At 47.0% G+C, this 121,896-nt stretch overlaps 5 protein-coding genes and 1 pseudogene across 7 annotated transcripts; 2 read left to right on the forward strand and 4 right to left on the reverse strand.

Moving 5' to 3' along the window:
* Nucleotides 1–3,945: 3,945 nt before the first annotated feature.
* Nucleotides 3,946–15,585, reverse strand: ZDHHC19 (zinc finger DHHC-type palmitoyltransferase 19). The gene is made up of 8 exons (XM_062181135.1): nt 15,440–15,585; nt 15,010–15,131; nt 14,383–14,522; nt 13,468–13,640; nt 13,055–13,160; nt 4,960–5,045; nt 4,432–4,624; nt 3,946–4,047 (listed from the first exon to the last, which is right to left on the reverse strand). The coding sequence occupies exons 1-8, from the start codon at nt 15,583–15,585 to the stop codon at nt 3,946–3,948; spliced, it is 1,068 nt and encodes a 355-aa protein (XP_062037119.1).
* A 19,885-nt stretch (nt 15,586–35,470) lies between these two features.
* On the forward strand, nt 35,471–48,566 carry SLC51A (solute carrier family 51 member A). Its single transcript, XM_062177199.1, has 9 exons — nt 35,471–35,621; nt 36,223–36,317; nt 42,789–42,943; nt 43,450–43,523; nt 43,875–44,033; nt 44,263–44,374; nt 44,648–44,794; nt 47,589–47,694; nt 48,207–48,566. Exons 1-9 carry the CDS (start codon nt 35,584–35,586, stop codon nt 48,341–48,343), a joined length of 1,023 nt encoding a protein of 340 aa, XP_062033183.1. The 5' UTR covers nt 35,471–35,583; the 3' UTR covers nt 48,344–48,566.
* A 476-nt stretch (nt 48,567–49,042) lies between these two features.
* PCYT1A (phosphate cytidylyltransferase 1A, choline) lies at nt 49,043–96,018 on the reverse strand. Of its 3 annotated transcripts, XM_062209515.1 has the most exons (11): nt 95,773–96,018; nt 84,378–84,438; nt 71,961–72,087; nt 63,494–63,577; nt 62,439–62,538; nt 60,511–60,627; nt 59,681–59,832; nt 57,128–57,206; nt 55,869–56,011; nt 54,311–54,499; nt 49,043–53,097 (listed from the first exon to the last, which is right to left on the reverse strand). In XM_062209515.1, exons 3-11 carry the CDS (start codon nt 72,075–72,077, stop codon nt 52,891–52,893), a joined length of 1,188 nt encoding a protein of 395 aa, XP_062065499.1. In that variant the 5' UTR covers nt 72,078–72,087; nt 84,378–84,438; nt 95,773–96,018; the 3' UTR covers nt 49,043–52,890. The 3 variants fall into 3 exon arrangements, with proteins under 3 accessions (XP_062065499.1, XP_062065508.1, XP_062065517.1); XM_062209524.1 differs by lacking the exon at nt 84,378–84,438; XM_062209533.1 differs by lacking the exon at nt 63,494–63,577.
* Nucleotides 67,615–67,795, reverse strand: LOC133752374 (U2 spliceosomal RNA; annotated as a pseudogene).
* Nucleotides 84,375–121,537, reverse strand: DYNLT2B (dynein light chain Tctex-type 2B). The gene is made up of 6 exons (XM_062209548.1): nt 121,330–121,537; nt 118,932–119,065; nt 111,528–111,597; nt 100,373–100,436; nt 96,822–97,809; nt 84,375–84,438 (listed from the first exon to the last, which is right to left on the reverse strand). Exons 1-5 carry the CDS (start codon nt 121,458–121,460, stop codon nt 97,762–97,764), a joined length of 447 nt encoding a protein of 148 aa, XP_062065532.1. The 5' UTR covers nt 121,461–121,537; the 3' UTR covers nt 84,375–84,438; nt 96,822–97,761.
* Nucleotides 115,351–115,763, forward strand: LOC133748420 (large ribosomal subunit protein eL34-like). The gene has a single exon (XM_062177211.1). The coding sequence runs from the start codon at nt 115,385–115,387 to the stop codon at nt 115,736–115,738; it is 354 nt and encodes a 117-aa protein (XP_062033195.1). The 5' UTR covers nt 115,351–115,384; the 3' UTR covers nt 115,739–115,763.
* Nucleotides 121,538–121,896: the final 359 nt, after the last annotated feature.

Raw genomic sequence — 121,896 nt, forward strand, 5'->3', positions numbered from 1 at the left:
AGGGCAGGGGCAGCGCCTGCCTCACAAGGTTGACTGAGGTTACATGAGCCATGCCAGCGAAGCCTTGTGCCCGGGGCCTAGCCCGCTCCTGCTGCACACTGACCCCGGCGCTCCTGCCGTCAGCATTTCGGCGCGCCCTCTGCAGCCTAGTGGCTCGGCACTCCAGGCCCTTCCTGTCACCGGCCAGGCCACTGACCCAGCTGCGGTCCCAGTGTGGAGACCTGGGCACAGTCTCGGCACTGCCTCCAGTTAGCCGCGTGAACTCTGGGGAAACCCCTCGCTGAGCACCGAGGGAGGGGCTGGACCTGCAGCCGGGAGAGTGGGTGCCTGGCTGAGAGGCAGACAAAGGCATTCCGGGCAGGCCTTGCCTCCAGCCTGGTGGAGGTGTCCTCCGTTCCCATGCCCAGGCCAGGGGCTTCCAAGAATCGCGGCTGCACGTTACTATCCCAAAGTGGTCAGGCAGGTGGCTCTGTTCCTGGAAGTTGGGGTCCGGGAAAAGTGGGGGAGACAGAGACCAGCAAGAGCAGGATGAGTGACAGGAGGAGGAGGAGGGTCAGGGGTGGAGGGGCTGAGCCGAAGGTGCGGAGAGGGCAGCACACGTGGCGGGGGGTGGGGATGGGGACTGCTGCCTTCACCCCAGGAGGGCAGAGCTGCTGGTGCGAGGCCTCCTCCCCCTCCCCTGGAAGGTCTCAGCCTAGGCTGCCAACACTTTGTGCCCAGAGACAGCACCGTCGGTTGGCTATTTTCAGTAAAATAATAACCCAAACCTCTCTGTGAAGCAGCACCCTCCACGGTCCCTGCCTTGAGCCCCCAGCAGGTCACTGCTGTCATGGCAACCAGCACCCTGTGGCCCTCAGCAGACCAGAGTCCTGAGTCACGAGGCCCTTCAATGACACCCCAAGGACAGTCACCACCGACGATCAGGCACGCACCGTGTGCCGGTGCTGGTTCCAGCTCCCCTGCTCGCTGCCCAGCCCACCCCCACAGGGGAAGCCAGGCAGGCCAGCTTCAGGGCCCTGTGCACCCCTGCTCTGGACTGACCGCCCCTGGAAGTCCAGTGTCCCGGGAAAGGCCAAGGGGGTCTGGGCTCTGCCCTGGAATCCGCGTGACCCTGGAGGAGGGGCTGCTTGCTCCATGCTGGCTTCCTCCTCTCTGACACTAGGACAGCTGGGCTGGGTGGCTTTGTTACCCACGCAAGGGAACCTGCCTGACCCTGGGCCCCTGGGCTCCTTCCTCCTCCAGGGGCCCAGCCTGCTAAGAAGAAGCAGAAGGGGCCAGGAATCGCCTGGGTGGCCTGAGGCTCGGGCAACCAGGGGCCTGCGCCCTCTGCACTTCAGTCCCTGCCCTCCTCTGTCCTGCTCTGCCCCACCCTCAGCCTCCTGCCCCTCGGTGGGGGCAGGAGGGCAGATCAGGGCGGAGGAGCCCCAGGCAGAGGAGAGAGTTATCGCTGTGGCCCAGGACACCCGCCCTCTTATCACGCCCCAGGCCCTGTGCTGAGGCCTGGGGGCTGGAGAGGCAGGGCCCTGTGCTTAACTGCTCAACCCCTTCCTCCTCAAACTGCCCCCGGGGCGGGAATGGCAGCCTGGGATGGGAGAGAGCCACCACACCTGCTGCCACCAGGGCCCCATCTATGACCCAGGGTGGGGGGTCTCTAAGTCCCCACCTAGGGCTGAGCAGAGGGAAGTGACCTTCCCCACAGCACGACCTTCCTGAAGGCACAAGGAGGGAGGGTCTGGACCCAGGGGGCTGCCTCCAGTCTCCATCCCAGGTTGTAAGCCCCTCTGTCAGTTTCTATAGCCAGTGGGGGGGGACTCTCAGTGGGGCTCCAGCTGTGTGAGCGCCCTGCAGCCCTGTGGGTCACCCCCTGGCTCCCACCCAGGGGACGGCAGGGGGAGCAGGGACAGCTTCCTGGGCCTGTGGACAGCAGGCCCCATTCTGGGCTCTGATAACACCCTCTCCTTATCAGCGGGGGCCAAGGGTGGGTGGGGTGGCTCAGGGAAACCAGGAGGGGCCGCAGAGAGAAGGTGAGTGCAGCTCAGCTTAAGCTCCGGAGAGGGTACGGGGAGGGCAGGCGCCAGGGTGGGGGTGGAGGAACAAGGGAGCCTGATCCCAGGGACATTTTTTCCTATAGAAATTCCAGGCAGGGAGGGAACAGAGATGGAGAAGATCTATTGCAGAGTAAGAGCTCATGTCATGGCATCCTTTGAGAATCTGACCAGTGAAGTCCTGGCCCAGTGCGGAACTGGGGCTCGGGGTGCTGGGGGAGACGCCCCACATGCGGCTTAGGACTTGGGAGACGCCTGGGTGAGTCCTCTCTGTACCGGAAGGCAGGTGCAGCCCAGGTCAGGCCCTGCCTGCTTAGCCCCTGTGGAGCTGGGACTCCAGGCAGGCTGCACCCCCGCCCCCCAAGCCGGTTCCACCACTGCATCCAGGCATTGGCCCAGGTTCCTGGACCCCCACGCTCTCAGACCCAGTCCAGGCTCCCCTGAGGGCTCTGCTTTGGGACTGGGCCTGAGAGCTCCTCGGCTGCCCCATTTTGCTGCCTCTCTTCCTGCTGGGCAGCGGGAGCCGAGCAGTGCCCTCCAGGACACACAGGTGCAGGCACACCTGGGCCCAGGCCGCCCTGCAGCCATGGCCTGTGGGCTTCTGAGAGGCAGGGAGCTGCTTCAGCTGTTTCAGCATAGGCACTAGGAGCTGCCTACAGCAAGGCCGAAGCTGGGCTGCCCTTTCATATGCCAGTGTACCCCAGGCCCCTACCCACAGCCCAAGGGTTTCTGAGCCAAGCAGAGATACATACAAAGTGGAAGGGCTTGAGCCCCCAAAGGGGTTTGAGATTGGAGAGACCCTGGAACAGGAACAGGGGAATGAGAAGGGCTGGAGTCTCTGGGGTTGAACAAAGAACTGGCCAGGAACCAGAGCCAGACGGATCTGCAAGGCCTTGGGCCTCTGGGGACACAGGGGTGGCAGAGCTTTGTAGAGGGCCCCAGAGATGTCCTGCAGATAGTCACCCCTCCCCGGGGTGGGGCGGGGAGGCTGAAGGCCCCCCCTGACTCCCAAGCACCCGTGGGTGCACGTGCACACACACTTGCCCCTGCATGGCCTCTAGCGGGTTCAGTAGAACCCTTAGGTGACCTTCCCTTTACCTTCCTCTCACATCCTGATTCCGCCTGGACACAACAGTGGCTGTGAACAGTGGCTGCACCCACGCGGACACTTCAAGAGCCCCGCCCCCTCCGGGGGGTTCCCAGCCCAGGTAACACTGAGCAGTGACCCTGCGGGAAGACCCCCCGGCGGGGGGGGGGATGGTGCAGAAAAGAGCCACTGACAGACCCAGGCTGCACTGGGGCCCCGGGAGTTAGGCCTGACCTCAGCCCCGGAAAACTTCCCAGAGGCTCCCACCCAGGGGCCAGAAGGCTCACAGGGCCTCGGCACTCCCACCCCCACCCCCAACCCCTCCGCGGCAGGCTGGACTGTGGCACCCAGGAGGGTGCCCAGCCCCACCCAGCCCGCGCACAGGCCCTGAGCTTCTAGGAGGTTCCCGAGCTACGCTGCAGCCGTGGGCCCCGCTCGCGAATTCCTAGACACCTGGCGCCCCCTGCAGGCAGAGAGGGGCGCGGCAGGGCGACTCGGTGGCTTTTCTCTCCCTCCTGCAGTCCCCACTGGGAGGAGCGCCGCACCTGCCGGAGAGGCTGTTACCGCTGCCCTAGTTGAAGGACGGGAGAATGTTCAGCTCGTGCCGCAGGTCACAAAGCCAGGCAGTGTCAGAGTCTGAACTCGGGTTCTCACGGATCCTGTCCCTTCCTTCCCAGGAGGCCCTTGCCCCAACCCCTCCGATCCCCCTCCCCCGCACGCAGGAAAGAGGCACAGCCGGGCAGCCAGCCGGAGGAGGCAGCCTCAGGGACTTTAATAGGCGCGGGGAGGGGCAAGGGCGGGGCACGGAGAGCCTCAGGAGGTGACGTTGAGACGCAGGTGCTCCTGGCATCGCCGGGTGCGGAGGGGCGAGTGAGGGGCTTCCCGCAGCGGGTGCAGCACCGGGCCGGCGTGGAGCTGCAGAGCGGGGCATGAGGCTCTCTCCCCAAGCCCCTGCCCCACAGCCCACAGCCCCCGCCCACCCAGGCAGAGCAAAGTGGTGGCTGCCGGGGCCCCAGGGCCGGCTGCTGTGGGCTGCCACACACTTCTGCATAAGTTCCAACGCAGGTTTCAAGGGCAAGCTTCTCTGAGCTAAAAGAAGCCTCCCCCCAGACATCCAAGCCTCTGGTCACCTCCCAGTCCTGGTGAGCAGCTGAGGAAAGCCATGGCCAGAAGCAAGGTGGCAGCGAGGGCTGGACTCCGGGTACAGGAACTCCCTCAGCCCCAGGCCCCAGGCTCTGGGGGCTGCAGCTGCCCAGCAGCCAGACTCCGGGGGCACCCCACACCCCCTCCCCAGCACACACTCCTCACCTCCTGGACAGCTGCGGCCTCTCCGCTCCCCGGAGGGCCCTGCCCTGGTTTGTGGCAGCAGGAGGGTTGGGGCTGGGGGCCGGGGAGGACCGAAGGGCTGTGTGTGGAGGGGCATGTCGGGAAGTACACCGGCACCCACTCGGGCCCCACCACTCTCTGCAGCCAGACAGCTTCAGCCATGTACCTGGGGGGCGACAGGCCGCATGCAGGAGGTCACTGCCCACCCCACCCTCTCCCACCCCGTCCCCCATCAGCTTCAGCTTGGGGAGCACACAACCCCCCACACCAAGCTGGGCAAGTCTCATCAGGTGTAGCAGCCCCGACCCATTTCTTAGCACGTGAAGCCACAGAGGCCAGGAAGCAAGGAGCTCCCCAGCACCCTGGAGAAAACCCCAAAGAAACAGGGGCAGTGAGTGGGAGCGCTGGGAGCTGTGTAAGAGCGAGTGGGGAGACCCAGCTTCAGGCCCAGCCCCAGCCCCTCCTCATCCACCACATGGAGCCTCTGCTTTGCCAACTCACTTGGGTCCCAGTGGTGCACAAATTGCTAAATACCAGTTGCTGACACAGCCCTGGTCAAAGGGGTTGTATCCCTGAAGGTATCTGCACTGGAGGGGAACAGGAAGAGGAAGAAGAGATCAGAACTGGCCGGATGGTCACACCCCTTCCCCAGGACCCCTCCTTGAGCCTGTCAGTCAGCTCAGCCAGGGGTCAGCCTAGGGGTCCAGCCAGACTCCAAGGGCACGGAAGCCTCCCTCCAGGGGTCCCAGATAGAACAGTCGCCTCCGCTCCACTTGGGAGCAGCTCCCCATATGAACGCTGACCCTGCACCCCTTCCTCTGCCTCGTTGGGGTCCCCGGTCCCCCTTTGCAGCCTCCTGCCTGCTGTCTCCCTTTGGACACACTAAGGTCCTGTGGCCCCTGACAAATTCACTTCAGAGCTTCCGTGGCTGCTCAGCTGCACCGCCACCCACGTCTTCTTCCCATCTCTTGTTTTAGCTGAGTGTGTGCCTTCGCTGGCTTCTACTGTCTCCAGGACGGATGCTTGGGGACCCAATTGCATCTGCCTGATCCAGCACGCGACGCAGGAAAGGACTTGAGCAGGTTCTCCTCCTGCCTTCCCGCCTTTTCCTTCCCCTTGCCCATGGGCCCCACGCAGGGCCCAGGTCTCACCCTACTGCAGCTGTCACCTGGAAGTGGCCCAACAGCTCCGGCTCACTCCCACCCCCCAGTCACCCAAAGCTTTGCCTTCCACACTGTTCTCCACCCAGAAGAACCAGGACCCCACGCGGGACAGCTGTCACCCAAGGGAGAACAGCCAGGAAGGCCCAGGAACCGCCCATGGCTGCCCAACGCTGTGCTGACCACGGAGCAAGTTGAGGTCCCGCCTGCTTCAGGGTGTTACAGCGTTTAAGAGAAACTGGCACTGCGTTGGTGGTCCCAGTTCAGTGTCTGGGAGAGTCACATCTGCAGAACTTTAAAATTTACAGAAAGAAGTTCTGACTTATCAGATGTTCCTTTTAGAATGGAGAAATGCTGGCTTTACATGCAGGACAGGGAAACGCTGGAACGAAGACTCCTTGTTGGTCACATTCGTCAGAACTGGCCCCAGAGCTGAGGATCTCTGCACACGGCACCCTCCCAGCTGTGAGCGCTTCCAGCAGCTCTGAAGGGCCACACGGGCCCCTCAGCTCCAGTCCTGGGCTCCTGCTCCAACCCTGGGTCCCCAACACCCTCACCCTTCCCAGGGCCAAAACCTAAGTGGGCATCTTCATGCCTCCCCTCCCCTCCCCAATTCCCTGCTGCCTCCCTGCACCCCCTGCTCCCCCAGGGATCATGGCATCAGATCTCTCTCTCTTTTCAAGTGGCATTGATTCATTGTTTCTTGGTTCACTCATGCACTCAGAAATACTCTGGGGTCTCAAACATGGCCAGCAGTGTGCCGGGACTGAGGACACACTGCCAACAGCTGCGACGCAGGGGAGTCTCGGGGTGTTACAGGGCGGGGGGGGGGGCAGGAGAGAAGGGTGGGAAGCCCAGGTGCAGGTGTGGCGCTGCAGCCCAGCAGCCCCGTCTGAGGACTGGCCTCTGGCTCTGGCCACTCCATGACAGCAGCGTCAGCAGGACAGTGCGGGCAGAGCCTGAGCTGATGTGGACCAAGGACGGTGAAGAACAGAGTGATGGGCTGGCGCCGTGGCTCAACAGGCTAATCCTCCGCCTTGCGGCGCCGGCACACTGGGTTCCAGTCCCGGTCGGGGCACCGATCCTGTCCCGGTTGCCCCTCTTCCAGGCCAGCTCTCTGCCGTGGCCAGGGAGTGCAGTGGAGGATGGCCCAAGTGCTTGGGCCCTGCACCCCATGGGAGACCAGGATAAGCACCTGGCTCCTGCCATCAGATCAGTGCGGTGTGCCGGCGGCTGCCATTGGAGGGTGAACCAACGGCAAAGGAAGACCTTTCTCTCTGTCTCTCTCTCTCACTGTCCACTCTGCCTGTCAAAAATAAAATAAAAGTAAAAAAAAAAAAAAAAAAAAAAAGAACAGAGTGATGCTCCTCTCCCGGGAAACCTGGCTGTGCAGGAGGATGCAGGAAGAGGGGGAGTGGAGGCCTGCGGTGTTAAGCAGGGGTTCACCGCGCTACTGCAAAGACAGAAGCGCGAACACCTATCACGCACTAACACTGCAGCAACAGGGACACGCAGGGCACTCACCTGGACCCGCCTCTCCTCTCTGTCTCACACAGATTAACCCACACTGCCCCCTTCCACAGATGGGGAAGTTGAGGCACTAGGTAGCTAAGTAGCCTACCCCAGATCTCCATGCTGCTACGCTGCGGAGCTGTGATGTGTGTGGTCCAGCCCCAGAGCCCTTGTGACCCCCAAGAGGAGCTGCAGGGAGGGGACAGAGGTAGGAAAGGGCCGAAAGTTGGGGCCCGTGAACAATGCCTGACATGGGTGCCGCAGGTCATGCAGAGAGCCCTGCCTGGTGAACCAGAGCGCGGGCCACACGCAGGTCCCTGAGGCCAGCGATCCTGGCTGGGCGGGGCTGCTCCAGGGATGAGGCAGGAGGGCAGGCCCAAGCCTGACACAAACTGGAGGAACCACAGAATGTGAGAAGGGAAGATACTCCCCAGGTGAGGCTGAAATAAAGGACCGAGGCCACAGTGAGATCACACGCAGAGCCAGGGCCTGCTGGGGAGTTGCGGGCAGGAGGGACGCAGGCGCGGAGGCGGTGGAGTGGCTGGGGGTGCCCAGAGGATGGGGGGAGCTGGGCAGGGGGCTCCTGTGTCCCCGAAGCTGTCTCAGTGTCTAAGCCCTTCCCTCACCAAGGCTACCCGCCCCGGGGTCTTCCTGTCAAGTCATCATTCTGACGAAGGAATCCCAGCAAATATGCAGACATCTTCTCACCCTTGGTCAGCGTTGTACTGGAAGTCCAAGCCAGTGCAATAAGAAGAGAAAAATAAAGTCACACAGACTGGAAAGGAAGGAGGGAAACTTCTTCACAGATGTCAAGATTTTCTATGTAGGGGCCGGCGCTGCAGCATAGTGAGTTAGGCCTCTACCTGCAGCACCAGCATCCCATAAGGGCACCGGTTCATGTCCCGGCTGCTCCACTTCCAATCCAGCTCTCTGCTAAAGGGCTGGGAGAGCATCAGATGATGGCCCAAATGCTTGGGCCCCTGCATCCATGTGGGAGACCTGGAAGAAGCTCCTGGCTCCTGGCTTCAGATTGGCCCAGCTCCAGCCATTTTGGCCATCTGGGAAGTGAACCAGCAGATGGAAGACCTCTCTCTGTCTCTCCCCCTCCTCTCTCTGAACCTCTGCCTCTCAAATAAATGAACCTTAAAAAATTTTTTTCTATGTAGAATAAATGAAACTGTGAATATAGTAAAGCTAATAAAATTCTAATAAATAATCTAGAAAAATTGCAAGATTCAAGACTAATATATAAAAATCTGTTGTATTTTCTCATAATAATAAACAAACAATAATTAAGTACATTTACAATAGCACAAAATATAAAATATTTAGATATAAAAGTAGCAAAATATATGCAAGATTGATATGCTAAAAATTACAAAATAGTGGTAAAAGACATCAAATGGAGAGCTATATCATATCCACAGATTCAGAAACCCAATCTTGTTAAAAATGTGAGCTGTCCCAAACTGATCTATAGATTCAGTGCAATGCTAATGACTATCCCAGATTTTTTTAAATAAAAATTGACAAACTGATTCTAAAGTTTATATAGGGGCCGGCGCCATGGCTCACTTGGTTAATCATCCGCCTGCGGTGCCGGCTTCCCATATGGGCACCAGTTCTAGTCCCGGTTGCTCCTCTTCCAGTCCAGCTCTCTGCTGTGGCCCGGGAGTGCAGTAGAAGATGGCCCAAGTGCTTGGGCCCCTGCACCCACATGGGAGACCAGGAGGAAGCACCTGGCTCCTGGCTTCGGATTGGTGCAGTGCCGGCCATAGCGGCCATTTGGGGGGTGAACCAATGGAAGGAAGACCTTTCTCTCTGTCTCTAACTCTCTCACTGTCTATAACTTTGTCAAATAAAAAAAAATTATACAAAAACCCAAAGGAACTAGAATAGCCAAAAGAACACTGGGGAAAAAATTGAAAAACAAAACAAAATTGAAAAACTCATTTTTTCTGATTTGGAGACTTGCTACAAAACACTAATCATGATAGCATGTACTAGTGAAAAATTAAATAAAAACATACCTCACCCATCTCTCTCTCTCTCATACACAGACACACATATATACCCACTGATTATGGAGAAGCATGTCAAAGCAACTCAGTGGAAGGATAACCTTTCAACAAATGATACTGAAACAACCCATATGCAAAAATAACAACAACAACAAAACCAAAAAACTTGAATCAAAAACCACAAACAAATCTTTAAAAAATTTTTTCTTTAATTGAATGGCAGAGTTTATGAGTGAGAGAGAGAGAGAAATCTTCCAATCTGTCCTCAAATGCCTACAACAGCTGGGGCTGGGCTAGGCTGAAACCAGGAGGCTGGAACACAATCCAGGACTCCCGCATGGGTGGCAGAGGCCCAAGTACGTGAGCCATCACCTGCTGCCTTAGAGTACACTTTCGCAGGAAGCTAGAGCTGGAAGCAGAGCCAGTGCTGCAACCCAGGCGTAGCATCTTAACTACTGCACCAAACAGCACCCCCACAATAAATTTAACCCCAAGTAAATCACAGAACTACATGTAAAACTAAAACTGTAAAATTTCCGGAGCAAATCTTTGTGACCTTGGATTAGGCAAAGATTTCTTAGCTACAATGTCCATAAAAGAAAAAAAAAAAAACCTGATAAACTGCATTTCATCAAAGTTATAAACTTCTGATCTTTGGAAGGTATTGTTAAAAATAAGGAGGGCCGGCGCCGTGGCTTAACAGGCTAATCCTCCGCCTTGCGGTGCCGGCACACCAGGTTCTAGTCCCGGTTGGGGCACCGGATTCTCTCCCAGTTGCCCTTCTTCCAGGCCAGCTTTCTGCTATGGCCCGGGAGTGCAGTGGAGGATGGCCCAGGTGCTTGGGCCCTGCACCCGCATGGGAGACCAGGATAAGCACCTGGCTCCTGGCTTCAGATCAGCGAGATGCGCCGGCCGCAGCGGCCATTGGAGGGTGAACCAGCGGCAAAAAGGAAGACCTTTCTCTCTGTCTCTCTCTCATTATCCACTCTGTCAAAAATAAAAAAATAAAAATTAAAAAAAATTTTTAAAAAAAGAATAAGGAGATGCTGGGGCCTGGTGCTGTGGCTCACTTGGTCAATCCTCCGCCTGCAGTGCTGGCATCCCATATGGACACCGGGTTCTAGTCCCAGTTGCTCCTCTTCCAGTCCAGCTCTCTGCTGTGGCCCAGGAGTGAGTGCAGTGGAGGATGGCCCAAGTGCTTGGGCCCTGCACCCACATGGGAGACCAGGAGAAGCGCCTGGCTCCTGGCTTCAGATCGGCATAGCTCTGGCTATAGCAGCCATTTGGGGGGTGAATCAATGGAAGGAAGACCTTTCTCTCTCTCTCTCTCTCTCTCTCTCATTGTCTGTAACTCTACTTGTCAAATAAATTAAAAAAAAGAATAATAATAAAAAAAAGAATAAGGAGATGCAGAATCAGCCCTTAAGGCATTCTAGCCTGGCTGAAAAGCCCACGAGAGCATTTCAGGCATGGAAAGCCAAGACACTGTGGCAAAAAATGTTCTACATGAAGGACCTCTGTGAGGGAGACCCCAGTGGAAAGAAGTGGCCATCAAAGAAGGAGGTACTTTTCTCTGAAGGGAGGAAAGAACTTCCACTTTGCTCATGGCCTTGTCTAAATACTGATGGAGTTTGTGGATTCAAAAGGCTTCCATAGCCTAGGCAGCTCATGTCAGGAGCCTCAGGTGATTACTGATGTCATACATAAGAGTGTTAATTGTTAAATTAACAACAGGAGTCACTGTGCACTAACTTCCCATGCAGGACCTCTGTCCTCAAAGAGCTGTATTATGAGAGTTAACAGTAAAACTTGCTCTCAAATATTTATTTTGTTTTAGTGTATGAAGTGGAGGATATTCTTATGTCTCATAAGTTTTAGTTATGTCTAAGTGCTTACAAAAGATGTATCATTCATGGGTGCTTCTTTAAAGTTAAGTTTCTTAAAAAAAAAAAAAAGAAATGAAATTAACTTTGAGATGCAATGGCTTTAAACACCCTTGTCTCCACTGTTGAGGAACAGGCTTTTTTATGCAAACTGTTGAACTATACTTAGTATAGAGTTGGTCATCTGTGTATAAAGTTAATTGAAAATGGATCTTAGTGGAGAATGGGACTGGGAATGGGAGAAGGGGGTGGTGGGAGTGTGGGTAAGGCGGGTATGGTGGGAAGAATCACTATATTCCTAAAGTTGTACTTAGGAAATGTGTGAAGTTTGTATTCCTTAAATAAAAGTTTTCTTTAGGAAAAAATAATAATAAAAATAATAAGATGACAAGCCACAGATTGGGAGAACATATTCACAAAATAGATCTCTGGATCCAAAATATATAAATAACTCTTAAAATTCAATAATGAAATAGCCCTGGGGTCAGCGCTGTGGTGTAGCAGGTAAAGCTGCCGCCTACAGTGCTGGCACCCATATGGGCACAGGTTCAAGTCCGACTGCTCCACTTCTGATGCAGCTCCCTGTTATTGCACCTGGGAAAAGCAGTAGAAGATGGTCCAAGTGCTTGGGCCCCTGAACCCTCGTGGGAGACCCAGAAGAAGCTCCTGGCTCCTGGCTTCAGATTGGTCCAGCTCTGGCCGTTGCGGCTATTTGGGGAGTGAACCAGTGGATGGAAGACCTCTCTCTCCCTCTCCCTCTCTGTAACTCACCTTTCCAATAAACAAAATAATAATAATAAAATAGCCCTAAATTTTAATGTGCAAAAGACTGAGAAAGATTTTACCACCAAAGTTAGATGACAAATAAGAACACTAAAAGATGCTCAACATCTTTAGTCGTTAGGAACATACAAATAGCAACCGTCATGAGAGCGCATTAAACATTTATTGGATTGGCTGGAATAAAAAAGCCAGAAAAAAGCAAGAACAAACCAACAAAATCATGACAACGTCCAGTGTTGCTGAGGATGCCCAGTATCCGGAATGCTCACACCTCGCTGGTGGGGAGCCACTGCAGTTTCTCATGTCCCCAGATGGCCCAGCACTGCCACCCCGACACATTTGCCCAAGAGAAAGGAAAGCATCTGCTCCCGTGCTTGTCATGACAGCGGTCATCACAGTGGCCTCACATTCACCTGAAACTAGGACCGCTGCGAGTGGATGAGCGCCCTGTGTTTACCCACACACAGCGATAAACCGGAGGAAACCGCTCATAGGAGCAGCGGCATGGCTGACTCTCATATGCATCATGCTAAGTGCAGGAAGCCAGACTCAAAAGGCCGCGATTCCATTTACAGGAGATTTTTCAAAAAGGAAAAGCTGTAAGGACAGAAAACAGGTCAGTGGTTGCCCACAGCAAGGCGGAGAAATGGACTTCCAGGCAGAATGTCCTGGTGGGGTGGGAGGGGACTGGTCTGAATATATTTCTAGCGTGCCTCTCAGGTTCCCACTACCTCGAGCCCCCATTCGCCATCTGACCTGGGCTTTATAACTGGCCACGCCCACGGAGTCAGCTGCTGCTCCAGTTAGAACCGCTTCCTCGCTGGCTTGCCAGGGTGCACCCTCACCTGCAATGGCCTCCCCTCTTTTCTGCCTCTCGGAAACCACGAGGTGGCACGTCCTCGACTCTCAACTCCTTCTCTGAGTCTGCTGCCCGACCTGGGGACTCCCTCCGAGAGTCCACCGGTGTCTGGCAGGTGGTGTTCTGATTTCAGGTTCTTTGAACAACACAAGTGCAGCATGCAGCCTTGCCCCAGTCCCATCCTTCAAAAGAACAAACGCCCAGGAGGACGAGGGACCGCTGAGCTCCAGGAGCGGGCGAGATTGGAGCTGCGTCTTCAGGAGCCGGGTCAGGAAGGGCTAAGGGGGCACCGGAGCAAGAGCAACGAGCGCCCAGGTCCTGCAGGTGCAAGGGGGCTCCCCACGCCCCGCCGCCGCGCCCGCGCTCGGCCGCGCGTACCTTGCCCTCGTAGGAGCGCTCGGCCGCACTCACCGACAGGATCTGGATCAGCAGCAGCAGGAAGAGCAGTACCAGGAAGCCCGCGGCGGGCACAGCCACTAGGATGCTGCGCGCCGGCTAAGGAGCGGCGCCGTCAGACCGGCCCCGGCCCCGCCCCAGCCAGCCCGCCGCCCACGCGGAAGCCTCAGCTGCCCACGCCCCTCTTGCCTCTTGGCACCCGCTCCCTGATCCCGCAAGCTTCTGAATTTCCACGCCCATTTCCCTGACCTCTCCCACAACCCTTCACCTAGTCCCAGACTTGTCCTTCCGGACGGCTCCGCCCCCTCCCTCTGGCTCCTCCCTCCCCGAGACCCCACCCTTCAGCTGTCATTGCGTCCGGGGCTCCCACGTGGCCGGCGGGCCAGTGTGGATACGCCATGGCCTTGTCAATGCAGAAGGGCAGGTGGCTGGTGCGCACCAAGAAGAACAGGCAGGTGACCAGCAGGGAGCCCGAGTAGAGGCACAGGGACAGCACCAGCAGCATGAAGAAGCGGAAGTTGCGGTTACCGACGCAGTTATTGACCCACTTGCAGTGATGGTCGAAGTCCTGGGCAACAGGAAGAGGGGGCAGGCCTCAGGACATGTCGTCCCGCCCAACGTCCATCATCCCCAACTCCTAAGGCCTTCCACACCCCCTCTAGTCACTTGCCCTTGGCCCCATGCGCTGGCTGCTGTCTTCAGGGAGAAAGTGAGCCGTGAAGTCCCTGGCGCTGGCACTTCTGGTGTGAGAGTACGGTTAGGGCCCTGTGGCTCATAAGGTCATCTGTCCCGAGGCCTTTAAAGCAAGGCCTGCCTGGGCTTCAGAGACACACATGTTAGTGCGTCTTTTGGTGGGACTTAGAGTATCTGGGGCTCTACTTTGTGATGGCTGGGTGAGGAGGAGGAGGAGGATAATGTCCAGGCAGCCTCCTGCGTGTGTAACCCTGTGCAGACCGTGCACCTGGCAAAGGTAGCACTCAGAGCTCTGGAGACCCTCCAACCTGATATCCAAGGGGGCCAGGCCGAGCGCCCCAGACCACAGCTGCAGCCAGCCTGGGGGCATTGCGTATCTACTGTCAGTGGACACAGGTGGCTGTGGATGCCCCATACAAGTTAGCATTTGTGCAGGCAAGGGCCAGCCTCCCCAGACAGACGTGAGCACAGAGGCAGTGACCTGCATGGCTGACCCAGAGTGGCTGGGGTTACTGCTCCCCTTGGCCTTTAGCAGCCCTGGAAGATGGGCTCACTCCCACCCCTGGTCAGATGCTGGGGCGGGGTGTGGCAGGTAGGCAAGCGAATGAGGGACTCACCTCCACACAGATGTTGCACCAGGGGCAGTGGTAAGTCCGGGGCGGGCGGTGGAAGCAGCACTTTGGGCACCACTGCAGGCGGAAGGCTCTGTGGTTCACCCACACCACGTGCACCGTCATGGGGCTCTGCTCGCCGGAGCCTGGCGTGGGAGGAGGGTCGGGCAGCGGCTGGGGGCCCTCGCATCACTCTGCTGCTTAGGGCAGCAGCACAGCATCAGCAAGCGCAAGGAAAGACGCGGAGGAGGCAACAGAGGAATCCTTGTGCCACTGAGCAAGCTGGACCGGCTCAGAGGGGCGGCAGGCAGAGGGAAGGCGTTCTATAGGAGCTCGGGCCTTTGGAACAGTGATCCACGCTTTCCGTTGTGTGTGCAATGGGAGGGAAGGAGAGGGAACCAGTGGCCAGGAAGAACCCACAGGCTTCTCTCCCCCAGCCCCTGACCAGCCCTCCCTTCAAGGCAACTGGAAAAGCTCCAGAGTTGTATCTATCCACACCTTGGTGGTGTGGGGGATGAAGCGCCGGGGCCAGAGCAATGGGCATGTGGGAAGGAGCCTTGGGGCGGAGGAGGGGAGCTGGAGGTGGGCACTGCGGCAGGCATCACCTCCTTCTCCCGGGGGCAGAGGCCTCACCTCGATGTAAGATACCAGGGTCTGAGAAGTTGAGTGTAACGAGACTGAAGAAGGTAAGGGCAAAGAGGAGGCCTGTGACGGTGGGGAAGGCCCAGTTCCCGTGCTGAGCCAGCCACCTGCAACTGAGACCAGAGCCAGGCTCAGTCCTGACCCTCGGCAGCCCACAGCTCCCCCGAGGAGGGCCAGGCATGCTGGGGTCAGGACTCACAGACCTTTCGGTCAGCTCTGGGCAGCCAGGCCAGTGACACCCCAAACATCATCAGCATTACCAGCCACCTGCAGCTCCCCAAATGCAAAGTTCCCTCCACCTAGAATAGGTTCCTGTCCCTGAACTGGGACCCCCTCACATGCTCCTGCCTGCCTGCTGTCCTTATCTGTTTTCCATGCAAGCTGACTGTAAGAAACTTGACAGCTTGCGTGGGGGACTCACGGGAATGCAAAGAAGAGACCACTGAAAATGACGAGCAGCACCACGTTGAAGGCAGCAAATAGGCTTGGGAGGAACCAGCAAAGGGGGACCGGCGGCGGGGACCGCAGCTCCTTTACCACGGGTGTGGCATCCTTTAACAGCGGCATGCCTGGCTGTCCTGTGTCCCCAGGGGAGATCAGAGCCACCAAGCTCCCTTCTCCCTGCTGGTTCCCAGAGCTCCATGACCACAGCAGCCTCGGAAGCCACAGTCCAGGATAGAAGGAAAGAAATCTGATTGTGACATCATAGAGGCTGAGGACTGGGGGCTCTGGCTGCTTCCAATCACTTCCAATAGCAACCCCTGCCTCCCAGACACACACACACACACACACATGCACTCATGCGTGTGCTGGGGGCTGGGAGGTCCTGCCCCTGTGAGGTTGGCTTCACTACAGGCTCTATGGTTTGGATGTAGTTTGTCACCTAGACGTTCATGTGCTAGAAGCTTGGTCCTCAGGCAATCAATGTTAAGAGGTGGTAGACACTTTAAGAGGCGGGGCCTAGAGTGAGGCCCCCGGAAGGTATGGAGCTCTCATGAGACCTCCTTCCTGTGAGAGTAGGTTGTTAGGGAAGAGCAAGACTGGTCCTCCCCGCTCTCCGGCTTCCGGTCTTGCCATCCCATCTGTCACGGGTCCAGGTGCTGTTGCCATGATGTCATTTGCCATGTTGTGACGCAACATGCCCTCACCAGAGGCCAACAGATGGGGCCACCTGATCTTAGATTTTCAGCTTCGAAAACTGTGAGCTAAATAAACCCATCTTTTTAAAAGATTTATTTATTTATTTGAAATCCAGAGTTACACAGAGAGAGAAGGAGAGGCAGAGAGAGAGAGAGAGAGAGAGAGATGGTTCACTCCCCAATTGGCTACAACAGCTGGAGCTGTGCCGATCCAAGGCCAGGAGCCAGGAGCTTCTTCCCAGTCTCCCATGAGGGTGCAGGGGCCCAAGCATTTGGGGCATCTTCTACTGCTTTCCCAGGCCAGAGCAGAGAGCTGGATCAGAAGTGGAGCAACTGGGACTCGAACTGGCGTCCTCTCCATTTCTCCTTTTTCGCTATGATAAAATTCCAACTAAATAATTTCCTAGCGTTCCTTCTTTCTTGGATTGCCTTCATGACATGATTCTGATCAGTGAGACACCTGCTGAGGGCGGAGCTCCACCCCCTTCATCCTCTCTTGAACTCAGATATCCTGGCTGCTCCGTGTCACCTTGGACCCATTAGGCCACAAGTCAGCATGCTCCCCAGACAGCTGGTGACATTGCCTAGTCCTTTCCCAGTCCTGAACTGGCTCCCTCTGAGCTCTGCTTAATATGTGAGAAAATAACGGAGTTTTCTGCTCTATGCAACCAACATTTACCATTTGTTTTGGCCACTAGGCATTTGAACCCCTCCATGTTTGGAAGATTCCTGAGACCAGTCTTAATGAGAGGCGAGGACCATTTCCCCACCGCTATTGGAGCTAACACGGCCTCTCGGAGCAGTCACACGGGCCTGTGAGCCAGGCCCCACCAATCAGCTTTGGAGCTACTGCCTCTGGGAGTCTGCCGAGCTACTGGAAGTCTGCCACGACACAGCAACTGGCATATGTCAAAGTGTAACACTTGCCTTCAATTTCAACAGAGAATGCATTGTTCTTCAACATGGGTAAAATATGTAATTCCAAGATCCCTGATTTGGTTTCTAGAATGTAAGATGAATATTAAATTGGGGTAATAGAATTGGACCACTTGTAGGAAAATAATCTGATTAAAAGTGGAGCTCAAAAGTCCCTGGTCAACACGCAATTGTTGTTATGTGCATTCGCTTGTCTGTGGAAACATGCTTTGTTCTTTGTGACTTTCAAATTAGAAGCTAGACTCAATGCAGTAAGAATATTGTCTTATGAGTGATAAGATTAGGTTTCAAATGCTAATGTTTAAAGCATCAGATATTTGCATTTGTCACAGTTTAATTTGACTGTTATATATTTGGACATCTAAACACATACTGAGGGCTGACGCCATCTCTGTGGAAAACCTTTGGCTTTTGGTTGCCCTCACGTCCTGGCTCCAACACCCACAATTCAGCTCTATACCACATTCCTCCATTTACTTCAGGTTGTTTCCTGTGTCGTGTGTTACAGCGTCATCTCCCATACCCTGGGCAGTACTCAGAATCAGGGGTCAGGATGTGGTGCTGGGACATGACTGACAGGTGCTCTAAGAACTACTCCATTCCTTGGGGGCGGCGCTGTGGCGCAGTGGGTTGGGGCCCTGGTCTGAGGCGCCAGCATCCCATATGGGTGCGAGTTCTAGTCCCAGCTGTTCTTCTTCCGATCTGGCTCTCTGCTATGGCCTGGGAAAGCAGTAGAGTCCTTGGGCCCCTGCACTCATGTGGGAGACCCAGAGGAGGCTCCTGGCTCCTGGCTTTGGATCGGCGCAGCTCCGGCCAATGCAGCCATCTGGGGAGTGAACCGGTGGATGCAGGATCTTTCTGTCTCTACCTCTCTCTGTGGCTCTGTCTTTCAAATAAATGAAATAAATCTTTGAAGAAAAAAAAAAAGTACTCCATTCCAAAGTTCCATCCCATTATTCGGAAGAAGAACCCTCTACCCTCCCTTCAGTTGACAACTTTCAGGAGTATTTTAACAGTCACATCAAGCCACTACAGGCTGACCAGACGCCCCAAGCAGGCAAAATGTTAAAAATGAAGCTAAGATCTCTTATGACCAATCCCGTAAGTCCCCTCATACACACCTCACCACAGCCCCAGAGGCCACAGATGCCTAGAAAGAACCAGAGGGCCCAAGGGCGCTGGGGCACCATGGATTGTGTTCAAGATCTGCAGTGCCATGTCCGAATCAGTCACAAGGGGGCCTCGGGGGACGCCCAGGATGCCAAAGTCACGGTTGAGATTCTGGGACGTCCACGGCCAGAGCTCTCAGAAAGCAAGGCAGGACCACGCCTCCCCTATCTTCTCCTCTCCCCAGGTCACGAGGAGACCTTCTCAATCATGGGTAACTCCCCATCCATCCCCGTGGACTCACCCCGGGCTACCTCCTTAAAAACTGGGAAGCCTTTACACTGGATGTTACAAACAAGAAAAAGCTCATTTCCTCTTGCACCACTGGCCACAGTCTAGGCTACAGAAGGGGGAAACTGGCCACCACATGGGCCCCTCAACCTTAATCCTGTCCTTCAAACGGACCTCTTCTGTGAGAGAGAAGAAATGCTCAATGCTCCCTACAGCCAGGTCCTCACGGTGCTCTTCCACAGCACACCCTTAGGGGGAGCTGTAGGTTCGGTCCGCCCATGCCCTCCTAGGGACACTAGCTTCACAAGAGCATCAGACATAGTCAATGTCCCAATGTCAAGTGGGCCTCCGCCACGCAGGGCCCAGCCACCTCAGGCTCAGCTTGGCCCATTGCTAGAACCATCCCTGGGGGTGCTGACTCCTCTCCCTCCTCCCGCAAGCTCGATTCTCTTGCATCGCCTGCTACCCTCCCTTCTCCAGCTTAAAACCCAACCTGTGCCCCCCTACTGGAGGACAGCTGGAATGGCTTGCATTGGGGCCTGCTACCATCCAGTCTGTCCTCTGAGAGAGCAGGCAAACAGAGACGCTGGGACAATGAGCGTGCAGGTTCCTGGTTCCAGTTCTGACATGCATCAACATAAATAAAAACCAGGGAGGTTTTCAGAAAGTCCCACTAAGTTTTCTGAGGAATTTCAGATAAGTCCGCAAGTAGTCCTGGGGCTTGCTGTTCACATGCATTGAGTTCTTTGTTCAGGAATTTCTGCCAGGGCCAGCGCTGTGGCTAAAGCTGCTGACTGAGATGCCCGGTTCAAGTCCCAGCTGCCCCACTTCCCATCCTGCTCCCTGCAAATGACCCAGGAAAACACAGCACAAGATCGCTCAAGGGCTTGGGCCCCTGTACCCAAATGGGAGACCCAGAGAAACTCCTGGCTCCAGGCTTCAGTCTGGCCAAGCCCTGGCCATTGCAGCCATTTGGGAAGTGAAACAGCAGATGAATGAAAGACCCCTCTGTCTCTGTCACTTTGCCTTTCAAATAAACAGAATAAATCTTAAAAAATAAAAATAAAAAAGAACTTCTGCCATTACGGCATGTATGTGCAGAGACACCTGTGTGGGCACGTGCACCGTGATGCTTTGTTCTTACTGATTTCCTAGAACCTAGAGCAGTGCCTGGCACTTAGTACCTACTTAATGCACATTTGCTGAGGTAAGAATGAATCAATATTCTAACACTTGTTTGGCCAAGTTCTAGGAACAGACATCTGGGCTGGCTTACCATTTCCACTGTTAAGAGTATTGTGATGGGGTTCCTCGCAAATTTACTTCAGCTTGCAACTTCAATTATTTTCTAAAATTAGATTTTAGGTGGATCAATGTGAATATTTAAGCCATCTTTTGCACAATTACAGAGGCTTTCCAGAAAGTTCATACAAGTTCATATACTTATTTTGAGCATATCTATGTTAATATTATAATCCTAATTAGCAATTGAATATTTATATAAAATAATTTGCCCAGTTTTATAAGTGACAAATGATCTTTTAATTTAGATTTCTCTTTAAGTTACTTCTGAAATTAAATGTTCTTATATACCCATAAGTCATTTTATTGCAGTTATTTTGTTTTGTGAATTGCCTATTTATGTCTTTTTTGTTTGTTCACATTCCAGTGTTGAAGTGTTGGGGGTTTCTTTATCCTTTTTTTTTTTTTAATTTTTAAAATTTTTTTTTGACAGGCAGAGCGGACAGTGAGAGAGAGAGATAGAGAGAAAGGTCTTCCTTTTTGCCGTTGGTTCACCCTCCAATGGCCGCTGCGGCAGGCGCGCTGTGCACCGCGCTGATCCAAAGGCAGGAGCCAGGTGCTTCTCCTGGTCTCCCATGGGGTGCAGGGCCCAAGCACTTGGGCCATCCTCCACTGCACTCCCTGGCCACAGCAGAGAGCTGGCCTGGAAGAGGGGCAACCGGGACAGAATCCGGTGCCCCGACCGGGACTAGAACCTGTGGTGCTGGCGCCACAAGGCGGAGGATTAGCCTATTGAGCCGCAGCGCCAGCCATATCCTTTTTTTTTTTTTTTTTTTTAATAATCTTTTTCTCTAAAAAATTTTCATCTATTTGCTTTATGTGTAAGGCAGAGAGACAGACATAGACACAGAGAGATCTACCAAGGTTGGTTCAGTCTCCAGATCCCACAATAGCCAGGGCTGGGCCAGGCTGACGCTAGGTGCAAGCAATGCAATCGGGGTCTCCCACATGGGTGGCAGGGACCCGACTCTTAGAGCCATCATTGCTTGTTGTCTCCCAGGGTGCACATTAGCAGGAAGCTGGAGCTTGAACTGGGCACTGCAATATGGGGTGCAGGCACTCCAAGTGGCATCTTAACCACTGTGCCAAATGTCACCTCCATTTTAACCATTTAAATAACACCGATCTGTGGCACTAAGTACATTCACACTGTTGTGAACTATCACCAACATTCATCTCAGGAACTTCTCATTGTCCCAGACCAAAACGCAGCACCCATTAAGCACAAACTCTCACTTCCCTCCAAACCCCAGCTCCTGGGGTTTGTTCTGCTTAATGCTTACTAAATTTGACTATTCTTAGTAATTCCTACCAGCGGGATCCTGCAGTGCCTGTCCTTGGCTTATTTCACTGAGCATAAAGCTTTCAAGATTCATCCATGTTGTAGCATGTGCTAGAATTCCATTTTTCCAAGATAATGACTATGTGTACTATTTTATTGCTACATTAGAAGTGAAAATAAACTGTGAAACTGCAAAAGCATGCAAACCAGTGAAAACTATGAAGCAATGGAGGCACTCACATGGAAGGTTGAAAGTGGCTTATTTTAAATTATCCCTGTTTGCAGATGACATGATCCTTTATACAGGGAGAACCAAAAGACTCCACTAAGAGTCTGTTTAGGACTCATAAGAGAATTCAGCAAAATTGTGAGGTTGTGGAGAGAAGGATGCCTTCATAAACTTTTTGGTGGGGATGCAAATTAGCACGATCATTATGGAAGACAGTAGGGAGAGTCCTCAGTAAACTAAAAATAGATCTACTGTGTGATCCATAGGGGATATATAGCCAAATGAGAGGAAGTCAGCACAAGAGAGAGATACTTGCACATCCACGTTTATGACAGCTCAATTCACAATGGCTAACGTATGGAGTCATCCTAGATGTCTACCAACTGATGACTGGATAAAGAAATCGTGGTACATACATACAACAGAATACTACTCAGCCATAAAAAGAAAGAAATCATAACATTTGCAGTGAAATGGATGAAACTGGACATTATGCTAAGTGAAATAAGCCAGATCCAGAAAGACAAATGCCATGTGTTTTCTCCTATGTATAGAAGTTAATATACAGAGCGAGCATATAAACACTGCGTGGCTGTCCTAGCATAGGGTATGCGTTTATAAACCGTGCTTCACTGAGGCATGCCGTGTAAACAACACACTCTTCCTTCGCCATGGGATGATCGTTGTCATGAACCCCTCACTCTGCATTGTTAAAATCTTTCTTTTCAAGAAAAGGTAGCATATGTGTGTATGTATGAAGTGTCTACATTTGTAGTGAATGTGGCAAAGTGCTTAAAAAGTTGTAAGATAAAAACCATTTTAATCAATGCTAATTGCAAAAGTGGTTTGTTCTGCAGGGTGTGCGGGGAGGCACCCAGAGAGGCAGGCGATGGGAGGTCCCGACAGCATCTGCTCACACCTGCATTCCTGCCTTCCTTTCCCTTCCACAGGTACTGATCCCCAAATCACTCCCCAATAAATATCTTGCAAGTTCATGTCTACAGCATGTTTGGGGACTTCTGTTTCAATCTATTTTAGCACCACGTATTTTTATCTTTTTTTTTTTTTGAAGATTTTATTTATTTTATTTGAGAGGTAGAGTTACAGACAGTGAGAGGGAGAGACAGAGAAAGGTCTTCCTTCCTTTGGTTCGCTTTCCAAATGGCCACAACAGCCGGAACTGTGCCAATCCGAAGCCAGGAGCCAGGAGCTTCCTCCTGGTCTCCCACACAGGTGCAGGGGCCCAAGAACTTGGGCCATCTTCTACTGCTTTCCCAGGCCATAGCAGAGAGCTGGATTGGAAGAGGAATAGCCGGGACTAGAACCCATGCCCATATGGGATGCCGATGCCGCGGGTGGAGGTTTAACTTACTGCGCCACAGCACTGGCCCCCATGTATTTTTATCTTTTCACAGTTTTCAAGCAGAGAGCACTGTTTGAATGCTTAGTTGTGATCATCTGAATAAAAATCTTAACTAATGAACTCATCTAAGAAAAAGTCCCCGCTCAACTATTTCCTTTCATCTAAAACTAGCATCTTCCTTTCCCATCTCAGTTGCAATATAAAATATCTTTACAACGGCAATTTATTGCAACACAAAATTAAAAATCTCACAAAGCAGAATTTGATGCTATCAATAGAAATGATATTAGAATAACATTTAAATCACTCCAAAAGTCATCACTAATAAGGATCTAGTCTAAAACATTTAAAAATTGCAGGGCCGGCGCAGTGGGTTAATGCCCTGGCCTGAAGCGCCGGCATCCCATATGGGCACTAGTTCGAGTTCCAGCTGCTCCACTTCCGATCCGGCTCTCTGCTATGGCCTGGGAAGGCAGTGGAGGATGGCCCAACTCCTTGGGCCCCTGCGCCCTCATGGGAAACTGGGAAGAAGCTCCTGGCTCCTGGCTTTGGATCGGCACAGCTCCAGCCGTGGCGGCCATTTGGGGAGTGAACCAGTGGGTGGAAGACCTCTCTCTCTCTCTCTCTCTCTCTATACCTCTCCTCTCTCTGTGTAACTCTGCCTTTCAAATAAATAAATAAACCTTATTAAAAATAAATAAAACATTTAAAAATTGAAGAAGGGAAAATCAGCAAGGTTGACAACATAGTAGGCTCTTAAAAGAGACCTCTGCCTTCCCTGGTAAATTTTATCAAACATTTAAGAAAGAATGAACACTACTCCTTCTCAAACTCTTCCAAGAAATAGGAGAGGAAAGAACAACTCCCAGCTCATCCTAAGAGGCCAATATTACCCTGATAGCAAAGACAAAGACCTCACAAGCAAAAAACTACAGGTCCATATCCTTTCTTCATATAGGTGCAAAATACCCACAAGCAGAACCTGGCATTGTGGTAAAGGATCACACACCATGGCCAGGTAGAATTTGTCTCAGGAACGCAAGAGTGGTTCGACACAGCACACTACTAGAGTGAAGGCAAAAGACCACACGATCAGGCTGGCGCCGCGGCTCACTAGGCTAATCCTCCGCCTTGCGGCGCCGGCACACCAGGTTCTAGTCCCGGTCAGGGCACCGATCCTGTCCCGGTTGCCCCTCTTCCAGGCCAGCTCTCTGCTGTGGCCCGGGAGTGCAGTGGAGGATGGCCCAAGTGCTTGGGCCCTGCACCCCATGGGAGACCAGGAAAAGCACCTGACTCCTGCCATTGGAACAGCACAGTGCGCTGGCCGCAGCGCGCCTACCGCGGCGGCCATTGGAGGGTGAACCAACGGCAAAAGGAAGACCTTTCTCTCTGTCTCTCACTGTCCACTCTGCCTGTCAAAAACAAAAACAAAAAAAGACCACACGATCATCTTAGTGCAGTACAAGCACTGGACAAAACCTCCCACTCCTCCCTGATATCTACAAAAAGGAACCCTCTGCAGACGAGAACAGAAGGAAGCTTCCTCAACACGATAAGGGCATTTGTGAAAACCCACAGCTAACGTCATAGTTAACGGCGGACGACTGAAAGCTTTCTCTGTAAGACTAGGAATTAGACAAGTATGTCTGCTTTTGACACTTCAACAGTACACTGACAGCTGTAGGCCCAGCACTTAGATAAGAAAAAGATAAAAAAGCATCCACTTTGGGGCTGGCACCTATATGGGCACTGGTTCAAGTTTAAGGTGCTCCACTTACAACCCAGATCCTCACAAATGTGCTTGGGAAAATGGTTCCAGTGCTTGGACCCCTGCCACCCATGTGGATGACCTGGAAGGAATTCCTAGATCCTGGCTTCAGCTTTACCCAGCCCAGCCACTGCAACCATTTAGGGAGTAAACCAGTAGATGGAAGATTCTCTCTCTCTCTGACTTTAAAATAAATAAATCTTTTTTTTTTTTTGAGAAAAAATATTTATTTTATTTACTTGAGGGGCAGAGTTACAGACAGAGAGAGGGAGAGAGACAGGGCGAGATGGAGAGAGAGGTCTTCCACCTACTGGTTCACTCCCCAAATAGCCGAAACTGCCAGAATTGGGCCGAGCCAGGACCCAGGACCCAGGAGCTTCTTCTGGGTCGCCAGCTTGGGTGCAAGTGCCCAAGCATTTGGTCTATCTTCTATTGCTTTCCCAGACCTTCAGCAGGCAGCTGGATCAGAAGTGGAATAGCTGGACTTGAACTGGTGCCCATATGGGAAGCCAGTGCTGAGGGCAGATGCTTAACCTACTCTGCCATAGCACTGGTCCCTCAAATAAGTAAATCTTAAAAAGGAAGAGGTATGACAATCTCTGTTTGCAGGCAACATGATCTTATCTATAGAAAGCCCTAAAGAACACACACATACACACACACACAACTATAGCTGATAAGAGAGCAGGATACAAGATCCAATACAAGACTGGTTGCACTTCTACACACCAGATAGAAATTACACAAAAGGAATTTATGAAAGTATTTCTACTCACAATTACATGAAAAAGGTTTAAATACTTAGGAATAAATTTAAGGAAGTATGAAACTTGTACACGGCTAACTACAAACCATTGTTGAAATAAAGAAGACTTAAATAAATAAAAAGGCATTACATGTCCATGAATTGGAAGATGATATTGATAAGATGGCACTACTCTTCAAACAGATTCAGTACAATTCCTATTCAATTACCAACTGGCTTTTCCCACCAAAATGGAGAAGCTCATTCTTGAAATTATGTGTAAATGCTGTACTTTCCTGGACAAAGCCAAGCACCTCCAGGACCAGGCCAAGCAGGGCTGGGATTTCTGGCCTGACATCTGGTCATGGACCTTGGCTATTTCCTCTCCTTGACCCAATAACTTCGGTAATCTTGCTGCTTCTCTTTGGACTGTGTGTTTTTAATGCCCTTGTTCGTTTTGTCTCTAACAGAATAAAAGCTGTCAAACTCCAAATGGTCATCAGACAAGGCTTCCAGCCCATTCCATTGGACGACCTGAGCAGCCCTCTGGACCAAGCAGGACAGTCTTTCCAAGGCCATTGTCGCACACTATAGGACAGAGAGCAAGAGGAAATACCCATATCCTTCTCGACGGCCATATGTCAGCTTTGAAGAGGCTACAGAGAACGGAACTCCATCCATTATCCCAAAGAAGAATTTTGGGTATTCCCTTTTGAGGGGGGAATGTTAGGTAGGAAGTCAGATATGAGCTTATGTGTGTGTGACAAAGGCCTAAAGAGTTGACATCTAGGTCCAGCATATGCATCTCAAAGTCATCCCGATTACCTGCCAGGGGCAGCCCAGTATTTGCCTCCTGCCTTGTACCTTCTACCCAATAACCTGCCAGGTGGGAGTCCCCGCCTCTTCTGCCTGATAATCTTCCAGGTACAGCCCAGTACCTGCATTTCAAATATCCTGCTCCGGATCTTGATCCTCCAGGGGGTCCTGCCCATCCTTCCTCTAACTGGGGCAGCGCCAGCCAGGCTTCCCCCTGTCTGATAACTTCAGGGGGAAAACTCAGATAAAAGTTTTTCTATTTACATCCAAAAAGTCCTTTGTTCCAAGAGGAGCAGAGGTGGGGAGGCAAGACCCATCCCCTTAAAAACCCCCGGCCTCAACTGGACTGCGTGCTTAGCCCTCTGCCTCTCTGCTGAGCGGCCCGCCTGGCCTGGCCAGGTGTACTCTCTCCACTCAACCATGTAACCTCGCTCTTCCCCCCAGTCTGAGCGACTGGGCACTCTCTCTCAGGTTCTGTCTGGAGAGGTGCCCATTGTTCTTACGGATGTCCCTTCCCTAATAAACCTTGCTATTTTACCTCCCACTACAAAAAAAAAAAATTATATGTAAATGCAAGGGACCCTAAATAGCCAAAGCAATCTTGAAAAATAAAAAATTTGAGGGCTTACACTGTCCAATTTCAAAAATTACTGCAAGCCTACAATTATCAAATAATATGGTATTGGCCTAAAGACAGACACATAGATTCACAGAATAAAATTCAGGGTCCAGAAAAAAACCCTATTATCTGTGGTCAATTTATTTTCTTTCTTTTTTTTTTTCTTTTGAATATTTTCCGTAGCTGCCTCCCTCCTTCCTTCCTGCCTTCCTGCCTTCCTGCCTTCCTGCCTTCCTTTCTCTCTCTTTCTCTTTTCTCTCTCTCTCTCTCTCTCTCTCTCTTTCTTTTAAAGATTTGCTTAGTTATTTGAAAGAGTTACAGAGAGAGAGAGAGAGAGGTCTTCCATCCACTGGTTCACTCCCCAAATGGCCACAACAGCCAGAGCTGAGCTAATCCAAAGCCAGGAGCCAGGAGCTTCTTCCAGGTCTCCCATGTGGGTACAGGGGCCCAAGGACTAGGGCCATCTTTGACTGCTTTCCCAGGCCATAGCAGAGAGCTGGATTGGAAGCAGAGCAGTCGAGTCTCAAACGGGTGCCCATATGGGATGCCAGTGCTTCAGGTCAGGGTGTTAACCCGCTGTGCCACAGCGCCGGACCCTGGTCAATTTATTTTCAAGAAGTGTGCCAGCCATTCAATGAGGGAAAGAATTTTCTTTTCGGGGCCGGCGCTGTGGCGTAGCAGGTAAAGCTGCTGCCTGCAGTGCCAGCATCCCATATGGGCTCTGTTTCAAGTCCTAGCTGGGAAAACAGTAGAAGATGGCCCAAATGATTGGACCCTTGCACCCACGTGGGAGGCCCAGAGGAAGCTCCTGGCTCTTGGCTTTGGATTGGCCCAGCTCCAGCCATTGCAGCCACTTGGGGAGTGAATCAGCAGATGGAAGATCCCTCTTTCTCTCTTTCCCTCTCTGTCTCTGTAACTCTGCCTTATTAATTAAATGTATAAAATCTTAAAAAAAAAAAAAAAAAACAGAGAGCCGGCGCCATGGCTCACTTGGTTAATCCTCCACCTGCGGCGCCAGCATCCCATATGGGCGCCCTGTTCTAGTCCCGGTGGGGCGCCGGATTCTGTCCAAGTTGCCCCTCTTCCAGTCCAGCTCTCTGCTGTGGCCAGGGAATGCAGTGGAGGATGGCCCAAGTGCTTGGGCCCTGCATCCTCATGGGAGACCGGGAAGAAGCACCTGGCTCCTGGCTTCAGATCGGCGCATCACCGGCTATGGCGGCCATTTGGAGGGTGAACCAACGGAAGGAAAACCTTTCTGTCTCTCTCTCACGGTCTAACTCTGTCAAACACACACACACACGCACACACATACACACACAGAAACTGACTGGTCTAAATCAACAATCTCAAACAAATAAATAAATAAGACACCCATGTGCCATATCAGAGTGACTGGGTTAGATAGCTGCCTCCAATACCTGACTCTAGTTTCCTGCTAATGTACACTGAGTTCCTGCTACCCATGTGGATTGAGTTCTCAGCTCCAAGCTTTAGCCTTAGCCTAGCCTCAGCCCTAACAGCCATTTAGGGAGTAAACCAGCAGATGTGAAAATTCTCTCTCTCTCTCTCTCTCTCTCACACACACACATACACTTTTTTTTTGTTTGTTTTATTTATTTGAAAGGCAGAGTTACAGAGAGGCAGAGAGAGAGAAAGAGAGAGAGAGAGAGGTCTTCCACCCACTGGTTCACTCCCCAATTGGCCACAATGGCCGGAGCCATGCTGATCCGAAGCCAGGAGCCAGGAGATTCTTCCCAGTCTCCCATGTGGGTACAGGGGCCCAAGGACTTGGGCCATCTTCTGCTGCTTTCCCAGGCCATAGCAGAGAGCTGGATTGGAAGTGGAGCACCTGGGACTCGAATCATTGCCCATATGGGATGCCGGCACTGTATGTGGTGGTTTTACCTGGTACGCCACAGTACCAGCCCCCTCACACACTTTTATCTTTCCATTTTTCTCTCTGTCTCTCAAATAACAAATATGTAAATAATTTTTTTAAAACAGATATTTTGGGGCTGGCACTGTGGTGTACTGGGTAAAGTAGCTGCCTGCAGTGCCGGCATCCCATATGGGCGCCAGTTCAAGTCACAGCTGCTCCACTTCCTATCCAGCTCTCTGCTATCACCTGGGAAAACAGTAGAAGATGGCCCAAGTCCTTGGGCCCCTGCACCCATGTGAGAGACTCGGAAGAAGCTCCTGGCTCCTGGCTTCGGATCAGCCCAGCTCCAGCAGTTGCAGCCATTTGAAAAGTGAACCAGCAGATGGAAGACCTCTTTCTCTCTGTCTCTGCCTCCCTGTAACTCTGCCTTTCAAATAAATAGATAAATCTTTAAAAAAAAAAAAAGATGAGCTTAAAGTCCTACAGATAGATAACAAGGCATGAGAGAGTATATGGCTCCTCCTTAATCAAGTCTGCTAACTATTACCAGGCAGTCTTCAGTGTCCAATGTGATGGATAACCATAAGTAAATCTGTATTGTTTCACCTGAGTCCATGCGTGAACTCACCCTGTAAGAAAAGAATAAAACTTGTAATCAAACTGGTTCGGTTTGAACAGCCAACTAGGGCCACTGACTTGTTATTTCCAGATTTAAATCCCCAGCATAACTAGCTGAATACACTTTAGCCTTGATATTCCCAAAAACTCATTCTTTCAGACAACAAAAGTCATAAACAACCCACGTAATGAGAGAAAACATTGGCAAATCATGTCTGATAAAGGACCACTCTCCAGAATACACCAAGAATTTTCCCCACTCAACAATAAAGGGATCGGTAACACTGCCACCGTCCTGACTACATCTTCTTTCCCTTTCCCTTTCCAACCAAGAGCTAACTGCTAACTTTGTGACTGCTCAATGCTCACCAGGTGCTGGCTTAGGAGCTTTGTCGGCTAACCTCATGCAAGGAAGGAATTTAGGACCACCAGCCAAACACACCCATGCTTGATATCCAAGAAGCCGCCACCAAGGTTCACCACCGGAACCCACCCTAGGAACCTGACAATCTTCCCTCACCGCCCCCAACTCCCATTTCTCCCTTAAACGTCTTCTTGCTAACTTGCAAATTGAGAGAAGCATTTCTGAGCCTGAGACTGAAACTGCCAAGATGCTGGCCTCTTGAATAACCCTGTTCCCTTGCACCAACTTTTTTTTTTTTCTTTTTTAATTCCTCCACCTGCGGCGCTGGCACTCTGGGTTCTAGTCCCAGTTGCTCCTCTTCCAGTCCAGCTCTCGGCTGTGGCCCAGGAAGGCAGTGGAGAATGGCCCAAGTGCTTGGGCCCCTGCACCTGCGTGGGAGACCAGGAGGAAGCATCTGGCTCCGGGCTTCGGATCAGTGCAGCACGCTGGCCGTAGCGGCCATTTGGAGGGTGAACCAATGGAAGGAAGACCTTTCCCTCTGTCTCTTTCTCTCACTGTCTAACTCTGCCTGTCAAAAAAAAATATTTGAAAGGCAAGTTATAGAGAAAGAAAGAGACAGGGAGAGACAGCTTCCATCTGCTGGTTCACTCCCCAAGTGGCCATAATGTCCAGGGCAGGAGCCAGGATCTTCTTCTGGGTCTCCCAGTGGGTGCAGGGACCCAAGGATGTGGGCCATCCTCCCCTGCCTTCCCAAGTGCATCAGCAAGGAGCTGGATGGGATGCTGGCATTGTAGGTAGAGGCTTTATCTGCTTTGTCACAAAGCCTCTTGTCTCTGGGGAATTGGTTGACCCTCCTTGAGCAGGCCAGACCCAGTTGTAATGGCATCAGGGTTAGACAGGAAGTTAGAAATTAGCCTGTGTGTATGAGAGGGACCTAAGGAAAACAGAGCACTTGTGAAAATGAAGGAAGCAGCCTCCAGGAAAAGCACCCCAGGAGAATCCTCTCTGCCCAGCACCAAATATCGGGCAATAAAAGCTTGGGAGGAATTTTACCTGTTTCACACTCAGTGGACTCTTTGTCCTGGAGAAGAGGCTGGAGGGGCAGGGGCTGCGGGGTTGGCGGCAGTGGGGAGTGGGAGGGAAGAATTGGACCCCATTTCCTTATAAGCCCCAGTCTGAAAGCAGACTGCACTCTCAGCTCTTTCTGGAGACACCTGCCTGGCCCGTCAGGTGTAGTCTCTCCACTGAACTGTGCAAGCTTGCTTACCCCACCCAGCTGAATGGCTGGGCGCGGCCTCTCACCTCCATCTGGAGAGGTGCCCATGCATTCTGACCGAAGCCCTGCCACATGAAGCCTTGCTGCCTTGCTTATCACTCCTCTGTCTCACGCCTGAATTTTTTCTTGTGTGAAGACATGAGCTTCTATTCCAGCCATCTCTCCTAACAACAGCACAATTTTTAAGTGGCCAAGAGATTTAAATGCACAGTTCTCCAAAGAAAATAGAAACAGGTGGGGGCTGGCTCTGTGGCTTATGGGTTAAGCCGCCACCTGCAGTGCTGGCATCCCATATGGGCACCAGTTCGAGTCCAGGCTGCTCCACTTCCAATCCAGCTCTCTGCTATGGCCTGGGAAGGCAGTGGAGGATGGCCCAGGTCCTTGGGCCCCTGCACCCATGTGGGAGACCCAGAGGAAGCTCCTGGCTCCTGGCTTCGGATCGGCACAGCTCCAATCATTGTGGCCATTTGGGGAATGAACCAGCGGGTGGAAGGTTCTCTCTCTCTCTCTCTCTCTCTCTCTCTCTCTGCCTCTCCTTTTCTCTTTGTGTAATTCTGGCTTTCAAATAAATAAATATTTTAAAGAAATGATTAGTACTGATAAATCATGAATCATGAAGTGCTGATAAATGTGACTATACTGAGAAATGAATAAACCTTGAAACCATGCTAAACAAGAGAAATCAGGCTCATAAGGCCACACACGTATGGTTCCACATCCATGAAATGTCCAGAATAAGCAACTCCGTAGAGACAGAAAGCACACTAGTGGTTGCCAGGGAATGGGCGGAAGGAGGGATTTGGAGATGAGAAGTTTCTTTGTAGGGTGATGGAAACACTGGCACTTAGATTAATGGTGACTTTCATGTGAAGTGAATTTTATCTCAGTAAGTTATTTTTATGAGAGAGAAAGAACATCAAGAGATTGAAGAGATGAGGAAAATTGATAAAACCTCCTAATTTTATTTTTGAAGAATGGATACTGTTTTTTCCTTTTTTTGAGATTTATTTTTATTTTATTTGAAAGGCAGATTTACAGAGAGAGGTAGAGACAGAGAGAGAGATCTTCCATCTGCTGGTTCACTCCCCAGATGGCCTAATGACCAGGGTTGGGCCAGGCTGAACCCAGGAGCCAGGAGCTTCTTCCAGGTCTCCCATGTGGGTGCAGGGGCCCAAGGACTTGGGCCATCCTCTGCTGCTTTCCCGGCTGCATTAGCAGGGATCAGGATCAGAAGTGGAGCAGCCAGAACATGAACTGGTGCCCATACAGGATGCTGGCACTGCAGGCCGGGCTTTAACCTGCTGTGCCACGGTGTCGGCCCCATCATTTTACTTTTTGATTTTTCAAAAACAACCCTTATATGAGGGTTGGGATGGCCTATGGGATGGGGAACCTTTTTTCTGCCAAGGGTCATTTATATATTTACAACATCATTTTCGGGCCACACACAATTATCAACTTGAACATTAGCCTGCTATAGACATTAAATTTCAAGTTCTGCCTGTGGTTGCCTCGGCAGGGCCAGACCCGTGATCTTGAGAGCCTTATACAGCCTGCAGACCCACTGTGCCCCAGCCCCAGTATCATACTGTGTCATCACATACTTGTGTGGGAAGACCTGGGCCAAAAAGCTGACAGGAAGTGTGATTCTTCTTGGTTCTAAACATCAGCATCTGACGGCAAGCAGTTCAAAGCTGCAGGGAACCTGACTGCTGGGCCCAGCTCCTCTGGCCACGCCCCTTCTGTGCAAGGCTGGCCGTGGGGCAGGACAGCACCTGCTGTAGTCCCCGGGGCCACCAAGACAGCCATTTAGGGACCTTGGGTGGGGCAGAGGCACCTATCAGTGCCAAAGCCTCCCTCTAGCTGACACCTTGTTATTTCCGCCTCCCTATCAGTGTCCATGCCAGGAGGGGCCGGTCCCCTGGGGTCTCCTAGCCTCTGCCACCCAGGTACAGAGCACGGAGTCTCAGCCCTCTGAGGTCCCCCACCTCCCTCCTCTCCTTCCCTAGCGCCTACTTCCATGGTGAAGTTTCACAGGATATCCTCAGCACGCGTTAGCTGCTCTCAGGAAGTCTAGAGTTCAGGGCTTTGGGCAATTAAGCTCAAGGCCTCTCACTGGGCTAGAGAGGAATGACCCGGGGGACGGTCCGTACAAGTGCTTTGAGGAGGCTGAGTCAGCCTGTGTCTGGCAGGGAGGGGTTGAGGCTATTGACCCTCTGCCGGGCAGTGCCCCTGCCTTCCTCCTCCTGTCCTTACCTGCACTTCAAGGGGTCATCAGCCCTGCGACTTCTGGGCCACCACCCTGCCTGTCCTAAGAGCTGTGCTTTGGGAGCAAGGTTAACAGGAGGTGGGCTCCGCTTGACCCTTGGGAGATATTCTGAGGTGTTGGGGACAGGAGCAGGGAGTTCTCCTGCTCACTCCAGTGACTGCTTCCTGCACCTTCCCAGATGGACCCTCTTATGGGCCCTCTTCTCACCATCTCAAGTCTTCACCTGAACCCAACAGAGCCCCTCCCTCAGGTCCCTCTTGCCCCTCTCCACACCCCCATAGCTCTCTGTCTAACCTGGTTTCTTAACCTTTCTGGGCCTCCATTTTCTTATCTATAAAATGGGAGTATTGATAGTCCTTGACTCATGCGAGTAGTTGTAAGGTTTCAATGAGATAAGGAGCACCCGGCACTTCCTACAGCACTTGTGCGCAGGAGGCATTAGCTGCTACTGCTGCTCAGATGCTATTGTTTTGTCAGTCAGGAAACCTAATTCTAAGAAGTGTGTGGGCTGTGGGTTTTTTTTTTTTTTTTTAAGATTTATTTATTTATTTGAAAGAGCTACAGAGAGAGAGAGAGAGAGAGAGAGATCGATCTTCCATCCTCTAGGCCACACCCCAAATGGCCACAACAACTGGGGGTGGGGCAGGCTGAAGCTGGGAGCCAGGAGCTTCTTCCAGGTCTCCTACGTGGGTGCAGTGGCCCAGGGTCTTGGGCCAGCATCTGCTGCTTTTCCAGGTGCATTAGCAGGGAGCTGGATCGGAAGTGGAGCAGCAGGGACTCACACAGGCACCCATATGAGATGCTGGTGCTGTGGGCCGTGGTTTAATCCACAGCACCTTAGCAGTGGCCCAGCTACTGGGGACCAGTTTCAAAGAGTTTTAAATCCATTTGGAGAGAAAAAGGAGAAAACACCAGCCAATAAGGCAATTGATAGGCATCTAATTTGGCAGTTTTCCAAACCTTGTCCAAATGCCCAGAAGTTTCACCCCATAACTCTAATTCTTTTTTTTTTTATATTCCAGCGTTTTTTAACTCCCATTATTTTTATTTATTTATTTTTTTATATACAGAAAATCAGTTTAGTATATATAAAGATTTCAACAGTTTGCCCTCACATAGCAACACAAAGTGAAAAAATACTGTTGGAGTACTAGTTATAGCATTAAATAACAGTGTACAGCACATTAATGACAGAGATCCTGCATGATATTTTTTTAAAAAGATTGATTAGTTTTCTATGTAATTTCCAATTTAACACCAATGTTTTTTTTTTTTCATTTTCAATTGTCTTTATATACAGAAGATCGATTCAGTATATACTAAGTAAAGATTTCATCTGTTTGCACCCACACATAAACACAAAGTATAAAAATACTGTTTCAGTACTAGCTGTATTATTACTTCACATTGGACAACCCATTAAGGACAGATCCCACATGGGACGTAAGTACACAGTGACTCCTGTTGCTGACTTAACAATTTGACACTCTTGTTTATGACGTCAGTAATCTCCCTAGGCTCTAGTCATGAGTTGCCGAGGCTATGGAAGCTAACTCTTAAATCCAGCTTCCACTTCGCTGTGAACTCAGGCCTGGCTATTGGCTGGGCAAATCTCTCATGAAGACATATATGACAGGCTGGGGCTGGCGCTGTGGCAAACTGGGGTAAGCTACAACCTGCGACCCTGGCATCCCGTCTCAGAGTGTCAGTTGAGTGCTGGCTGCTCCACTTTCAATCCAGCTCCCTGCTAATGTGCCAGGGAAAGCAGCAGAGGATGGCTCAAGGGTTTGACCCCCTGCCACCACATGGGAGCCTCAGACGGGGTTCCTGGCTTCTAGTTTCAGCCTGGCTCAGCCCCAACTATTGTGGTCACTTGGGGAATGAACCAACAGAAGGAAAAATCTCTTTCTCTCCTCTATCTCTGTGTGTGTCACTATGCATTTTAAATAAATAAAATCTATTTTTAAAAATATGATGGGCTTAAGTTTAGGCAGCTCACGTGGACCTCATCTGGCTTTTCCATCCCACATACAAGCCAGCTACACCAGACACAGCCAAGGCCTCAGTCCTGCTTCTTCCATCTCCAGGGGTCCAGAGCCTGAATTCCAGTCAGGTTCCCCAGGGATTGTTGACCAGGGGACACTGCAGTGGGGAGCAAGGGCTTTGTCCACACCCTGACTCCAGATAGGAGGAGCTTTGTCTTGAACCCCAAAGGCAGATACTGAGGATGGAGGAAGGCCAGGGGCAAGGCGTGGCCAAAGGCGTTCATCTGGAAAAGATGGGAGGAGTCACACCCTCAACAGGGAGGAGTCAGGAACCGGGGAACTCAGCCAGCCTAGAAAGGTCAAATTCCTCCAGGGTGAACTCTGAGATAGAAGGTTGGCAAGAGAGGCTGGAGGAGCGAGAGAGCCAGAAGAGGGAAGACCAAGCCATTCCCAGTCCTCTGGCAAAGGCCAGCAGCGGCAGTGCTGGGCAGGAGCCTCCCTCAGTGCCTCCACCTGCCCACCCTGCCTGCTCCCTTCACCCTTTGGTGCCTTCTGGGACAGCTGGAGGGAAAGAGAGATGGAGCTGGGCAGGACTCAGATAAAGCTTGACCCCAGGTAAGTGATGGCGGCAGGCCCTGGGCTGGGAGCCAGTTGCTAAGCAACGATAGCCCCTATTGCTCTGGCCTCCCAACGTCCCTCCCTCCCTGTCTCCGTCCCAGAGCCCTTTGGCTCTCAGCACCCAGAATGAGACAGGACTGACAAAGGTCTGGCTGGCCTCCAGGTCCGCAGAGACACTGTGGGGTCAGGCTAGTGTGTGGCAGGCCATTCAGGGCCTGGGCTTTGCCCTCAACCTGGGCAGAGAGAGATCTCAGGGGTAGGAGCTGTGGGAGGCATTCCTGGAGATAATGCAGAGGCCCTGGCTGGCAGGGGACCCAACCCTGCTGCTAAGGGAGTGCTTTTCCTCTGGAACCCTGTTCTTGCACCCTGGTCCATGCTTGGGCTGCTGCCCTGATGAGCGGGAAGAATTGGCTGGGGGCTCTTTGGGCATTGCAGCCAGACATGTCCTTGGCTATTGGAGAGCCTTACGCACTAGTGGGGCCAAGGGCAGGGGTGGGGGTGGGGAATGGGTAACATCCTTGTACCCAGGAGTGTTGAGGGAATATTAGGGAACCAGGGTCCAATCTACTACCGTCCCTTCACTCTGATGTCTCTCCAGGTACACAGCTGACCTTCTGGAGGTACTGAAAACCAATTACAATATCCCTTCTGACTGCTTTTCTTACCCGCCCACTGCAGCCCAGCTCCTGAGAGGTGAGTCAGGGTGCCTCCCCAGAGGGACCTGAAAGGAGATGCCCAGCCCAGAGGGAAGTCAGGACAGCTGGGGGAGCGGAGGAGAGGTGAGCCTGAGCTCACCAACGGGACAGCCTGGGAGGCTGGCCGGCCACTGTGCTCAAAGTCTCGGAGAAGAGCGACTCTTTAGGGAGTCAGTGGGCCTAAGGCGGGGGTGGGGGGTGGGGGGATGACAAGCTATCCCAGGAGATAAGTCTGCAGGTTGGACCACCATGAGTCACAGCCTCAAAGTTTATTCAAACTGGGGACACAGGGACCTGGAACATTTTTCAGATTCCAGAGACTCAAGATGGTGCCCAAATGGTCCAAGCCCCACAGAATCCCCAAGAGACCTGCATCACATCCTCCTGGGGAATCAGCCCATGGCATTCTAGGGGCTGCTTATTGGGAGTGATGTGCTTTAAACTTGGGTGAACCTGTGAAAGTGTCACAGGGTTGGACTAGATCCTGTTAGAGAACCGGATCTCAAAGTCAAAGGTATAGGATGGGACCCAGCATTTTCCCTGGACACCGAAATCATTGAGACTCAAATGGCCCTAGCATCTTTCTAGCCAGTATGGCTCACATCCGCCTTTTGTTTGTTTTCCTGCTGCATGATTAACCTCCTCTGAGTGCTGAACAGGAGGCCACGTCTCTAGGGTGCACTTAATGCTCTCTCCGCAGTTTCCTTCCACACGTGCTCACCTCACAGCGTAGACTCTATCTGAGCAAGATGATGCTGTACGTTCACGTTAGCAGGCAGGTGGGGGCCTGTCCTTGGCTTAGCTACAGCTTCATTCCAGATGCTCGGAATCAGAGTGATTGCCAGTTGCCGGAGTGTCCAGGGACGCCTGGTAGCCTCTCTGTGGTAGTGCCAGTGGATGCTGCCACACTGCAGCTGGTGGTCCAAGTCTTCCCTTCCACCAGGAGTTCTAAGCCCAGGGGACACTTGGCAATGTTTAGAGACTGTTCTAGTTGCAACAGTGAGGCTGCTACACCTCCTGCAGTGCCCAAAGTGTCAACAGTGCTGAAGTTGAGAACCTTTGCCTGACACCACGGAAGTGGTCCTTCCATTGCTTTGTTACATGGAGAATGTGCAAACAGAAACACCAAGGACTACCAGAGAAGAAAGCACTATAGGACTGCCAGTCAAGCAAGCTGCCATGATACAGGTAGAGGGAGTAAGATTGGCAGGTGGTGCATACTCCTGGGGTAGGGGTGGTGACAAAACCATCAGGTGAGGTCCCCTGACGCTGGGTAGCTGGATCTGGTAGGATTCAAAGTTACTGGAAGAGGAGCATGGGAGGGCTGGGCAGGCAAGGCGTGCCTGAAGAATGTCAGGCACAGAGTTGTACTTTATCCTGCAGACAGAAGGCTGTGGGAGCTGTGAGGGCTGAGGCGGGGAGGAGCTCTGGTTTAAAGAATGCTTCAGGACCATTAATGAGTAATCCGGAGGGACCGCCTTAAGAAGCAGGCACGTAAATTAGAGGTTAGTGACCAGACCCAGCAGATGGAAAATGGGTAGTGCCAGGGGAGAGACAGGAAAGGAAGGGGAGGACCAGAAGACACACAGGTAATCCAAAGAGCAGGAGATGTAGTGAATATCCAGACACAGCCAGGGCGGGTGCTGGGCAGTGGTGACGTCACAGTCAGAAGCAGGAGAACCAGGAAGTGGATGGAGGATTTACAGGAAAATTCCCTCCTTGCTTCATTTACAAATTCTGTTGGTCCTTAAATTAAATGCTACTTCAGAAAGAGTTATTCTAGAGGAACTACGGAATCTTTTAATAAACAGTTTTTGAGATGCCTGTGATTGCAATTACACACCTTACAGGATTTTTTTTTTTTAATGGACTGATCCAATTATATGCAAGTAAATAGCGGGTCCAAGAAAAACCAAGACAATTTTGAAAAGGGGGAAGGAGGAATGTTGTCTTGTCAGAGATTAAGGTTCACTACAAGGCAGTCATAATGAAAGCAATGAGGTGATAATGGCAAGGACCTGAAAGAACAGAGAGCATAACAGAGGGCTCAGAGCGTTCCTACTTGGGGACTTGACACATGAAAGGATGCTCCCCATGGTGGTGGGACAGGACAGACTTGGCCTGGGGTAGGGACATTGTGGTACATCAGGTTAAGCTGCTGCTTGGGACACCAGCATCCCATATCAGAGTGCTGCTTTGAGTCCCAGCTGCTCCACTTCCAATCCAGCTCTCTGCTATGGCCTGGGAAAGCAGTGAAAGATGGCCCAAGTCCTTGGGCCCCTGCACCCATGTGGGAGACCCAGAGGAAGGTCCTGGCTCCAGGCTTCAGATCAGCACAGCTCTGGCAGTTACGGCCAATTGGGGAGTGAACCAGTGGATGGAAGAACTCTCTCTCTCTCTCTCTCTCTCTCTCTCTCTCTCTCTCTCTCCTTCTCTGTGTAACTCTTTCAAATAAATAAATAAATCTTAAAAAAAAAAAAAAGAAACTGGAACCCAGTCACTCCAATGTAAGGTTTGTGTGTCCCGAGTGACATAATTTCAAAAATTGCTCCAAAGTAGCTCTAATTCAGACAGACTAAATACCTCAATGTAAAATGCAAACACTTTCACTAAGAAAATATGGAAGGATATCTTTATGATTGAGGACAGAGAATAATTTCTACTTATTTATTTATTTATTTGAAAGGCAGGAAAAAGAGAGAGAGAGAGATCGATCTTCCATCCTCTGGTTTACTCCACAGGTGGCCTCAATGGCCAGCTCTGAGTCAGGCCGAATCCAGGAGCCAGGAACTTCATCTGGGTCTCCCACGTGGGTGCAGGGGCCCAAGAACTTGGGCCGTCTTCTGTTTCTTTCCCAGGTGCATTTGCAGGGAGCTGGGTTGGAAGTTGAGCAGTACCATATGGGTACTCAACCTGGTACCCATATGGGATGCCAGTGCAGCAGGTGATGGCTTTACTAGCTATGCCACAGTGCTGGCTCCCAAGAATAATTTCTTAAAACAAAAGAAATCTCAAATGGTGATGAAGGTTGACTACATAGAGCAGAACTTCCATATAAACTAAAAGTACTGCAAACAAAGTTAAACAGCAAAACAGAAACCAGGAGATGTTTTCAAATCTCTGACCAACAAAGCATCTGCAGTCACTATAAGAAAAATTAACCAATAAAAGTTGAATAAAATATATGAACAACTAATAGAAGGAAAAAACTCCAGTCAATAAATACTCAAAAAGATGCTTGCCTTTGCTAACAATCAGGGAACTGCAAATTAAATGATAGTTGCTAAACGAATAATTGTATTTGCGATGGTCAGACAAGTATTTCCCAAAGTATTATTAAACCAAAACTCTTGAGGGAACTCTGAAACACAAGGATTTATTGAACCCTTGTAGATGATAGCAAAACAAACAAACAAACAAACAAAAAAACAAAAAAAACTGGACCTTGGGACAAGTTCCCAAAACTATCAGCAGCAAGGCTGGATAGCAGTTGAGAAGGTGTCCACTCTTTATGCTCCAAACGTGAAGGAGGAGGAATGGGTGTTCAGTGCAGTGGTTTAGATGCCCCTTGGAGCGCCTCCATCCCGCCCTGGAGCGACAGGCTGTGCTCTGGTTCCAACATTCTGCTAAATGTATCCTCAGTCAGCGGATGATGGCCAAAGTACCTGTGGCTCTGCACCCAACTAGGAGACCTGGGTTGAGTTCCTGGCTCCCCTCTTTGGCCTGGCCCAGTATTGGCTGTTGTAAGCATCTGGGAAGTAAACCAGCAGTCAAGAGATCTGTCTGCTTCTCTTTCTGTGTCTCTGATTTTCAAATTAAAAATATATTTTTTTTTTAACTTGGAGGAAGAAAGCATACGCCATTTACGTGGAACCTACACTGGCTGCAGATTGGCGGGCCTGGACAACCCAGACAGGGGAGTGTGGGACAGATGGTCTATAAGGAGAAGCACCTGCTGCTGCTGGGCTGGTTGGAGCTAGGAGCAGCAAGCGGTGGTGTCCGTGGGATCACCATGGGAATGTAATCAAATTTAGGACATTTCAGAAACTTTCCCTTTTCCATGTCTTCTATGAGATATTAGAAGGAATAGTAGTCCCCAGGAGGCATTATGAAAACAGCTCTATGGGAAATTGTCATACAAGATACATTCTGTGAATTGCTTTTGGAAATGAACAATGTAAATAAATGAGTAGATTGAAAACTTCAGTGTGATTTGCAGGAACATTGAACTTTGAGGCATATCAAAAAAAAAAAAAATGGAACTCTTTTGTCCCATAATATCTATTAAGGGGAAACTGTGGGGCTGGCATTGTGGTGTAGCAGCTTAAGCTGCTCCCTGCAGTGCCGGCATCCCATATGGGTGCCAGTCGAGTCCCAGCGGCTCCACTTCCAATGCAGCTCCCTGCTACTGACCTGGGAAAGCAGCAGCAGATGACCCAAATACTTGGGCCTAAGCACCCACACGGGAGACCTGGAAGAAGCTCCTGGCTCCTGGCTTTGGCCTGTCCCAGTCCCAGCTGCTACAGCTATTTGAGGAGTGAACAAGAGGATGAAAGCGTTCTCTCTCTCTCCTTCTCTCTCTCTCTAATTCTGCCTTTCAAATAAAAAAAAATGAATCTTTTAAGAAAACAAAGGTTGGGAGGGGGGACTGGGTTAGAACAGGACAGTAAGGAAGGGGGTGAACTTCCAGGAGGGTCACGAGCGGAAAGCAGAGCAGCGATTTCAGGCCATGGATGTGGAGAAATTCTCTCCTTAGCGTTTGCACTGTGGAAGTGAGACCACAGCCTGAAGATCCTGCACGTAGGAAGAAGAACAGAGCACCAAGAACAGCAGTTAGAGGAAACTGCCAATCAGAATCTGCCCCGTCCTCGCCTCTCCCTGGGAGGGGCTCCTGCACCAGCCAGGACACCAAACTGTGGTCAGAGATAAAGGGGCCCCCTCAGACAAAGCACACAGAAACAGAGGGGGAGAAGTGTGCCCCGAAATAAGAGCAGCCGGAATCAATGTGCTGGTTTTTTTTGTTTGTTTGTTTTTTACAAATGTGTGTTTATCCTGGCTGCCTCTTGTGGCGCTGCCAGGGATGACAGACCAGGTGAGAAGTCAGTCTCCTTCCCTGTGCTTTAGCTCCAGTGGTAGTGTCTGGGCTGCCCTCTTGCTCCGGGGTCTCCTCCTGCTTCACTCCCCAGTGCACCAGGACAGCTGACTGTACCCTGACAGTCTTCCCCACTTGCTCTCCCTGTCTGACCAGTCAGGAGGTGCAAAGGGGTGAAGAGCCTGAGACAGAGGAGCACAGGGGCTGAGTCACTAAGCACACAGAACTTTGTTTAAGAGGAGTTGTTGCCTTAGTGAGTCACATGTGTAGAAGCACGTATGATGACTACATTAATTTTTTCCGTTAGCTCTGGTGAGGCCAGATCAGATTCACTGTTTGTTACCCTCTGGCCATTACCAGGTGAACTTGTTAACCATGTAGCTGACTGGGCCCAACCCAGATCGACTGAGGTGGTGTGTCTGAGAGGAGGGGCTGGAGAACTGATTTTTAGCAGCTTCCCCAGAGGATTCTAACAACTGAAGTTTGGGAGGCACTAAGACAAAGTATGAGGCCAACATGGGCCAGATGTCCCTGGAGTCTTTATTTGGATCCATTTCTTTTTTGTTAATGTCCTAGCTTTATTCATGGTGTCACTTTGGTGGAAACAAATGTGAGTAGCACTAGGGTATACCATTAATTACACGCTGCTACAATCACAGTTGCCCATGTCTGCGAGGGTGGCATCTGGCACCAGAGGCAGAAAAATGAATAAGCCCTGCTGGGGCCTCTTAATTCACAGTCTCATTAACTGTATAAACCTTGTTTGGTGTCTGTACCCTGGTCCAAGAAGATCTTATCATACCTAGGATTATCTGATCTGGGCTCCCATCCATGCAGCAGGGTGACCACTTCCTGGCCACACGCTAGATACTTTTAAGTATAAAAAACAGTCATTCTGGGGCCAGCACTGTGGCATAGCCAGTAAAGCAGCCACCAGTGATGCTGGCATATCATATGGGTGCCAGTTCGTGTCCTGGCTTGGCTGCTCCACTTCTGATCCAGTTCCGTTAACGGCCTGGGAAAAGCAGTGGATGATGGCCCAAGTATTTGGGGACCTGCCACCCACGTGGGAGACCCGGATCAAGCTCCTGGCTCCTGGCCTGGCCCAGCTCCAGCCATTGCAGCCATCTGAGCAGCAAACCAGCAGATGGAAGATCTCTGTCTCTACCTCTTTCTCTGTAACTCCTTCAAATAAATAAATCTTTAACTAAACAAAACAAAACCACAAACCAGTCATTCTTCTACACGGATGGGAACCTAAACCGGAAGCTAATTCTAGACAAGGCAGTTTAGACCCTGGTGAGGAAGGCTGCACCTTCTCCCCTTCAGCTCTGGTCTTCAGTTCACTGGAGGCTGCCTCCTCCTCCTCCTCTCTAGCCTTGGGCCCTGTGGAGATTACCCTCAGCTGCATCCTGACCTTTCTTGCCCTGGGCTCAATCGCCATCTTCCTGGAGGATGCTGTCTACCTGTACAAGAACACAAGCTGTCCCATCAAGAGGAGGACTCTGCTCTGGATGAGCTCTGCCCCCACGGTGAGAGCCCTGGAGCTGCCCCCCAGGAGGGACTGGAGAAGAGGCAGGGACCATGTTGAGAAGTCCTCTAAACTCAACAGCGCATGTCACTACCACGTCAGGGTCAGGGTTTATAGTCTGATGGCACTGGGAATCAGGACCCTAGCCTGGAAGGCTGCAGACAGCTGGAGATGCTGCTCAGTCCACCGGTGGCCCCACTCACCTCCCCCAAGGCGCAGTGTCTCTGTTAAGAGCTAACCCCCTTCCTGGGCAGCGGGCACTGGGTTTTCAGTGTAGGAGAATTTTTTTTCCCCACAGGGTTGTACTCAACTCTTCCCAGATGCCGCTGGCCTTTTTAGTGCACTGCCATAGCCATCATGTTAAGTCCTTGGTTTGCTTGATATAATTAGTGATTTTTCCAGTTGGCAACTGTTGAAGAATGGTGCCTCAGGTGGACAGGTTTTGCTTCCTGGGGCCTTTGCCACAAAAGGTCTATTGTAACCAGCCTCTTGTTCCTCTGCAAGCAGGTGGTGTCTATAATCTGCTGCTTTGGTCTCTGGATCCCGCGTTCCCTCATGCTTGTGGAACTGGTAACAACCTCGTGAGTGTCCCGCCTCTCCCCCGACTCTGGGCTGGGCATTTCTCAGGGGTCCCCTTCATTCCCCACTCACCAGGACGCCAGAGTCCGTGTCTTTAGTCCCAGGTGATGATGAATCTAGCATTTCCCCAATCATGCTAAGCCAGGGCTCCTGTTCAGGCAATGCCATTGACACATCCCTCAGGCACCTCTTTGTTCCAACAGCCCCCAACTCCCCTCTTCCTGGCACTCTGGGTCATGTCCTTTCACTCCTCTTGGGTCACACAAATAGAATGCCCAGCCCCTATCACCTTTCCCTACAGCCTTCTGGTGGCAGACACGCCCCCTCACACCCACAGTCCCACTTCTTCCCAGGTTTTATTCTCTGTGCTTTTACCTGCTGATGATGGTCATGGTGGAAGGCTTTGGCGGGAAGGAGGCGGTACTGCGAGCATTGAAGGACACGCCAATGATAATCCACACAGGCCCCTGCTGCTGCTGCTGCTGCTGCTGCCCCCAGTTCGTGCTCACCAGGTAGGGAAAGAGGAAAGGTGAGCCTCTTGTGGCTGTCTGGCCCTGCTTCAAGGCTCTTGGACTTGGCTTTGAACGGGACAAAGCCAATGATGAAAGGGTGTGTAGCCCGCGGCCAGGACCTGCACAGGGGTACCCAACCCCATGCAGCGGGGAGCAGAGGCGGGGGGGGGGGAGTCTTTGGGGGTGGGTGTTTTGTGGGTTCGTGTTTCTAATCCTCTTCTTCCCTTAGGAAAAAGCTTAAGCTGCTGATGTTGGGCCCATTCCAATATGCTTTCTTCAAGATCTCGCTGGGCCTCGTGGGTCTGTTTCTCATCCCTGATGGCATCTATGATGCAGCAGACGTAAGCCAGGAGGAAGGGGCAGCAATGTCAAAGACACATTTAGTACCTCTGGGATCCAGGAGGAGGAGGAGCCTACAGTCCAGATACAAGACCCCAGGGGCAGGGTGGTCATGGAAAGGTAGAGGCTCAGGGACTCTGGTGAGGACAGTCAGGTCTGGTACAGGCCAAGACTTTGGGGCTTTTTTAAAAATCAACTTTTGCACCATGGCAGGAGGGAAATTAAAGGAGAAAAGGGCTTGCCTTCCTCTCTGCTAGTTTCTGGTCTCTCACCAGATTTCCGAGAAGAGCACAGCACTATGGATCAACACTTTCCTCGGTGTGTCTACCCTGTTGGCTCTCTGGGCCCTGGGCATCATTTTCCGTCAGGCCAGGCTGCACCTGCGTGAGCAGAACATGGGAGCCAAATTTGCTCTGTTCCAGGTAAGTACACTCTGGGAGAGAAAGGTGGTTTAATAATAGAGCTACAAATGATTGGGATTAGGTGAGACTAATAAAGGCTAAAATGGGAACCTGTCTCTTAAGCCTGGGTTTCCCATGAGATTTAGAAAATGGTTCTCACCCTTCCAACCTTTTGCCTTTCTGGCTGTAATAGTTTCCCAGGACTGCCATAACAAAACACTGCCAACTCGGTGGCTCACAACACTAATTTATGGTCTCACAGTTTTGGAGGCTGGAAGTCCAAAATCAAGGAGTCAGCAGGGCTGCGTGCCTCTTTCTGGTGTCTGGTGTGGCCAGCAATTCTTGGTCACAGCTGCATCACTCCAGTTTCTGCTTTCATTGCCACACGGCCTTCTCTTCCATGTATCTGTATCTCAGTCTTTTTTTTTTTTTAAGATTTATTTATTTATTCATTTGAAAGTCAGAGTTAGAGAAGGAGAGAGAGAGAAAGAGAAAGAGAGAGGGAGAGAGAATCTTCAATTCACTGGTTCACTTCCCAGATGGCTGCAATGGTCTGGGCTAGGCCAGGTGGAAGCCAGGAACCAGAAGTTCCATCTGAGTCTCCCATGTGGGTGGCTGGGGTCCAAGCACTTGGGCCACCTTCAGCTGCTTTTCTCAGGCCATTAGCAGGGAGCTGGATTGGGAGTGGAACAGCTGGCACATGAACTGAAGCCCATATGGGATGCCAGTGTTGCAGGTGGCAGCTTTACCAGCTATGCCACAAGGCCAGCTCCTCCTCTCCTATTCTTATATCAGTCATGTTGGATTAAGGGCCCTCCCACTATAATCTTTGCAATGACTCTGTTTCTAGATAAGGTCACATTCCGAGGTAATGGGGCGTCAGAACTTTGGCATGTCTTTTGAAGGGACATAATTCAACCTATTATGTATATTATCAAGCTAACTATTACTTCCCAAAGTCCTATAATCCATTAAGACTAGCAGCAGCAGCAGCACATCACAACTACTATTCACTACCTGCACCATGTGCTAGGAATTTTTATATAACATAAATTTTCACAATACTCCCAGGAGTCATTACTATTCCAATTCTACAAAGGACACTGAGATCCAAAGAGATTATAAGGCTTGCTCAGTGGCACATAAGGGATGGGGCTAGAATTTAAATCCAGGTCTAACTTCCAAACTAACATTCCTTCTTCAGCTCACTGTCCCTCCATCTTCACACTTCTGGAAATTCTCCCCCAGGCACACTTGGTCACCTTATTCACTTTGTGTCCTCTGTACCCAAAGACGACTTAGCTTCCAAATGCAATGACTCCAAAACCATTTTTCCTTCTCTCTCTGTTCTTTCTGTCTCATTGCTGGGCCCGTCTACTCCCCAGACATAATGAGTTGTTTACATTCTCATTAGATCTGAGCACATGTGAATTTCTACGCACACATCTCCATATACTTTCCTCCTGCTCTTTCATCTTCTTCATCATCATCTTTGTGGTGTTCTTCATCTTTGTCCTAGTCTTCAACTTCTTTCATTGTGGTGAAATTCACACAACATAAAATTTACCATCTCCATGATTCTTTAAGTAAACATTCACATTACTGTGCAAACATCACCACCACCCATCTCTGGAATTTTTTCAAGTTCCCCAACTGACATTCTGTACCTATTAAACACTCATTCCCTATTGCTCCTTCCTCCTATAGCCCCAGGCATGAGTTTTCAACTGGCATTTTTAGAAAAAAAAAATTTATTTATCTGGGAGGGAGGGAGAGAGGTAAAGAGATGGAGAGAGGCAAAAAGGGGAAGAGAGATGGAGGAAGAGAGAGAGGGGGAATCAGAAGGGGAAAAGAGAGAGTGTGAGTTTCCACCCACTGATTCACCCCAATGCCTACAATGGCCTAGGGATGTATCAGAAATTAAGCCAGGTACTGGGAAATCAATCCAGGAAACCAATTACTTGAGCCACCATCATTGCCTCCCTGGGTCTGCATTAGCAGGAAGTTGGAGTCAGGTACCAGAGCTGGGTCTCAACCCAGGCACTCCAATGTGGGACACGGGCATCTTAAGCACTAGACTAAATGCCTGCTCCTCAAAGGTCATAGGTCATTTTAATGGCTAACTGTCCATCATCCTAGAAGCAAGGATCTCTTGGATACTTGAACTAGATTGAATTATTCTTCCGTCATCATTTACCTTTCTCATCTATTAACTGCTTATTAGTAGCCATGGCTAAGAGATGGAAATAAAAAGCCTCAATAAAATATTGTGTAGGTAGAGGCCGGCGCCGTGGCTCAGTAGGCTAATCCTCCGCCTTGCAGCGCCGGCACACCAGGTTCTAGTCCCGGTCGGGGCACCGATCCTGTCCCGGTTGCCCCTCTTCCAGGCCAGCTCTCTGCTGTGGCCAGGGAGTGCAGTGGAGGATGGCCCAAGTGCTTGGGCCCTGCACCCCATGGGAGACCAGGAGAAGCACCTGGCTCCTGCCATCGGAACAGCGCAGTGCAACAGCTGCAGCGCGCCTACCGTGGTAGCCATTAGAGGGTGAACCAACGGCAAAAAGGAAGACCTTTCTCTCTGTCTCCCTCTACTGTCCACTCTGCCTGTCAAAAATTAAAAAAAAAAAGCAGTCCTAAAAAAAAAAAAAAAATATTGTGTAGGTAGATTATAATTTGCCTAAAGATTAAAACACCAAAATTTTTAACTGCACACATAGTGGAAGCCAGATGTGCGGTGAAAGAAGGCCCAGCAGTGGGCTAGCTGGCCTCAGTACCATGGATGGCAGCTCCCAACCCACCTCTCTTTTCTGTTCCACAGACACTTCTTATCCTGAGTGCCCTTCAGCCTTCCATTTTCTCGGTCTTGGCCAATGGTGGGCAGATTGCTTGTTCACCTCCCTATTCCTCAAAGACCAGATCTCAAGGTGAGCACATAAAGGTACCTATCCCATTGTGAGGAGGACAAGAAGTGAGAGCGTCAGGAAAGGGGGCCTTAGAAAAGAGGTCAGGGCAGCCTGATTCTGCTTGGAATGTTAAGAAAGGGATCTCCAAGAAATCCCTGCAGAGACTTTAAGGAGAAGATGGCCTCTGATCACACAGAGAACTGCAACTTCTCAGCCTGAGGCCAGCCGTGATGGCCAACCCAGGTCCAATCTCAGCTCCTGGAAGAATGGGTATAGTTAGAAAGCAGAAGTCATGCTGATAAAACACACACAAGAAATGGGTTTGCATGCCAGCTTTAGGACATCAAGTAAGAGAGCCAAGTTCCGGTTCTTGCTCTACCATTACTTTGCTCTGCTACTTATGACAATTTAGTACCTCTAGGTCCTGGTTTAGTGATAAATTGAAGAAAGTAGTGTTAGACTCATATGGTGGGGCTGCTGGTGGGATACTACCCCTTAGTATAACCTGCATTATATTTCATCCCACACTGCAGTGATGAATTGCCACCTCCTCATACTAGAGAGTTTTCTGATAACCGTGTTGACACGAATGTACTACCGAAGGAAAGACCACAAGGTTGGGTATGAAGCTTTCTCTTCTCTAGACGTGGACTCAAACCTCAAAGCCTGAGGGAGATGACCTGAATAATGGAAAAGACACTGTACTCACTAGAGGAACACACGCTTTCTTTACTGCCCCTCATCCTTGATCAAACAGGGAAGGATTCCTGTTGCCTAAACAAGGTGACAGGTCATATATTTGACTATGGAGATGAGTTATATTGTGCAATAGTATGAAAATGTTTGAATATTGCCCAGGGGAGATACTTTAGGTTTTATAATAAATAAACAGAATGAAGTCTAAAACTCTGTAACTGAGTACATTGCCTCTGTGGGTGCCACTATTAGCCCTTAAGCTTACTTAAAAGTCGCTCAGCTTTCCCAAAGCAGGTGAAAGGGAGGAGTACTGGGTACTGTGTCTGGTATACAAACAGCAGTAGTGCTTGACTAGGCAAAGCAGGACCAGTTCAAAGTTTTAAAGAAGCCAGGCTTCTGGAGATTAGACAGAAGGTGTTCTTTCCTTTAACAGATGTGTCACTAGGGTAAGAATGACAACAAGCCTGGGAGGTCTGGAGTTTTCCTTTGTGGATCAATGGTTTTTTGAGTCTTCTATGCCAAACTGCAAACGGAATCACTTAATAAGATAATCATGAAGTTTCATTTTTGAAGAAAGAAATTAGGGTGCAAAAGCAAAGAATTGAGAGCATAAGTAAAAGCTCCAATATATAAAGTATATCATACACATGTATACGAAGTCAAAAACACAGGAAATAAAACATTTGGTAAACCCACATTGCCTTTATTTGGCTAAATGGCAAAAGCCAAAATAACTGAACAAATGGATAACACTCAGACAGGAAAATGATACACTGAACCCCAGATGAGGAAAACTCCTTGTGGACTCACATTGGTGTTGGGGTCATGCCAAGGCCAGCAGTTCTCTCCAAGACTCTTTTTTCTTTTCATGATCCTAACTACAAAACAGCCAACCAATCAAGTCTCTGTGTTCAAAACAATGTCTCCCTAAGAAGGGTACCTAAAGGCACACAACCTGAGTCATCCTAATGTTCAACCTGGTACTCTTATCCTCTACCATAATCCATGAACTAACATAAAACTTTGGCAGACAGAAAATTTTGCTTCTTTTTAAGAAAATGAACATTTAGTAGTATTATCCCAAGAACATGTTCTACTTATTTATTTGGAAAAATAGAAACTAAGAATCATTTTTTGCCCCATGACAATCTAGTCTAGGCAAGAACACAATAACAATCAATGTTATGACTTTGAAAAATATAACCTTTAAAAATACTTATATTGGTGAGCTTAAAAAAATACCACTATTTAAAAACATTGTCAAGGGTGCCTTTGTCTACCTCTATGTTGGCTCATCTTCTGGTGAATGTATGACGACATAAAATCCTGGAACGATGGCTTTTAGGGAATTTTTAAAAAGCAGCATAATATAACTGATTTGGAAAGACTTTTAGACAAGGGATGTGGAACAGGATAAAAAGGCAATGACCTCCAGAAAATAAACTGCTCACAGGTCTAATCCAGAAACGGCAACAGAGTCCTAGAAAGAGCCAATGTAGAAGCAGTGTCTAGAGCCGGCCTCAGAAGCTGTGTGTCTATAACCAAAACAAGTGTAGCTCAGGTGCTGCCTAAGAAGTTACTAGTGATCATAAAGAGTCAAAAGTTTTCTCAACCTCTCTCACATTTCTTCTCTTCTTAAGGATTTTTCACCAATCTTCAGCAAAATAAGTCTCTGGCTCCAGCTATCAGAAGCAGCTGCAGCAGTACAAAGGATCCATTTCTATTCCTCCGAAGTTTTCACTTCTATTCTCAGTGTCCTTGAGCCTACTGTATATAAAAAGGGAAAACTTCCTGCTTAGCCCACCTCAAGGTACCTGCTGAAGTGGCACCTCTCCAGCATCAGCTTCAGGGCTTCTGTCTTCAGCCTCCTTCAATCTCAAAGACAGAGGCTGTGAGGCCAAGAAACTTCCAAGGCTCTCTCAGAGCTCTGCTAACCGCTTTCTTGTTAGGGATTCAGGGAACAGCTTCACAGCCACAAACATTAATATCTTGAGAATTACAGATCACAGGCATGCTCATGGTGTACAGACCTCTAACCTCATTTAATTAGGCACAAATGATCAAACAATGCATCATTCCAAAAGCCTCCTCCATCCACCCACCACTGTCCAGCTCTTGGGATCACATTTACCCTGAAGTAGCTAACCTACCACATTATAAAAGATTTTGCTTTCAGTCAAAATTATCCAAAAATATACCAGTGTTGGAGACTAGGGCAGTAAGGGCTCACCAAAGGGGGCTAGGGAGTCTTTCAAGAACATGGGCATCAGCTGGCCCTAGAGGTCCATAGACTGGGTCAGCATAGAAGTCCTAGTCCAAGTGGAGGGCATGCCGAGTGCACCCGCTAGTGGAGGAGAAGGGTGCAAAGCTTTGGGATCCAGGCAGTGCACTCAAAAGGAGTGATTACATGGATTACACACCACATGATTACAGGGATTACATACACCTGTTCGGCAGCTCCCTTTCCATCCAAACACACTTGGGCTACATGTCCTCTTTGAGAGAACAGTAGGAGAGTTTCAGCAATGACTTTATTACCTTTTTATACTGCAGAGAATAAATTAGAAAGGAGCAGGCAGTATTCCCAAAGAGGGAAGACTGAAGCAGAAAAGCTCAGGATAAGATCATATGAAGCTGCACAGTATGGGGAACATTAACTTCAACTGTTTCAAAGAAAGGATTCCAAATCTGACAGTAAAAATAGCATTCACGAGAAGAGTGAGAAATGTCATTTTCGTGGGCCATCAGGACAAGAGGTTCCCCACTCTTGGTTCCTTTCCTCTGCCTCCCTGGGTCATCTGAGTTGAAGGACCTGAGTAGCCCTGCTGTGCAGGCAGTGATTGCAGCCTCTGGTGCTCAGGCAGAAGAGCAGCTTTTACCAGAGTTCAGGGGAGGGATATGAGATGTTCAGGGAGGGGACATGAGATGCTCACAGTTCTAGCAGAGGGGCGAGAAAAATATGGCTTTCTTTGCTGAAAACACCAAAACTCTACCCCCACAAGGGGTCTTTATGAATGGAAGGGGGTGGGGGCCTGGGGCTAAGCAACTGTCCCCTTAATCCAACTACAGGACTACTTATAGATGATGATGTACTAGTCATGTAGCCGAGGAGATAGGATGCTGGGGACTTAAAAATTAGACCATGCTCAATACCAAGTGTTAAGCATCAGCATTCTTCGATTTGGAATTCAAGTGCTGAATCCTCCCCCTGGGCAACAGGGAAGGTGGGACCATAACCAACAGGTACAGGGGAGACAGAGGGAGTGCACCTGCTATACTCTTGCAATGTGAACCCATCCTTTGTGGCTTGCTGGAAGAGCACTGGACGGAAGGCCTTGCCAATTGCAGCTCATAGAGGCAAAGACAGACTCCATGGAGCATGGTTCTAGTTAAGAATATTCCTAAGAGGGTACAGGTCAGGATAAGACTGTTGAAGGGAAGATGCTTCTTTTCGCTTTTGCCTTTATGTTCTGTGTAAATCTCCCTAAATATCAATATGGCTGTGAACAACACAAGTTAATAGATCTAGTTGAGTCCGAACTACAGACATTTACAAAGTATCCTCTGCAAAAAGGTGGCAATATCTTTAAGAGCAGCAAGGGCAGGGACTTACTTCCAGTAGGAAATGAATCTACATTGACTTCGTATGGGTTTGAGTATTGTCCCGCTTCCCTCCTCAATCACAGTAACCCTTAAAGTGTCCCTTCGTTTAAAGGTAGACTACAGGAAAGAGCTCCCAAATAACTGGGCAACAGAATTTTCTGAGAAGATGAACACAGCAAAAAAACTGCAGTTGATGTCATGTGGTCTGGTTCCATCCCCATCAGTGTCTTCATGGACCCCATTGGGTCCAATAAGAAACTCCTCAGGGAGTAAGAGAGGTTAGGCTCTGATGTCCTTCTTCCTATGGTCACGCTGACATATGTGCCAGCTTACATTCAGGGATTTGTAACTATAATTCAGTTTTTAGTTGTTGCTCTTGTTGCTTTAAGGAGACCAAAATTATGTTATTTTCCCCACCTCTCCCCCAAATCACTCATTAGCATGGCTCATTGTTTGAAAGGCTTAGCAAGCCACTTTGCTTCAGAAGGCAAACACTAGTGTATCAGGAAGAAAAGGCCTCTGGGTATTATACCACTTCCTTCTTCTGCCCACTCGTCAGGGGCAAAAAATTAGTTCTACTTACTATATTTGAAAGACTAATTTTTAAAAAATTAATAAAAATGACAATTTCCCTGTCAAGATCACATGAACATAAAGAGTAAAGCAAAGTCCTTAGGGAGGGTGTATGGATGCAGAACAGGCTTCTAAGGTACAGACAGCCTCCTTCTTGTTTGGGTGAGTGATGCCTCTTGGAGGACAGGCTGATTTGGTTCCCCCATTCCTAGGTCCTCTTGCCCCAACTGTCTTTCCTTTGTAGCTGTCCTTGGGTTTAGTGTTGGTATCACAATGTGGAATTCAACAGAGAGCTTCTGAAGGTGATGGAACAGAGGGAGAGGAGAGGAAAGGAGGAATGAAAACTTAGTCTTCTTCATCCTCACTGATATCATAGGCTGCAGCCTTGTGCCTGGAGAGAGTTGCTGGGGAGGAAGTTGGGGAAGTCTTCCCAGAGAAGGGCCATCGGAAAGAGGGGGAGGGGGAGCGTTCACGAGTAGGGCTGCTGCTGGGACTCTGCTTTGGACTGATGGCCTGCAGCATCCGGCCTTTTCCCTCTTTCAGCATATGTTTCTGGGGAGACCAAAAGGAAGAGTTAGAAGAAACCTATGGATCTTCCAAATCACCACTGCAGTATCTGAGACTTTAGATTATCATGAGTGTGCTCTGCAATGTTAAAAGTGATCAAATAAGCCAGAGGAGGGGCACAGCTATCATTCTATGCAATTTCCTTTACGAAGAGGTCTACATATACCATTTACTCATGATTTTTTCCAACTGCTTATCCATAGTCACCAAATCCTTGACTTCTAAGTCAAAGGAATTTTCAGAAGGCTACTTAGTTTGTAGTCCAAATTCCAGTTAAACACAAAAGAACTAACTCAGACAAAGGCTACAGAACCCCCTTGTAGAGTTCTCTGAAAACTCCACATCTTCCTAAGCAAACTATTTTAGTAACCAAACACCCTCACAGTCAGATCCTTCCTGATATCTACTTGAGGGTCCACTTCCTGAATTTTTAAAATTTGGCTTGAAAAGACTTTGCCACTCTTCAAGATTAGAATTCCCACCTTTCCTAGGGATTCTGCAGTAGCTCTTTGTAGTGAAACAGCTTTCTTTTTCCTGTTCTTTATTCTTTCCGTTCTATCTAAAAGTATAATGTAGAAGTAAACTAGGCAAGGCTACTTATCTTGTCATCAGATTTCCAGGTTGATGGGGAGCTGGCAAAAATTATTTAGGATAATGTGTAACCTTCTGAAAAGATTTTAAAGAACTTCTTGGGGGCTGGCGCCATGGCTCAACAGGCTAATCCTCCGCCTTGCGGCGCCGGCACACCGGGTTCTAGTCCCGGTCGGGGCGCCGGATTCTGTCCCGGTTGCCCCTCTTCCAGGCCAGCTCTCTGCTATGGCCCGAGAGTGTAGTGCAGGATGGCCCAAGTGCTTGGGCCCTGCACCCCATGGGAGACCAGGAGAAGCGCCTGGCTCCTGGCTTCGGATCAGCGCAGTACGCCAGCACCAGTGCGCCGGCCGCGGCGGCCATTGGAGGGTGAACCAATGGCAAAAAAGGAAGACCTTTCTCTCTGTCCACTCTGCCTGTTGAAAAAAAAAAAAAAAGAACTTCTTGGGGAGAGATGAAACTTAGCTCTGCCCACATAAGGGAACTCATTAGACAACTTCTTAATGTCAATGTCCCTTTCTGCTCAAGGATTTTATAATTCCTCCCACAGCACTGAAGATTTCCAGATTATCCTGACATTCCATAAGCTATCTAGTGGGAAAGAACATACCAGTGCTCCTTCTGGACCAAACATTTCCAAAAAACTTCCAATGAATTCTCGGGACTTTTCTTCCCATTTTTGAATGAGGTCAATGCTTTTTTCCTCCACCTTCTGAACAAATTCTTTTGACTTTTCTTCCACGTCTTTCACCTTCTTCTTTACTTTATCAACCCGCTCCTGCAAGTGGTATTTCTTCTCCTAGGTAAAGAAATACTGTTTTGAGAAATAACCTTTTCTCCAAAGGAGAGAGAAAAAATGGCTCAACATTCTATTGACACTCTTCTTAGTCTTTAGAATTTTGCTTTGCTTTAGTCTACTCCATACTTCTTTAGCACAACAGATAAGATATGCTCTGTTCAGTGATATTATACAAAAGTATGATAATTTTAATATTGTATATGCTTGGGACCAAATTAAATCTACAGGGTAGGTCCAGTAATAAATAGGTCAATCGCAAATGATGTCAGACTTTTTAAAAATAAAACATAAATGTGGAATCTAAACACATCTGACTTGAATCAAACCTCAGTCTATAAGGAGATACGTAGAGAGCAACAAGATCACTGTGCAATACGTCAAGAATAAGCCAATTATAATAGACTAAAAGTGGAAGTACTCAATTTACTTAATTTGCTTATTGTCCTGGATTTTCCCCCTTATATCAAATGCCTTATTCTATGACTTTAGATGAGTTGTATGTTTTATATTTTAGTATTTGGAGTTCTGCTCATTTGCAAAATAAAGATGATGTTCTTCGATCCTATCAAGTTTCCTAAAGATAAGTGGAGATGGTATGGGGGCAGGGGGAATGTCTAGTCAAATGAAAAGTATTTTCATAATTTCCAGACCATAAAGAATAAAGGGAATATATTTAGAATTTTTAAAAACCTGATTCTTAGGGAAAAACGGATAATGATTCTGCAGGAGGTGAATTAACAACAGCTAGGATTTATCTGCACAGATATACCATATTCAAATGAAATTATTTCACCTACTCTCATAGCATAATTATATAGAAGATATGGTTAACAGCTTTCTTCTTTTTAAATAAAACTTTACTGAGGTAAAAGTTACATATAAAATATATGGAATTTCTAAAGGGTAATATTAAGCTACAATAAACTTAAGCTCTCAAAAATAAAATCTCAAAACTTGGGTCTACATGGGGAAATTACAAGCAAAATATTGTGTCACTTTGCACACAGGGGGAGAATCCATAGGTTTCATCAGATCCTCAAAAGATCATTCAGTCAAAAAAGGAAAGAAGTGAAGAACCATTGTTTAGAATGCTCTGATATAAATACCCTACTATAGAAGCAACACATTCTCATTTATTTAATTGGCTGTGTCCTTATACCAATGTGTTGATGCTAGACCATAAGGGCAGAAACTCCTTCTGCTTTATTCTTCATAAAGAGCTAAGCATAGTGCTGCCTGCAAAGAGGCATTCATCAGCTTCTGGGAGTGATAACTATAACAGACTGAAAGGCAAGTTCATCTCAGAAGGAGTGGGAGACAACATGTGTCCCGTGGAATCAGGGAACTCTGAGGTGAGGGCGGGACTTACGTTGATAAAGCTGACGTTGAGTTCCTTTGCTGTGTAGCCTCTCTGTAGGTTCCGTCTCGCATATACATCATAGTCACGGACAATTCGGGTGATGATGTCTGATGTGGAGATACCTTCAGTCCTCTGTGTTGGAGCAAACATGCCTAACTCAAGAACACATACAAACAAATACTGTGATATTCTGGTATACTCAGGAAGTAGATGGAAACTGGAAGCAACATTCCTTCCCTCAAGAAGTAGAACTTGGGGCCAATGCTGTGTCTTATCATGTAAAACCACTGCCTGTAGTGCCAGCATCCCATATGGGCACTGGTTCGAGTCCCAGCTGCTCTACTTCTGAACCAGCTCCCTGCTATAGCCTGAGCAAGCAGTGGAAGATAGCCCAAGTGCTTGCGCCCCTGCACCCACAGGGGAGACCTGGAAGAAGCTCCAGGCTCCTGGCTTTGGATTAGCCCAGTGCCGGCTGTTGCGGCCATTTGGGGAGTGAACCAGCAGATGGAAGACCTCTCTCTCTCTCTGCCTCTGCAATTCTGCCTTTCAAATACATAAATAAGTCTAAAAAAAAAAAAAAGAAATACAACTTACTTGCTATTACTAAGTGAAGTCTGGAGATATTGACATTATAGAAGGAAGCTTGAATCAAAGGCTAACGGAAGAAAGGAGGTACAGAGCCCTAATAATGAGAAAAACATGGGAGTAGGGAGGGTTTTCTGAAATTAAGAGAGACATTAAAACTAGATATTTAAACCAAGAATTGATGGGTGTCAGTGCTACGCTCATCTTTACCTTTAATACAAAGTGTGACCTGAGAGAGGATGCTGAATTTCTCAGTATGCGTATTTTCTTCTAAAGTGCAACAATATGGTTGAATCTCTGTAGCTGCCTCTGAGACTTCATAAAAATGAGAATGCAGAGTGAGCATTGGGTATAGTGGGTGGAGCCGCTACCCATGACACCAGCATCACATATGGATGCCGGTTCGAGTCCTGGCTGTTCTACTTCTAATCCTGCTCCCTGCTGATGGCCTAGGAAAAGCAGTAGAAGATGATCCAAGTGTTTGGGCCCCTTCCACCCAGTAGGAGACCTGGATGAAGCTCCTGGCTTCAGCCTGGCCCAGTGCCAGTCATTGCAGCCATCTGGGGAATGAACCTGTGGATGGAAGATCTCTCTGTCTCTCCCTCTCTCTCTGTAACTCTGATTTTCAAAATAAATAAATAACTCTTTCTTTAAAAAAGTGAGAATAATATCATTTTACTCACCTGCCTCCTTGATGTGCTTATAAACATCATCACTCCCAGCAGAAGAATAAGGGATATCATCATGGGCTACAAAATCAATCTGAAAATAAGCAAACACCATTTAAAACCCAGAATAACTGTCATTCATAAAGACTCAGTAAATAGTCTCAGGCCTCGAAAAAGGACAATAAGCAGAGACTGGGCCTCAAATGAACTTTGTGTCTATATTTCTTTTCATTTTGCTTGTAAATTCCATGATCCATATCACCCAACTCAATTATTTATAGGTTACAAATATGAAGGTAGTCAGTCTCTTTTCTAACAATTCTCCTGGAAATACTACCCTCATTGTATTCTAATCACCAGGCTGTGGTCAGCAGGGCTACAGGATCTGCTGGTGGGCTAGTTAGCGAATGGAACCTTGGAAAGAAGGAATCCCATTATCCTCCAGGTAGATGACGGATTGGTGAAAGAAGGGTTTCTAAAAGTATTTTAAAAAGTCACTTCTTTGTTGTTAATTTTCTTTTTCAGTTTATAAGCAAAGAGGGAATTTAAAAATAGCAACAAAGAGAACTTCTACTGGAATTGGTACATTTATATTTTTGAGAAACTTAAACTCAAAGCCACAAAAGATCTTTAGGTCTTGTGATCTATCATTTTACTACTGTCAACACTCTCTGCAAGAAGGAGAAGAAATTAAATGGCACTGGGATCAGTAATCTTTTTAAGAGACATGCTAAATCTCACTTACTCCTTCTTGATTAGGTCATATGCCTTTGCACCACTACACTCAACTCCCAAAAGGCACGATAGTGTGAAGTGTGCTCACTGGGACTATGACAGGGCCTCTCAGCTAATATCTCAATTACCCATAACAATTTGTCAGGGATCCACAGGCAATAAAGCCAAGAGTGGGGGCATGCAAGACTCATGATTGAGTATCTACTGCTAACAAGGGACAGAGGAAGTTGTTAGTTTCCCTAAAACCACATACTCTTCCTGGGCCTGCCTTGCTGTTGCTGAGAATTTTGCTCATCACCTTTGGTGCCACTGGCTATTAATTGTTGATACAGAAAAGCTAGGAACCATAAAAGGTATGTCCTATTCTTAAACAATTATAATAAATTTCCTCTAGCTTCAGGCCTATCTAAGTATTGCTTTAGAAGTGCTCTGGTTACCTTTTTTTTGACAGGCAGAGTGGACAGTGAGAGAGAGAGACAGAGAGAAAGGTCTTCCTTTGCCGTTGGTTCACCCTCCAATGGCCGCCGCGGCTGGTGCACTGCGGCCAGCGCACCGCGCTGATCCGAAGGCAGGAGCCAGGTGCTTATGCTGGTCTCCTATGGGGTGCAGGGCCCAAGCATTTGGGCCATCCTCCACTGCACTCCCGGGCCATGGCAGAGAGCTGGCCTGGAAGAGGGGCAACCGGGACAGAATCCGGCGCCCCGACCGGGACTAGAACCCGGTGTGCCGGCACCGCAAGGTGGAGGATTAGCCTATTGAGCCACGGCGCCGGCCATGTTTTGTTTTGTTTTGTTTTGTTTTAAGATTTATTTATTTGAAAGGTGGAGTTGGGGGGGGGGGGTGTCTTTCATCTGCTGGTTCCCTTCCCAAATGGCTACAACAGCCAGGGCTGGGCCAGACTGAAACCAGAAGCCAGGAGCTTCATCTGGGAGTTTCCCACATGGGTAGCAGGGGCCCAAGGACCTGGGTCAGCTTCTGCTGTTTTCCCAGGCACGTTAGCAGGGATCTGGATTGGAAGTGGGACAGCTGGGACTTGAACCAGTACCCATAAGGGATGCCAGCACTGTAGGCTGTGGCTTAACCCACTATGCCACAGCCAGCCCTGGCCACCTATATTCTTTCCTCACTGAACAATTCACCTGCAACATCCCACATACCCCTGTAGAGAACTGAATGTGCTTGCTGGTTCCTCAAGCTTGAAGGCCTCCAATCTAGTCTGAAAAATTCCTCCTATCTTTTAAGCCCGCCTGTTGTAGGAAGCCTATTGCTTCAATGTGGAAGAAGTCAAAGAAGAAAAAAGGTTCTATAATAATAACTCACTGAGTAAAGGTGGAAAAGTTTGATTTCTAATCCCATACAATTTCTAGCCCAAAAGCAAAGTCCTGAAACTAAATTTAAGTCAAATAAGAGAAGTCTACATTAATATGTCTTGTTTCCTAGAATGTGAACTTCCTGAGGGCACAGCTGGGGCATGGATATTCTGAGATTGGCACAACAAGCCATAAAGATGAACACACCTACAGCGCCAGGGGAAACACCACAGCACTGAAGAGCTCGATTCCTAGCCCTGTTAATACTGGAGCAGACTATTTGGTTTCTCTGGGCCTGTTCCTCATATGCAAAGTGGGACAACAACTACCCCCACAGACTTGTGGAGAACAAACGGAATACAAGGGATGTAAACTTAAACCCATATAGACATCAGGAGTTAACTACTCATAGTTGTAATATCCCTATTATCTCCTCTGTGAAACTTGAAGGCAGAAGCAATGAGGCCTTGAGAACTGAGGAGATTCTGGAGCAAGCACTGGGGACATGTGCCGAGTTTCTTACCCTGTGTTCTGCCAGGAACTCGGGCGTCAGAGTCCAGGGGGCGTTCCTCACCACTTCATCCACATAGCGGCAGTGCTGCACTGCATCATAGCGCTCATTTTCATTCATCACCGTGAAGCCTTTGAAGTTGTGCGTCAGCTCGTCACTGCAGACTGAGTTCACCACAAGAAGCTGTAAGGTCCCCTTTGCTTAACCATCCTCATTCATCAACCTCTCCCTTGTTCTCTCACTTCCTAGGATCGCAACCTTCCTCCCCACTTGCAGAAAAACCTGGCTGTAGCTCAGTCTGGGAACAATGCGTTTTGTAATTCAACACACACCTTCAGGAGCAACACTCACTGAACAGTGGGTTCACACTTCGGAGAAGAGAGGGTATAACAGAGGACCAAGATCTTTGAAATGAGCCTGTAGTACATTTCTGAGCACTTAAGTTTTTAAAAAATGTTTTCCTACTTTAATAATAGTGGGCTGGGCCACACAGCATTTGCTTGACAGATTTTCATACTTCAGTTGATTTGAAATGATAAACTGAAAGCTAGAGCAAATGCTATTCTTCAGCAGGCAAAGGGGCCAGTTTACTCCCATGTCATCAGTAACTCAGCTACAAATAGGAAGATAAATATTAAACAGCTCAAGTTGTGAGCCTGGAGTTCCTCTCTCCCAGCTTAGGTTGCCAGTACTTCATACACTTCATGTTTCAGAGAGACTGTACTACATTCTGCATTTAAAAACTGAAACAAGGGCCAAGGTACTTGGCGAGGAGGCAGGAGAGAACAAACGACTACTATAATCTTCTGGACAGCACATAAAGTCATCATATATTTTCTTACCTCCCACAATGAGGTATGTATTAGGGAAAAGGTTCTTTGCTTGCATCAGAGCCCGGGCATGACCAGAGTGAAATAAGTCAAATATTCCATCTGCGTAAACCCTCACAGGCCGTTCACCTGAATCCAAATGGGAGAATTTATAACAAAAATACATTTATTCAATGTTTCATGCTTGACACATGAAAATGGCACAGTATGACCGTTCTGTAGCTGCACTTCCCTCTCTCAAGGTGTCTCCTGGGCATTCGCCCACTTCTGGGGGTGGGACAGAGCTGTGAGCTGCCTTCACCACAGGTGCCTTCCTCACTTCATCTCCACCAACTCTCTTTATTGTATGAAACTTCTCAGGTGAAAAAACAAAATGTGATCGCTTTTACTTAAAGTTATTCTACAAGTGAAAGGGAAGAGTAAGTCCTAAACTTTAAAATCTTCACCTTCAGTTTATGATTATTCAGTTATAATTAAACAAGGTACACAAACACTTCAAAAAGTTTGTAGAAAAATTGAATTTAGAGCTAAATTTACTTTGTTGAAAAATTTTGAAAGCTATGAGTAATTTTTTTATAATATACATTTCGGGGCCGGCACTATGGTGTAGTGGGTAAAGCCACCACCTGCAGTGCCAGCATCCCATATGGGTGCTGGTTCCTGTCCTGGCTGCTCCACTTCTGATCCAGCTCTCTGCTGTGGCCTGGGAAAGCAGTAGAAGATGGCTCAAGTCCTTGGGACATGCACCGGTGTGGGAGACCCAGAAGAAGCTCCTGGCTCCTGGCTTCAGATCAGCTCAACTCCAGCCATTGCGGCCAATTGGGGAGTGAACCAGCAGACGGAAACCCTCTCTCTCTGCTTCTCCTTCTCTCTGTATGGTTCTAACTTTCAAATAAATAACTAAATCCTTAAATATATATATACACATATATATGTATATATATATTTCAAAATCCTTAAATATATGTATACATATATGTATATATATATATTTCAATGACATTTTTGAAGACCTCTTGTACGCATGCATTTCCAAAAAATTTTGCACCAAAATAAACTGATTTTTTTAGGTATTTATTTATTTGAAAGACAGAATGACAAAGACTGAGGAAGACATGAATAAAGAAATATTTCATCCTCTGGTTCACTCCCCAAATGGCCCAACAGCCAGGCAGAGGCCAGGCTGAAGCTGACTGGTACAATGAGGGAAGATTATAAGGAAATTTTGAAGGCTATGAAAAATATGACACTAGGGGGTCAGTGCTGTGGAACAGTGGGTTAAGCCTACGCCTGTAGTGCCAGCATCCCATATGGGCGCTGGTTCAAGTCCTAGCTGTTCCACTTCCAATCCAGCTCTCTGCTAATGCACCCGGGAATGCAGCAGAAGATGGCCCAAGTAGTTGGGCCCCTGCTCTCAATTGGGGGACCTGGAAGAAGATCAAGCCTCCTGCATTCAACCTGCCCAGCCCCAGCTGTTGTGGCCATTAGGGGAGTGAACCAACAGATGGAAGCTCGCTTGCTCGCTCTCTGTCTGTGTGTCTCTGCATTTCAAATAAATAAACAAATCTTTAAAAAAAGATTAAAAATATGACACCTGACATATTATTCAGATCTTTACAAAAATAGACAGGATCACAACCCAAGTCAGGCTAACATCTTATTTCTGCTTCCGTATATCTCAGAGCTGTAACAATGGCCCAGGAAGCAAGTATCTACTGCATCTATTTCATAGTTGTGACAGTAGTTTGGGAAACTGTATAATAAAAAGAAAAAAATCAAATTTTATAGAATGAATTTACCCTCCTAAATAGAATATCAGGCAAGTGGCAATAATTACTTCTCTACTGGACTTACAAGCTGAGAATAAGAGTGTATTTTATAAATACAGTGGAATGCTAAAAACAATGGTAAAGCAACACAATAAGTAGGTATTTACTTACAAGGAGTTCCTCTACTTGCTTCTTCCATAGTTACCCTGACATAGGGTTTACTAAAGTCAACTTCAATTTCATCAGAAAAAGGAGCTGGCTGCCGTAAGCCCTTAAGAAGAAGAAAGGAAAGAGAAAAAATGTTAAACAGACCAACAAAGGTTTTTCTTAGGAATGCAAGATTAGTTTAACATTGTAAAATCAATTTATGTACACACTAAATACACTCAAATTAATAAAGCATTCGCACTAAACTAGGGTCTTTTTGCTTTTTTTAAACAAAGTATGTCATTATACAAATTAAAAGAGGGGCTGGTACTGTGGCATAGTGGGTAAAGCCACTGCCTGCAGTGCTGGCATCCCATTTGGGCACCAGTTCAAGTCCCAGCTGCTCCACTTCTGATCCAGCTCTCCGCGATGGCCTCGGAAAGCAGTAGAAGATGGCCCAAGTGCTTGGGCCCCTGCACTCGCATGGGAGACCTGGAAGAAGCTCCTGGCTCCTGGCTTTGGATCAGCACAGCTCCAGCCATCGCAGCCATCTGGGGAGTGAACCAGTGCATGGAAGACTTCTCTCTCTTTGCCTCTGCCTCTCTATAACTCTGCCTTTAAAATAAATAAATAAATCTTTAAAAAAAAGAAAAAGAAAAATAAGAAAGGAAGGAGAAGAGAGGGTGAGGATGAGGGAGGGAGAGAGGATAGGGTAGGAAATATCATTATGTTCTTAAAACTGTACATATAAAATTTGTTCCCTTTATATAAATTTAAAAATGGGGGAGGAAAGGAAAATGCAGAATATATTTTCTTCAAAAAAGACGCAGAAAAAGAATTTATGCAAATAGTGTTGTGGTACAACAGGGTAAACCACTGTTTGTGACACTGGCATTTCAGATAGGAGTGCCAGCTGGAGCCTCGGCTAGTCCATTTCCAGTCCAGTTTCCTGCTCATGTGTCTGGAAAAGTAGCAGACGATATCCTAAGTGCTTATTTCTCTGCCACCCATGGGGGAAATTAAGATGCAGTTTCTGGCTCCTGGCTTCAGCCTGGGCAAACCCTGTCTGTGGTAGTCACCTGGGGAGTGAAACAGCAGATGGAAGATCGATCTCTCTTTTCCTCTTTCTCTCTGTCTCTCCATCTCTCTCTGATGCTTTTTTTCTTAAAAAAAAAAAAAAAGATTTATTTCATTTATTTGAAAGACAGAGTTACAGAGAGAGGTAGAGACAGAGAGAGAGGTCTTCCATCTGCTGGTTCACTCCCCAGATAACCTCAACAGCTGGAGCTGCACCGATCCGAAGGCAGGAGCCAGGAGCTTCCTCTGGATTTCCCACATGGATGCAGGGGCCCAAGCACTTGGACCACCCTCCACTGCTATCCCAGACCATAGCAGAGAGCTGGATCAGAAGAGGAGTGGCTGGGACTAGAACTGGCGCCCACATGGGATGCTGGCATTTCAGGCCAGGGCATTAATCCACTGTGCCACAGAGCCAGCCCCTCTGATGCTCTTTCAAATAAATAGATAACTCTTAAAAAAGGAAAAAGAGGCCGGCGCCGCGGCTCACTAGGCTAATCCTCCGCCTTGCGGCGCCGGCACACTGGGTTCTAGTCCCGGTCGGGGCACCGATCCTGTCCGGTTGCCCCTCTTCCAGGCCAGCTCTCTGCTGTGGCCCGGGAGTGCAGTGGAGGATGGCCCAAGTCCTTGGGCCCTGCACCCCATGGGAGACCAGGAGAAGCACCTGGCTCCTGCCAACGGATCAGCGCGGTGCGCCAGCCGCAGCGCGCTACCGCGGCGGCCATTGGAGGGTGAACCAACGGCAAAGGAAGACCTTTCTCTCTGTCTCCCTCTACTGTCCACTCTGCCTGTCAAAAATAAAAAAATTAAAAAAAAAAAAAAAAGGAAAAAGAATATATAAAACCCAACATCCATTCATTATAACAAGTCAGCAAAATGCACAGAGAAGGGAGATTCCTCAATCCAGTAAAGGGCGTCTATCAAGAACCAATGGCCACCATGGTACTTAATGATAAAAGATTGTGTATTTTCCCCCAAGACTAGGAACAAGGCAAGTATATTTGTCCATGTCACTTCTTCATTTTGTAAAAGTTTTATGTGTATGAAAGGTAGACAGAGAGAGACAGACAGAGAGAGACAGACAGACAGAGCAGTGATCTTCTATTTGCTGGTTAACTCCTTAAATGCCCACAACAGCCAAGGCTAGGTCAGATCCAAGCCAGGAGCTAGGAACTCAATCCAAGTCTCTCACATAGATGGCAGGGACTTGAGTGCTGGAGCCCCACAGGTTTTGCACTGGCAGGAAGCTGGAATCAGGAGTGGGGTGGGACTCAAATCCAAGCACACTGACATGGGGTGCAGGCATGCCAAACAGCATTCTAACTGCCAGGCCAAAAGCCCACCCCAAATTCATTTTGTGTGTGTGTGGGTGGTGTCTATGATCTTTCTTTAAAACACTTTTTTTTTTTAAAGATAACAACAGACCACATATGCCCAAATATGTAATTTTTGAAGTTAGTAGGGACTTCCTGATATTTACATTAGAGAAAACTGTATTCTCTAGAGCAGAAGTGGGGAACCTTTTTTTCTGCCAAGGGTCATTTGGATATTTATAACATTATTTGTAGGCCATATACAGTTATCAACTTAAAATTGGCCTGCTATAGATTTATTGAATTTCAAGTCCTGCCACTGGTTGCCTTGGTAGGAGAAGACCCAATGATTTACAGCCCGATATGGCCCGTAGGCCAGATATTCCCCATCCCTGCATTAGAGGTTAATACACAGAGATGCTCAACATTAACCTGTGTTTCTAAAGATATATGCTACTTGCAAAATAATATATATTCTATTATTCCCTTTATATAAAGGTCAAAAACAGGAGAAACTAATTTGTTGTGAATATAAACCAGAAAAAAAAGAAGAAATTTGAGCAAAGAGGATAATGACTAGCAGGGGGCAGTGAGGAAGCCTTCTGGGGATACTGGCAATCATACACACATTTACATATGTAAACATTTATTAGAGGCTTGTGTATTATTAAGATTTATGTTTTTTACTATAATAAATTAAGCCTCAAAAACAAGATATTCAGCAATAGAAAGGAATGAAGTGGTGGATGAACCTTGAAAACATTATGCTAAGTGAAAGAAACTAGTTACAAAAAATCACATATTATATGATTCCATTTACATATAATATTCAGAATAGACAAATCAACAAACAGAAAGCATATCAGTGGCCATCTTAGACAGGAAGTGTTGGGAGAAATAAGGGGTAAATGTTAATGGGTATGGAGTTTCTCTTTGGAGTGATGAAAATGCTTTACAACGGATTCTAATTATGGTTGCAAAAATCTGTGAATATATTACAAGTCACTGAATTACACGCACTTCTTCAACTGGATATGTGAATTACAATGTTACCAATTACAATGTTACCAATGAATTACATGCACTTTTTTTTTTTTTAACATTTTAAGCTTTTATTTAGTGAGAAAGATGCGTAGGAGAGTGAGAGCTTTATTTAAGAGAGAGAGGTAAATAGAGGTTCATAATGAGCACCAGTAACCAGCCACGTGGAAGAGCATCTAGGCCTGTATCTCGGCCAGGAAGTCTAGAGCACATGGCCTGAAGGCCATGCGCCCTGGAGGCGCAGGGCTACAGCAAGCCCTGTCCTGGCAAGAGGCCAGGGAAGAAGAGCCGGGGATACATGCACTTCTTCAACTGGATATGTGAATTACAATGTTATATGAATTATATCTCACAAGGCTCATGTATATGAGACAAATAGAATTATGCTTCTTAATAGTAGTACGTGTGGATTAAAAGATCAGCTCTGGGGCAGGCACTGTTGCCTAGTGGGTAAAGCCGCCACCTGCGGTGCCAGCATCCCATATGGGCACCAATTTAAGTCCTGGCTGCTCTACTTCCAATCCAGCTTTCTGCTATGGCTTGGGAAAGCAGTGGAAGATGGCCCAAGTCCTTGGGCCCCTGCACCTGCGTGGGAGACCTGGAAGAAGCTCCTGGCTCCTGGCTTCAGATCAGCCAGCTCTGGCCATTACAGCCATATGGGGAGTGAACCAGTGGACGGAAGACCCCCACCCCCGCCTCTGCCTCTCTGTAACTCTGCTTTTCAAATAATAAATAAATAAATAAATAAATAAATCCTAAGGGGAAAAAAAACAGTCAAGGAATTTGTGGAATGGTTATTCAATCATTGGTAGCCTGGAATCAGTCACAGAAATCAGCAAATGGTACAAATCAGAGGTTTTCCCCACAGGGAACCACTTTACCAGGACACTACTGGTTAGTCTGCATACTTAGAAAGAGATCAGATCATAGGGAGGGGGAAATAGACACACATTTTTCTAGTGATGTTTCAGTGAGAGTAGAAAGGATGAAAGAGAAAAGATTTTATGAAGGAAGAATAGGTAGAATATGGTAAAAAGAAAATCACGTTTTCACTTAAGAAAGAAGCTTACAATAACTAAGTTTTTAAACTAAGGAAAATATCACGAGCAGGAGTAGAGAAGTTAAAAACAAAAGAGTTGATTCCTAGATAACAAATTTATCTTGAGTTTGAGATAATAGCAGAACATCAAAGAAATATAAAAAAGACAGGGGCTAGTGCTGTGGTATAGTGGGGTAAGCCTCCACCTGCTGTGTCAGCATCCCATGTAGTCACTGGTTTGAGTCCTGGCTGCTCCTCTTCTGATCCAGCTCCCTGCTAATGCACCTGGGAAAGCAGTAGCAGATGGTCCAAGAGCTTGGGCCCCTGCACCCATGTGGGAGACCCAGAAGAAGCTCCTGGTTTCTGGCTTTGGATCAGCCCAGCTCCACCCATTGCAGTCATTTGGAGAGTGAACCAGTAATGGAAGATCTCTCTGTCTCTCCCTCTGTCTGTATATCTGCCCCTCAAATAAATAAATAAATCTTTTTAAAAAATCAAAAAGACAAAGGTTGACATTATACTCACATAGGTGGTGAAGATGATAAAATAAAATATTTAAGAGAAAATATACAAAAAAAAAAAACTAATAGTTGAGGAAAAGAAATTCTTAAGAGTTCATATTGGATGGTTGAAGAAACCAGAAGATGTTAGCGAGGCTTAAAGAACTCTGGTGAAGGTGTGTCCTAGAGATCAAGGAATAATGTCAAAGGAGAGGATTATCATTACTGGTAAATGTTCCAGAGAGATCAAAGAAAATGAGAACTGAGAAAGTCTTTAAATTTGGAGATCCAGCAGCTATTAGAGACTTTCTTAGAATATACTAGTGAAAGAACATCAGTGCCTTTAAGAAAACTGGAAAGACAACAAAATAGATACTACACTTGATCTTAGCCAAAAGGCCAAGAAGCAATAGATTAGTTATAATCCCTCATGAGAGATGCATGGCCATAAAGGGAATGGAAAAGAAAAAAACCAGAAAGGTACCTAGAAGGGACAGAATAATCAAGTGACAAGCTTTTGTTTGTTTTGAGAGGCAGAAGGAAAGAGAAAGACACAGAGAGAAAGAAATAGAGAGAGAAAACTAATTTATTGGTTCATACCCCAAATGCCTGCAATAGCTAGAACTGGGCTGGGTCAAAGCCAGGAGCCAGGAGCCTCTTCTGGGTCTCCCACATGGGTGCAGGGCCCAAGCACCTGGGCCTTCCTCTGCTGCTTTCCCAGGCAGATCAGCAGAGAGCTGGATTGCAAGTAGTACAGCCAGTACTCAAACCGGCGCCCACATGGGATGCTGGTGTGCAGGTGGTTTCTTAATCCTCTACACCACAACACCAGTCCCACAAAATTATTTCTTAATTTTTCCACCCTTACTCATTTTTCTATCTCTTCTACCCTTTTCACCCTGATTCACCAACCCAGCTACCTAATATGTGGTTATCCTTCCTACTTCTTTCCCCAGTCACAAGGAAAGCACTCTTCAAAAGCTAATGAACTCCAAGCTATAAAACTACATTATGCTTGCATCCCTCAAAGGCAAGATGCTTCTCTTTCCAGTCTGAGCACTTACCGCCATGCTGGCACATTGTAAGTATGCAATAAAACCTTGTTTACTCAACCCAAATGGCAAATAAAATATGATATATGACATATGTTGGAATTTGATTTAACAATAAAAAATGGACTTCTGCTACAATAGGGATTAACATTAAAAACATGCTCAGAGGAAGAAGGTGCAAAAGACTACAGCTGAATTATGTTATCTGGATGAAAGGCCCAAGTGAGGCAAATTCATAGAGACAGAAAGTAGATCAGTGGTTTCCAGAGGTTGGGGGGTAAGGTGCTAGGGGAAAATGGAAAATGATTGCTAGTGGGTACATAGTATCTTTGGGAGGTAGTAAAAAATTCTAAAATTGGTTGTGGTAATGGTTATACAACTATGAGTATATTTAAAATCACTGAAATCCGGGCTGGTGTTGTGGCAGGTTAAGGCACTGCCTGAAATGCTAGCATCAATATGGGCACTGGTTCAAGTTCTGGCTGTCCCACTTCCGATCCAGCTCCCTGTATCAACAGGGAAGGCAGTTGAAGATGGCCCAAGTCCTTGGGCCTCTACACCCATGTGAAAGATCTGGATGGAGTTCCAGGCTCCTGGCTTTGGCCTGGCCCATCTCTGGCTGTTGCAGTCATTCAGAGAGTGAACAAACAAATGGAATATCTCTCTCTCTCTCTCTCTCTCTCTCTCTCTCTGCCCCTCTGTAACTCTGCCTTTCAAATTAATAAATAAAATCCTTCTTTAAAAAAGATTTTATTTATTTGAGAGGTAGAATTACAGACAATGAGAGGAAGAGACAGAGAGAAAGGTCCTCCATTTGCTGGTTCACTCCCTAAATGGCCGGAGCTGGACCGACCTGAAGCCAGGATCCAGGACCTTCCTCCAGGTCTCCCGTGTGGGTGCAGGGGCCCAAGTACCTGGGCCATTCGCTACTGCTTTCCTAGGCCAAGCAGAGAGCTGGAATGGAAGAGGAGCAGCTGGGACTAGAACTGGTGCCCATATGGGATGCCAGCACCACAGGCAAAGGATTAACCTAGTGTGTCAAAGCCCCAGCTCTGATAAATAAATCTTAAAAAAATTCAAAGAGGATTTAGAAATAGGAAGTACAGGTGTACAGTGGAGATGGAAGACAAGTTCACTTAGCAGATTCTTCTCCTCACTATGGTTGTTCCAGTCTTCTGAGTGAGTGAATCTGACCATAAACCTACGCTAAATAGGCAGCATGTACCAGGAAGGAATGTGGAACACGGAGCAAGTCACTATCTGATTTTACAGGAACATGTGAAGCTAAGTAATTTAAAGTGCTTAAATTCCTTATGTACTAAGGGCCAAGAAATTTAAGTTTTCTCAGAGCTCATTCCTTTGTCTGTTTCTGACTATGGCGATTGTTCAAGAGTATCACCTCTTTGGTTATAACTTGTCCCTTTTCCATGTAATAGTGCTGAACTGGAGCCCCTCACCACCTCTAATCTGATTCTCTAAGAAACATTTAAAAATTAACAATGCTCTGTTTTGTTAACTGCAAGCCATTTTCTGAGCTTACTGGCTTTGGTATGTAGAATACTGGTTCCCTACAGACGTCACATCTTATTCTCTGGAACCTGCGATCATCTTACCATACATGGCAAAAGGAGCTTTGCAGATGTGATTAAACGAAAGGCTTTGAGAAAGCAGATTATCCAAGTGTGTCCAATGTAATCACACAAGTTCTTACAAGTGAAAAGGGAAGGAAAAAGAGTCAGAATCAGAGAAGATATGATGACAGAAGCAGTGGTCAGAGAGGCATAATCACTGGCTTATATGGTAAGATAAGCAACATGGGTAGCCTGCAAAAACTGAAAAAAGCAAAGAAATGGCAACACTTTAATCTTAGCCCTTAAAACCTATTTCAGCCTTCTGAGCACCAGAACAGTAAGATGACACATTTGTGTTATTTTCTTCATACATTTTATTTTTTACATTTATTAATTTATTTTCATCTACTTGAAAAGCAGAGTAAAAGAGGGGGGTGGGAGATCTTCCACCCACTGGAGCACTCCCCAAATGCCCACAACAGCCAGTGAGTGCTGAGCCATGCCAAAGCCAGGAACCTGAAACTCAGTCTGGGTTTCCCACATGGTTGGCAGGGCACCAAGTACTCCAGTTATCATCTGTTGCCTCTGGGATGCATTAGTAGGAAACTGGATCAGAAGCATAGTTAGGACTTGAACCAGCACTCCATTATGAGATGCAGGTCACCCAAATGGCAGCTTAATCTTCTGTGCCATAACAGCTAAACCACTAAATGATGGGTAATTTGTTTCAGCAGCAATAGAAAATGACACATTTGCCTCTACCAGTATTATCAATATCAGGCCTGGAAGCATATGCCTCAAATCTGGTAAGTTCAGGTGCTTTTACTGCTCACAACAGATGATTAGTTTGGGACAACTGTTAACTTTCTCAGAGTATAAACATTTTCCCTCTGGCCTGGCAAGCCTCAGCACTAACCAGTGGAAACTGAAGTTTGATAAATGGCTAATGGTCAGTATAGGTAGAGAAAACACAGAAACATTCTGTCACTGGAATTTTGAAACATAGATTTCATAATAATGTTGTATATCAGAAGTAACTTCAGTTTTATCTAAATGTTCTTTGATATGTATTTTAGGGAAGTTTTAAGAAGGATATCAATGGGGCCGGAGCTGTGGCATAGTTGGTTAGGCTTCCACCTGTGGTGCCAGTTTATGTCCTGGATGCTCCTCTTCCAATCCAGCTCTCTGTGTATGGCCTGGGAAAGCAGCAGAATATGGCCCAAGTGCTTGGGCTCCTCCACCCACATGGGAGACCCTCCTGGCTCCTGGCTTCAGATCGGCTCAGCTCTGGCTGTTGCAGCCATTTGGGGAATCAACCAGCAGCTGGAAGACTTTTCTCTCTCTCTCTCTCTCTCTCTCTCTCTCTCTCTCTACCTCTCAAATAGATAAATAAATCTTAAAAAAAAAAAAAAAAACAGATGAGGAGGAAGAAGAAAGATACCAAGTAGAGAGAGGATAGGCAGTTTGGAATGAGGTCTTTCACCTAATGCATAGCAGTAGTTAGAAAATAAGAAAATAATGTTCCAGAGATAAAGTAGGCAGTAATGGGAAAAAGGTTCTCATCCATAACATGACAAGCTATAGAGTAGAGGAATGATATGGGGAGACAAGACAGTAAGATACAGAATTCTAGACAAGAGGAAATACTATCATCAAAGCATTGTCTGGAGTCCAATTTCTCTATTTCATTAATTTGAATCTGATCTTTAGCCTAACATACACACAACTTCCAAACTTCATTCTTTTTCTCCAGTTCCAATGTAAAGCTCCTAAAACTGAGCTGTGAATCATAATAGGATTTCCAACAACAGGTAAAATACAATTACTACTCATACTTACCATTTTCCATTATTTAAAAAAGGCTTATAACACTGTAATCATCAATGGTATATCAATTTTTCCCCTCTCCCTGCCAGGTTAACTGTTCAACAAAGAAATCTCTTCTTTACTTACAACGGCGCAGCGTTGCACTTTTGAAGGAATTCCATCTTCCTCTGTTGCCCCATTGGGTCCAGGTGCCTCTTTCCTCCTCTTCCTTGCATTGATTTTGGCTGAACTCTGTGCATCCATTTTCTTTTAACTGGCCACAGAAAATGAAAAATAATTTCTTTTCTCATTGGGGTGGCAAAAAGTGTATACCAGTATTCACTGACAATCATATACTCAACAAAACATTACTTCCATAACATACATTAAACTAAGATGGGCCAATGGTATCTGGCAAAAACCACAAAGCTTCACAAAACAGAGGGTAGAAACATCAGAATGCCTCTTTGTGGGAACAATAGCTACAATTAATTGCCTGACCTTGGAAGTTATTTCACTTTTTTATTTTATTTTATTTATTCATTTGAGAGGCAGAGTTAAAGAGAGAGAGAGAGAGAGAGAGAGAGAGAGAAAGTTTTCCATCGGCTGGTTCACTCCCCAAGTGGCTACAACGGCAGAGCTGGGCCAATCCAAAGCCAGGAGCCAGGAGCCTCTTCTGGGTCTCCCATGTGGGTGAAGGGGCCTAAGCACTTGGGCCATCTTCTACTGCTTTCCCAGGCCATAAGTAGAGAGTTGGATCGAAAAGGAACAGCTGGGACCCAAACCAGTGCCATATGGGATGTTGGTGCCGCAAGCAGAGGCTTAGCCTACTATGCCACAGTGCCAGCCCCACAACCTATAATCTAACTCCTGATTTCACATCCTGACTATCTGAAAAATATTAGAACAAACTGACTGACAGAAAGAGAGTTATACAGGTTGAAAATCCCCTAAAAGAAATACTTGGGACCAGAAATGTCAGATTTCAGAGTTTTTCAGATTGTGGAATATTTGCAAAGACTTTATTGGTTGAACATCCTTAACCCAAAAATTTAAAATCCAAAATGTTCCAAAATTCAAAACCTTTTGATCAGATTAGGGATATTCGACCTGTACAGACTTCACTACTACCCCTTACCTTATCCTCTGGGATAGCTAGAGGGATGGCAAGTCTAAAGCAATTGAAAGGCATGACTTTGGGGATCAGCACAGTGCAGTGCTGTAGAAGCCACCATCTGCAGTGTCATCAACCTATATGGGCACCGGTTCAAGTCCTGGCTGCTCCACTTCCAATCCAGCTCCCCACTAATGCTCCTGGGAAAGCAGTGGAAGATGGCCCAAGTACTGGGGCCCTGCACCCATGTGGGAGACCTAGAAAAAGCTCTTGGCTCCTGGCTTCAGATTGGCCCAGTTCCAGCTATTGTGGCCATTTGGGGAATGAATCAGCAGATAGAAGTGCTCTCTGTCTCTCTGTAGCTCTGCTTTTCAAATAAATAAATAAATACATACATAAATACATCTTAAAATAAAGGAAGGAAGGTAGTAAGTAGGTAGCTATGACTTAGTGCAGATAGAAAAAAGAGCCTGTTTTAAAGGGATGTGTATCAACAAATCCAGGTTTACCAAAGTATGCCTTTCTTAACCATAAATGCCCTGGAAATTTCAGGCTCTACTCCACTAGGGTGAGCTGTATGAAAACTATGGAGCAGCACAGTGTATATCTTTTAAATGTCTTTCCCCTTCCTCTTTCAGGGGCTTAGTACCTCAAATTTATTCAGATTCCTCAGCTATTAAAATTCTACTCAGCCTTCTCCTTCCCCTACTGGAAATTTTGTTTTTACCATTTCATTTAGCAGATAGCTTCCAGCAACTATCACCGAAAAATTCTGAATATCCAATATTTTATGTGTAGACATTGGCTTGTGCTACTTCTCCCATCCCTATAGGGATATTTGCATTATTCTTTGGTAACACAATTTGTACAATTAAATTAATTTCTAAACAATGATGAAATTTAAATATTAGCCAGAAATTGTGGGTAGAGGAAGCTCTGTGATCAAAAGCCATCTTTAAGATACGGTCCAGTGCACAGGTAGAAAACAAATGCCAAACAAAATGAGGACGTGCTACTCTGCCTCACTGCTTCTGATAAGCCCTCCTGCATGACAGGTTTACCCAAACAACTGCAATTGTGCCTTACTTTCTTTCCTCCAGCTAAATTCCAAATGGCAACATGACAAGACCACAGAAAAATAAAATGGAAGGAGGGTACTGTCCATTTAACACTAAGTTCTAGTTCATCCACTGACGATGATTAGAGCTTTTCCTTACTACTATCATTAATTCTTTTAAAATATCCAGAGGTCAGTACTCCCATCTCAGAAGTCTAAGAGACCTGCTAGGAATGTCTAATCAGTCCAATTAGTGAGAGCTTCTAATTTGCATAGAGTAGGACTGTTCTAAGTATCCATTCATTTCTTCTCAGGATAGGAATATGAAGAAAACCCATTTTCAGATATAAAAATCAGTAATTTGGTATCGGACAAATCAAGATCAGATAGTCAATTATATTGAGTACTTACTGTGTACAAAGGACTATAACATAATTTTTTTTTTTTTTTTTTTTTGGACAGGCAGAGTGGATAGTGAGAGAGAGAGACAGAGAGGAAGGTCTTCCTTTTTGCCGTTGGTTCACCCTCCAATGGCCGCAGCGGGCGGCGCATCTCGCTGATCCGAAGCCAGGAGCCAGGTGCTTCTCCTGGTCTCCCATGGGGTGCAGGGCCCAAGCACTTGGGCCATCCTCCACTGCCTTCCCGGGCCATAGCAGAGAGCTGGCCTGGAAGAGGAGCAACCGGGATAGAATCCGGCGCCCCAACCGGGACTAGAACCTGGTGTGCCGGTGCCGCAAGGCGGAGGATTAGCCTGTTAAGCCACGGCGCCGGCCAATATAACATAATTTTTAAAGTACAAACTGAATCTGGAGAACATTATGCTAAGTGAAACAAGCCAGCACAGAAAGATAAACATGGCACGATCTTACTTATATGAAGAATCTAAAAAAGCTAAACTCACAGAAGCAGAGATTAAAATGATGGTTACCAAAGGCAGGGGAAGAAGACTGGGTGAGGGAAGGAGAGATGCTGATCAAAGGGTACAAAGTTTCAGTTAGACAGAAGGAGTACATTCTAGTGATCTATTGCATAGAATGGCAACTGTAATGACTAATAATGTACTATACATTTCTTTTGTTTGTTTGTTTTTGGACAGGCAGAGTGGACAGCGAGAGAGAGAGACAGAGAGAAAGGTCTTCCTTTTCCATTGGTTCATCTTCTAATGGCCGCTGTGGCAGGCACGCTGCGGCCGGCACGCTGCGGCCATTGCACCGCACTGATGCAAAGCCAGGAGCCAGGTGCTTATCCTGGTCTCCCATGCGGGTGCAGGGCCCAAGGACTTGGGCCATCCTCCACTGCACTCCTGGGCCACAGCAGAGAGCTGGATTGGAAGAGGAGCAAGCAGGACAGAATCCGGCTCCCTGACCGGGACTAGAACCTGGGGTGCCGGTGCCGCAGGCGAAGGATTAGCCTATTGAGCCGCGGCGCTGGACTGTACTATACATTTCAAAATTGCTATAAGAGTATATCTTTAATGTTTTCACTACAAAAACTAAATGTGCAAGGCGACAGCTTTGCTGAGTTTGATTTAATCATTTCACAATGTAAGCATATATCAAAAACATTACATTGTACCTGATAAATATATAGAATTTCTATTTGTCAATTAAAAATAAAGTAACAAACTATTTTCACCAAGAACCTTCACTCAAGGCCAGGAAACTAGTCACAGAGTTCCACCCCTCACACAGAAAAAAATGCTGATGATATAAAAATACTTGCATTCTAAATCCATTGGACAAAAGTCTGCTGAGGTAAGAAATATTTATATAGTCTCAAAGTATCTCCCTATAAATTATATTGTAATTACAAAGGAAGTGAGCTCCTTTGATAATGGAAAAATATAATAAGCAGTGAGGACACAACATTATGTGCCAAAAATATGTGATCTGCATTGATTTATGAGGAAACAAGCAGACAAATCCAAACTGATAGACATTCGACAACAAGCCCATATTCTTTAAAATATGTCAATCACAAAAAAAATAATGAAAGCTCAAAGTCTGTTCCAAGTTAAAAGGGACTAAAGAAGGGCCAGCACTATGGCACAGTGGGTAAAGCCACCACCTGCACTACCAGCATCCTATATGGGCATTGGTTTGAGACCTGGCTGCTCCACTTTCAATCTAGCTCTCTGCTAGGTTCTGAGAAAGCAGTAGAAGATGGCCCAAGTCCTTGGGCCCCTGCACCCACGTGGGAGACCTGGAAGAAGCTCCTGGCTTCAAATTGGCACAGCTCCGGCCGTTGTGGCCATCTGGGGAGTGAATCAGCGGATGGAAGACCTCTCTCTCTCTCTCTGTGTAACTCTGACTTCTGGGAAAGCAGTGGAAGATGGCCCAAGTCCTTGGGCCCCTGCACTCGCATGGGAGACCCAGAAGAAGCTCTTGGCTTCAAATTGGCACAGCTCCGGGCGTGTGGCCATCTGGGGACCGAACCAGCAGATGGAAGACCTCTCTCTCTCTCTCTCTCTCTCTCTGTGTAACTCTGACTTTTAAATAAATAAACAAATCTTTTTTTTTAAAAGGGAGGGACTAGAGAGATGATAAATGTAATATATGATTCATGATTTAGAAGAAATCATTATAAAAGATAGCTATGAGGACAAACAGCAACATTTGAAGATGGACTGTGTATCAGATAATATGCATCAATATTAAACTTCCTGAATTTCATAATTATACTGTGTTATACAAAAGACTGTTCTTGTTTATAGGAGATAAATGCTGAAGTCTCTAGGGACAAAGGGTCATGATCACTGCAGCTTACTCTCAGGAAAAAAGAAAAGGAAAATAGATATATGACATAAAAAAGGTAAAGGAAATGTGGCAAAATGCTATCAACATATGAAACTAGGTGGGGCATAAGGAAATTTATCTTAACACTCTGGCAAGTTTCTATAGGCTTTAGTTCTTAAATTTGTTTTTCAAAATAAAAGTTAATTGCAAGAATACTCGTAAATTTTTCACATTGAAATTATACAGACATCTGATAAAATAAAACCTTGTTAGCTTGATATTTTAAGGAAAAAAAAAAAAGAATACTTGTAACACTTTCTTATATAGATAGGCCCTCACGTAAGACTGTCTCTTCTTCAGGTCCCTAGAAACAGACTACCCGCCCTCATCTTTGAATCAGTGCATACGCATTTATCCCAAGAAGTATGTTTTGATAATCTAAGAGTCTTGCAAGGAGGTAAGATTATAATAGCAACAGTTCTAACAACAGCTCTCCTTCTTCTGAATGTTTACCATATGCCAGGCACCACAGTAGGCATTTTATGTGCACCTTCATTTAACCCTTATAACTTGAGAAACAGGTATTACTAGCCCAAGGGAAAAATGAGAAAATTAAGGATCAGGTAAGTTAAGCAACATACCCAAGAGAAGACACAGCTTGCTAGTAAATGGGAGAGGCAGGATTTAAATCTAGACTTGTCTGATTCTAAGCCCTTATCAGTATACTCTTATGTTTCTCAGAGATTCAAGATTTTTTTTTTATTTTTTTATTTTTATTTTTGACAGGCAGAGTGGACAGTGAGAGAGAGAGACAGAGAGAAAGGTCTTCCTTTGCCGTTGGTTCACTTTCCAATGGCCACCGCGGCCGGTGCACTGCGCTCATCCGAAGGCAGGAGCCAGGTGCTTCTCCTGGTCTCCCATGGGGTGCAGGGCCCAAGCACTTGGGCCATCCTCCACTGCACTCCCGGGCCATAGCAGAGAGCTGGCCTGGAAGAGGGGCAACCGGGACAGAATCCGGTGCCCCGACTGGGACTAGAACCCGGTGTGTCAGCACCGCAAGGTGGTGGATTAGCCTATTGAGCCACGGCGCCGGCCCAAGATTTTTTTTAAAAGGTATCTTTTTATCATTACTGTGCCTCTTTATAATCAGGAACATTCTCTCTCTAGCATGGGTTTCTTAAGTGTTTTCAGACTTAGGCCAGGCCAGTCTAACTAAATAGTAGAATAAAAAGTCATGGTTAGGGCCAGTGTTGTGGTGCAGCAGGGAAAGCTACCTCCTATAATGCCAGCATCCCATAGGGGTGCTGGTTTAAGTCCCAGCTGCTAAACTTCTGATTCAGCTCCCTGTTAATGTACCTGGGAAAGCAGCAGAAGATGGCCCAAGTACTTGGGCCCCTGCCACCCACATGGAAAACCCAGCTAAAGCTCCTGGCTCCTGGCTCTAGCTTGGTCCAGCCCTAGCCATCGCAGCCAACTGGGGAGTGAACCAGCAGATGGAAAATTTCTGTCTCTCCCTCTCTTTCTCTCTGTAGCTTTGCTTTCAAATAAATAAATAAATCTTAAAAAAAAAAAAAGTCATGGTTACTCCAAGGTGAAAAGGTTTTATGATCAATCAAATAAAACTGAAGTGGCTACTGGCCCGATTCAGTCAGCGGATGTCAATCAGCTGGCTGTGCAGATGTGCAGATCTTTGCTGCTAGATGGCTGTGCTAGCATTCCCTAATAAGCTTTCAATTTAAGCAATAATGAATTTTACCTCTGTTCCTCCCCCTTCTGACATTGCAAACAGGTGGTATTTTAAAGGCATCTGTATTTTTTTATTTATGACACAGAGTTTTAAGAGCGCTGTAATAAATCAAGGGTATAAATGTAATGTTTTCATCAGTTATTTACTTTTTTAAAAAATATTTATTTATTTATTTCAAAGACAGAGTTAAAGAGAGGCAGAGGCAGAGACAAAGGTCTTCCATCTGCTGGTTCACTCCCCAAATGGCCACAATGGCTGGAGCTGTGTTGATCCGAAGGCAGGAGCCAGGAGCTCCTTCCGGGTCTCCCATGTGGGTGCAGGGGCCCAAGCACTTGGGCCATCTTCTACTGCTTTCCTAGGCCATAACAGAGAGCTGGACTGGAAGTGGAGAGGCCAGGACTCGAACTGGCGCCCATATGGGATGCCGGCACTGTGGGTGGCAGCTTTACCTGCTGTGCCAACAGTGCCAGCTCCCAGTTATTTACTTTAAATTCAAGTTAAAATCCCTTAATGCCTTACAGAAAACACTTCACACATCAAAGGACATGTTTACTGGAGCTTCTCAGAAGTCTTTGATCTGAGTGTACGGCCAAGTGTGCTGTACTTTCTTAGCTTTATTGAGCTATCATAAACAAATAATAAACCATATATTTAAAGTGTATTTAATGAGTTTTAGTTATATACCTGTGAAATCATCAACATTAGGACAATGAACATGTCTATCACCTTCATTTCTTCATGCTACTTTACAATCCATCTTTGCTTTGCTTTTCTTGTTTGTTTTATTTTTATACTGTGGTAAAATACACATAAAATTTTCTTTTTATTTTAGCTGCTTATTTCTTGAAGCACTGTCCCATCTTGTCATATAATTCAAGTTAACCAGCCAAAGACACAGTGGTTGTCATCACTCTAGAGAAAAGCAAGTCTCTTCTTTTTCTTCTTCTTCTTCTTTTTTTTTTTTTTTTTTATTTGACAGGTAGAGTTATAGACAGTGAGAGAGAGAGACAGAGAGAAAGGTCTTCCTTCCGTTGGTTCACTCCCCAAATGGCCATGGCCACTACGGCCAGTGCTGCGCCTATCCAAAGGCAGAAGCCTGGTGCTTCTTCCTGGTCTCTCATGCGGGTGCAGGGGCCCAAGCACTTGGGTCATCCTCCACTGCCCTCCTGGGCCACAGCAGAGAGCTGGACTGGAAGAATAACAACCGGGACTAGTACCCGGTGCCCCAACCAGGACTAGAACCTGGGATGTCAGCGCCGCAGGCGGAGGATTAGCCAAGTGAGCCACGGCACTGGCCTCAAAGACTTTTGTAAATATAAAACTCAAAGCTATTAAACTACTAGAAGAAAACATAGGGAAATGTCCCTATGGACACTGGCAAAGAATTTTGGGAAATGACCTCAAAAACACAAGCAACAGAAGCAAAAACTGACAAAAGGGAATACATCAAACTAAAAAGCTTACACAGTAAAAGGAATAAACAACAAAGTGAACAACCTACAGAATGGGAGAAAATATTTGTAAACTACTTATCTAACAAGGGATTAACATCTAGAATATATAAGGAACTCAAATTCAATAGCAAAATCATCACCATCCATTTAAAAATGAGTGAGATACCTAAATACATTTCTCAAAAGAGAGTATACAAATGACCAAAAAGTATATGAAAACATGTTCAGGGGCCAGCGCTGTGGCGTAGTGGGTAAAACTGTTTGTGACTTGGCTGCTCCACTTCTGATCCAGTTCTTTTCTATGGCCTGGGAGGCAGCAGAAGATGGCTCAAGTCCTTGGGCCCTTGCACCCACATGGGAGACCTGAAAGAAGCTCTTGGCTCCTGACTCGGATTGTCCCAGCTCTGGCCGTTGCAGCCATTTGGGGAGTGAACCAGCAGATGGAAGACTTCTTTCTCTCCCTCTGTCTCTGCCTTTCTGTAGCTCTGTCTTTCAAATAAATAAATAAATAAATAAGTCTTTAAAAAAAAAAAAGAAAAAAAAATGTTCAGCCTTATTATTTATCAGGGAAATAGAATCAAAACAAGATATCATCTCACCCCAGTTAAACTGGCTATTCTCAAAAAGATAACAAATGCTGGTGAGTATGTGGAGACAAGTAAACTCTTATACACTGATGGTGGGAATATAAATTAGTATAAAAATTATGGAAAACAGTATGGAAGTTCCTCAAAAAACTAGAACTAGAATTGCCATATAATCCAATAATCTCATTACTGGGTATATATCCATAGAAATTGAAATCAGTATGTTGAAGAACAATCTGTACTAGCATATTTTTCAGAATATACATGATATGAGCAACATAGGTTGTCTATCAACAGATGAATGGACAAAGAAAATGTGATATATATACAGAATGGACTATCGGCTGCCCATTAAAAAACAAAATTCTGTCATTTATAGCAACATGGATGGAACTGGAGGCCGCTATGTTAAGTGAAATAAGTCAGGCATAGAAAGACAAATACAATAATGGTCTCACTTATATATGGAAGTTAAAAAGTTAACCTCAAGGAAGTAGAAAATAGTGGTGTTTAGGATCCAGGAAGGGTGTAGGGGAAGGAGGGAGCGATGGAAAGAGGATGATCAATGGAGACAGGGGCAGTTGGAAAGGAGGAGTTATTTAACGTGCTCTATAGCACAGTAAGATAACATGGTTGACAACAATTAATTATTTCAAAATAGCTAGTAGAGAGGACTTTAAGTGTTCCCCAAAGAAAGAAATAATAAATATGTGAGGTGATAAATATGCTGATTACCCTCATTAACACTGTATGCATGTTTTAAAATGTCATACTGCACCCCATAAATATGTACAACTACTGCATATCAATTAAAAATAAATATATATTTTAAAATAAACAAAAAAATGAATGAGCAGGTACAAAATTTTAGAAAATGATCTGTTGAAAGAACCTACTGATAGAGCCTGAATCAGCGCTGAACCTTTGAGAAATCATAAAGAACAAGTAAAGGAGACTAGAAATGAGTAAATGTTTTAATAATCAAAAAAAGAATTTCTGCATTGTGGCATAACTGGTTAAGCCACTACCTGTGGCACTGGCATCTCTGAACCACTGTAAAAAATGTTCTCTCTCAACATTTTTGCTCTAGATAAAATTATGACAAATAAACAAGGAAGAGAATAGATAATGTGCTTCAAAGCTAAAAGCAAGGAACCAGCACTGTAGTATAGTGGGTAAAGCTGCCACCTGCAGTGCCAGCATCCCATATGGGCATCAGTTTGAGTCCCGGCTGCTCCACTTCCAATCCACCTCTCTGCTATGGCCTGGGAAAGCAGTGGAAGATGGTCCAGGTCCTTGGGCCCCTGCACCCACATGGGAGGCCCAGAAGTAGCTCATGGCTTCAGATTGGCGCAGCTCCAACGGTTGCGGCCAACTGGGGAGTGAACCAGCAAATGGAAGACCTCTCTCTCTCTCTCTGCCTCTTCTCTCTTTGTGTAACTCTTACTTTCAAATAAATAAATGAATAAATCTTTTTTTTTTAAAAAAAAGTTGAAAGCAATCAAAATATCACCAATATTTCTGAAGTTAATCTTTAGAAAATAGAATGATGAGGGTGTTCAATCAGATGTAAACCCATTTCATGGTGCTATCATTCAATCCATACTTCTCCACTGCAGTCCCAAAGATTATAATGATGGTGATGATAATAATTACAGCTAACACAGAGTACTTCCTGTGTGCCAGGAAGTTTGAAGTCTTATATATATTAAATAATTTGATCCTAACAACAATCTTATGAGGTCGATAATAATATTATTCCTTACACATAAGGAAATTAAAGCACAGCTAAGTTAAATGACTTCACTGAGGTCGCACACCTAGCAGAGATGCAAAAACAGGATTTGAACCCAGGCATTCTGACTCTGGGTTCTGTTCTCAAGCACAATGCTCTACGCCTAGTAAATAAAACCGTCATCGATGAATTTAGTCACAACTGCTTATTGTATTCTGACCATGGCACACTGTGCCAGGCAGGGATTTTTTTTTTTTAAGATTTATTTATTTATTGGAAAGTCAGAGTTACACAGAGAGAGGAGAGCCAGAGAGAGAGAGAGAGAGAGAGGTTTTCCATCTGCTGGTTTACTCCCTAATTGGCCACAACAGCTGGAGCTGCACTGATCCAAAGCCAGGAGCTAGGCGCTTCTTCTGGGTCTCCCATGCTGGTACAGGGGCCAAAAGACTTGGGCCATCTTCCACTGCTTTCCCAGGCCATAGTAGAGAGCTGGATTGGAAGTGGAGCAGCCAGAACTAGAACCAGCACCCATATGGGATGCTGGCACTGCAGGTGGCAGCTTTACCCACTGTGCTACAGCACTGGCCCCATCAGGCAGGAATTTAATTTTACCTTTCATAAAGACAAGGCTCCCCTCTCACCAAGCATATCACCAGCAGACTATCCAGGAGCTACATGGGGCTTATTTTGGTTTGGGACAGAGATGAAGAGTAGAGATGACAGTCTACCAGGAATCTGGGTACTGAGATTTAAGGTACAGGGATTTAATCCAGTTCTTGCTAGATTAAGGTGAGACTCTTGATATTAGGAGTTTCTTCATGTGGTTAAAGAATTTTCTTTTTCTTTCTTTTCTTTTCTTTCCTTCTTTCTTTTTTTTTAGAATTATTTATTATTTACTTGAAAGGCAGAGTTACGGAGAAACAAGAAGAGACAGAGACATTCCATCCGCTGGTTCATTCCCCAAATGGCCGCAACCGCCGGGCTGTACCAGGCCAAAGCCAAGAGCCTGGAGTTTCTTCCAGGTCTCCCACGTGGGGTGCTGAGGCCCCAAGCACTTGGGCCATCCTCTGTTGCTTTTCCAGGCATATTAGCAGGGCCTGGATCAGAAGTAGAGTAGCCAGATGTCGGGTCTCAAATCAGCGCCCCTAGGGGATGCTGGAGTCACAGGCAGCAGCTTAACCAGCTACACCACAACATCGGTTCCAAGGAAGTTTCTAATTAAATTTACTTACTTTCTAGGTCATGGTAAGGCACAAATGAGAAATTACACTATAAACTCCCTGATATCCTAGGTATTTGTTCTTTACCTTCCCACTATTCAATTCCCCTGCTTTGAGAAGAGCCCCTCTTCATCTGAGGATCTCATCTGTGTCATTTCACCCTCAGCCCTAGCATCAGATCACATATGCCAAAGCTAAACCAATCACACCATCACTCTTCCCTGGCCACAGACTGTGGACAGGGCAGTGATGGTGAGGCAGTAATATGTGACATAAGTGAAGCCAAGATTCTAATAGATAGAGTATCACTTTGAGTATTTGAATGTGGAGATATGGCTCCAAGAACCATTCTGTGACCATCGAGTGACTAACCAGTAACCAGGAGGGGAGCCTTTTTGGAAATAGCCAACACAGAGAAAGCAGAAAACCCAGAGCCAGAACTGTTTCATGATGCCAATTAACACATTCTCCTTTGGCTTATACTAGTGAAGATGGGATTTTTACCACATGGCACTATAAAAACCATTAACTCCTAAAAGCAGTAGCCAGCAACGAGCCCTAGGACACAGTAAGCACCCAGTGACAAGCTGAATCAATGCAGTATGTACATAAAACTGCTTTGACAACTTGAAACACACCATAAACATTACTGTTTAGTTTTACTGGAAAGGGGTCAGTACTTAATATTTAAGTCTATCAAAGTTGGCACAACAAAGCTCACATCATGTTGAGTCTTTTTGCAGGCTTGCGTTATTTCTATTCATACCATTCCTTACCTGCTTACATAGAGTCCCTCTATTTCCCAAAGATGCCTTCATGTTTTATATTATACTTTAAGCTAAAGTTTTAAAATTCTTTAGATTTAGAACAAACATATCTAATGCTTTTTGGATTTTAGTATAAAACACTTCATACCTTATCCACTTTCTCAGGAGATGGAAAACACACTGGTCACAGATATTCCATAACAATAATCCTAAAAGAATTTAGAAATTACAAGAGATTAATTCTCAATCCTCTCCTGTAGAACTTATGCTAGTGCTTAAACGTTGGCTTTATAGGTCTCTTGAGGTTTTTTTCTTTTTTTACTGGTGTTCTCTTACCATGCCTTAATCCCTCACATTTACTAACTTACGTACCACCTAATCATATACAATAATATAATCATTAATACTTGAAGTAACAAGAAAACATTAACCTCTAGTTTCCTTAATGTTCCAGTAGATAACTTTGTCTACTGAAAACACACAAATAAAAGGTATTTGGGAGGATAGGGGCACACTGAGAATAGTAAGTACATCCTAATGTTATGATGGATTTTTAATTTATACTGAAACCACACCACCATTACAACATTCACAACTGCTCTGTAGCCATGTTTTTTTATTTTAATTTTTATTTATTTATTTTAAAGATTTTATTTATTTGAGAGGTAGAGTTACAGACAGTGAGAGGGAGAGACAGAGAGAAAGGTCTTCCCTCCATTGGTTCACTCCCCAAATGGCTGCAATAGCTGGAACTGTGCCAATCTAAAGCCAGGTGCCAGGTGCTTTCTCCCAGTCTCCCATGCGGGTGCAAGGGCCCAAGCACTTGGGCCATCTTCTGCTGCTTTCCCAGGACATAGCAGAGAGCTGTGCGGGAAGAGGAGCAGCCAGGACTAGAACCAATGCCCATATGGGATACTGGCGCTGCAGGCGGAGGATTAACCTACTGCACCACGGCGCTGGCCCCTCTGTAGTCATTTGAATACTTCCAACAATGAGGAAGAATACCTCTCATACTCTCCACTTGTGATAACTGTACCTTTAAAATTAACCAACACCATTCTAGTAAAGGTACAGGTTCTGGGGGGAAAAAAAAAAAGCTAGCTTTAAATATCTACACTCAAGACAGGGGAGAAAATACACACACACACACACACACAGGCTGCTGAAATACATGTTTGTTCAGTGGGCACTGGAGCTGGAAAACGATAGCATGTCCCCTGAGTCAATAACAGTAGGAGGTCAAAATAGGGCAGCAGATTACCAAATGCCTAATGTGGATACTGGCTTCTAGCCACAGCACCCACATTAATTAAGCAGGGATGAGTCAGAGTGAAAAGCAGTTCAGATAGAATACAGAACCTCCCTTATGCGCCCTACTGGACTGGGCCAAAATTTCCAGTTTCCTTAGTTATTTATCCTCCAGAAAAGTTTGCCAAAGGAGCTACAACAAAAGAGAGATGAAGGAGGCTGACAGTCAGAATGCAGCATTTGCAAGGCCTGATCTTTCCAACACTGTTGCCTATTCAGGCCCTAAATAAATCACCCCATCTTAGTCACTGAAGTTCTCCATTCAAGCACAGGCTCTAAATATGGACATAATTGCCCACCCAGCCTACAGAGAGTATTAGTAATTATCTCCAAAGTGCTCTCCAAATGCAGAATGTAGTATCTGTGACTGGAATTTTTACTCAGATTCACAAAATCTGGGTGTATTTCTGCTGAATCACCTCCTAGGACACACTGCTTGCCTTGTTCTTCAATGTTCCAACAGATGCCTGCTTAGATTCATCAATTGCTACAGAAGTGGGAAATGTGTTTTTGGAGTGGGGAGGGATGACTATGAGGAGATACAAAGATCGAGCCAGTCAAACATTTTCCTAATATGAATGTCCTCAAGGAGACAGAATCTAGGTGTGACATGCATATGTTTGGGGCCTATAGATGAAAAGTTTCTTTCTCCTGCAAGTACAGTTTTAGGAATTCCTTCCCAGTTTCCGCTATTCTACTTCCTTATTGCTGACAGATCTAACAAGCAAGATCTAACAAGGCAAAAGAGGAGGTAGACTATGCTTCCCAAGCCATTCAACAATCTAGGTAGTAGCAAGCTGCAATCACGTACACTCTTCCAAATTTCGAATTCAGACTTGACTGATTACCTATAGAGAACTATCTGTCTAAGAAGGAGACATGAATTTTTGCTTTGAATTCTGTTCCTGCTTTCCCCATCCCTGGGCCTGAATTACCCACTCCCCACCCCCCAGTAAAACTTTATGCTCAGTATAAGGTGCTTGCTACATTTTAAAAGACTTATTTATTTGAAAGTCAGAGTTACAGAGAAGGAGAGTCAGTGGCAGAGGAAGGAGAGAAAGAGGGAGACAGAGAGGTGGGAGAGGGAGAGGGAGAGGGAGAGGGAGAGGGAGAGGGAGACGGAGACGGAGAGGGAGACGGAGAGGGAGACGGAGAGGGAGAATTGATCTTCCATCCACTGGTTCACTTCCCAAATGGCCTCAATAGCTGGGGCTGGGCCAGGCCAAAGCCAGGAGGCAGGAGCTTCTTCTGGGTCTCCCACATGGGTACAGGGGCCCATCTTCTGTTGCTTTCCCAGGAGCATTAGCAGGGAGCTAGGTCAGAAGCAAAGTAGCCAGGACTTGAACCGGCGCCCATATGAGATGCTGGCGCTGCCCATATGAAATGCAGGTGGAGGCTTAACCTTCTACATCACACTGCCAGCCCCAGGTGCTACTCATAAGCTCCATTTTCCAGGTGGTGCATCTAATAGTCTTGACATTCATTAATCCTGTCATCTGCTGTACATTCTTGTTTGTCAACAGATAACAGTGCAGTGACATAATCCCTTGTGCAAAGCTAAAGTCCTTTGAAGCTTGAGGGAGGATAAGAGTAACTCAAAATGCAGAAGACTGAGAAATTCAAGAAACAGCAAATCTCCTAGATCAGAGGTCAGCAAAGTACAACAGTCAGGCAAAAGATGGCCCAGGCCTGTTTTTTAATTCAAGTTTTGTCAAAACACAGCTATTCGTATTCATTCATAGATGTGCTGTCCGTGGCTACCTTTGTGCTACAACAAGCAGAGTTGAGTGGTTGCAACAGAGATTTTGAGACCTTGAAAACCTAAAAAATTTACTCTCTGGCCCTTTACCAAAGAGCTTTGCCAACTCCCATTCTAGATGAAGACAGGAGTAGTTTTATCAATAAATTGATGGCAAATTCTACCTAAATCTATGCAATCTAAAGTGGGGGACAGTGCTAGGAACAGGATTATTTCAAGAAACTGCACCTCATCTTTCTAATACAGGATTACTGCAGTTTAGGTAAATAGCCCATAACAGCATACAATAAACAAATACTGGGGCCAGCATTGTGGCATAGCAGGTAAAGCCACCACCTATGATGCCAGCATCCCACATGGGCTCTAGTTTGAGTCCAAGCTGCTCTACTTCCAATCTAGCTCCCTGCTAATGTGCCTGGGAAAGCAGCAGAGGATGGTCCAAGTGCTTGGGCCCCTGCCCACGTGGGAGACCCAGGAGAAGCTCCTGCCTCCTGAATTCAGATGCCCAGCTCTCACCTTTGCAGCCATTTGGGGAGTGAACCAGCAGATGGAAGACCTCTGTTTCTCCCCTCTCTCTCTGTAACTGTGCCTTTCAAATAAATAAATATTTACTAAAAAAAGAATACAAATACATAATTTGAGAACTTCTAAATGTAAAGGTGAATTTCACAACATAACCTGCCCGGTAGACTAAACTAGAGCTCAATGCTACTCCTCCATACATGAGGCCTGGAAAATTGCTTCATCAGCCCAGGAAACCATACCGCAGCGTGTTGGAAGAGGGTCTGGTGTGGACAGCCTCTCGTTCTGGGAAACGGGGTGCGGCTGGAAAGGGGGATGCCCTCTTCCCCATCACACAATTCACGTTTGTGGGGAAACTGGCGCTAAATCATTCCTAGACGACCTGGGTCAGGGTTTCGTCTGTAGCAGAGCAGCTCCCTTTGCTGTGATCTACTGAAAGTCAGCCCTTGACACAAGAGTTTGTAAAAAGTTAAAGCAATTAAAAAATAAAAGCAAAAAAAGAAAATTGCTTCATCTAAGACTTTAGCTTTGAACTTCATCTCCTCCAATTTCTTCAGAGAAATCCATATTGAACAAATAGGCACTTACTCTATGCAAGACTCTGCATTAGCCATTAGTGCAAAATAAAGTTTATACTTGGACCTGGCTATGCAGTAGGGCATTTTAGAAAACAGATGACACTCAAAACCACAAAGAATGCTTATACAATGTTCTCACAGTTGAATAATTTTATTCTATCACTATTCTACCAGAAGATTCAGTGAGTAAACTTTGTGTTTAGATTGTGTTCCTCTGAGAGAAGATTACAGAACTTCTATCTTTTAGAGGCATAGGGCAGGGTCTAAAATACAATTCATGAAGTCTGAATTTCGAACAAAAAATATTTTATCCTTGTTTTCACTAACCTCTGACAAAATCACCGTTTCCTTCCATTGCAAACATGAGTCACAACAGTAATAGCAGGCTTAGTAGAAAATTACTTTGTCATCAATAGAAATCATAAATATCTTCATATCACATTATACTTGTTATAAGTATCTTGAAATATTGTTGAGTCATAACCATTTTTAAATTGTTATACTTAGAACTACTATGAGACCTACTGACAGTAAATATTTACTGTCCTCCACTTTAGATTGCATAGATTTAGGTAGAATTTGCCATCAATTTATTGATAAAACTGCTCCTGTCTTCATCTAGAATGGGAGTTGGCAAAGCTCTTTGGTAAAGGGCCAGAGAGTAAATTTTTTAGGTTTTCAAGGTCTCAAAATCTCTGTTGCAACCACTCAACTCTGCTTGTTGTAGCACAAAGGTAGCAATGGACAGCACATCTATAAATGAGTATGAATAGCTGTGTTCTGACAAACCTTATTTACAGTGCTATACAACATACCTAACAATACTTTGATAACTATTTCAATATAATTTCTTTCCTTTATAATTTTATGTATTTTATTTTGCACATAGGAAAACATTATCCCAAAAAGAAACTCCACAAGGTTTCATCACACTGCTAAAGCAGTCTGTGACAGAAAAAGGATTTAGAATCCTGGGCCAGGACCAAACAGTAAGCATAATTACATCTAAGGTAACTCTCTGTAGATGAAATCCACCTCTGTGTTCTGTTAAGGTTCATACACTCATTTTGTCCTCTAGCATACAGCAAAGACCACATCACTATTTTTAGCTGCCCTCACTTCAAAACTGGTTTACAAATAGTTGTGGGTGTGATATAACAGCCTAGCAGATCCACAGGGTCCTCTAGCTCACTGGCAGTCATCCTAGTCCAAACATAGAAAGCCTCAAACTAATATAACTTTTAACTTGTGGATACAAGAGAGTTACCAAAGAAAAAGGGAAAGAAACAAACAAAAAAATAAATAAATAAAAGGAAATGAAGGAAAGCTTGCTACATACCTATCTACTAATCTGGTTTGCAAAAAATAAAATGCAATTTGATTATTTATGCTAATGCAACAATCCATGTAAACAAACCTAACACAGTGCTAAATATCTATCACAGCTTATTTTTTTCTTCTATAGTGGAGCTTTGGCACACTCTGCAGAATACCAAGCGTGTAAAAATGTGCATTACCTGAATTTACTGACTGGATTGCAGAAGAGAGTTAAGATTTACATTTTGCCACAAATCATCCACAAAGTAATTAGCAAAGAAAATCATATTTGAAACCCATGCCCAGTTAGCCATTTGACAGGAAGACTAGTCCCGGTCGGGGCGCTGGATTCTGTCCCAGTTGCTCCTCTTCCAGTCCAGCTCTCTGCTATGGCCCGGGAGTGCAGTGGAGGATGGCCCAAGTGCTTGGGCCCTGCACCCACATGGGAGACCAAGAAGAAGCACATGGCTCCTGGCTTCGGATCGGTGCAGCACACCGGCCGTAGTGGCCATTTTGGGGGGTGAACCAACGGAAGAAAGACCTTTCTCTCTGTCTCTCTCTCTCATTATCTAACTCTGCCTGTCAAACAAAAAAAAAGAGTATTAGAAGCAGAAAGGTTTAGTTTATGAATGAGGTCAAAGGACTCAAAGCAGAAGATGCCAGCAGTCACAGAGCAGATAAGCAACACCTACAGTCATCTCACATTGCCTCTTTCCTAAGTCACCCTGGTTTTTAAAACATAACTGATGTGGTGATAACATAAAATATGTACAAGCAGTCAGTCACAATGTAGAACAAAAAAGAAGTCTCACAGTCCAGCAATAGTTGACACTGACCTTAGGATTTCTTTAATTGGGGGAAAAGCCTCAAAATAAAGATGATGACTTCTAGAAAAATGTATTATTTCCAATATGCTTCAAGGTAACACAAACTTTGATATGAGTTTTGTTTCGGGTGTTGTGGTGTAGCAGGTTAAATCGCCACCTGTAATGCTGGCATCCTATAAAGGCATTCCATATGGGCACTGGTTCAAGTCCTGGCTATTCTACTTCCGATCCAGCTCCCTGCTAATGCTCCTGGGAAAGCAGCAGAAGATGGCTCAAGTCCTTGGGCCCCTGAATCCACATGGGAGACCCAGATGAAGCTGCTGGCTTCAGACTGGCCCAGCCCTGGCCATTGTGGCCATTTGGGGAGTGAACCAGCATATAGAAAATATTTTGTTGGGGGCCGGTGCCGTGGCTCACTTGGCTAATCCTCCGCCTGAGGTGCGAGCATCCCATGTGGGCGCCGGGTTCTGGTCCCGGTTGCTCCTCTTCCAGTCCAACTCTCTGCTGTGGCCCGGAAAGGCAGTGGAGGATGGCCCAAGTGCTTGGGTCCCTGCACCCGCATGGGAGACCAGGAGAAAGCACCTGACTCCTGGCTTCGGATCGGCGTAGCTCCAGCTATAGTGGCCATTTGGGGGGTGAACCAGCGGAAGGAGGACCTTTCTCTCTGTCTCTCTCTCTTACTGTCTAGCTCTATCTTTCAAATAAAAAAAAAATTAAAAAAAGAAGATATTTCGTGCGTGCTCTTTCTATTATATTGCTGAGAATAACAGATATATATCTGTTATATATATATGTATGTATCTGTTGTTCTCTGTAACTCTTTTAAATAAGTAAAATAAAGCTTTTTTTAAAAAAAAAGTTTTGTTTCTTTTTGATTCAGAGAATTATTACTATGAGCAGAAAAGTCAGAAGATCTGGCTTTGGATCACAGCTACACAAACACTTGGAAAGAAAAGCATGAGGCCTAAAGATACTACTCTTAGGGCCAGTGCCGCGGCTCACTAGGCTAATCCTCCGCCTTGCGGCGCTGGCACACCGGATTCTAGTCCCGGTCGGGGCACTGATCCTGTCCTGGTTGCCCCTCTTCCAGGCCAGCTCTCTGCTGTGGCCAGGGAGTGCAGTGGAGGATGGCCCAAGTCCTTGGGCCCTGCACCCCATGGGAGACCAGGAGAAGCACCTGGCTCCTGCCATCGGATCAGCGCGGTGCACCGCCTGCAGCGCACTACCGCGGCGGCCATTGGAGGGTGAACTAACGGCAAAAGGAAGACCTTTCTCTCTGTCTCTCTCTCACTGTCCACTCTGCCTGTCAAAAAAAAAAAAAGATACTACTCTTATTAATAGATATTTTGTCATTAATAACAACAGAAGATGATTATGCATGCTTTTTCTGTGAGCATTTTATAAATCAATTTTCTGCAACACTTATAGTATGTCTAGGAGAGATAATTCAGATCTGTTATTCAGAATCAGGTCTAACATAGGAACAGCTCTTTAAAGGACAGCTCCTAAAGGAATCATCTAATCATAAGGACAGTTACCTCTGCCATAGTCTGAAAAATCTAAAACAAGAAAGCAGTAATGAGTCCCATAATCATAGAGTGAGTCAAGGCTAACATCAGATAAAGTAACCTGGGACTTCTGAATCCAAGGCTCTATCTGACTAGATCATTCTCCTTAAGGGATCACATATCTAAAGAGGAGATACCCAAGAAAAATAAAACCCCACCTGTTTGTGGAAGGAGAAATCATAGGCTGAGGGGAAAATAAAGCTAATTCTTTATCAGGCCATCATATTGGCTTTCCAAGGGAATTTGCAAAGCACATTAGGTCAGAAAGAATTATTTCATTCAGCAAACACAAAAGACCCCAGAGGGAACACTGAAGTCCCCAAGCCCAAGTGTCTCCTCTTCTACAGTAACCTCCAAAGCATATATTCTATCCTAGAAGTTCTTGAGTAGTTCCTTTCAGTTATGCGGAATAGAAATCAAGAAAACATCTAACGTCCTAAAGAAAGGTGTAACTAGACATTTTTAAGCCAAACAAAGGCTATTCCTCACCATTCCCAACTCAATCCATTTAAAAACCTCTCTAGGGGAGGATGTTGTGATTTAGCTGGTTAAGCTGCTACTTGGAATGCCTGCACATCAAAATGACTGTTTGGGTCCCAGCTACTCTGCACTTCTGATCCAGGTTCCTGCTAATATACCTACCTGCGAGGCAGTGGATGATGGCCCAAGTACTTGGGCTCCTGCCTCCCACGTGAGATACCAGATAGAGTTCCTGGATCCCGGCTTTGCCTGGCCCAGCCCTGGTTGTTGTGTGCATTTAGGTAGTGAATCAGAGGATAAAAGATCTCTCTCTCTCTCTCTCTCTCTCTGTCTCCCTTTCAAATAATAAAATAAACAAACCTTTTTTTTTTTTGACAGAGTTAGACACTGAGAGAGAGACAGAAAGAAAGGTCTTCCTTTTCCGTTGGTTCACTCCCCAAATGGCCGCCATGGCCGGCGCGCTGAGCCAACCCAAAGCCAGGAGCCAGGTGCTTCCTCCTGGTCTCCCATGCAGGTACAGGGCCCAAGCACTTGGGCCACCCTCCACTGCCTTCCCGGGCCACAGCAGAGAGCTGGACTGGAAAAGGAGCAACCAGGACAGAATCCGGCACCCCAACCGGGACTAGAACCTGGGGTGCTGGTGCCGCAGGTGGAGGATTAGCCTAGTGAACTGCTGCACTGGCCAACAAATCTTTTTTTAAAAGAACTTTTCTGAACTCTCTTCCCCTACTACAAAACATATGTGTATGTAGGGAAAGGATGCCTGTTAATCAGATTAAGTCAGTGTTGGATAAATTTAAATGACTTCAAAGCTTTTCCTATTAGATTTTTTAAGGTTTATTTATTTATCTGAAAGGCAGAGTTACAGAGGCAGAGGCAGAGAGACATCTTCGATGTCCTGCTTCACTTCCCAAGTGGCCCTAACAGCTGGAGCTGGGGCAACCCGAAGCCAGGGTCTCCCACATGGGTGCAGGGACCCAAGCACTTGGGCCATCTCCTGCAGTTTCTCAGGCCATAGCAGAGAGCTGGACCAGAAGTGGAGCAGCCGAGTCTCGAACTGGCGCCCATATGGGATGCCGGCACTGCAGGTGGCAACTTTATCTGCTACACTACAGCACAGGCTCCTAATAGATCTCTTTAAAACGCACTGAGTGGGGAGGAAGGGAAGAAGGGGATGTCATTATGTTCTTAGAATTGTATCTACAGGGGCCGGTGCCGTGGCTCACTTGTTTAATCCTCCGCCTATGGCGCCAATATCTCATATGGGCACCGGGTTCTAGTCCCGGTTGCTCCTCTTCGAATCCAGCTCTCTGCTGTGGCCTGGGAGGGCAGTGGAAGATGGCCCAAGTGCTTGGGCCCCTGCACCCGCGTGGGAGACCAGGAAGAAGCACCTGGCTCCTGGCTTCGGATTGGCACAACGCTAGCCGTAGTGGCCATTTTGGGGGTGAACCAACGGAAGGAAGACCTTTCTCTCTCTCTCACTGTCTACAACTCTACCTATCAAAAAAAAAAAAAAAGAATCTGCTAAAAAAACAAAACAAAAAAAGAATTGTATCTACAAAGCACACTGAATCTGTTAAAAACTAATAAAAATTTTTAAATAATTAAAAAGCAATGAGTGGCACATTCAGTAGCACCTTCTTAAAAGGGTTGAAAGAAAGGAGGAGGTAGTAACACTCAGTTAATTTCACCTGAGTCATAAACCGCTCTCATGAAAGGGAATAAATAGGAAATAAAACCAGCATTTGAATTAACCACAGTGTGGTTATCATTCCCAGTATGTCAGTCTTGGCCTCCAGCGTACAAATCCCAAGCTGGAGAGTAAAGTACATTAAAGTTTCTCTTATGCGACATTCTACTCACCATGGTCCCCATTCTAAGCGTCACCATTTTGCTTACCATTCTTCCCCACAATGCTCATCATCTGTTTTACCACTATTTCTACACCAGATCATCCTCAGTGCCTCTTACTACCAATTCTCTGAACCTGAAGAATCACTAAATGTCAAGACTGAACGGGATCTGAAGGTCACATCTTGCTACCTCCATTTTATCCTCAGCAGAATGTTTCTGGTTGCTATCTTCTGTTCCCTTCCAAATCTTGTTTCTATCCGCAAAGCTTCCCTTTCTCCCTGCCTATTCCTAGCAATTTCTCCTAAATCCTCGCTGACTCCATAAACATCACTGTCCTGACTTCAGGGTAACTTCTGGTTCTCCCAACTCAGCTCCTTCCTCAGGAAGCCTTCTCCAGTTAAGATAATCTGATAGAGCCTGTGCCCCGGGTGTGGGGCCAGTCTTCCCAATCGCATTTCTATACTTCCAAGCAATGCCCTAATGACAGGAAATGCAGAAATAATTTGCTCTAGTGTTTTTCAAATTTCTTTACTACGTTTTACCTCACACACTTCCAGATGTACAAAATTGTTTTCATCGCAACCTCATGCACATATAACTGAAACACATTCAGGAAATGCTCTTACTATGGGAACACACTGAAAACTTCTGTTCCACTTTGGAACCGTCCCGGACCACTGATTTCACAATCCAGTAACAGGATGGATCCCACAGTTTGGGAGACATTAATCTAATTCAAACTCTCCTCCCCGAAGAAGCAGCTGTAACTCAGTGGTGAGCTAAGTTCCTCAGCCGCAGGCCTGTCTGCTGAGCCTCGGGCCACTTCTTCCTACTGAAGACTTTCTCTGGCCGGTCACAGCCACCCGATCACACCCCGTGCCGAACACAACCCACAGTGCCATCCCCAAGCTGACTCCAGGTCGGGCCCTCGATGAAAGTCCCCTTGCAGCCGCTGCTTCGTGTGCCTTTGGGTCAGAGTCCCCCGACAGTCACCGTCCGTCGGTCAGAGCCTCCTCGGAGGCACTGGCCCGTGGTCACAGTCCCCGCGCAGTCACTGCCTCAACCCTCCTCGGTCAGAGTCCCGCCGCAGCCTCCGCCGCGTGCTCGTCGCGGTCAGAGTCCTTGGCTTTCAAGCTCGCGGTCGCAGACCCCTCGCCGGCAGCTACACCTCGGTCACAGTGCCCTCGCTGCCACCGTCCCTCGTAGCCCCTGCTTGCCGGTCCCCTAGCTGTAACCGACCCACTCTTGCTTCAGCCACCGTTTCCTCGCAGCCCCAGCCCCACAGCTTCCGAAACACGGCCGCAAGCATTTGCACACATTGGGTCCTCACCAGCAGCTCACGTTCCCCCGGCCACTGTCCTGTCGCTTTTCTGCCGGCCGCCGCGTCACCGACAAGGGAAGTTGAGGAGGTTGCGGGGAGACGCCCGGGGAAGACAGCTGACGGAACAGCAGGCCGGAAGTCCCGCCTGCCGCCCGCCCCCTTGTCAATCCGACCACGACTTCTTCCTGAAAATCCCGACCCCTGACACAGTAGTTCCGCTGCCCCAGAGGCCCCGGGGCCGGTGAGATGGAGCAGGCACACCGGTGAGACGGGAGACCGAACGGCTGAGAGTCCGTCTTCGCCCGGAACCGGAGAATTATGGGTGCGAACTGTCGCACGAGCTCGTCGCAGTCCGTCCAGAAACGTTAGATGGCGACCCCGCTTTGGCCCAGCTCCGGGCTGGGCCCCGCGCAGGCGGACTCGCCCGCGCCGCCCGCAGCCGCCGCGCCCAGCGCTCCCCGGCGTCCGCTGTGGGGACCCCCCAGGCGCCCTCCCTCGCGGCTCACCGCGGCACCGTCTTTTATCTCCTTGGTGATGTAAGAATTTACGTCCAGCAGCCTGTGGCTGGCCCAAACCCTCTTGGCACAGGTGACCTCTGAGCCACCCCCGGCCCCCTGGGATTCCTAGGAATCAGCTGAGCAGTGGATCCAGGAGTCACTGTTCGGAAAACAGGCACGGGGCGCGGCGAGGAGAAGCCTTAGCCTTTTCCTTTGCCAGAAAGAACCTTTTGATTTTCATTCATTTGAAAGGCAGAGCAACAGAGAGAGGGAAACACACATAGTCTTCCATCTGCTGGCTCACTCCCCAAAAGACCGTCCGTAACTGCTGGGTCGGAGCCAGGAACTCAATCCCGGCCTCCCACATAGGTGGCAAGGTGCCAAGTACTCGGGCCATCTGCTGCTGCCTTCCCACAAAGAGGCAGGAAACTGGATCTGAAGTGGCGCGGCCAAGACCCAGCTGCTGAGCCAGCTGTGTGGACCCCTTGTGATGGTGTAGATGTAGGGTAAGAGGATGCACAACGTTCGGACGAAGGGTGTGAAAGGTGCTTTAGTACTCACCGACCCATTTTCCGTCTACATGCTTGGCTTGAAGAGGGTGAGTACACTGGTACCTCTGCTGAGGAGCTCCAGGGAGAAAATGGATTTAAATCTGACCCCTTCCTTTTTGAGTTTCATATAGGCATTTGAACCTGGGGACAGACTAAAGCGCCGAGGGCCAGCCAACGGGAGGAAACACCAGGGCCCTCCCAGGGAGCATCAATGCAGAGGTAAGTGGGAGTCTGGATGGTGGCCAATGTAAGAATCTCAGATTAAGGAGGCTACACACTGGCTTGCAACCTCTCAAGCCCTGGCTCTGCACAAACCCTGGAGAAAAATGGCTAAGAAGCTGTGTAAGGCACAGGATGGCAACAGCTCAGCAAGAACACTGGGCCAGAAAGGTAAAGGCAGCCATTCAAAATATAGGGGAAAGCTTTATATAATTTATATACAAAAGAATTCATCTCTATTTTTTATGATATAAGAAATCAGAAACAAGTAGTCCTTCAGTAAGGAAATGGCAAAAATATTATGACCTAATAGAACAAATGTGGTTATTAATTTATGATTCTGAAAATCATAATGTAAATAAAGTGACAGAAAAACTGCTCATGACATTATGAGAAATGAAAAATCAGGGCTCAAAACTGCAATCTTAGAACCCTGCAAATAAAAACAAAACTGGTAGAAAATGTACCAAAACATTTACAGTGGGTTATGTTGGAACAACTGAAGTGGATTTTCCATTTTTTTCTCTCCTTTCCAAATGTGTTTAGAACCTATTATAAGAAAATCAAAACACTATAAATATAAGGGCTAGAACACAACAGATTCAGTTGCCAAACTGCTAACTTAACTTTTGCCAAACTGCTAGCTTATATTTATTTTGTCCAAATATTTAATGATTAAAAAAAAAAGTTCAAATTTCTTCATGGTAAATCTTTTCCAGCTCCTCAAAGATTCAATAGTAGAAACAGCCAAATGCTGCTACGACGCAGAATAAACTGTCCTAGAAAACAAACAAAAAAACACGAAAATCACAAAGGTCTTTGCCAATTTTCAATTATGAAGAATTTTTCCATTAAGAAACAAGTGTTTCCAGAGCATAAAGTTGCATGCCTGAGCGTAACTACTCTAATGCTGCTTGCAAAGAGTAAGATGGGTAAAGAATTCAATTTTCTGAATGTGGAAATAAATGTGAACAAATGACCTTTAGGTAATGCATATTCATGAAAATGATTACTTCCATATTTCCTGATTTATCACAGAAATAAAATAATGTATGCAATGTTTTGAGTCACGGTCAGCATTGTGTTGTGGCAGGTTAAGCTGTTGCCTACGATGGCAGCATCCTATATGAATGCTGGTCATGGCCACGCCTTGGCTATTGTGGCCATTTGGGGAGTGAAGCAGTGGATGCAAGATAAATCTCTCCCCCTTCTGCCTTTCAAATAAATAAATACTGAAAAAATACTTTGAGTTTCTTGAAATAAATGCCTTACCTAACCTCAGAAACAATAATATAGTATCACTTACAATAACAGTACCTTGTCCTAAGAGAAATGGTCTGTAGGTGTGGCTCAACAGGCTAATCCTCCGCCTTGCGGCGCCAGCACACCGGGTTCTAGTCCCGGTCAGGGCGCCGGATTCTATCCCGGTTGCCCCTCTTCCAGGCCAGCTCTCTACTATGGCCCGGGAAGGCAGTGGAGGATAGCCCAAGTCCTTGGGCTCTGCACCCCATGGGAGACCAGGAGAAGCACCTGGCTCCTGGCTTCGGATCAACGCAATGCGCCGGCTGCAGCAGCCATTGGAGGGTGAACCAACGACAAAAAGGAAGACCTTTCTCTCTGTCTCTCTCTCTCACTGTCCACTCTGCCTGTCAAAAAAAAAAATTTTTTTTTTTTATTTATTCGAAAGAGTTACACAGAGAGAAGAGAGGCAGAGAGAGAGAGGTCTTCCATCTGATGGTTCACTCCCCAGTTGGCCGCAACGGCTGGAACTGAGCTGATCTGAAGCCAGGAACCAGGAGTTTCCGCCAGGTCTCTCCCACGTGGGTGCAGGGGCCCAAGGACTTGGGCCATCCTCCACTGCTTTCCCAGGCCATAGCAGAGAGCTGGAACAGAAGAGGAGCAGCCAGGACTAGAACTAGAGCCCAAATGGGATGCCGGTGCTTCAGGCCAGGGCGTTAACCTGCTATGCCACAGCGCCGGCCTCAGATGTTTGTTTTTAATCAATAAAATTCATTTGTCTATCTTTCAGATCAGCATCTCAAATTGCTTTCCAGAGCCCAGTTAAACTTGTTAAAACAATTTTTAGGTACTTATTACAGTGCCTATTATAGTAACCAAGTTCCTTTGCAATTTAACAAAGTACGATTTATTCAAGTGAATATGTAATAGGTGCTTATTATATATACTTATTATATTTTATTGCCTTAACAACTCCTGACTCATCAACTTGACTTCAAGCCCACCAGTGATGGGAGAAAAACACTATGAACTCAAGTATCTGATTATTAACAGAAGCAACTTGCTTTGGTTAGCCCAGCTCCCTGGCTCCTTAGTGGATCACTGAGCTGTTTTACAACAGTGCCGTGTCTGTAGTGAAAACTGTTTTAATTTCCAGTCTCTCATGGACTGATACTTTTGGTTGTAAACATCAACCAACCCAGCAGAATCATGAGGGAAGCTTTTTAAAAGTTCTATTTCACTGATCTAGCCCCTGGCTTCTTAGACCAGAATCTACTTGAGCAGGGCTGTGGCATCTGTTTTTTAAACAAGTTCCCCCAAATCATTCTCAGGCAGTCTTTGGGAAAATCCACTACATCTTCCTCATGTTACTGCTACCCGATGTCTCACCTAAAGCCGCGCAGTTAGAAAGTTGACAGGGCTGGCAGTGGGCTCCTCACCTGACTTACTCGACCTAGTTTCTGTGCTAGCGAACTTTGCACTGAATCACAGCCTGTCAGCATGTGAACAGAGGACGCAGATACCCAGTAACGGCATGGAATTCAAACAGACAACACGCTCCTGCCGACAACCTGCCAGTGTTTGAATGAAACCTCCTTTGAAAGACTCCTTTATTTTTGCTTAGTTTTGAGCAATGGCTTTGAGATTAGGTAATTTCATTACTGAAAGAAAAACCACCTTTGCTCATAGAATCCTGCTGACCAAGTTCCTTTGCAATTTAATAAAGTATGATTTATTCAAGTGAATATGTATTTAAAAACTTTAGTTATCAATTATGACTTTTGTAAGGATTTTCAGGATTAGCTTTTAAAGTATAGTGATTGATGGAGAAGTTGGCTAAAATACTTTAATAATGTGCCAAATATATGCTATTCCCCAGTTTAAACCTTTGAAGAGTTATATTATCTGTGTTTATACGTTTCCTTTCCTATCAGCAGCACACTAGGTGTCTGCTATAGTAACACAAAAAAATAACATTAAAATCATCTTATCCAGAAGTCTAAGACAAGGAAATGTTTTCACATCATAATAAATATTAAGTAATTTGATTCAGAATGTTCACATGTCCTTAGAAAGGAAAAAAAGCAGTTAGCAAATCCTTACATTCATGAAGACATCGTGAGTGTAGTTGTCTGTGTCGGCATCCCAGAAACATCGAGCAGCCATGCTACAAAGCCAAAGCATGAAGAACTGTCAACAGCGTAGCAAGGACTGAGCTCTACCTACTGCCCAGAGCAGTTCTCCTAGACACATTCTAACAGGGCAGTGTTTCCAGACCCCTTCACAGGTTTGCACGGGAAGAACAGCAGAGCCACTGGATCAACTAGAAAGACAGGTGTCTCGGAAAGACTGTGTGCAGCTAGAGATGACCACCTCAGACAAGCTGCCTGACCACTACAGGGGCAGTACTTTGAAGTCTGGTGCTCTGGGGGGGAGCTCTGTTAGACTACTTCAGCTAAGATACTTGTGTGTGACTCCATGAGCTCAACTCCTGCACAGTGATAGAAGGAAGGTCTGCGAAGGGACCATCATTTCATTCCACCTGATTTTTTTTTTTTTTAAGATTTATTTATTATTTGAAAGTCAGAGCTACACACAGAGAGAAGGAGAGGCAGAGAGAGAGAGAGAGAGAGGTCGGTTCTCCATCTGCTGGCTCACTCCCCAACTGGCCTCAATGGCCAGAGCTGCGCCGATCTGAAGCCAGGAGTTTCCCTGGGGTCCCGCACGTGGGCACAGGACACAAGCACTTGGGCCATCCTCTACTGGCCACCCAGGCCATAGCAGAGGGTTGGATCGGAAGTGGAGCAGCCAGGACATGAACTGGCACCTACATGGGATGCTGGCACCGCAGGCAACGGCCCCACCCTCTACGCTACAGTGCCGGCCCCCAACCTGATTATCTTATGGAGCACCAGAAAAGAAAGGGGTTGCAAACTCTGAACTAGAGTTCAGTCTTCCAACCAATTTTCAATCCAGTATTGAAAATTGTACTCTACCAGATGTTATAATAACACCTCTAAATTCTCAAACTGGCTTTTCCCCTCTCCCCAATTCCTGTGTAAGAAAAAAAAGTTAGTCAAAAACTAATTAAGGCTGGCGCTGCGGCTCACTAGGCTAATCCTCCGCCTGCAGCGCCAGCACCCCAGGTTATAGTCCCGGTTGCTCCTCTTCCAGTCCAGCTCTCTGCTGTGGCCAGGGATGGCAGTGGAGGATGGCCCAAGTGCTTGGGCCCTGCACGTGCATGGGAGACCAGGAGGAGGCACCTGGCTCCTAGCTTTGGATTGGTGCAGCGTGCCGGCCATAGCGGCCATTTGGGGGGTGAACCAACGGAAGGAAGACCTTTCTCTCTGTCTCTCTCTCTCACTGTCTCTCTCTCTCACTGTCTTAACTCTGCCTGTCCAAAAAAAAAAAAAAAAAAAAAACTAATTAAAAAACAGAAATAATTTAAACGCCTGCTAGGACAGGACTGATAAATGAAATTATGGTATTTCCAGGCAATGAAATTCTGTACAGCCACTAAAAAGCTGTTTGGGGGTAAAAAAACAAAACAAAACAAAACACTTCAATAACATGAAAAAATGTTCACATTATAATGTTAAGTGAAAAATAATTAAAAACGTTCTACAGGCTTGGCTATGTGGCACAGCTTAAGTTGCTGCATGGGATGCCCACATACTCTGTCAGAGTGCCTGATCTGAGTATCAGCTCTCAGCTTCCCACCCAGTTCCTGCTAATGAGCATCCTAGGAGGAAGCAGATGATGGTCGAGTGCTTGTGTCTCTGCCACTGACATGGGAGACTCAGACTGAGTACCAGGCTCAGGCTTCCACCTGGCCCAGCCCTAGCTATTACGGGAATTTGGGGAGTAAATCAGCAGATGGAAGATCTCTTTCCCTGTGTTCCTTTGTGATTCTCTGCCTTTCAAATAAAACTAAATTTTGAAATTTTTGAATGTTTCACATTTTTACTATTTAATTTTTTATTAAATTTATTTATATTTCAATTAAATGTTAATGACTTATCATTAACATTTATTGAGTGATTACCTTGTGTCACCAACTAGTCTAAGTGCTTTATATTTATTAACTCACCTAATCTGATGAGGCAGATACTATTATTCTCATTAATAGATGTGGAAACTGAGATCAGAGAATTACATGCACTGCTCAAGTCATACAGCTAGTAGATGACAAAGCCTGGCTTTGAACCCAAGCAATTCTAAACCCAACACTGCAGAAAAAGATCCATATACTAGTTCACTTTTGAAAATTTCAAAGAAAAAAAGAAATTTGACAAATAAAGACCTCCCATTGGCTGGTTCACTCCCCAAATATTTAACTGCTGGGCCTGGTCAGGCTGAAGGCAGGAGCCAGGAACTTAACCCAAGTTTCCCATGAGGACAGCAAGAGTCAAATCACCTGTCCCATTACTGCCGCTGCCCAGAGTCTGCATAAGAAGCTGGCCTCAGGAGAAAGAGCTGGGTATGGAGCCCAGGCACTCTGACTTGGGATATGAATATCTCCTTTTTTTAAAAAGATTTATTGTATTTATCTGAAAGGCAGAGTTACAGAGAGGCATAGAGAGAGAGAAGTCTTCCACCTGCTAGTTCACTCCCCAGATGGCTGCAACAGCTGAAGCTGAGCCAATCCAAAGCCAGGAGCCAGGAGCTTCTTCCGGAACTCCATCCAAGTCTCCCACACGAGTGTAGGGGCCCGGGGACTTGGGCCATCTTCTACTGCTTTCCTAGGTCATAGCAGAGAACTGGATCAGAAGTGGAGCAGCCGGGACTCAAACCGGTGCCCATATGAGATGCTGGCACTGCAGGCAGTGGCTTTACCTGCTGTGCCACAGCACTGGCCCCATATGAATATCTTAATCACTATGCTAAATGCTCACCCTCACATATTCTTAAATCAAAAAGTTTCATCTATTTCCAAACTGCAGGGGTAGTAATATGAGGTAAAATTAACCTACCTAATTAGCCAATCAAACAGTATTTGCTTAGCAATTATATCTTCACAGAGATTAAGATCTGGCCCTATCTTAAACAATTCTCAATTAGGTGAGGGCTATAATCAAGAATGAAGAGTGAACTGAAAACAGAGGGAGTTAGGCCAGCGCTGCGGCTCACTAGGCTAATCCTCCGCCTTGCGGCGCCAGCACACCGGGTTCTAGTCCCGGTCGGGACACCGATTCTGTCCCGGTTGCCCCTCTTCCAGGCCAGCTCTCTGCTGTGGCCAGGGAGTGCAGTGGAGGATGGCCCAAGTCCTTGGGCCCTGCACCCCATGGGAGACCAGGAGAAGCACCTGGCTCCTGCCATCGGATAAGTGCGGTGCGCTGGCCGTAGCGCGCCTACCGCGGCGGTCATTGGAGGGTGAACCAACGGCAAAGGAAGACCTTTCTCTCTGTCTCTCTCTCTCTCACTGTCCACTCTGCCTGTCAAAAAATTAAAAAACAAAAAAAAACAGAGGGAGCCTTATCAAAACTACAGTCCAACCTCAGTTCAGCTAAATACCTGAAGGGGGCAAGGCAAGCAGCCCATACTCTTACCTGCACAAAAGGGAAAAAAAGTAAACCCTATCTGGAAGAAAACATCATCAAGAGGTTATTTTTAACACACATATCCAAAATTCAGACTAGACATACCAAGAGACATAGCCACAGAAATAACTATGAAAAAAAAATCAATGGAAATAAATTCACACATGATCCAGATACTACAGTAGGCGAATAATGATTCTAAAACACTCACTATGAGGCGGGCATTTAGCCTAGAAGTTAAGACACTGGCTAAGACTCCACATCCCACAGCGGAGTACCAGGATCAGTACTTGGCTCCAGCTCTGACGTCAGCTTCTTGTTAACATGGCTCAGGTAACTGGGTTCCCCCCACCCACATGGGACACCTGGGTTCCAGTTTCAGCCTGGCAAGGTGCTGCTGAGGACATTTACAGTGTGAGCCAGCAGGTGGGAGCTCACTTGCTCGCTCTCTGCCACTCACATGATTAAATAAAATATCTACTATGACTAAAATGTAAAAATAAAGGAGGGAAGGAAGATGGAGAACACAGATAAAAAGATAAAAATATTTCAGTAGAGAATTGGAATCTATTAAAAAATTAATGAAAATTCTAAAACTGAAAAATAGAACTGAAATTAAGAACTCAGTAGATGAATTCAATAGCAGATCAGTTACAACAGAGAAGTGAACTGAAAGAAAGATCAACAGAATAGTCTCCAAAATGAAGAAGAGAAAAGAAAAAGAAAAATTCAGAAGAGCATAAGAGAGATGTGGGGCCGGCGCTGCGGCTCACTAGGCTAATCCTCTGCCTGCGGCGCCGGCGCACCAGGTTCTATTCCCAGTTGGGGCGCCGGATTCTGTCCAAGTTGCACCTCTTCCAGTCCAGCTCTCGGCTGTGGCCCGGGAAGGCAGTGGAGGATGGCCCAGGTCCTTGGGCCCTGCACTCGCATGGGAGACCAGGGGGAAAACACCTGGCTCCTGGCTTCAGATCAGCACAGCGCGCAGGCTGCAGCAGCCATTTGGGGGGGTGAACCAACGGAAAGGAAGACCTTTCTCTGTGTCTCTCTCTCTCACTGTCTAACTCTGCCTGTCAAAAAAAAAGAGAGATGTGGAATACAGAGAAAGGATCTAACATACATGTAATTGGAGCCCCAAAAGGAGAGCAGGGAGCAGATGGAGCAGAAGCAATATTTTATAAGATAACAACACCTAGAATCCATATCTTTGTTTCTTATACCATTCTCCAATAAATGGAACCAGGGCTCCTGGAAGAAATGGTTGATTCTAGGGCTGGGGCTGGGGCAGGGAATGAACATGATGGAGCTTTTATAATAAAAGTATATAGTATAAGATAATATAGAAATTAAGGGAATAGTAGTGCAGTGGGTTAAGCTTGTGTCTCATATCACTTGTGTCTCATATCAGAATACCAGTTCAAGTCCTAGATATTTTTTTTTTAAGATTTATTTATTTATTTGAGAGGTGGAGTTTGAGAAAGGGAGATGCAAAGGCAGAGGCAGAGAGAGAAGTCTTCCATCTACAAGTTCATCCCCAAATGGCCCCAATGTTCAGGGCTAGGCCAGGCCAAAGCCTGGAGCTTCTTCTGGGTCTGACACAGCACTAGGGCCATCTTCTGCTGCTTTCCCAGGTACATAAGCAAGGAGCTGGACTCAAAGTCAAACAGCTAGGACTTGAACTGGCACCCTTACAGGATACCGGTGCTGCAGAAGGAGGCTTAACCAGCCTAGCCACAGCGTGGGCCCCAGCACTTCACTTCTATTATAGCCACTGTTTATGCCCCTGGGAGGCAGCACATGATGGCTCAAGTTCTTGAATCCCAGCCACCCACATGGGAGACCCGGATGGAGTTCCTGACTCAGCTTCAGCATGACACAGCCCTGGCTATTACAGCCATTTGGGGAGTGAACCAATGAATGCACAATTTCTCTGTCTCTCCCTCTCTTCCTGTCACTCTGCCTTTCAAATAAATGAGTAAATCTTAAAAAAAAAAAAAAAAAAAAAAGTAGGGTTGATGTTGTGGCATAGCGGATAAAGCCACCACCTGCAGTGCTAGCATCCCATATGGGTGCAGGTTTGAGTCCTGACTGCTCTACTTCTGATCCAGCTCTCAGCTATGGCCTGGGAAAGCAGTAGAAGATGGCCCAAGTGCTTGGGCCCCTGCACCCATGTGGGAGAACCAGAGGAAGCTCCTGGCTCCTGGCTTTGGATGGGCACAGCTTTGGCCGTTGGGTCACCTGGGGAGAGATCAAGCCGAAGGAAGACCTCCCCCCGCCCCTTTGCCTTTGTAACTCTGCCTTTCAAATAAATAAACAAAACTTTTTCCCCAAATGGCCACAACGGCCAGAGCTGCACAGATCTGAAGCCAGAAGCCTGGAGCTTCTTCCAGGTCTCCTGCATGGTTGCAGGTGCCCAAGGCCATCCTCTATTGCTTTCCTAGGCCATAACAGAGAGCTGGATTGGAAGTGGAGCAGCTGAGACTTGAACCGGCATCCACATGGGATGCCGGTACTGCAGGTGGCGGCCTCATCCGCTATGCCACAGCACCGGCCCCAATAAATAAATCTTAAAAAAAAAAAAAGTAACAGAATGTCCCAAAGTAGTCACAGCTGGAGTTGTCAAAGGGATACAGTTAATTAAAGGAGTTCTCAGTGGCCAACACTGGGACAATTTGACCAAGAAAAAGTAGTAGTATTGGATAATAACCCAAAATATAAAATGTCCATGACTTCAGAATGAAATAAGAAAACAACTGAAAAGGGGCTGGCACTGTGGCATAGAAGGCTAAGCCTCTGCCTGCAGTACTGGCATCCCATGTGGATGCCAATTCGAGTCCTAAGTGCTCCACTTCTGATCCAGCTCCCTGCTAAAGCATCTGAGACAGCAGTGGAAGATGGTCCAAGTTCTTGGGCCCCTGCATCCATGTAGGAGACCAGGAAGAAGCTCCTGACTCCTGGCTTCACTTCAGCCTGGCCCAGCCCAGGCCATTAAAGCCATTTGGGGAGTGAACCACAGATAGAAGATCAATCAGTATCTCTCTCTCTCTCTCTCTCTCTCAGTCTCTGTCTCTCTGTATCTCTTTTAAAAAAAAATAAGTATTTTTTAAAAACTGAATAAATAAACAGGAGAGAAGAGAGAAACCTTCTGTGCTAAAGAATTCTAAGTAATATATGTAGATGCTAGGCCCTACACAACTCCTTGCTCTAAATTGTGGGCTTGCAAATAGTGCTTAATTTACAAAGAGTACACTGAGAAAACAGGGGAAAGAGTAACTTTACAGTGAAGAAATCTGACAAACGCTACCTCAGGCAGGTGACCAAGGTTAGCATCCACAATCACAAGTCATGCTGATAACACAGTCTTGATATGATGTGCTGAGAATGGCCCTTTACCTCTGTGATCATCTCTCTAAAAACATAAACCCGGGGGCCGGTGCTGTGGCACAGCAGGTTAATGCCCTGGCCTGAAATGCCAGCATCCCATATGGGTTCTGGTTCAAGACCTGGCTACTCCACTTCCCATCCAGCTCTCTGCTATGGCCTGGGAAAGCAGTAGAAGATGGCCCAAGTCCTTGGGGCTCTGCACCCACATGGGAGACCTGGAGGAGGCTCCTGGCTCCTGGCTTCAGATCAGCACTGCTCCGACCGTTGCGGCCAATTAGGGAATGAACCAGTGGGTGGAAGACCTCTCTCTCTGCCTCTCCTCTCTCTCTGTAACTCTTTCAAGTAAGTAAGTAAGTAAGTAAGTAAATAAATAAATAAAAGATGGCCCAAATCCTTGAGCCCCTGCACCCACATGGGAGACCTGGAATAAGCTCCTGGCTCCTGGCTTTGGATCAGTGCAGCTCTGGCCATTGCAGCCATCTAGGGAGTGAACCAGTCTCTTTCTCTCTCTCTGCCTCTGCCTATCTATAACTCTGCCTTCATAGCGGAGTTAAGCTGCTACCTGCAGTGCTGGCATCCCATACTGGAGCACCAGCTTGAGTCCTGGCTCCTCAATGCATCTGGGAGGGCAACAAAAGACAGCCCAAGTGCTTGGGCCTCTGCCATCCCTGTGGGAAAGCAGGATGGAGCTGTAGGCTCTTGTCTTCTGCCTGGCCCTTCCCAAGCTGTTGCAACCATTTGGAGAATGGTTGGAAGATCTCTCTCCCTGTGTGTGTGTGTGTGTGTGTGACTCTTTCAAATAAATAAATTTTTAAAATAAAAATTTTTTAAATATAATGACTAAAAATTTTCCCAAACTGATACAAAGTATCAACCCACAGATTCAAAAGACTCTGAGAACCCCAAGCAGCATAAATATAAAGAAAACCATATACATCAGAATAAAGACAGAGGAAAACATTTTCACATGACTAGAGGGGAAAAATCACTTTCTTTTTTTAAAAAAAATATTTATTTATTTATTTGAAAGTCAGAGTTACACAGAAAGAGGAGAGGCAAAGACAGAGAAAGAGAGAGAGAGAGGTCTTCCATCCGATGGTTCACTCCCCAGTTGGCCGCAATGGCCAGAGCTGCACCAATCCAAAGCCAGGAGCTTCCTCCAGGTCTCCCATGTGGGTGCAGGACCCCAAGGACTTGGGCCATCTTCTACTGCTTTCCCAGGCCATAGCAGAGAGTTGGATGGGAAGTGGAACAGCCAGGACTTGAACCAGCACTCATACGGGATGCCAGCGCTTCAGGCCAGGGCGTTAACCCACTATACCACAGCGCTGACCCGATTCTTTTATTTTTTAAAGAAGTATTTTATTTATTTGAAAGGCAAAGAGAGGGAGAGAGATCTTCCACCCTCTGACTCACTCCCTAAATGGCTGTGACAGCTGGGGCAAAGCCAGCCCAAAGTCAGGAGCCTGGAGTTTCTTCTGAGTCTCCGACGTGGGTGCAGGGGCCCAAGCACTCGGGCCATCTGCTGCATTCCCAGGCGCATTAGCAGGGAGCTGGATCGGAAGTGGAGTGGCCGGGATTCATATGGGATGCTAGTGTCATAGGCAGTGGTTTTACCTGCTATGCCACAACACCTGCCCCCAAAAAGGTTATTCTTAATCAAAGAATTCCAGCTAATAAGTGAAAAATAATAACAACAGTAATAATACTAGAAGATTCCATTTTGTAACCCTTGATGAAATAATGGATATGGTGTGGGCATTTAATGCAACAGTTAATTAAGACACCACTTGAGATGATTATATCTCATACTGGAGTGTCTACGTTCCAGTCCCAGTATTGTTCCCAGCCTCCTGCTAATGCCCATTCTGGGAGGCAGTAGGTAATGGCACAAGACTTTTGGTCCCTGACACCCATGAGGGAGACCCAGAATGTTCCTGGTTCCTGGGCTCCTGGCTTTGGCCTGGCTCAGTGCTGGCTGTTGTGGCCATTTGGGGAGTGAACTAGCAGATGACAAAGCTCTTACTGTCTGTCTGTCTCTCTCTCTCTCTCTCTCTCTCTGCCTTTCAAATAAGTTCAATAAATAAATTTTTAGAATGGAATAATGGGCCAGTGTCGCAGCTCATTTGGCTAATCTTCCGCCTGTGGTGCTGGCACCCCGGGTTCTAGTCCCGGTTGGGGCGCCAGATTCTGTCTAAGTTGCTCCTCTTCCAGTCCAGCTCTGCTGTGGCCCAGGAAGGCAGTGGAGGATGGCCCAGGTCCTTGGGCCCTGCAATCGCATGGGAGACCAGGAGGAAACACCTGGCTCCTGGCTTCGGATCAGCGCAGCGCGCAGGCTGCAGCAGCCATTTGGGGGAGTGAACCAATGGAAGGAAGACCTTTCTCTGTGTCTCTCTCTCTCACTGTCTAACTCTGCCTGTCCAAAAAAAAAAAAAAAAGGAATAATGGATTTAAGATATCCTGCTAAAACCACTAATGGCAAAGCTCACAGAGAACTTTAAAATGGATGGATCCATGTGACAATATCTGGACCCCATTATCAACAAGACAAAAAGTGACAACCAGACATTTTGTGCCTCCTAATGAAATGCAATAGGATGTATACAAAACACCTAGGTGATATTTTGGTTCCAAAACTCAAACCTATGGCTAAGATTACATCTAATTACTTATTTACAAGAAACAGAAGATATATTAAATACCACAGGGATATAATCATAAAATGTCAGAATATAAGAAAATTTACAGGACAAAAAACCCTACGGTTTTGTCAACAAATAAATGGCAAGTTTAAGACCGGGAGAGGGCAGCAGGCATGGCACAGTCAAGCTGCTGCCTGGAACACTCACATCCCATTAGGGCGCGTGGGATCAAGTCCTGCCCGCACCTCCACTTCCCATCCAGCTCTCTGCTAACACGCCTGGGAGGCGGCAGCTGATGACTCACAGACTTGAGTTCCTGCCACCCAACGGGAGACCCAGATGGAGGTCCTGGCTCCTGGCTTCAAGGAGCCCAAGGACCCTGGCTATTGTGGGCATCTGGGGAGTGAAGCAGCAGATGGAAGATTTCTCTGTCTCTCCCTCTCTGTCACTCTGCTTTCATATAAAAACTTCTTTAAAATGACAAGTTAAAGAGATAGTGGGAAAAGAAACCAGGATCTCTATTTGAGCATGCTGGATCTGAGGTGACCCAACAGTAGTGTCTCAGTCTCTTCATGGGGAGGACATTTCCTGGAGCCTTTTGGCCAAATGGTAGAACACACTGTGCTAGGAGTCAGAGAGCTGGGTTCCGTACATCACCTTGACACTGGCAAGCTGTATCATTCTGCAGCCTCAGAAGTGGCATCCACAAAACAAGGGATTGGACTGTGGAAAACATCTTTAGTGTCTCAGATCCAATACTCTACAATGAAAATTCTCATCAATATTATCTACAGGGCATTTCTTCGATCCATTCAACAAATATTGTAGTTTTTTTTTTAATTAGGCACTGTTTACAAAGGAAAATGGAAGACCAACACTGGGCACAGGAAAGGATGAGAAAAACAGATTTTGATCTCATCAAGACAGTAACGTAATGAGGTCATGAGAATGAGTAAACCCATCAAAAAGCACCCAGACGAACAGAAGAACAAGAACTGGGCCTTGAAGAAAACTCTCAGCTGGGGATGCAGGGCAGAAAGAGGAACCAGGGAAGGAGAGAAAGCACGCACTTAGGAAAACAAGCTAGGTAACTGTCACTGGGGCAAAAAAAAAAAAAAAAAAAAAACTCGAGTGAATTTTAAGAAATAGGAGCCAACGCCAAGAACAAGCTTCAAGAAGGGACTGTTAGATTTCCTAGTAAGGAGGTCTCAAATAATTTCAAGGAAATTCATTTAGGAGAGGGAAGTAAAAACTGGCAACAAAGAATATGGAAAGAAACATACATATAATCCTACACTGTCAAGAAGCACGTATCGGGCCGATGCGATGGCTCACTTGTTTGGTCCTCTGCCTGTGGCACCAGCATCCCATATGGGCACTGGTTCTAGTCCCAGTTGCCCCTCTTCCAGTCCAGCTCTCTAGTGTGGCCCGGGAGTGCAGTGGAGGATGGCCCAAGTGCTTGAGCCCCTGTACCCGCATGGGAGACCAGGAGAAGCACCTGGCTCCTGGCTTTGGATCAGTGCAGTACAGACCATAATGGCCATTTGGGGAGTGAACCAACGGAAGGAAGACCTTTCTCTCTCTCTCTCTCTCACTGTCTATAATTCTACCTGTCAAATAAATTAAAAAAAAATAATAATAAGCAGCACATATCATGAAAAAAAAAAAAAAGGAGGAGGAAAGACGACTACTCACAATACTCCTTCCCCTCTTTGTTCTCCAATCACTACTTGCACCACCATTTTATATCGGTCAAATCCCATTTCTAGAAAGAAAAAATAAGAAAGTTGTCTGTAAGTAAATGCATAGTAAAATGACTCCTTGGAGGCACATTTGCCGGAAGTGGACACAAGCATTCAGCCCAGAAGTACTTAACAAGTACGTCGATAAGCATGGGATTCAGAGAGACCTGAAGACAGAGCCCACTGCAGACTTACTGTGTGTGTAAGCTTAGAGAGCTCCCTCTCTGCTGTGTAGTGGGAGTGCCAGCCCGCAGCCCGGGCACATGGGAAGGTGAGGGAAGGTGCAGTGGAACAGTGCGGATGCACAGCACTCTGGGGAAACACGCGCTGCCTGCCTTTCCCTACTCTAAGTCAGGTGCTGAGCTCAGCCCCCAAGATAGAGACAAGACCCTCTTCTTGCCTCGAAGAACTTATCGCAGAAAAGAGCTCAAAGGCAGACAGAATAATGAGATGAAAACATAACTTTATCATAAATTGAGGAGCAGTTTGAGCACAGAGCTGGGGGCTCCTCCCTTTGCCTGGGCCCTGGGAAGAGATAACCAGAAAAGACCTCTTGCAGGACTGGGTAGATTAAGGCACAGAGACTGGAAGGAGGAGAGAGAAGTTGGCAGCTTAAGGACAGCTCTCCGGGCTATGCAGAGGGACTGGCAAAGGCATGGGAGCCCAGGGCCTCAGGGAACTAAGCCACTCAGTAAGCTACATAAGAAAAATAAAGCCACAAGATTCCAGAGTATACGGAGATGATCCAGCACAAGTCAACTGCTTGTCCCAGAAGCTGTACTGTTAAAGCCACAAAATCCTGCAAATGCTCACTAATACCAAATCTGGAGGGAAGAAACCTAAATGGGCATCTTTATTTTCCAACTTGTCTGGCCAGGGAATGGTGAGAGGGGAGGAGAGGGGGAAAGGGAGAGATGGGAGAGGGAAAGAAAGGAAAGGGAAGGGAGGGGAGGGAGGCAAGGAGGAAAGAGAGGAAGGAAGAAAGAAAAGTGAAGGGGCCCAGATGAGACAAGGCCAGTTCTCTTTGATACAAGTGCCCATACACTGGGCAAGGAACCTCCCATGTGGAGCACAAATGCTAATTCAGAATATTCAAGAAAATCTCAGGAGACAGAGCCCAAGTTATTTTTAAAAACTGCACACAGCTCAACTGAGCTTCCTCCTCTCTATTGAATCCCTAACACCATAGAAATGTGGCTGGAATATTAAATACCCAGCCCTCAAATAACAGTTCTGAGGGAAAAACAAAATAGTTCTAGATGAGAGTATACTTCAAAAAGCATATGGAAAATGAAGTTCAGGGGCCGGCGCTGTGGCATAGTGGGTAAGGCGGCCACCTGTAGTGCCGGCATCCCATATAGGCGCCGGTTCGAGTCCCGACTGCTCCACTTCCCATCCAGCTCTCTGCTATGACCTGGAAAAGCAGTAGAAGATGGCCCAAGTTCTTGGGCCCCTGCACCCACGTGGGAGACCCAGTTGTTCCTGGCTCCTGGCTTTGGATTGGTGCAGCTCCGGCCACTCAGCATCTGGGGAGTGAACCAGCGGATGGAAGACCCCTCTCTCTCTCTCTGCCTCTCCTTCTCTCTCTATGTGGCTCTGACTTTCAAATAAATAAAACTGTTTTTAAAAAAAGTGAAGTTCAATTTATTTTGAGGGGCCGGTGCCATGGCTCACTTGGTTAATCCTCCACCTGCGGCGCCGGCATCCCATATGGGCACCGGGTTCTAGTCCCGGTTGCTCCTCTTCCAGTCCAGCTCTCTGCTGTGGCCCAGGAAGGCAGGAGGACGGCCCAAGTCCTTGGGCCCCTGCACCCGCATGGGAGACCAGGAGGAAGCACCTGGCTCCTGGCTTCAGATAGCCGTAGCTCTGGCCGTAGTGGCCATTTGGGGGAGTGAACCAATGGAAGGAAGACCTTTCTCTCTGTCTCTCTCTCTAACTCTGTCAAATAAATTAAAAAAAAAAAAAAAAAGAAAATTTATTTTGAAGCAAAAAAAAAAAGAAACAAAACCTTTGAAATCCATGCACACTTTCTCCCTACTATACACTGTCCATGAAGTTTTGGATGACCCCAAATATATATATATATATGTATATATATATATATATATATATACACATATATATATATTTACATATAAATATATATATAAATTTCTTGTATCAAAATAAACATTTTTATTCTGTCTTTCAGGAACTATTTTTTTGTTTGCTTAAGAGGCAGAGAGACGGAGACAGAGAAAGAAGTCCCATCCACAGGGTCACACCCAGATGCCTGCAACAGCAGGACCAGAACTCAGTCCAGACCTCCCACAAGGGTAGCAGGGACCCAGCTACCTAAGTCATCAGCTGTGGCCTCCTGGGTGCACAGTAGCAAAAAGCTAGAATCCGGAGCCAAAGCCAGGAATCAGACCCAGGCATTCTGATATGGGATGCAGGAGTCTTAACTGGAGTCAACCATTAGGCCAAATGCCTGCTCCCTCCAGGAACTTTCTGAAGTACCTTCATCCAGGGGAGGAGAACTTAAATTAAAAAAAAAAAAAAAAGTCACCCATATAACGTCAGCACGATTATGAAGGATGAGCAGAGCAACAGACACTGAATGGCAACATCCAGTGATGAAACTGCAAAAGCAAAAGAGTAAAAACCAAAAGGAAATACGCTGTATAAAAGACAAAAAAAATCAACCTAGGGGATAACCAAATCTAGGAACAAGAGAAACCCCTCCCAATTGGTTAAGCATGCAGAACATAAACCAATAAATTCAATCAAATAAGAAGTCAGATTATAAAACAAAGTTTCAGAAAGGAAGATTATAGCCCTAGAAATACCCACACCACAATATTGTGAACACCCACACAGAATTAGTAAGTTCAAAATGGCAAGAGACAGGACACAAAGGAAAACTGAATTACTGGCTTAAGACAATCACAAGTAAATCTCAACAAAAAGGAAGAGCCTGCAGCAGAGAAGAGCTACCGGTATGGAAGACAACAGGTCCCCCATTAACAGGGTTTGTGGTCCTGGAGGCGAGGTCTGACAAATGGAACAGAAAATGTATTAGGACATACAAAAAAAACCCTTGATGTAGAAAAACAGAAACCTGCAAATTAAAAGATATAAAATGTTCCGTACCAGGCCAGACTCCTCCAGAAAAGTTACAGGGTATGAAAACTAAGGATACAATTCTCTAAGCAGAGAGCATCATGCTGGCCTCCTATTTCAAAGCCAGAAGACAATAAGGCAAAATCCACAAGATTCCAGAAAATAAATTACTACCTCAAAAATACTACATTCATCCAAAGCATACTCTAGTAAAAAAGTTAGATATATAATCTGTGAAAGGCAGCATTTAGGAGTCTTCCCTGAAAAAACTTAGAATGAAAAAAAAAATTTTTTTTTTTTTTGAACAGGCAGATTTTAGACAGTGAGAGAGAGAGAGAGAGACAGAGAGAAAGGTCTTCCTTCCGTTGGTTCACCCCTCAAATGGCCACTACGGCCGGCGCGCTGTGCCGATCTGAAGCCAGGAGCCAGGTGCTTCCTCCTGGTCTCCCATGTGGTGCAGGGCCCAAGCACTTGGGCCATCCTTCACTGCCTTCCTGGGCCACAGCAGAGAGCTGGCCTGGAAGAGCAGCAACCGGGACAGAATCCAGCGCCCCAACCGGGACTAGAACCTGAGGTGCCGGCGCCACAGGCAGAGGATTAGCCAAGTGAGCTGTGGCACTGGCCGGAATATTTTTTTATTAATATTTATTTATTTATTTGAAAGTCAGGCTTCTTCCTCTTCCGGGACGGGGCTGAGAGGCAGCCACAATGGTCCAGCGTTTAACGTACCGCCGGAGGCTCTCCTACAATACAGCCTCCAACAAAACCAGACTGTCCCGAACTCCTGGTAACAGAATTGTTTACCTTTATACTAAGAAGGTTGGGAAGGCACCAAAATCTGCATGTGGTGTGTGCCCAGGCAGACTTCGTGGGGTTCGTGCTGTGAGACCTAAAGTCCTGATGAGATTGTCTAAAACCAAAAAACACGTCCGCAGGGCCTATGGTGGTTCCATGTGTGCTAAATGTGTCCGTGACAGGATCAAGCGTGCTTTCCTTATCGAGGAGCAGAAGATTGTTGTGAAAGTGTTGAAGGCACAAGCACAGAGTCAGAAAGCTAAATAAAAACATGAAACTTTCGAGTAAAAAAAAAAAAAAAGAAAGTCAGAGTTACACAGAAAGAGGAGAGGCAGAGAGAGAAAGGGAGGTCTTTCATCCAATGGCTCACTCCCCAGTTGGCCACATCCGCCAGAGCTACACCAATCCAAAGCCAGGAGCCAGGAGCTTCTTCCAGGTCTCCCATGCGAGTGCAGGGGCCCAAGGACTTGGGCCATCTTCTACTGCTCTCCCAGGCCATAGCAGGGAGCTGGATCGGAAGTGGAGCAGTCGGGACTCGAACCAGTGCCCACATGGGATGCTGGCGCTTCATGCCAGGGCGTTAACCCACTGCACCACAGCGCCGGCCTCAGAACAAAATCTCATCAGGTAAAAGTTGAACCAACATAAAGTTCTCATCAATGATATATGGTAAAAGAGCTAAATAGTGAGGAATTATTCCATGCACATGTAGAATACTATATGACTATGGGTAATAAGCCTACAGTACCTCATTGCCATTATTCATCTCTACACACACACAGAAAAGAGATCAGCCACAACGTTCACCTAGTACTTTTTTTTACATTATTGTACGTATGTCTGGGGTAGTGTGATAATTTGATACACATGTATATAGTGTGTAAGGATCAAATTAGGGTAATTACCATGTCTATCCTTCAACATTTATTATTCCTCTCTTCCAGTTCTTTATAAAATATATAACAAATGGCTTTGAACTATAATCACTCTATTATGCTATAGAATATTAAAACTTATTCTTCCTATGTAACTATATATTTGCTCACCTAGCAATGCTTAATTATGGGTGGTGGCATTCGGGTGACTTTTCAGTGGTCAATTTATTTATAATGAGCATGTATCTTTTTTTTTTTTAAGATTTATTTATTTATTTGGAAGTCAGAATTACAGAGAGGCAGAAAGAGAAAAAGAGAGAGAGGTCTTCCATCCGCTGGTTCACTCCCCAGGTGGCCACAATGACTAGAGATGAGTGAATCTAGAGCCAGGAGCCAGGAGCTTCTTCCTAGTCTCCCATGTGGGTGCAGGGGCCCAAGGACTTGGGCCATCTTCTACTGCTTTCCCAGGCCATAGCAGAGAGCTGGTCTGGAAGAGGAGCAGCCAGGACTTGAACTGCGCCCATATGGGATGCTGGCGCCGCAGTCAGAGGATTAACCTATTGCGCCATGGTGCCAGCCCCAGGATGGCTATTTTATTTGTATTCCTCTATATTTTTTAATTTTGAAAACTAAAAAAATTCAAAAAAGAAAATATATAAACTTTTACACGTTAACTACTTTTGGGTAATGTAATCTTCTATAATTTTTAAAACTTGAGGAAAGGCATTCGGCACAGTCTTAGGACACCTGCATTCTTACTGGACTGCATCAAGTTCTGGCTCCTCTTCCAACCCAGCTTCCAGCCAAAGCAGCAGGGGACGGCTCAAGCACTTGGGTCCCCACCACTCATATAGGAGACCAGAATGGAATTCCAGGCTACTGGTTTCAGCCTGGTCCAATCCCAACTATTGTGGGCATTTGGTGAGTGAACTAACAGATGGAAGATGTTTCTCCGACTGTCTCTGTATCTCTATCCCTCTCTCTGCCTTAAAAAAAAAAAAAAAAAAAAAAATTCATGTCAACTTTTCAGAACTGTTTAGGTGTATTACAATGAACATGCATTACTTTTTATAAAGACACTTTTTCCCTACAAAAAATCGTATCTTTAAAAAAGGGCAGATAGGGGCCGGCGCCGTGGCTCACTTGGCTAATCATCCGCCTGCAGCGCCGGCACCCTGGGTTCTAGTCCCTGTTGGGGCGCTGGATTCTGTCCCGGTTGCTCCTCTTCCAGTCCAGCTCTCTGCTGTGGCCCGCGAGGACAGCAGAGGATGGCCCAAGTGCTTGGGTCCCTGCACCCGCATGAGAGACTGGGAGGAAGTACCCGGCTCCTGGCTTCAGATCCGCGCATTGCCGGCTGTAGCAGCCATTAGGGGAGTGAACCAATGGAAGGAAAACCTTTCTCTGTGTCTCTCTCTCACTGTCTATAACACTACCTGTCCAAAAAAAAAAAAAAAAAAAAAAAAGGCAGATAGAAGTAAAGAACTTTCCAGGCAACATAACACTAATAGTAGTTCCATGATAACGTTTTTGCTAGCGTTACTAACAAAAGAGAGACAGAGAGTAGTAGGAGCACAAAATATGTCTGTAAGAAGCCGGTGCTGTGGCATAGCAGGTAAAGTCACCGCCTGAAGTGCCGGCATCCCATATGGGCACCAGTTCAAATCCTGGCCGCTCCACTTCTGATCCAGCTCTCTGCTATGGCCTTGGGAAAACAGGAGAAGAGAGCCCAAGTTCTTGGGTCCCTGGACCCATGTGGGAGACCTAGAAGAAGCTCCAGTCCCTTGGCTTCAGATTGGCTCAGCTCCAGTCGTTGTGGCCATCTGGGGAGTGAACCAATGGATGGAAGACCTTTCTCTTTCTCTCTCTGTCTCTGCCTCTCTGAAACTCTGCCTTTCAAAAATAATAAATCAATCTTTTTTTTTGACAGGTAGAGTTAGACAGTGAGAAAGAGAGACAGAGAGAAAGGTCTTCCTTCCGTTGGTTCACCCCCCAAATGGCTGCTACGGTCGGAACTACGCCGATCCGAAGCCAGGTGCTTCTCCCTGGTCTCCCATGCGGGTGAAGGGGCCCAAGCACTTGGGCCATCCTCCACTGCCTTCCCGGGCCACAGCAGAGAGTTGGACTGGAAGAGGAGCAACTGGGATAGAATCCGGCACCCATATGGGATGCTGGCGCTGTAGGCGGAGGATCAACCAAGTGAGCCATGGGGCCGGCCCCATCAATCTTTTAAAAAAAATCCATCTGTAAATGTCATGTGGCAGCTGTGGAGGGCTGAGCACCACAGTAGGTAAGGAGACAAAGGCAGGGAAGGACTGAGGGGGAGGGGCTGAAGGTCTGGGGAAAACCAACCAAGAATCTCCCGGAAGGACGGCAGCCGGAGTGCTCGATGCTCAGACGGTGGCCTTCTGGAACATTTTCCTTTACCTCGTCACTCCTTCCCACCATCTGTGAAACCCTGCCCGAGCAAAACTCACTAAGTAACTGCAGACATACTTATGCCTCTCGTTTAAAGATGGGAACGGGGACAGATGGGTATAGTTGAGTGTTTGAAGGAACAAATCACTTCCGGTTATTACCACAAGTACCTTTTAATTTATCTTTAATGGTCTCGGACAGGCGTTTTGTGAGCTGAGGCATTTCTTCCGGAGAATATTCAACATTGACCAGTTCCTCCTTGAGCACAGCATGGATGCAGTCTTTAACCACGGAGGGTCTGAACCTAAACAAAGCAATCCGAGAACGTCATGTCGGTCAGACCTCTCCTCCCCCAGCTTTCTGTCACTGGTTTAACGTCACTGAATCCTTCATTTAGACATTGTATTAATAAAGTAATGCAGACAAATTAAGAAGACTAGGCCGGCGCCGTAGCTTAACAGGCTGATCCTCCGCCTTGCGGCGCCGGCACACCGGGTTCTAGTCCCGGTTGGGGCGCCGGATTCTATCCCGGTTGCCCCTCTTCCAGGCCAGCTCTCTGCTATGGCCCGGGAAGGCAGTGGAGGATGGCCCAAGTCCTTGGGCCCTGCACCCCATGGGAGACCAGGAGAAGCACCTGGCTCCTGGCTTCGGATCAGCACGATGCGCCGTCCGCAGCGGCCATTGGAGGGTGAACCAACGGCAAAAAGGAAGACCTTTCTCTCTGTCTCTCTCTCTCTCACTATCCACTCTGCCTGTCCAAAAAAAAAAAAAAAAAAAAAGATGTTTTTAAAAAAAAAAAAAAAAGAAGACAAGTCACATCTCAAATCTGTAACACAGCCTGGACCTCTCTTGGTCTTCAGACCAACCTGTTTCCCATCACACACTCCCCCTGGATGCCCTCCGGCAATTCAGATTCCACACCTGCTCTCCTGCAGGCTTCGTGTCTGGGTCCATGAGAACTCCATTCTCACCAGCCCCAGTGGTCAGCCTTGTTGCTGCTTTCTTTCTCAGACCTCATCCCACTAAGCAAATCCTACCTACATAGTCTACCTTCAGAATAATCTAAAATTCATTCTCCCCACCCACCATACACCATCTTCTCCAAGCTATTCAATGGCACTCTGCGCCTGGGTTATAATGGCCTCTCAATAATCCCTCTCTGTGTCCACCTATGCCATCGCTCTCAACATCCACTCTCAACAAAGCAACTGGACTTAACCTGTTCAAACAGAAGGCAAATCACGACACTCCTCTACTGAGGATACCCAACTACGCAGGGTCCTGTGACTTGTAAGGTCCCATGGACCTTCCACACCAGACCTGCTAACCTGTCTTCCACTATATTCTCCAAGTTCTACCCTCAGGCCACATCAGGCATGCGAACCTTAGAGCCTCCCACATGGTGTTCCGCCTACCTTCTCTCAGCTCTCCTCAGAAGTCACTTTCCCTGGCCACTCTGAAACCTCAAGCCACCTTCCCGCCACATCCCTTCCTACCTCTCCTCCTGGCACTGACACAACACACACATCCCTTAGGTAACCCTGCTCCACAAGGGCCAAGACTTTTGTCTGCTTTGTGTACCGCTACATCTCCATCCCCTAGAACAATGGCCAGCACACGCACTCTAATAAATCCATTTTGAATGAGTGAATTACTGAATAAATGGAGAGAGAAAAGGGAAAAAAAAAAAGTCGCTCCTAATTCTATCACATAACGATACCATTAGGTAGGTCCTGGTTGAACGTGTCATGTTCCAGCGCTAGGATCCCGTTGGTTGGTTTGTCTGTTCCGGGCCGGTCCTCAAAGTTTACAAGGTGACTCAGTATTTGGTAGTATAGCCTTCCCTCATTGCTCCCCCTCCCCCTTGCTACCTTTCAAGGTATTTTCTTTGCTCTCTTGCCTGCTCACTTTCACAGATGAATTCAAGATTCATCTTCGTCAAATCTGATCTGTTCAAAACGTGGTCTTCCTAGTAACAAACACACTGTAGCTGGCTCTCCCCTCGGGCCTCTTCAATCCTCAGTAAAACGCCAAGCTTTCTCCAAACAAGTCACACATAGTCTCACAGGATTGCCCCCACATCCTATCAAGCCTCAGATTCACCCACTCGGCTTCAAACAAGAGAGGACGAGCCTGGGAAACCTCTGTTGCCGTTGATCGTTTCCTCCTGTGAGGATGCACCCTACAGGTCTAGCTGACTGCCCTCTTCCTGCAGGGGTCCGGGGCGGCGGGGAAGGCCCTCGTACAGCTCAGGGCCCACGTGAGCGCGCGGCAACCCCGGACAGGCCGCTGCGCCGCCTCCCTCCCCTCGATCGTCTCCTATGCGGAGTGCGCGCTCCCCCGCTCCCCCGCTCCCCCGGCCTTCGCGAGCTGAGCAGCGGGGCTCGGCCGTCTGAGGGCGCTCCCCGCACACTGCTGCCCCCTGCTGGCGGGGGCTGGGAACGTCGGCGCCCCGCACCGCGGCCCCAGCCCAGCGCCCTTTCCCGACGCGAGGGCGCCCGGAGGAGCGCGGCGCTCCAGGCGCAGCAGCCTCGAGGCCGTGCCCGCCGCCTCTTGCCCGTTACCTGCCTTTGCTGAAAGACGGGCCTCAGAATATAGGTGTTCTCAGGTTCGCCCAGGTTCTTCTCGGCCTCAGGCGCCCCATCGCCCAGCGAGAAAGAGGTTCCCATGGAGAAGGACGCGCCCGGCTGCTTGGCCATGGCCGGGGCGTCTCGGCCTGGACGAAGCTGGCGATGAAGGCCGGGCCGCTGGCGGGGGCAGGAGGCTGGGAAGCGTCGCCAGGGCAACAGGGCGGGGCCTCACGTGACGCGGCCGCGCGCTCTCTCCCAGGGCCCGCCCTCCCCCGCGCCTGCGCAGCCGCTGCTGGGCGGGACCTGGTCAGACGGAGCCTCCGCGGCGCGCAGCGAGCTTAGTGTTACTTCTGGTTAGGAGCCGTTTAGCGCTCTTCAGCCTTGAGGAAATGGGCTCGGAACCAGACGCCCCTAGAAGTTCAAGGACACTTGAACTTGAGGCTGAGGAGCGCCTTGAACCTGCCGGGGGCCCTTGCACTTTGGCCCGCGGACGAGCCCAGCCTTCCTCCTGTTTTGTGAGCCAAGGGCAGGTTTGATGCTTTGTAAGTGGCTGGAAAAAAGCAAA

Source organism: Lepus europaeus, chromosome 2 (genome assembly GCF_033115175.1).
Source record: "Lepus europaeus isolate LE1 chromosome 2, mLepTim1.pri, whole genome shotgun sequence".
In the NCBI taxonomy this organism is placed as follows: domain Eukaryota; kingdom Metazoa; phylum Chordata; class Mammalia; order Lagomorpha; family Leporidae; genus Lepus; species Lepus europaeus.

Bases quoted from the DNA above. Each gene is read 5' to 3' on its own strand.
- LOC133748420 (XM_062177211.1), top strand. From the start codon at position 115,385: ATGGTCCAGCGTTTAACGTACCGCCGGAGGCTCTCCTACAATACAGCC.
- DYNLT2B (XM_062209548.1), bottom strand. From the start codon at position 121,460: ATGGCCAAGCAGCCGGGCGCGTCCTTCTCCATGGGAACCTCTTTCTCG. The intron at 100,437-111,527 runs GTGAGTAGTCGT...TTGGCTTTGTAG, and splicing joins CAAAGAGGGGAAGGAGTATT to CATGGCTGCTCGATGTTTCT. The intron at 97,810-100,372 runs GTAAGGATTTGC...TTTGTTTTCTAG, and splicing joins CTCACGATGTCTTCATGAAT to GACAGTTTATTCTGCGTCGT.
- PCYT1A (XM_062209524.1), bottom strand. From the start codon at position 72,077: ATGGATGCACAGAGTTCAGCCAAAATCAATGCAAGGAAGAGGAGGAAA. The intron at 56,012-57,127 runs GTGAGTAAAATG...TTCTTGAGTTAG, and splicing joins TAAGCACATCAAGGAGGCAG to GCATGTTTGCTCCAACACAG. The intron at 54,500-55,868 runs GTAAGTCCCGCC...TTCTTTACCTAG, and splicing joins TCAACGTCAGCTTTATCAAC to GAGAAGAAATACCACTTGCA.
- SLC51A (XM_062177199.1), top strand. From the start codon at position 35,584: ATGGAGCTGGGCAGGACTCAGATAAAGCTTGACCCCAG. The intron at 43,524-43,874 runs GTGAGTGTCCCG...ACTTCTTCCCAG, and splicing joins GTGGAACTGGTAACAACCTC to GTTTTATTCTCTGTGCTTTT. The intron at 44,375-44,647 runs GTAAGCCAGGAG...GTCTCTCACCAG, and splicing joins GCATCTATGATGCAGCAGAC to ATTTCCGAGAAGAGCACAGC.
- ZDHHC19 (XM_062181135.1), bottom strand. From the start codon at position 15,585: ATGCCGCTGTTAAAGGATGCCACACCCGTGGTAAAGGAGCTGCGGTCC. The intron at 15,132-15,439 runs GTGAGTCCCCCA...CTCTGGTCTCAG, and splicing joins GGTCTCTTCTTTGCATTCCC to TTGCAGGTGGCTGGCTCAGC. The intron at 4,625-4,959 runs GTGAGTTGGCAA...GTCGCCCCCCAG, and splicing joins TGTGCACCACTGGGACCCAA to GTACATGGCTGAAGCTGTCT.